We start from the raw sequence: 128,392 nt of genomic DNA, 5'->3' as shown, positions 1-128,392 counted from the left end.
AGCCGCAGACATGCCAGGCATAAACCCTAAGTTAATGTGCCACAAGTTGGCGGTCTATCCAAGATCTCGGCCGGTACAGCAGAAGCGAAGAAAACTCGGACCAGAGCGATCCCGAGCTGTGGAAGAACAAGTGCAAACGCTACTGGAGGCAGGATTCATAAGAGAAGTCAAGTACCCACTATGGCTAGCCAACGTTGTTCTGGTGAAAAAATCAAATGGAAAGTGGCGCATGTGTACCGATTACACCGATCTCAACAAAGCCTGCCCAAAAGATCCATATCCACTCCCAAGTATTGACGCCCTGGTAGATGCTTCCTCCGGATATAGATACCTATCATTTATGGACGCCTATTCAGGATATAACCAAATCCCCATGTATCCACCAGATCAAGAAAAAACATCATTCTTGACACCAAAGGCGAACTACTGCTACATCGTGATGCCTTTCGGTCTCAAAAATGCGGGAGCTACTTATCAAAGGTTAATGAATAAAGTCTTCTCTGCTCACATCGGAAAAATCATGGAAGTTTATGTGGACGACATGTTGATAAAAACACAAAGCGAAAATACATTATTGTCCAACCTGTCCCAAGTATTCAACACTATAAGGAAACATGACATGCGACTCAACCCCGCAAAATGTACCTTCGCCGTTGAAGCAGGCAAATTCTTGGGATTCATGCTCACACAAAGGGGAATCGAGGCAAATCCAGACAAATGTCAAGCTATACTCAACATGAAGAGCCCAACCTGTGTCAAAGAGGTACAGCAACTCAACGGGAGATTGGCCGCCCTATCCCGATTCTTAGCAGGAGCTGCGATAAGATCTCTCCCCTTCTATGCTACTTTAAGAAAGGGAAAACAGTTCGAATGGACGACAGAATGTGAGCAAGCTTTCCGGGACTTCAAGGAGTTCTTAGGACGGCCACCTATCCTATCTCGACCACAAGAAGGAGAACCACTTATACTATATCTCGCGGTAGGAAGCTGAGCGATAGCCTCAGTACTAGTCAGAGAAGACGAAAATGGGCAACAACCCGTCTACTTCATTAGCAAAGCACTACAGGGATCTGAGCTGAATTACCAGAAAATAGAAAAATTTGCCTATACCCTCATCTTAACATCTCGACGACTCCGCCCATACTTTCAGGCTCATACCATTAAGGTCAGAACTAACCAACCCATAAAAGGAATACTGCAGAAAACAGATTTAGCAGGTAGAATCCTACAATGGGCAGTCGAGTTATCAGAGTTCGACCTCCAATATGAAGCTCGGACGGCCATCAAATCACAATATCTGACCGACTTCATCGCAGAATTCACAGATACCCCGGAAACTCCCACAGAATGGAATCTCTATGTGGATGGCTCCTCAAATAAAACTGGAAGCGGCGCAGGCGTGATAATAGAAAGCAACCAAGGAACCCAAGTTGAGCTCTCCCTCAAGTTCGGGTTCCCGGCCTCCAATAACCAGGCAGAATATGAAGCACTGTTAGCGGGTTTGAAGCTGGCTAAAGAGGTCAGAGCTCAAAAACTCAATATTTACAGCGATTCACAAGTAGTCACATCACAAATAACAGGGAGCTACCAAGCCAAAGATCCCACCATGAAAAAATATTTGGATAAAACCAAGGAACTGCTCGGACAAGTTGGGGAATATATAATCTGCCACATACCCCGCGAACGAAATGCCCGAGCTGATGCACTCTCAAAACTAGCCAGCACTAAACCAGGGGGCAACAATAGAAGCCTCATCCAGGAAATGTTGCAAAACCTATCAATCTCGGAAGAGGAACAAGTCCTGGCCATAACAAGTCAGGACCAAGGATAGATGACTCCCATAATCAATTACCTCAAAGAAGGAATACTCCCCGCAGAAGAAAAGGAGGCAAATAAGTTAAAAAGGGAGGCACAGTACTACACCATCATAAACAACATCCTATACAAAAGAGGAATCTCAATACCTTTACTAAAATGTGTACCGACCTCCAACACAAAGGAAGTGCTAGAAGAAATACATAGCGGCATTTGTGGTAATCATCTCGGAGCGCGAGCTCTCACCAAAAAAGTACTCCGGGCAGGATTCTATTGGCCAACTTTACAAAAAGAAGCCACAGAATTTGTAAAGACATGTCCGCCATGTCAAAAACATGCCAACTTTCACATCGCCCCACCAGAAGAGCTCATCAACGTGACTTCACCTTGGCCATTCGCAAAATGGGGACTCGACCTTCTCGGCCCCTTCCCACAGGGGTCAGGACAAGTTAAATTTCTCATAGTGGGCGTAGATTACTTTACAAAGTGGATCGAAACAGAACCCCTAGCCAATGCCACCGCTCAAAGAAGTCGGAAATTCTTATATAGAAACATCGTCACAAGATTCGGGATTCCATATTCAATAACTACAGATAATGGCACTCAATTCACAGACGCAGGCTTCAGAAAACTAGTAGCCGACCTGAATATAAAGCACCAGTACACTTCCGTCGAGCATCCACAAGCCAATGGACAGGCCGAAGCGGCTAACAAAGTCATATTGGCTGGACTAAAACGGAGATTACAAAATGCAAAGGGAACCTGGGCAGAAGAGCTGCCACAGGTCCTATGGGCATATCGAACAACTCCACATTCAACCACGAAGGAATCCCCCTTCCGATTAGCATACGGAACAGAAGCAATGATTCCAGTAGAAATCAAGGAAGGATCGCCAAGAGTAGTTCACTACAATGAAGGAGCGAACTTCCAACTTCAGAGAGAAGAGCTCGACTTGTTACCCGAAACCCAAGAAAGAGCTCGAATCAGGGAAGAAGCTCTAAAACGTCGAATGGCTTCCAGATATAATCAAAAGGTGGTGCCGAGAAGTTTCACAGAAAATGATCTCGTCCTAATCCGAAATGATATCGGAACAACTCGACCAGGAGAGGGAAAGCTGGCAGCAAACTGGAAAGGACCCTACCGAGTTATAGAAGTGCTTGGAAAGGGCTACTACAGACTGTCCGAACTCGATGGACGGGAGCTTCCCAGGTCATGGCACGCCTACAATCTTAGAAGGTACTACAGTTAGAAAAAAGTATACAAAAGATCTCATCATTGGATGCACTCTTTTTCCTGAAAAGGTTTTTTAATGAGGCACCAAATTGAGACTCAGACGATCCCATATGTATATATTTCTACCTTTTCTTTTAAATAAAATATTTTTGAGATATTCTACAAAGATTTCAAGACGCATTAATCTGAAGCATTCATCGTTCGATTATAAAGCGACAGATCGACATAAAGTGAAAAACAATTTCACTGTACGATCACGATAAAGACAAATCGTCCGATAAAGGTGAAAACGCGATTCACCCAAAAGACGACCTAGAGATGACAATCACTTTCTACAAATCGGCAAAGATGAACACAGAATAATGCAAGAAGTTATCGAAATCAATCTTAAAAAGAACCTGACGAGGTCTTACGGATCGCTAAAATAATAACTTTAAAGACTGGCCGACATTGCCAAGTCGGACCAAGTCAACCCAAGTTATAAGTAAACCCTGGAAAGAGGTCTGGCCAACCCTATTAAAGAGGATTACTTTAACTTAGAAGGGCTCGACATAACAAAGTCAGCCCAAACTAAAAGTTATCCAAGTAGTCCCTGAAAGAGATCTGACAAAGATCCAAGAAAGAGGACTACAAATAACTTAAAGGAGACCGATATAACCAAGTCGGACTCCTACTACAAACTAAAAGTTATCCAAGTAGTCCCTGAAAGAGATCTGACAAATATCCAAGAAAGAGGACTACAAATAACTTAAAGGAGACCGATATAACCAAGTCGGACTCCTACTACTACTAAAAGTTATCCAAGTAGTCCCTGAAAGAGATCTGACAAAGATCCAAGAAAGAGGACTACAAATAACTTAAAGGAGACCGATATAACCAAGTCGGACTCCTACTACTACTAAAAGTTATCCAAGTAGTCCCTGAAAGAGATCTGACAAAGATCCAAGAAAGAGGACTACAAATAACTTAAAGGAGACCAATATAACCAAGTCGGACTCCTACTACTACTAAAAGTTATCCAAGTAGTCCCTGAAAGAGATCTGACAAAGATCCAAGAAAGAGGACTACAAATAACTTAAATGAGACTGATATAACCAAGTCGGACTCCTACTACTACTTAAAAGTTATCAAAGTAGTCCCTAAAAAAGATCTGACAAAGATCCAAGAAAGAGAACTACAAATAACTTAAAGAAGACCGATATTACCAAGCCGGACTCCTACTACAAACAAGTTATCAAAACAATTCCCAAAGGAGACCTGACAAAAGATCCAGGAAAGGGACTACAAATATAACTTAGAAATGGACTGCGAAAACAACTCGGGGACCAACTTGAAGGAATCGGTTACGAATCGTCAGAAATAAACCAGAGCGAGAACGAACCAAAAAATCAAGTTAGACCTACCTAGCCACAACCACAAAGGATTCAAAATACAAAATACGAAAATAATCCAAAAGAGGTTAAGCTGTAGGGTTCCAACATTCACAGAAAAAGAAAAGTCAAGCGCAAAAGACAAAGTTATCAAGGCTAAAAAGCCTCGGAGGCAACCAAAATCTACCGCAAAGAAGCTAAAGCATGCTACCATTTGTTTTTATAACAAAAGTTGCTGGGCAAGCAACAGGAAAGCGTCAGCAAAACATAAAGAGTTTAAAAAAGCCCACAAGCTGGGCCAACTACAAATAAAAATCTAAGAATCAGAAGACTTTTTAGCAGCATCAGGCCGAGGAGACGGAGGCCGAGTCTGGAGAGGAACGGCATCTACTGTACCGTCATTCCGATTCAAAATCTGGCAGTCGGGATCAGAAACAGGAGGGCCAACCTCGGCAGGGGCAGCAGAAGTCGACACCTTGGTAGAGGTTACAGGGGGAGGATCGACATCATCCTCATCCTCGTCATCAGGGACAACCTTGCCATCCCTGACAACGTTCTCCAAGCTAAAGAGGCTCAGGTCAGCCTCGGGAGCAATAACCCGAACTTGTGCCTTCGGGTTTTCATAGGCAGCAGTTACACTGCCAACAAGGTGACCTTGAAGTTCAGAGTAATTCTCCCGGGCACTCTCCAATTCTTCCCTTAGGCGCAACACCTCCCGGTAGGACGTCAAATAACTATCCTTATGCCGCATAGCCGTGTGCTCGGCCAATTTCAAAGAGCCAGCGAATGAAGCAGAAATAGCCTTTTCATTTTCCAAATCTTTCTCCAACTTGGCCACCCTTACTTCAAGCTCCCCCTTCAAATCCTTCATCCGATCAAACTCCTGTTTGGCCTCCTCCATAAAAGCTTTAGTGGCATGGAGAGGAAGACTTTGAGCAGTCCGATATAGGGCCGCCCCCATGTGTGCCAACTTGATGCCACTCCGGGTAATATAGTCAAAATGATGAAGAATCGACACGTCGTCCATAGGAAGAACACCATAAGGACCAACTTGTTGATCTACAAACTCAACTGCATCAAAGTCAGGAGCGTCAAGGTTGAAAGGTTCAGCTGTTCTTTGCTTCTTACTAAGAGGGGGACCAGAAGCCGCAACGGAAGATTGTGGAGGATCAACCTGACGGACCCGAGGAGTAGGAATTGCTCTCCTCGGTCCGGGAGAACTCGGTATAGGAGGTTTAACCAGAGGCTGAGAAGATCCCTCTCCAGCCGCTTTGGCCGAGAGGTTTAGTGTTGCGGTCGCCTTCTTCGCCTTCTTATAGGCCCTCATAGAATCGTTATTCTTTGACATCTCTGAAAAAGACAAAAAACAAAGACAAGTTACAACACAGGAGAAACACAGCCCGGGAGCAACTATAAAATAAATCAGGCAGTACCCAAAGCAGCCCGAACCAACGATGGATCACTCAAAAATCTCTTCGTGTCCAGGTGGGGTGGCTTCCCCCACAAATCTTCAAGAACGACCACAAAGGCCCGTTCAACCTCACTAAGCATTTCCCACGTATAACGTGGCACTCTTACATTCCTTTGCCACTCCAGAGGAAAAGCAGGTTCATCATTTTCGTCTAGAAAAAAGGGGCGAACCCCCTCAATGGCATGGACCCGGAAGAAGTAGTTCTTAAAATCTTTAAACGACTCATCATACATGGCAAAAACTTTATGCCCCTGGGCCGACCTGAAAGAAACCCAGGAAGCTTTCTTTTTGGAGGAACCTCCAGGTTTAGCCAAGACAAAAAGATAAAGGAAAAGAGTTTCAGAAGGTGTTATGTCCAACTCCTGACAAAGAAGTTGAAATATTTTGATAAAACCCCAGGAGTTTGGATGAAGCTGGGACGGAGCAATATTACAGGACCACAACAAGTCAGTTTCAAAAGCAGTAAAAGGGTTTAATTGACTGAAGAAGTATTCATAAGCATAGAAGGAAGGATGGCCCCCCTCGACGGAGGTCGGAAAACAAACTCTCTCATCGGAATCAGGAGCAACAAGCTCATAATCCCCCTCGCGGGCACTACTGCCACAAATCCTATGGCGCTTCCGCAGCTCTGTGCAAAATTCAGCATCCACAATGGAAACACACAACAAGACAAGGGAGTCCAGCCAATCGGACATCCCCTCGGGAACTCTGGAAGACATCTCTACAATGTTATTGCGAGAAGACATGAGGCCAACTAATCCTACAAGTAAGAAAAAAGATGGGATTACTAAAAACATCTCGGACAAGGGAGAAAACAACTCAAACACGATACAGACGAACACGCAGAAAAAGGAAAACCCCAAGACCCAAACCAAAGTCCTGGGGCATCCTTTGGAGGCAATAATCAGGCAAGGTTTTCAGGAAAAATCTACAGCTCGCATCCCAGCATCTCTCAGAAAGCATTCAAACAGCAAACATTTTTGAATCACAGTAAAACACAGAAATTACAGTCTACCAAGCAAAAAGCATTTCCAAAATCAAAGAACGCCAAGAGGAAATCATCAAAGGTGCAAACTTTTTCAGAATCAGACGAAAAAGAAATCTCCAAACAAAGCAAGGAAAATGCAGACTTTCTATCGGTACCAGACAGGAAACAACCAGAAGCAACAAAATCCTAGAAAGCCTCGACGAAAATACCAAGAGAAGGCATTATAAGTGACAAGCAAATACAAGACCAAGAAAAAGATTCAAACTTTCAAACATGCAAAATCAAAACTGAAGACGAAGCCATAAAAGAAACAAGAAAGCTAGCACCAACCTGGAAAAAGCAGCAAGCTTCAAGAAAATTGAGAATGAAAAGACGAAATCTGGAATCGCCCCCTCACGAGCAGAAAGTACGAACAAAAGCAGTATCACAGAGAGAAACGCGAAACTCCAGGAGAAAACAGAAGCTTCAGACACCGCAACGCAAGAAAAATTGAAACAAGGGTGAAAAGCAGAGAATAAAGGAATAAGTGCAAAGAAGTTACGAAAAGGGCGAGGGAGAGAAACCGTTTCTGGGATTTTCAAAATCAAAAACCAAAAGGGAAACGGGGCAATTAATGTTAAAATTAAATGAAGGCATTAAACCCACGCACGTTCCCAAAGCGCCGAAATAAAAGCGCGCGCTTTTAGAGGAAAAAACGTTCTACATTCAAAAAAGCTTCTACAAAGGAATCGACAAAATGCTTGAGTTCGGCTTCACTAAAGAAGGACTGAAGTCAAGAACTCGGCCTCAAAAAGAAGACCGAGCTCAAGCAGGGGCACTGTTCATACCCTGGGTCGAGCTGTCCGAACCGGGATGTTCAGTAGCAAAGCGACCGACCTGTTCAGGTCAAACGGACCGACCTCTTTACGAAGAACTCGGCAGGAAAGCCCAATAAAGGGCCCAAATAGAGGAACACGACCCAAATCCAAAGGCAGTCCAAGCCTATAGAGATAAAGGCGGTTCCCTTGAAGATAAGCTGACCCCATCCAAAGATAAGATAAGATAGGATAAGATAACTAACTTATCTTATCTAAGAAGGTCACTTCTCACCATTATAAATACACTGGAGCACCTAGGTATAACTCATACTCTGATTCTACATAAACCTGCTTAATACCCATGCTAACTTAAGCATCGGAGTCTCTTGCAGGTACCCCCCCACCCTCCGGTGACCAAGGATCAGTAGTGCAGCAAGTCCAACAAGTCGGCCACAACAGCTCCGGCCGCCACCAGCCAGCAGGACACGTCAGCTCCGACCAGCACAGAAGATCTCATCCGAGATCGATCTACAGTTTCAGGTAACCCCCGGAACATTCCATGACTTTAAAAATTATTTTTTCAAAGTTCAAGCTGTAGAGGGTCACCACCCCTTTTTCCTGGATGAGAGTTCTTCTCCTCGCTTTCCTCTGTACTGGTTAGAGGCCTCCCTCTGTGAGAAATATAGTTTGGATGACCTGGATGAAGTGGAGGCAGCCATTGTGGGGTTCCTCCGAGAAGTGTGGGGGAGGGCCCCTTATCTGGATACTAAAAAGTTTCTCCAAGGGACTCCGACTTTTGTCCAGACACAATTAGGTAGCTTTTGCTTTGTTTATGTTTTCTGACTTCGCTTCTTCCGACTTGTTTTGATAACTTTAGCTACCTATTATTTTTTACAGAGATGGCAAAAAAGAATTCCAGGGAATCTTACCAGAGGGTTCAGAAGTTCAAGGCGAGATCCCGCGCTAGGGTTGGTGGCGCCAGGGTAACTAACTCTCCTCTTCCTTCTCCTCCTCCTTCTTCCCGCAATTTGGGGACTCCTTCCCGACCTATTGTTATTCCTTCTTCGGCTCCTTCTCGGCCGTCTCCTCCTCCCCGATCTTCTCCTGAGCCAGAAAAAAAGAAGCGCAAGACTTTAGAGTCTAGCTCTTCTTTTGAAGGTGAGGCTAAAGTGGATGCGCCTCAATTTGTTCGGAAGTACATCTATCCTCATACCCGTATAGGTATGGATGATGTTTCTATCCGAAACCATCTCACTATTCTAGCTCAGGAGAGTATCAGGACAGCGGGAGTGTGCACAAAGTTCCTTGATATTTTTGAGAAGACTCCTCTTAGCTCTCTGGGTTCAACCTCGAGGGTTGAAGAGTTGGAGGGGAGGCTTCTCATATATCAGGAGCAGGAGAAGGGACTGAAGGAGGAGGTCGCCAAATTGAGGGAGGAGAGGGGCGTTCTCCGGGAGAAGGAGAGTAAGTTGCAGGCCCAATGCAACATGGAGGAGGGCTTGAGGTTGAAGGCCCAAGAGAGCTATTCAAGTTTGTTCGAGGACCTTGTGGCGGTGAAGAAGGATTTTCTGAAGGCTCGGAATGACTTTACCAAGTTGGAGGACTCCATTGCTGACGGGGCCGAGGAAGCATGGAGGATCTTTAAGGAACAGGTCGGAGTCCTTGCTCCCGACCTGGATCTCTCGCCTTTGGATCCAGACAAGGTCGTCATTGACGGGGCTATAGTTTCTCCTCCCTCTCCCCAATATGTCATCGAGTCAGATTTGAAGACTCGGGGCAGAGGATAATGGAGTCTCCTCCCCGACCAAAGGATGCCTCGAGTTCCTCGAAAGCTCCCGGAACCTCCTCTTCGTCTCCTATGGATACTTCTCTCCCTGGTCCTGATGGCGCTCCGACTACTCTTCCTGATTCTAGTGGTGATCCTCTTTGAAAAAATGATTGTGGCTATATGGGGCCCGGCCTGTGGGTCTCCTCTTTTTTAAACTCTTTATTTTTTTTTGTAGTGGTGGTAGTTTGTTGACATTCTCTTTGGCCTTTTAGGGCCATAAACAAAACGCTTAGAAATACCCTTTTTTGGATAAAGGGTTTAAGTTATAAAAAAAATACCCTTTTTTGGATAAGGGTTTTAAGTTACCTTTCTTTGTCTTTTTGTGTGCATGTTTTTCTGATTTTAGGTTTTTTGGAAAACCCCTTCGATCCTTATTTTGAAAACCCTCTTTCTTGGCTGGCTGTCCTTTCCTTTGAGTTTCTTTTTTCCTTAAGAACTTAGGACAGCCTTTAGCTTTGGCGCTTTTGATAGGTTTTTTGATCTCTTTTTTGGTATTCCTTATACTCAAATTTTTCATTTATTGAGTTCCTATGACTTAGGTTATTTTTGTGATGCGTTTTCTTTGCTGCTCGGTTTTTCATTTCGACTTATGAGTCAGAATGTTTCCGAGTTTCTCACGATCAACTTTTATAACCTCTTTACGCCGACTTGTACCTCGTCGTTTTATCCTGACGACCATCTAGGTCGGTCATGGGATTTTCACGCTTTGTCGAGCTTAAGTCGGCGCGTTTCGTAGAAAGAAAAACGAAAAGGAATTTATAAGAGATAAAAGATCTTTATTTATTTGCGAAGGTACTTTTACTGCTACTAAGGACTTTTCACTATCTATGACCCCTTAGTCTCTGCTATGATGCCTCGTTAAAAACCCCCCTTCAGAAAAAACCCTCTTTTGGGAAAAAATCATGAAGTTGGGAAAAAAGTACATCAGGGAGTAAAGTTCACTTTTAACTGTAGTACCTTTTCATGTTACAAGCATGCTAAGACCTAGGTAACTCGGCTCTGCTCAAGTCGGTCACTTTGTAATAACCCTTTCCTAGGACTTCACTAATTTTGTATGGTCCCTTCCAATTGGCAACGAGTTTTCCTTCCCAGATTTGTTGACTCCAATGTCGTTTCTGATCAAGACCAAGTCGTCTGGGGTGAAACTCCTTCGAATGACTTTTCTGTTGTACCTGGTGGTCATCCTTTGTTTCAACGCTGCTTCTCTTATCTGGGCTTGCTCTCGGACTTCGGGGAGCAATTCAAGCTCCTCTTTGTGCCCCTGTGTATTTCCGACCTCATCATGGAGGATCACCCTTGGACTTTGTTCGCTGATTTCTACTGGTATCATGGCTTCTATGCCGTAGACAAGTCGGAAGGGTGTTTCTCCTGTGGTGGATTGTGGCGTCGTCCGGTAGGCCCATAACACTTGCGGGAGCTCCTCAGCCCAAGCTCCTTTTGCATCTTGTAGTCTTTTCTTTAGTCCTGCCAGTATGACTTTGTTAGCTGCCTCAACTTGTCCATTTGCATGTGGATGTTCCACCGAGGTGAATTGGTGTTTGATTTTCATACTGGCCACTAGGTTTCTGAAGGTAGAGTCGGTGAACTGGGTTCCATTATCTGTAGTAATGGAATAGGGTATCCCATACCTTGCGATGATATTTTTGTAGAGGAACCTCCGACTTCTCTGGGTAGTGATAGTGGCCAATGGTTCTGCTTCTATCCACTTTGTGAAGTAGTCTATTCCCACAATTAAGTATTTGACTTGTCCTGGGGCCTGGGGAAAAGGTCCTAACAGGTCCATCCCCCATTTTGCGAAAGGCCATGGAGAAGTTATACTGATTAGCTCCTCTGGTGGAGCCACGTGGAAATTTGCGTGCATCTGGCATGGTTGGCATTTCTTCACAAATTCTATGGCATCCTTCTGCAAGGTCGGCCAATAGAACCCTGCTCGGATTACCTTTCTTGCTAGCGACCTGGCTCCGAGGTGGTTTCCGCAGATTCCATTATGAACCTCCTCTAGTACTTCAGTTGTCCTTGAGGTCGGTACGCACTTTAGCAATGGTGTTGATATTCCTCTTTTATAGAGGGTATTTTTCACCAAAGTGTAGTATTGTGCTTCCCTCCGAATTTTCTTGGCCTCTTTTTCCTCTTTGGGAAGGATGTCGAATTTTAGGTATTCGACCAAGGGATTCATCCATCTGAGGTTTAACCCGGTCACTTCAAGGACTTCCTGTTTGTCCTCTGTTTTCACCACAGAAGGTTCTTGGAGAGTTTCCTGGATCAAGCTTCTACTATTCCCCCCTGGTTTGGTACTTGCTAACTTGGAGAGGGCGTCTGCTCTGCTATTAAGATCCCGAGTTATGTGTCTGATCTCGGTTTCTGCAAAGTGCCCGAGATGCTCCAGAGTTTTTTCCAAGTATCTTTTCATATTCGAGTCTTTGGCCTGATACTCTCCATTTATTTGGGAGGTCACTACTTGGGAATCGCTGAATATTAGCACTTTGGTTGTGCTGACCTCTTCTACTAGCTTTAATCCTGCAATCAGAGCTTCATATTCTGCCTGATTGTTAGAAGCTGGAAATTTAAATTTGAGGGAAACATCTATCTGTTTTCCCCCTTCATTGGCTAGTATTATGCCTGCACCGCTTCCTGTCTTGTTTGAGGATCCATCTACGTATAGTTCCCATGTAGTTGGCTTTCCCTCTTGGTCTCCCGCGTACTCCGCTATGAAGTCGGTGAGGCATTGGGCTTTGATCGCTGTCTGAGTTTCATACTTCAAGTCGAACTCGGAGAGCTCTATCGCCCATTGAACCATTCTCCCTGCAACATCCGTCTTTTGGAGGATTTGCTTCATAGATTGGTTCGTTCAGACTCTTATTGTGTGGGCTTGGAAGTAGGGCCGTAACCTCCGTGAGGCTATTACTAAGGAGTAAGCAAACTTCTCTAGTTTGTGGTACCTTTGTTCGGGGCCCTGTAGAACTTTGCTGGTGAAGTACACTGGATACTGTCCGACCTCATCCTCTCGTATTAGGGCTGATGCGACAGCTTTGTCTGCTACAGACAAATATAGGACGAGTTCTTCCCCAACTAGAGGTCGGGTGAGGATTGGAGGTTGGTTCAAGAATTTTTTGAACTCTTGGAACACTTCTTCGCATTCTGGAGTCCATTCGAACTGGCATCCTTTTCTTAGCAGAGAGAACAGTGGAAGGGACCTTAATGCTGACCCTGCCAAGAACCTAGAAAGGGCTGCAAGTCGGCCATTCAGTTGTTGGACCTCTCTCAAGCAAGTTGGGCTTTCATTTCTAGGATGGCTTTGCACTTGTCGGGATTTGCTTCGATCCCTCTTTGGATTAGCATGAACCCTAGAAATTTTTCAGCCTCCACCGCGAAGGTGCATTTTGCGGGATTTAGCCTCATCCCATGCGCCTTTATGGTGTTGAAAACTTGTGCGAGGTCCGTAAAGAGGTCGGCCTCTTCCCGGGTTTTTACCAGCATGTCGTCTACGTAGACCTCCATTAAGTGCCCAAGGTGGGGAGCGAACACTTTGTTCATCAGCCTTTGGTACGTGGCCCCTACGTTTTTTAATCTGAAAGGCATGACCACGTAGCAATAATTTGCTCTAGGCGTGATGAATGATGTATTTTCCTGGTCTGGCTTGTACATCGGGATTTGGTTATATCCCGAGTAGGCATCCATAAACGACAAGTATTGATACCCTGAGCTGGAGTCCACTAGGGTATCAATGCTTGGGAGCGGATATGGGTCCTTGGGACATGCCTTATTCAGGTCGGTATAGTCAACGCACATCCTCCACTTGCCATTTTGTTTCTTAACTAGCACTACATTTGCTAGCCATGTTGGGTATTTAACTTCTCTGATGAAGCCGGCTTCTAGGATTGCTTGTACCTACTCTTCTACCGCTTGAGCTCGTTCTGGGCCGAGCTTACGCCTTTGCTGCTGTACAGGTCGAGACCCTGGGTGGACCGAGAGCCGGTGGGACATGAGCTCGGGGTCTATCCCTGGCATGTCGGAAGCTTTCCAGGCGAAGAGGTCGGAGTTTTCTTTTAGGAGCTTTGTCAACCTTTGTTTTAAGTTTTCTTCTAGGTTAGCTCCTATGTTGGTATTTTTCCCTTCCTCTTCGCCGACCTGTATTTCTTCAGTTTTTCCTCCTGGTTGTGGGCACAGCTCTTCTTTGGTTCTTGTGCCACCGAGCTCTATGGTGTGGACTTCCTTGCCTTTCCCTCTCAGATTGAGGCTTTCATTGTAGCATTTTCTCGCCAACTTCTGGTCTCTCCGTATCGTTGCTATCCCCGCAAATGTCAGAAATTTTATGCAAAGATGAGGGGTAGACACCACCGCTCCGAGTCGATTTAGGGTAGCTCTGCCAATCAAGGCATTATATGCTGATCCCACATCGATGACTATGAAGTCTATGCTCAGAGTTTTGGATTTTTCCCCCTTTCTGAAGGTCGTGTGGAGGGGTAGAAATCCCAGTGGTTTTATCGGCGTGTCGCCTAATCCACATAAAGTATCGGGGTAGGCTCTTAACTCCTTTTCATCCAACCCTAATTTGTCGAATGCGGGCTTGAAAATGATATCTGCCGAACTCCCTTGGTCTACTAGGGTTCTGTGGAGATGGGCATTGGCTAGGATCATGGTTATCACCACTGGATCATCATGTCCAGGGATTACTCCTTGCCCATCCTCCTTTGTGAATGAGATTGTGGGGAGGTCGGGTGATTCACTCCCGACCTGGTAAACTCGCTTGAGGTGTCTCTTGCGAGAGGACTTGGTGAGTCCCCCCCCAAATCCTCCCAAGATCATATGTATGTGTCTCTCGGGAGTTTGTGGCGGTGGGTCTCTTCTGTCGCCATCCTCTCGCTTTCTCTTCCCGTGATTGTCCGACCTTTCCATGAGATATCTATCAATCCGACCTTCTCTGGCCAGCTTTTCTATCACATTTTTAAGGTCATAGCAATTATTTATTGAATGACCATAGATCTTATGGTACTCACAGTAATCACCGCGGCTTCCTCCCTTTTTATTTTTAATGGGCCTGGGAGGCGGCAGCCTTTCAGTGTTGCAGATTTCTCTGTATACATCCACCATGGAAACTTTTAGAGGAGTATAAGAGTGATATTTTCTCGGTCTGTCGAGACCGAGTTCTTCTTTCTTCTTGGGCTCTCTCTTTTTCTCTTTTGTCGAGGGGACGTGCCCGGACCGCCAACTCGGCTCTCGTAGTTTGGCATTCTCCTCCTTGTTGATGTACTTCTCTGCTCTTTCTTGTACATCGCTCAAGGAGGTGGGGTGCCTTTTTGATATGGAATGTGAGAAGGGACCTTCTCTGAGCCCATTTACTAACCCCATGATGACTGCCTCGGAGGGCAGGTCTTGAATTTCCAAACATGCTTTATTGAACCTTTCCATATAGTCCCGCAAAGGTTCTCCGACCTCCTGCTTTATTCCTAGGAGGCTTGGTGCGTGTTTTACTTTATCCTTCTGGATGGAGAACCTCATCAAGAACTTTCTCGAGAGGTCCTCAAAGCTGGGGACCGATCTTGGTGGGAGGATGTCGAACCACTTCATCGCTGCTTTTGATAAGGTGGTCGGAAAAGCTTTGCAGCGAGTCGCATCAGAAGCATCAGCCAGATACATCCGACTTTTGAAATTGCTTAAATGATGCTTCGGATCTGTGGTTCCATCATAGAGGTTCATATCAGGGCTTTTGAAGTTTCTTGGAACTTTTGCCCTCATGATGCCTTCACTGAACGGATCTTCTCCTCCCAGGGGCGACTATTCTCGGTCGCCACGAGAGTTCCGACTTCTAAGGGAGGATTCTAGTTTTAAGAGTTTTTCTTCTAACTCTTTTCGTCGCTCTATCTCTTCCCTGAGATTTCGCTCTGCCTCCCGTTGTCATTCTAACTCCTGTTCCAATTGTTCCAAACGGCCTTGGTGGCCGTGGACCAATCCCATTAGCTTGGTTGCGTGGGGTGGCCCTTCCTTTCCTGACTCTCGTCCATTCGAGGAGTTCACCTTCGGATTTTTAAGCCCGTAGGTGCCTTCCCGATGTTGATCGCTGGCTTCCTGGTGGGGAGTTGGGTTCGCATCGTTGTTTCCGATATCCAGGTTTTCCTGTTCGGAATCAGACGCCGTGTGGCCATCTTCCGGTGATTCGTCCGCCATCACTGGTTGATCTCTCAGGTCCCCGGTAACGGCGCCAATGTTACGTTGGGTAACCGGAGATTATTGGGCTGGACTCGCTGGGTTAGCCCAATCGTCTGAGGAAGGAAGCCTTCGAGCGGGTTTGCGCCTTGGGGGCCTCCGTCCGACTTGTGAGTATGAACAAATGGGGGGTGGTACCTGCAAAGACACTCTGATGCCTAAGTCAGCAAGGGTGTGAGCAGGTCTAGAGAGTATTGGGACTCAGAGATACCTGAGGGGTGTCAGTGTACTTATAGTGGTGAACCAATAACCACCGTTGAAGTAGTTCCACCTTTTAAGGTGGATAACCGTCCCTTTATTTTAGGGGAGTTGGGATATGGCTCCTGGAAGTGGGTTGAGAGATTTTTGGGGCAGTTACTCATTGGAATGAGTGTTTATCTGCCAGCTAACTCTCGTCTCCGACTTCTTTTAGAGCAAGATGTGGCTAGTACCAACTTTTTTAGAGGAAGGTCGGTGTGGGGTGAGACTCAATCTTTTGGATTGGGTCTTTCGTTTGGATCTGGGCCTTAGTGTTGGGCAAGAATATGAACAATATGTATATACATCTTGTTTTTAATCTAAATGGAATAAATAATATTATATTAATTAATAAATATTTTTATAATAATATATTTTGATAAATAAAATATTTAATTTATTTATTTAAAAAATTTTCCAAATTTTTATTATTATAATAAACTATAATAATAAAATTTTATTATATTACTTTAATTTAATCTTCTTTTTTTTTTCATTTAAAAAAATAGCCTTCAATAATCCTCAACAATTGACACATAAAAACAGTATATTATGTTGATTTTTTGGGTAAGCACAATAGAATCTCCCATTTAATTTAAAAGATACCGCTATTGAGTGAACAGAACCGAAAAGAAGAGGAGGAAAGGAGGAGGAGGAGGAGGAGGAGAGGGGGGGAGGGGGGTTGTCAAGTTCCTTAGCAATTTGAGATACAAAACTATCAATGAACGAAAAAAAAGTGACATAATAGTTTAGTCTTCCAATATATTCACCTATTCACCTATGACATCCAACATTCCAACAGAAAGTATTCTTTGCGGTTTCATTACACCTGAAAATGTTAAAAGTAATACGAAATTTTAGAGGAAAAGGATAATGCAGAGAAGCAATTTCCAGAAAGTGCAGCTTTAATTAAACTATACAATTAAAAGTGATAGGGTGAACAACAAAAGACTTGCTAGGTTTATTGCTTGACTTTGAGACCAGTTTCTACGCGTTCAATGAGCTGATCTGCAGTCATTGCTCCCTCCTGCAAATCATACCACAAGAGAAGATATAAAATCAAGCAAACTAACCAGCCATATAATAATAATAAAAAAGATTATGCAAACTATAAATAAACAAAATATACGATGTAGCTTCAACATGAGAACTCTTTTGTGTTCCAAAAATTGGTGGGCACAAGGGAAACTTTCAAATAAATATATTCAGCAAGCGAAGCTCTCTTAACATTTAAAATAATGGTATGACTTCATATATTTATAGTTATATATACAAAATGAGTGTGAAGATAACAAGTGACAATCTACTAGAACATCAAACATAATGCTACCATTTTACACTATCAACCACGGACTAAGGTCTTAAACATTTTTTAACAGATGCACCTATTAGGTTCTTAACCATGTAATCAAAGCATGTTTTCATTATGTTAAAGTCAACAAGAACAAGCCTTAGAGATAAGGAATGTGAATGAATGTGCAAACATCCAGTCCTAATTTCGAACTAGACACAAGTCCACTATATCCAACAATACAGAGTTGAAGTAGTATTACAATGTATTATTAACCTTTTTACTAACTTCGCCTATGCTACACCTGTTGTACATAGTCGGTCCCAAGTCTGGATAAAGGAAGGTTATGTCGTTCGACAACCAACATAAAAGCTTAGTCGAATCTTCATGACATGGATCAAAAACATTATTGCGCTAAAACTAGGTCGTTGGCTGGAAGCAACGCGCTATATGGCTCACGTACAGTGTCAAATGAGTAAGAAATGCTGCATCGATACTCAGGTGTAGTGTTAAATGAGTAAGGATTCCCGCGTTTTCGTGAACGGACGAGGGTAAATAAATTAGTTCACAAAAAAAAAAGTTAAAAGTAAAGGTCAGAACAAAAGATTGAAATTTGGGACATGAAACATAGGCACTCTATCAGGAAAATTCATGGAGGTGGTAGACACCATAAGAAGAAGGAAGATTAATATCATATGCCTACAAGAAACAAAATGGGTCAGCACGAAGGCTAGTGGAAGAAGGATGTAGTGGATGTCAAGAGGGTGGGAGATCGGATCATCTCTATCAAACTTGTGGTAGAAGGAGATACTTTTCTTGTGATTAGCGCCTATGCACCGCAAGTGGGTTCGGACGAACAACACAAGATAAGGTTTTAGGAGGATCTAAAGAGTTTGGTTCAAGACATACTTTCAGGAGATAAGATTTTCTTAGTAGGAGATTTAAATGGTCATGTTGGGAGAGAAGTGACTGGGTATGAGAGTATTTACGGAGGCCATGGTTTCGAGGTGGTCAATGCCGAGGATAAAACTATTTTAGACTTTTCCTCAACTTTTGATCTTCTCATCGCAAATACATGTTTTAAAAAGAGAGACGAACATCTTATAACCTATAAGAGTGGCATTATAAGCTCTCAAATCGACTTCTTCTTGTTGAGGAGAGTCGACCGGAAATTTTGCATTAATTATAAAATTATCCCAAGAGAGAGTTTGACAACACAACATAGGGTACTCGTCATGGATTTTCACGTTGAGCAAAAGTTAAGGAAAAGACATCATACGAAGAACCCAAGGACGAGGTAGTGGCGGATGAAAGGTGAGGAACAAAGAAGCTTTCTAAGACGGGTAGGAGAAGAGGCAAAGTGGGATAGGAATGGAAGCGCGGAAGAGATGTGGAAGGAGATGGCAGAAGTTATTAGAACAGCAAAAGAAAACTTTGATGAATCTAAAAGAATATGACTAAGAGACAAGGAGTCCTGGTGGTAGAATGCGAGTGTACAAGAAAAGATAAAGATAAAAAGGGAGTGCTTTAAAGAGTGGCATTTATGCCGCAACGCAGATAACTAGAAAAAATATAAAGCGGCTAAGAAAGAGACAAAAGTGGTTGTAAGTGAAGCAAGAACAAGAGCATATGAGAGTCTCTACTAGTCTTTGGACCGAAAGAAGGAGAAAAAGATATATATATAGAATCGCAAAGAGCCGTGAAAGAAGAGCGAGAGATTTGGATCATGTTAAGTGCATAAAGGATAAGGATGGAGATGTGTTGGCTCAAGAGGAGAATATTAATAAAAGGTAGAAGAACTACTTCTACGAGTTATTTAATGAGAGATAGAAGATTCTTCCGAGCCTTGGTCGGTTATGCATAAGAGAAGAAGATCAAAACTTTGACTACTATCGAAAGATTCGAGACTTCGAGGTAAAAGAGACTCTAAAACAGATGAAAAATGGCAGGACAGTAGGACATGATAATATCCCGATTGAGGTTTGGAAGGACCTTGGAGAAAAAGGCATCAACTGGTTAACTAAGCTTTTTAATGAGATTTTAAGGTCAAAGAAGATTCCTGATGAGTGGAGAAAGAGCATCTTGATACCTATCAACAAGAATAAGGGGGATATACAAAGTTGCGAAAACTATAGAGGGATCAAACTCATGAGTCATACCATGAAATTATGGGAAAGGGTGATAGAACGAAGGTTGAAAAAAGAGACACAAGTAACAGAGAACCAATTTGAATTTATGTCAGGAAGATCTATTACTGAAGCGATATACCTATTAAGAAGGATGATGAAGGGGTATCGTAGTAATAAAAGGGATCTACATATAGTGTTTATTGATTTAGAAAAAACATATGATAGGGTGCCAAGGGAGGTCTTATGGAAGTTTTTAGAAAAGAGGAGGGTAATGATCGCATATATTCGTGCAATTAAAGACATGTATGATTGTGCCACAACTAGTGTGATGACTCAAGGTGGTGTGACAGAGAAATTTCTTATTGGTATAAGATTTCACATTAGTCTTGGAAGTACTCATAAAGCACATCCAAGAGCCTGTGCCATGGTGCATACTTTTTGCCGATGATATCGTCCTTATAGGAGAGTCAAGGGAAGACCTAAATAAGAAGTTGGACTTATGGAGAGAAGGTCTAAAAGTGTATGGTCTACGCATAAATCGTAGCAAGACGAAATTTGTGGAATGTAAGTTCAGTCTGAGAAGGGAAAACCCTAATACAGAGGTGGAGATTGGAGAAAACATCCTACAAAAAATTAAAAATTTTAAGTATCTTGAGTGCCTCATATAGAATAATGGAGAGATTGAACATGATGTAAATCATAAGATTCAAGCAGGTTGGTAAAAATGGCGGAATGCATCTGATTTTATATGCGACAAAAAGTGCCTTTAAAACTGAAAGGTAAATTCTATCGCACCGCTATAAGACCAGCTATGCTTTATGGTACGGAGTATTGAGTGGCTAAAGGGGAACACAAACATAAGCTGAGTGTGGCAGAGATGAAGATGTTGAGATGGATGAGTGGTCATACGCGATTGGATAAAATAAGGAACGAAGATATAAGGGAGAGAGTTGGAGTAGCACCCATTGTGAGAAAGATAGTTGAATCGCGTCTTAGGTGGTTTGGACATGTGAGAAGAAGACCGATAGAACACCCAGTTAAGAGGGTGGATGAGAAGGAAGATGAAGAAGGGGCGAAAGGCAAAGGAAGATCTAAGAAGACCAACCATGAGGTGGTCAAATGAAATCTACATGTAAACGGTCTCTCTGTAGACATGATATATGACAGAGCACAATGGCGTCGTTTAATTCATGTAGCCGACCCCACCTAGTGGGATAAGGCTTTATTGTTGTTGTAATGTAGATAATTGGAGAAAATATAAAGTGGCTAAGAAATTTTAACAAAAGCATATGAGGATCTCTACTAGTCTTTAGGCACGAAGGAAAGAGAAAAATGTATATATAAAATCGCAAAGAGCTGTGAAAAAAGAATAAGAGACTTGAATCAAATTAAGTACATAAAGGATAAAGACGAAAAAATTGACTCAAGATGAGAAGATCAATGAAAGTTGGAAGAACTGCTTCTACGAGTTATTTAATGAACGACAGAAAACTCTTTCGAGCCTTGATCGGTTATGTCCAAGGGAAGAAGATCAAAATATCGACTATTATCTAAGGATTTGAAACTTCGAGGTAAAAGAAGCTCTAAAACGGATGAAAAATGGTAGGACAGTAGGACCCAATAATATTCCGATTGAAGTTTAGAAGGGTCTTGGAGAAAAAGACATCAGTTAATTAACCAAACTTTTTAATGAAATTTTAAGGTTAAAGAAGATGTCAGATGAGTGGAGAAAGAACACATTGATACTTATTTATAAAAATAAGGGAAATATACAAAGTTGCGAAAATTATAGAGAGATCAAATTCATGAGTCATACCATGAAGTTATGGAAAAAAGTGATAGAACGGAGGTTGAGATAAGAGACACAAGTAACAGAGAATCAATTTGGTTTTATGCCAGTCAGATCTACCATTGAAGCTACATATGGTGTTTATTGATGGAGAGGTATTGTAATAATAAAAAAGATCTACATGTGATGTTTATTGATGGAGATGTATCGTAGTAATAAAAAGGATCTACATATGGTGTTTATTGATTTGGAAAAAGCGTATGATAGAATGTCAAGGGAGATCTTATGGAAGATTTTGGAAAGGAATAGAATAAAGATCACATATATTCGTGCAATTAAAAATATGTATGATGGAACTATAACTTGTGTGAAAACTTAAAAGTACTCACAAAGGATATCTAAAAGTCTGTGTCATGGTGCATGCTTTTTGCCGATGATATTATCCTTATGGGAGAGTCAAGAGAAGACTTAAATAAGAAGTTGGATTTACAGAGAGAAACTCTAAAAGTGTATGGTCAGCTGTAGCAAAACAGAATATATGGAATGTAAGTTCGGCCATCTAAGAGAAAACCTTAATACAGAAGTGAAGATTGGAAAAAACATTCTACGATAAGGTAAAAGTTTTAAGTATCTTAGGAGCACATATAAGATAATAGAAAGATTGAACAAGATGTAAATCATAGGATTAGAGCAGGTTGGTCAAAATGACGAAGTGTGTCTGATTTTATATGCGATAAAAATGTGCTTTTAAAACTTAAAAATAAATTCTATTGTACTGCTATCAGACCGACTATGTTTTATAGTACAGAGGGTTGGACGGTCAAAAGAGAGTACGAACATAAATTGTGACAGAGATAAAAATATTGAAATGAATGAGTGGTCATACGCAATTGGATAGAATAAGAAACGAAGATATCAGAGAGAGCTAGAGTAGCATCTACTATAAAAAAGATGGTATAATCACATCTCAGATTGTTTGGACTTGTGAGGAGAAAACTGACAAAACACTCAATCAAAAGAGTGAATGAGATGAAAAATGGATAAAGAGTAAAAGATAGATAAAGACTTAATTTATGTAGTCAATCTTACTTAGTGAGACAAGACTTTGTTATTGTATTAATCTCTTTACTAAACTGATTTATAAATGTAACTTCAAAATTCCACCAAAACTAAACAAAGCAAGAAAAGCCCTCGTCTAAGAACATTCCAAAGCAAAAAGCAACTCACAAATCGGTCGAAGGGCTCTCCATCCTTGAAGATGATGAAGGTTGGCAGGGCCTCAATCCTGTATTTGTCGGCTATGGCGGTGTACTTCTCAGTATCAATCTTGACTACCTGTATCTTGTCCTTAAGGCGCGTGCTGACTTCATCAAGAATGGGAACCATGAATTGACAAGGACCGCACCTAGTATAATAAAACCACGCCTTAACTCAAGTCACTAACTAAATTCAGTTTTGATTATGCAAAGATTAAGAGTTAACACACAGTACATGAGTACAGAGCTTAACTAATTACATACCAGGTAGCATAGAAGTCAACCAAAACAGGCTTCTCAGCATTAGCTAGCAACTCGTCAAATGAAGAAAATGTTTGTTTCTTTGCTTCAACCTAAACAAATTTAAAGAAATACATTTGAAATTCTAAAATCGCAAATTGACCAAACAATTCAGGAATCGGTGTAATGGACTAGTAAATAATCGGCACAGAAGACGAAACTTGAGAAGAATTAGGTTTTGTTTTTATTGTTACCAGAGGAAGGATTCGACGGCGGCGGGAGGGAGAGGAAGCAGTTCCGATTCGAAGAAAGCGAGAGCGACGGGGGAATTGAAGCGAGGATAGCTTTGCGGAAGCAGAGGAAAAGGAAGAAGAAGCAGGTGCGAAACGCGTGGAGGCTTCGGAGGAGTTGAGAGAAGCGATTGTGGAAGACGCGGAAACGGAAAGTGCCATTGGAACTTGCGAGAGAATTTGGGAGGGATTCTTTGGTTTAGGATAGCGAAATAAAACAAAACAAGTGAGTATTGTTTATTGAGTAAAGCAAAATAATATATGTGTTTGTTGCTTGCACTTGCACTCTACTCTTTCAACTATTTCTTGTGTTTCAAGTTTGAACACGTTAATGGTCCATGGATTAATAACCTTCAAAAACAAAAGCGATGCTACATGTGCAACAATTCATTGCATGTACTATTTCCCCACTTCTCCATCTGCTATATTCAACTTCATTATCAGTACAAGAGTAGGTTTCCATGAGCTTGTTTAGAAACATTTAACATGAAAAAAGAATTTTATTTCTTTTAAGAAAAGAATTCATTTCTATTTGAAATTTAATTTCATGATTTAGAATAACTATAATATATTAATGGAATAGAATTCAATTTTAAAAAAGTGTGAGAGTTAATTTAGAAATAAGATCTTTTTTGTCCGATTTACAAATGAAGAAAAAATGGAAATTAGAATTCTCAAAGGAATTCAAATTATTCATTTTTAGTTGTTCATATTAATATTCATTTTCTTTTTCTTGCATCAATATAATTTAACGATATGAGCAAACTTTATTTATTTCTTATCAAAAAATTCTATTAAATATACATGTCTTTTTTTTTTTTTTACCAAAGATATGGAGACTCGAACCCGCAACCTCTTAATTAAATATGGAAAGACTATGTCATTTGAGCTATTGCTTCTTGGCTATTGAATATACATGTCTTGTTAGGAGAACAATTTAACAAAAAATTGAATATTACATGTTGATTAATGATTAGCTCATTTTTATCACAATGCAATAACCTGATTATTATTATTATTGTATCTATCAGAGCAATTTAAGGTCACTCCAACTATTCAATCACAATTTTGAAGCTACATGCACACTTTGGCATACATATTATTTCGAAGGAAGGAGGAAAGAAAGCACTTCCTTGCAGAAAAAAACTTTGCCACCATCTAAAACAAAATACAGAGTGATGAATCCCACTGAATTGGGATAAGTTCGGTCATCCTGATCTATATTCATACAGAAGAACTTACAATAGTGATACAAGAAGATGAGAATTGGCCGTGGTGAAAATGTTAGGAACCCAACACTCATCAGCACAAGAAGCCCTCATTGACTCACTGTCAACCTCATGACGATTAACGTACATAAGTGCAGTTAAATGGCTCAAAAACTGCCGCAGACAAAAAGAACATGGTACATAAAAAAATGCTTACAAATTTGAAACAAAACGGGACACTATAAATAATAAATTGTTTAGGTCGTGGTAAGAGGATCACCCATCGCTTGTCAATGTGAAAGCCAGAAGGACAACGGCAAGTGCAAAGCCAATGACGGCAAAAGGAAACCACCGTCCATATTTATTTGCCCTACCCTTGCTAAAAGTGCTCTCTTCATCGCTCGACTCGAGCTGTTTGAGAAGCTCCCTCACTTTATCCATGTTTGAGTCCTTTGAAGCTTGGATTAGTCTACCTTCAATCTTCTTAAGCTTGGCCAGCCTCCTGTCGCTGTATGTAACTGTATTTGACCAGAGAAAACCTGTCATCTTCCACAGGAGGATCCCTACATAGATGGCTACAACACAGTCCACACTGTAATGATGCCGTTCTCGTACTTCTCTTTGGGCACTATGCGCTACAAGAAGCCATACAAGAGCTGAACTGTACCCTCCATATGCTTCCTGCAACCATTTTTTGAAATAGAAAAGTCAAGAATTAAGCTCGTGATTCAAAATTAAAAAAAAAAAAACACACACACACACACACAGACACACACAAATGATAAGACAATGCAATCTTGCAAGGAACTTCAGAACTTACAGTCCAAGCCATGGCTGTCAGTACGGCTACAAGCATGTGGCCACTGTATATGAGGTCATTGCAGCCACCTTCAGCTTTCTTTAAAAGACTGTACCATGTTGGTCCTTCAGAGGCAGTGGGTCGTAGGAAATCAATCAGGAAGCTCATTGCACCCCAATTTGGCCGGTATTCATCAACTGGTTTTCCAATGTCAACTATGAAAGGAAAGAATGTTGATTAGCACTTTAGCATAACCTTCTTGCTCAAGCAAAAATATCTGCGAAGGTGGACTAGTTCATACAGATGTAGGGGAAGAGATACATGATAAATGTGAAAGCTTTAGATCCAACTTATTAAAAGCTTCCAATACCATATATAAGGACCGAAAACAAAATAATAGAAACTAAAATTCCTACAATTCCAGTGAAGGTCAGGAACTCAATACATATCAAATAAAACCACAACAGACCATCCTGAAGTGGCTGCAATCGATGACAATGTCCAGAACCTAGTATGTTTCAGTTTCAATTCTAAGATACTCCTTTTGGGCAGAAAAAAATTATGAAGGAAGATAAAATTGAAGAGGATATACTAATGAGCACTAAGATTTAAGAGACCTATAAGTTTGTTAATATTTACAGGCCACAATATAAGCAATGATTAGAACTCAGTTATAGTACACACTACACACATACCATAAGCTTCATCTAGCCTTATCACCTGGCGGATAGCGATATGATCTGACTGATAGGGAATATAATATTTCTGAAGCCAGGGATGGGGATGAGCTGGAACTCTGAACCGACCATCAGCACACCAGGGACGCGGTGATGGGAAAATTGTAGATGCAAAACTGATGGCACGAAGAAGACGGCCAATTGCCATGGTAAACATGTATCTAGCACCTAGTCCAAAGCCTGGGGCCTTTACAGAGTCACATAGAACAGAGAAAGCCAACATTATAAACAACATCAAGTAATGGTGCAATCCAATAATAGGAGCTCTTAGTAACGCAACAATTGCACTAGGGAGTTTCTCATTCAATGCCAGGAGAATCCATTGACCAGAATCTGGAAGAGGAGGTTGATTGCTGTCAAAACAAAATAAGTACATAAGTTTTGATCTTTCTAATAGAAATACACCAGCAGGTTAAAGAAATTGTTCGTGCAAATTATAACAAAATCATACAGTAGCAAGCTAAAATTCTCTTCACTGAAGAATCTCGGACTAGTCAAGATCACTAGCATTGACCATTTTAGTTTCAAAATCACAAACCAATAATAGGTTATCCAATCTTCAGTAGTTCTCCTTCTCCATGAACATTAAGGAAATCTAGTTCGTTGACTTCATTCAACAACGCTAGATTCGCATTAAAGAATCAACAATTACAACGAGATCGATTAAAGAAACAACAGATCCATTCACGGAAAGCGAGGGAAAATAAATGTAGTTAACTGTAACAGTTCGATACCGGTGCCACTGGAGGCCGAGGACGGCGGTGACGGAGCGAACCGAAATTGCCTCGTAGAGTAAAGCGGCAAGCATGAACACTATTGACGCGACGAACGGAATCAACGAGCGAAACTCCTCGGACCAATGGCGGTAGTAGGGGACGCGAGCGAGGGCGGCGAGGGCGAGAAAGATCCAGAGCACGGGCATAAGGCGTGAGTGCCACGCCGGGGAGACATGGCGGAGGTAGTCGATGGCTATGTAGGAAATGGCTGCGACGCCTAAGCCGGCGTTTTTGGTGGTAGGCCGCGGCGGCGCCGGCCACCTCATGATGGATGAGCTGAAGACACAGAGAATCCGATAAATCAAGGAGTGTGAAGGAGTGAAAGGTAATTACAGTTACAGGTGGAAAAGACAGATACTTACGAGATGAGTTAACGAATTTCCAGACAAATTCTGCTCTGGGATATTTTACAAGGTTTTTTAAGCCCATATATCAAAACATGGCTTTTGTTTTTTCTTTAAAAAAAAAAAGAATTATTAATGATGTTGTTGACTTTTTTACATAGAGCTGTTACGAGTTACTTCAGAGTTGTGTTATGTCATTCTTCATGTATTAAAGTTGTGATACACTTGGTTGTAATGGAATCCATTGAAGCACCAAGAAATTGGTAGCTGCGAAAGACATGGATTTGAGTCCTCCCTAAGCATGCTGGACTGACTTATGACGAATTCATTTAGATTTTTTATTTCATAAAAAAAAAAAAAAAAAAAAAACAAGATTCATTAACACCCTTTTGGATAAGAAAATTAGCCACGGGAGAATCTTAGCTCAATAAAAATTTGAGTAAGTCCTCAAATTTATTCTAAAAAGATTACTCATTTTTTAAAATAGTTTTCAAAAGATTTTTTAATTAAATTCATCTTTCAAAGATTTTAAGTTAATCACGTTAGTTTTTCTATTATTTTCTTTATTAACGACGCCAAAATTTTTAATGTAGCACATAAAAGTCTTAATTGACTATTAGCATGATAAATTTATGAAACTAGATCAAATCAAAACCTAATTGAGATGAGAACTTAAAACATTAGTATTCCGTCCTTGGTGAGCCGAGGTTTATGATGTCGGTGATAGCTGCTTAACTTCTGGATAGAGGTATACGTCGTCCAGAGAGGCAGCGCCGTAAGTGAACCTCGGCACAGTGAAACACGGCGGCGGGAGCACCTGCAAAAAGCACTTCGACACTCAAGTAAGAATATGAGAAAATGAGGATAATAAATCAGAGTGAGGTCTGTGACCTGTCTATATGAGTTGCTTGACTTGTTTTTATAGACGAGTGGGGGGTTATCCCTCTTGTGTTTGTTCCGATATTCGTGGTGAGTGCCGTTGTGAGTAACGGGCTAAAGATGATATTTGGCTTGTGCGTAATTGTGATCAAGTTCCGTGTGGGGTTTGCCAAGAGTTCCGAGATATTTGGTTGGTTATGGTGAATGGATAGTTGCTGAGCTTTTAGCGGATAAATACAAGTATAAAGATTTACCGACTTCTGGTCTTTGTAACACCGGTGGTGATGATAAGATGGCTTTGAGCTCAATGAATGCTGTCTCGCACTCTCCTGTCCACTCGAATTTTTTATTCTTTGATATCGTCTGGAAGAAGTGGTATGATCGGCTTTATACTGCCGGCAAGAACCGTGACAGAGCAGCTACTCTTCCTGCTAATTGTTGGACCTCTTTCATTGTTTTAGGACTCGCCATGTTAAGTATTGCGTCACATTTTTCAGGGTTTGCTCTGATTTCTCGTGAGATCAGCATGAATCCGAGGAACTTGCCTCCTTGTACCCCGAAGGCGCATTTCTCCGGGTTGAGTCTCATTTTGTATGCTCGGATCTGTTCGAATATCTCCCTGAGGTCTTCACAGTGTGATCTTCCTTGGGTGGTCTTGGCGACCATATCGTCCACGTAGATTTCCATATTCCGACCTATCTGATGACGGAATACTTTGTCCATTAGTCGTTGGTACGTTGCACCTGCATTCTTTAGACCAATGGCATTACTCTATAACAAAAATTTCCATGTTCAGTTATAAATGCTGTTTTGCTTTGGTCTTCTGATTGCATGAGGATCTGGTTGTAGTCAGAATATGCATCCATGAAGCTTAAGCTCTTGAAACCTGATGCACTATCTACAAGCTTATCAATGCATGGTAAGGGATAGGCATCTTTAGGACATACTTTGTTCATATCTGTAAAGTCGACGCACATGCACCATTTACCTGAATTTTTCCTTACCATTACCACATTTGACAGCCATGTGGTGAAGCGAATCTCTTTGATGAAGTTGACACTGAGGAGTTTTCTGGTTTCTTCTAGAGCTGCCTTTGACTTTTCTGCTCCGAGATTCCTCTTCTTTTGAGCTATAGGTCGGATCGTCCTGTCAGTGGCGAGCTTGTGGCAAATGACGTTAGGGTCTATACCGGGCATGTCTGCCAGGGTCCAGGCGAACAAGTCGGTGTTGGCTTGTAACACTTTTATGAGTTCCGATCTTTCTTGTCCTTGGAGAGCTTGGCCGATGTATGTGACCTACTCTGGTTTTGACGTCAGTGGAACTTTCTGGAGCTCGTCTGCAGGTTGAGGTCTTTCTTGAGTGTCCCCTCTGGGGTCAAGCTCTGCTAGGGACAGTACCTCGTTTGTGCTGTGAATTGCTTTGACCTCTTGTTAAAATTCCTATCCTGCAGCCGACCTCTTTAGACTTGCATTGTAGCATTGCCGAGCTTGTTGGCGGTCTGAATGGAGTGTAACTATCTTGCTGTCCTATGCCTGAAATTTAACACATAGATGAAAAGTGGATACTACTGCCCTGAACATGTTCAGAGCAGGTCTTCCGAGAATAATATTGTAAGGACTGGGGCAATCAACTATCTGATATTGTATATCAATGTTTGTGATAATGAGTCCTCTCCTATCATCGTCTTTAGCCATATGTAACCCTTGATCGAGACCCTTTCTCCAGAGAATCCTACTAGTTCTCCAGATGAGAGTTGCATGAGTTTTTCAGATAATTTCATTTTTAGAAAAGTAGAGTAAAAAAGGACATCTGCACTACTACCTGGGTCCAAAAGGACTTTCCTTACCAATAGCTCGCCTGTTTGGATAGAGATTACCACCGGATCGTCTAAGTTTGGAGCAGCCGAGCATATATCTGCCAGACTGAAAGTGATTTTGAGAACGGGTGCATCTTTGTTGCTTTGTGGTGCTGTTCCTTCGATTGCCAGCATTGCGTGGTAACTATTTTCGCGCCGAGGTTGTTTCGCCTCCCCCGGCGAATCCTCCGGATATGCAATTTATGATTCCTTTTGGTGGAGTGTTGTTTGGCCATTTATTGTCTTCCTTGTTTCCCGAAGTTTGTTGGCGTTCTTCTCGGTTCCTGTCGTTTTCTTTATGTTTTCTTCCTTCGATGTATTTATCCAGGAGGCCCTGCCGAGCTAATTTCTCTAACAGGTCTTTTGTTATGACGCACTCGTCAGTTGTATGTCCGTACTTTTGATGAAAGACACAGTGTTTGCTTTTGTCCACAAATTGTGTATCCTGGTAGCTCCCTGCTCTTGTTGGAGGTTTTATGATTTTAGCGTTGAGTATCTCTTTAATTATCTTTTCTCTCTTGGTGTTGAATATAGTGTAATTGTCAAATTTTGGGAAGCTTGAATGGCTTCATGGAGTCTTTGTTATTCGCCAATCTTGTGGTTCTGTCTTCCTCCCTCCTAGGTTGTTTTTTTTTTCGTTCTTTCGGCTTCACGGAGCTCCTCGATTTCCATCTGTCCGGCCGCCCTTTCCCGGAATTCCTCTAATGTCTTCGGCTTAGTGACCGCGATTGTTTCCCTGAACTTTCCAGGTCAAAGGCTAGCCCAGATCTGGTATCTCCATGGTTGCTTCTGCAAATCTGGTCATGCAGTCTTTCAAGCTTTCTTGTGGACCTTGGCGGATGGTGCCGAGGTAGTCTGATCCGTGCACGTAAATCCGCGCTGCCGCGAAGTAGTCGATAAAGGACTTCGCCAGCTCTTTGAATGAAGAGATTGATCCTGCAGGTAATTTTGAAAACTAAAATAATGCAGCGCCGTCAAGGTAAGTGGGAAAAGCTCTGCAAAGCACAGGCTCATTGTTAGGGCTGTTAAAAAATATCATGGACTGAAATTTCTTAATATGAGCCCGGGGTTCACCAATCCCCTTATATGGCTCGAGTGAGGAAGGTAGTGTAAAATCTTTTGGCATATGGTAGTTTGTGATTTCCTCGGAGAACGGGTTGTCTAAGGTCAGCTTCTCCTTCAGCGGGTTGACACTTAATAGGTCTGCGTTGCCTTGGACAGGGCCTTTGGAACTACCCTCCTCACGTTTACTAGCACTGTTTTGGGTTGACAGTTCAGCAAGTCTTCGAACTTCTGCTTGTAGCTCGGTCATCTGGGCCATAAGTTCGGCCTGAGTAAGTTGGTGAATTCTGTTATCGGCCATGTCAGAAGGTTGAAAAACCCTGCGCAAAAGAGAAACACAAAGTGCAATAGAGAAAAAATAGTGGGGTTAGATTGACTCTTGGGCCCCACGGTGGGCGCCAAATGTTCCGTCCTGGGTGAGTCGAGGTTTATGATGTCGGTGATGGCTACTTAACTTCTGGATAGAGGTATACGTCGTCCAGAGAGGCAGCGCCGTTAGTGAACCTCGGCACAGTGAAACACGGCGATGGGAGCACCTGCAAAAAGCACTCCGACGCACAAGTAAGCATATGAGAAAATGAGGATAATAAATCATAGTGAGTTCTGTGACCTGTCTATATGAATTGCTTGACTTGTTTTTATAGACGAGTGGAGGGTTATTCCTCTTGTGTTTGTTCTGATATTCATGGTGAGTGCCGTTGTGAGTAACGAGCTGAAGATGATATTTGGCTTGTGCGTAATTGTGATCAAGTTCCGTTTGGGATTTGCCAAGAGTTCCGAGATATTTGGTTGGTTATGGTGAATGGATAGTTGCCGAGCTTTTAGGGGTACACGTCAATTAGAATCCCTCAATTTAAAATTAATTTGATGTAATTTCATAAACTTATCACTGCTAATTAGAAATATTAGGTGTTGTTGTAATGTCACTTAATTGACTTAAGGTGTCATTTTGATGTCGTTAGCACGGAATTAACAAAATAACTAAAATGACTAATTTAAAATATTTGAAAGATAAATTTGATTAAAAAATCTTTTAACAACTAATTTAAAAAATAAATAATTTTTTATGAACTAATTTGACTATTTACTCGTGAAAATTTGTACTATAGGATTGCGAGTTGGTGACCCAGTCGTGAAGCATATCAAGACTCGAGCAAATTCCCAAATTGATGAAATTTAACGTGTCAAAGAGATTAGACTTTCTTTTGGAAAAAAATTCTCTGCTGATTTTATTAATTCATCATATAAGAATTCCAAGAGCAAGCTCACTTCATAGTTCATACTATTACTTTTAGTCATACTATTTCTCTCGCATAAGATGAATGAAGTACCAAAGGCAACAAAAATTGGGAGTTATCCTACAAGATTTAATTCTATAATGAATGAAATAATGAAAATGGCAAAATGCAAAAAAAGGGGCTACACACCACCACAAGGTGCACAGCACCATTTTCCGAGTTGGCCGAGAAACCACTGCAAAGAACTAGGATGCTCATCCTCTGCTACCGGAGGAGGAGTTGGCAGCGGCAACTCATCAGGTAGATGGCGATGGAATGCATCAACTGCAGCGGCTACACCATCTTCATTCTCAATCAACTTAGCGATTTCCATTGCTCTAGATTTCACCTGAATTATACAAGTATATACGTCATGGACTTGAAAATCTTTGTAACTTCAAATGTGCCTCATGACTTGGAAATTTACCTCTGGCTGGAGCATGAATTTTATAGCATTTGATAAGTTCTCGGCACTGAGCTCGGATATCGGAATCGGGGCCGGTCCTAACTCTTTCTGGCATATTCTATCTCCCCAAAAGAACTGATCTCCGAAGAACGGAACAATGGTCGTCGGACACTGCCAGTTAAATGTAGAGAAATGTTAGGTCACCAACATTTTTACTTTGTATTTTATCTTGTATTTGAGTCAACACTAGCCAACTCCCAGGTAATGCTACAAGGCCAATACTTTAGTGTAAAAAAGTGGAAAGTTAGTTAGTATCGGTTCAAATGTAAGGTAAAAGAAAGAACAGCCCAGACTGCCCAGTTAACAAGCATCGTGCAGTAACATAGGATCTGGAGAAAGGCCGCACCTAAATCAAGGGAAAGATGTTCGCCACATGGAATTTCTCATAAAATAAAACAAAAGAACTGCTTTGTTGCGCCAGAATAATTTCATTTATATCCAAAGGCATTCAAATTTCAAAAGAAAATATATTAGAGAAGACATTATTGAGTATTGATTATTGAGTGTTACCCCAGCTTTTAAACCTGTAGCAGTAGTTCCAGCTCCACCATGATGCACCTGTAATTTTTGGGGTTGTTTAACCTTTTTCCAAGTTATTTTCTCACTTTCCTATAACAATAACTTATGTTGAAACTCACCACCGCAGAACATTGAGGAAACAACCAATCATGAGGGCATTCCTCCAGTAGGAAAACATTGTCAGGAACTTCTTCCACTGCATAATGAAAAACATAGTGCAACTATTGTAATTTATCTTAAAACACACTGAACAAAATGTAACATTTTCTGAGAAATAACACCTTCTAACTTCAACAGAAATTAGAATAGAATACTTACGATTCCCAAGATTGCCCCAACCCCGATCGATAATTCCCCGTTGTCCGGTTTCCTGTAGTGCATCCAATATAACATCTGTTGTTCTTTTAGGGTCTTCTAGTGGCTGGCAAAGTATGCACAACAATTTTGTTTAGGCAATTCAAAAAATAATACTACTTTAGTTAGAAACTGCTAATGCTATGACAAGAAACTGTTATTTTTTATAATAGGGGTAGCCCGGTGCACAAGCATCTTGCGTAACGCATGGTCCGGGAAAGGGTCGCACCCAAAGGGTGTAATGTACGCAGCCTAACCTGATAATTACATCAGTGGCTGCTTCCACGGCTATGATTATTTATTTGAGTTCCTATAAGGTAGATTACCTCAGGAACTTCAGAATTCAGCCTAATATGAATATGGAGAATTCTGAGTACCCTTTCTTGTTCTACACCAGAGTGATCGATCAGACTATCTGATGAACATTAGAATAGCCATTCAGATTAACAAGTAGAAAAGAAAATGAAGAAGAAAAGAGCAATGCTGCATTCTCGTGCATCATAAAATGGTAGGCCACTAGAATTTAGAGGCAAAAGTTCTATGAATCCAGTTTGGTGAATCTCATCATGCTTCATTTTCTTGAACATCCAAACAGAAAAATTGAAGTTGTGGGACAAAAGTTACTACTAATCAGATTTGAGTTCGAGTTACAATGCCATACCATGCTCCCAAATCCAAAATATATTGGAGGTGACCCTTTCCGAATCCATTGTACAAAATCTTCCTGTGGTATATACTTTGATCCAAGGTTTAAGAAACAATAACCAACAACATCAACTAAGGGTCCCCAGTCTGCAAATATGTTAAACATGATTAGCAATTTCTGTTTAGGACTTAATCATATAATGCAACTATCAATTACATCCTTGTCCATACCACTTGGCTTCGGAACAACATGGGGACTCCACATGTAGCCAGTTGGTAAATGAGATATCGATCCACGGTACATACTGAAGTATGCAATAGGAGCAAGCTTCAATTTGTTTTTCCTGAAGTCATTGATGATTCCTCTTATTCCCCACCATATTAGTAGATCCACAACTATATAAGATAGCTGGAGCCAGAAGGAAATATTGGAACAAAAGATCTATTGGAAACCACAAAAGCACCAAAATCAAATAACAAAATATTGTTTCAGCAAAAGACTTACCCAGTAACCAGCACTTTGAGGAACTCGTGCCAAAGGGTGAGGAAATGCATATGTTGGCCTGCATATTAAATATCAAATTATGAAGTCATGCCTAACTTGTTATGAAACCTTATCTTACCTATATAAAATTGTTATGGCAATTTAAACTCACGTCCATGGCATTGTGAAGAAGATGTGAAGAGGTACCCCAAGGGCTTCAGCAACATGAGTGTGTCCTGCAAGCCAGAGCAGATGATAGAGTTTGATCTATTTCATTCTTAAAAAGTCATGTGCCAGTTTCACACAAATTTGCAAACAATAAACATGCTCTGCAAGAATGAAAGGAAAACTTTTCTTTTGAAACAAAGAGCAATCAATGACAGATCTTATGAATTTGGGAAACAAATTGGAAAAACAAACTCCTATGTTCTACATGCTTTTTAATGTAAAAGCCTCTGAATTTCAAACGTCAAATTTGCAAGTTACTTTCGTGATCCCAGTTTTCCTATTCCCTTTCTAAGAACATTACTAACACTTTATATTTGATCTACTAACTACTCACCATAAGCTGGAGGATTGGCAATAATAGTCTGGGCTCTGAATGGAACACCAGTTTCCAAATCAGGCGCCGTGCATGCTGGAAGAAGGGAATCAATAATGTCCTTCAGCTGCTTTCTTTGGATAGATATTTCTGCAGGCCCGGATGGGATTAAACCTTTATTCCTCACCATATCTATCATTCAAATAACTCTTTCAGTATATCAGCAGCAGATGAACAAAGAATCAAATGAAAGTAGAACACATGGTAATATATCACTTTAAAAAGACAAACGGGTTATTTAACTAAGACACTTGGATTGCATTTGCAATTGTTCCAAGAACTGATATTTTCTTGGTAGTTATTATCATGCGACAATATCCGTATCAGATACTTCTTATAGACAACTTTAGGTCCATATGCAGTTTGAGGCTGGCAAGAAATGTTTGGATATTATTTCACATTGTTAAGACTAATTCTCAACTCTCATAAACTTTCACAATTCATTGAGTGGTATATAAACTATACTGCTTGAAAATGGAAGTTTTAAGCAAGGAACTCTTACATCCTGCCAATACACGTGGATCGCCACCCAACGGATAGAAATCTGCACCAGCTGACTTTACAAATGTGCTGAAATTAGAATGAGTTGCCACCCTAACACGATGACCATACTCCTGCAAGTAAATATTAGTTCATCTCTGAAGAAAGAAAAGAAACCAAAAAAAAAAAAAACTATTAAACAAAGACTTTGCATCTTTCCAAATGATGCAATCAGATCAATTATAATATAAGGTGATTCTCATTAGCAACAAAATGAACCGAATATATGTATTTGAACATGCCTGAAGTCTCTTTGCAATGGCAAGAAAAGGTTGTATGTCACCCCTAGTTCCAACCACAAGTATGACAATTTGTAACCGTGGAATTGATGTTTTTGCTTCACGAATAAGATTTTCACTCGCTGTTGACTCGTCAAATGACTGGAATTCTAGCAATTCTGAAGCAACAGATGCACTTCTTTCTAGATCAACTTCAACAGTCCCATCATTTTGTATCCTCACAAGGTCAGCAATTAGTTGTTGCTGTGAATCAAAATCATAAAATGTTGTGAACTTGCTTATCACAGGGAAAATCCAATGCATAAATGAAAAACACAGAGCTTAAAGTCAATAACAAAATTTCAAAGGCATAACCGTAAGTAATAACCAAAACACATGTTGGGAACCAGAAGGCATTATTGTTTTCTAGAAGTAAATAAGCTCATAATTGAAACACAATGAATATATTCAGCATATATTATATTCACAATAGAACTATGAGATTTTACATGTTTTTGAAAATAATGATTAGAAACTGAAAATTTTGAGAATAACTTATGATGATTAGAATTAAAAACATTCCAAAAAGAGCAGAAGTACAAGTTTGAAATGTAAAATCATGCAGATAAAACAACACCCCCATCTACCTTCTCATCCTCGGACAATCTGTCCAATAGTAGATCATGCTTTGGGGTCTTCTCCGTCATTGATCTAGAAAGCATAACCTCATGGTCAGCTATAAGTGGGTTTCTCCGAGTCTCAACAGGTGCTGTGGTGCAATGTTCTAAGCCTTCATGAACATAAGCAAAATTTAGCAAACACAAAATAACTCTTCCAGAAGGAAGCAAGTTAGAAACCATAGTCCAATGGGTACAATACCAACAGCAATTTTTAAGTTATATCCCAAACAAAATACAACAACCGGAAGATATTAACTCTTATGGCCTTTTGTCTGCATAAATTCTGCCATTTCTCTTTTTTTTCATTCTCTTAATTGTACATTGCTAAAGTTTAATCAATAAAATAGTTATCTGAAAACAACAGAACCCAATGAGTAACTTCACACTACCAAAAGGATCAAGCTCTTCTAAAGTGAGAAGGTTGGTAAAGTAAACGTCGATAAAGTGAAAAAGTGAGGTCTAATCACCAAACTTGATGAAAATTACAAGTTCAAGGATAACTAACATTTCACTTTATCAGTTTACCAATTTTGTCACTTTAGAATATTTCTTTCCCCTCTCCTAAAAACACCTTCATTATTGATCTCAATGGCTACTTAACAGATCAAATGATAGAAGCAAATGAGTACAAACCTCTCCTTGGTGAAGAACCAACTTCTGATGAAGAAGATAAACCAAGCTTTCCATTTATAGACTTTCTATCCCTTGTCATCATCTCTTCATTATCCATTTCCCTGATATCTTTCTCTTGTTGGTGGCTATCAAAACCACCTTCTAATACCTCATTGGACAAATATTCAATCCCATTACTGCCCATGTTCCCAATTCAAAGCAATCATTACTTGCAACAATTTTGCTAACAATAAACATACTCAGCAAACCAAAAGTCCAAAACTTGAAAATCCCAATCAGAAAAACCAAACCCCTCCACCCAAGCCTGCAAGCTAAAAAGGACTTCAAATCAACAACACTTCCTTGTATATCTGAGTCTGAGAACAGCTGCAATTACTTTCAAGTTTTTCTGATATGACCAAGTTGCCCTTCAGTGACCAAAAAACAAAACTTGGATGAATCCAAAGCTAAGCATACCGACCGGTCACTGAAGCACGAAGAAAGAACGTTTGGTAAGCTCAAAGCTGGAAACTTTTTTTTACAACTCTAACCTCAACCGATTTACAAGCACGTCGAAGTTGGTCAACAACAGAACCAAAATCAGAGAAAGACCCAGAAACAATAGCGGTGGAAGTGTGCACTGAAGGGGTGAAGAATAAACGGAAATACTCTGCAATAAGCCAATAAGCCAATAATCACCTTTGGTTTTGACCATGAGTCATAACAATCATGATGCTACTTCTTTGACAACATAGACAAAATACTTTTTTAAGAATCAGAGATGGTTAATTTACCTTGATAAAATAAATAGAGTTTAAAATTATACAAATTTTCTAAATTAAAATTAGTTACATGTTCTATTTTAAATATGTTTATATAAATCGAATTAAATTTATTCAATTTATGTTATTTATTTGATTTAATTTACATATATGTATCATGTACTATTAATAAATTGAATCAATTATTGATACAGTTTATACATAATAAATCGAATTAAATTGAACAATTATTGACATATAATATATATAGTAAATCGAATTAAATTGATTTAATTTATATGTGAATAGCATAAATTGAATCAATTTAATTTATATAAAAATATTTAAAATAAAATATGTAACTAATTCTGATTTAATATATTTATAATTTTAAATTTTATTTATTTTATTGAGATAAATTATCTTTAAAAAATAAAGTTTTCACTGTAGAAATTAATGGATTGATGGGAAATAGATAATTTGTATTAAACTATTTTTTTATTTTAATTTATGACAATAATAAAAAAGTCTCATAATTTTTAAATTTAATTCAACAGAATACATAAATTTAATTATAATTTTTTTTTTTTAAAAACTTATTTCATTATTCAAATAATTAAAGATACCCTTTGATCCCAATCTATGAGATCAGTAACACTGGTACTTAATATTTTTAACTATCAGACTACAATAGTGCAGGTATATATAAATAAAATGGTTTGATATCCGCCCACACACCCCGTAACATGCAAGAAGCACCAACTCTATCACGGGGAATCAGGCACAGTTCTGATCCATGCTTAAGAAAGACATTTCCTGCACTCTGCTGGGGGTTTATGCCAACACCATCGTTGGTGATGATAACGCTGGTCTGAGGAGGGACTTTGAATTCTTCGGCAGCGAATTTGAGAACGGCAGTGAAAGGCGCAGCCTCTGGAACGCTAAACACTTTGAAGGGAAGCTTGGGATCAGAGGCGAGTGTCACCTTGAACGACGCCTTTCCGCCACCGCCCGCCATCTTTGTTTCCTTCACGATTCTTCTGTGCTTAAAGAAAGAATAGGAAAAGAAAAGAGGGAGTTTTATTGATTGTGGATCAATTGAATTGAATTGAATTGAATTATGATGGTAAAACTAAATATATATAAAAAATATTATCTATAAAAGATAAAAGTAAAGATAAGATAAGATAAGATAATAAAAATTAAAATTATAATTAAATTTATGTATTCTGTTAAATTGAATTTGTAGATTACAAAATTTTTTTATTATTGTCATAGATTAAGATGGAAGAATAGTTTAATAATTTGGAAAAAGACATTATTCTTCTAAATAATACTCGGTTCATTTTTTCGCCAGAAATACTCAGTTCATTGGATATAGGTACCGCTTTAAAATATTTTATATGTGTAGTGTGGATATCTACACCGATTTATTTTTTATTTTTGTCACAGTTGTACCAAGAAATGTATCTTCTAGTTCGGACATAAGGGAAAAGTCATATAGATTTTTTCCAAATAAATAAATTTAGGTAATGTGTAACTTTAACACTAAATTTGTTGTTTTAAAATTTTTTTAATGTTAATAAAAACTATGGAAATGAAACATGTTCTGTGGGGTAAGGTACAACGGGAGACAGCTTCGCTAGGTGTCTGAAATTGCAACCTCCAATTATGGAAGTTAGTCAAAGGCATATATTATAGTAACAGATTTTATTATGTAGGAATCATATATGTTCTTACCAGCTTAGGCCGAGGTATAGGTCGCACTCCAGATAGGTCGTCCTCCTGATAAGGTCGGTGGATTCCTAAGACGCGATCCAAAACCTCGGTATAAAGAAAGAGTGGAAGAATCGGGTACTTGCAAAAGGCACTCCGACGCTCAAGTCAGTAAGAGAATATGTATGGAGTCTTTTTCTTAGAAAGATTGCTTACCTTCTTTTGTTCCTGCTTTTCCTTTTATACTCGTTTGTTGTTGAGCGTTTAGATTTAAGTCGTAACGTCTGGAGAGGAAATTTATTGCCTATCCGACGTTATTGTGTGAGAATGAATGCCGATTATAGCAAATATTCGGTTATAATGGTGAACACGTTACCGAGCTTATAACTCGTAACCGACTTTACTGGTCATATCTCATTTCTGATTGAGATGGTGGATAGGGGTGGTTTGATATCTGTGTCTGACTTATTGCTGTGGGAGGAGAATAGATCGGCTGTTTTAGAATATTTTGGTAAGAAATTGGGGGGATTTTGGTTTTAAATTTTTCTGATAAACTTATAGACTGAGCAATTCTTTATGATACTGCAGCTGGTAACTTTCCGGGAGTGACTGCTTCGAGCTTAAGGTCTCGTTTTAAAGCAAAAAACTTTGATGGTTCGTCTTCAAATGCCGATAAAGCTGATGGTGGTACCGAGGTCAACCAGCCTCAGCCAAAGAAAAAGGGTATAGTGTTTAAAAAGAGGAAGTCGGAATCGGTTAATGCAGACGAGGTGTTGGTTAAAGACAATAGCCTTCAGCTTGAGGATTTATCAAATTTTACTAAAATGCAAGAGAAGCTCCATGTATTCGAAGAAGAAGGAGAGTCTGGTTCAGTGTGGAGTAAAAAATTCCCTTTTAGTGTTGTAGCTGACGAAATTGTTCAAACTGTGTCAGACATAAGCCGGGTAGAAGAGGTTGGAGATATAGGAATAGATCAGCTCCTGCAGGTTTGCATCAAGTATCTTTTCTGTTTTGATATTTTGTGTCTTGCTTCTTTTTCCTTTTTAACAGACATTGTCTTTTGAAATTTCAGGTGTTAGGCTTCCGACTTGCCAGTATTGGGCGTAGTCAAGAAAAAAGGCATAGGAGAGCAGCTTGTGAATTTTCCCAAATCACTGAATTGAAAGAGCAGTTATTGTCAAAAGAGTCGAGTCTGACTGAGTTGAAGAAAAAACTTTCTGAGGTTGAAACTGATTTGAAGGTGGAAAGAGAATGTCGTGAAAATATTTCTGGATTATTGAAAAAGAAAGAAAGTGACTTATTAAGTCTAACTGACCGAGTTGTTGAGTTATCGGCAAAAATGAAAGAGCTTGAAAATAATAAACAAGGTGATATTTTGGATGCATTTGCTGAGGGATTTCAGAGGGCTGTTAACCAGGCAAGGTATCTTGCTCCGGATAGAGACTTTTCTGATATGGATCCCGGAAAGATAGTTCGGGAGGGGAAGCTTGTAGATGACAAAGAAACTGTTGAGGAGGGAGATGAGAATCTGGCCGACTGATTTTTTTTTTTTTTTTTTTTAAAGACTCTTATATGTGCTTTTTGTAGTCTGCGCGATTAGGTTTTGCTGTTTCCTAATCGTTTAGCTGGTAGCCTTATTTTGGCTTAATGACTGTTATGTCCGTGTAGGTTTGCTTGCGCATCCGTAGTATAATGATGCGACTTTTTGGTGTTATTGGTATTATTATTTAATGATTATGGTATACCGTAGTTTTATGAAATAGTCTTGTTCATACTTCAAACAGAAATAAATGAGCATTGAAGCTGTATGAAAAGATTAAACTTTATCAGTAATAGTACCTGTACAACGTTATTCAGTAGGACCAGCCTCGTTAAAACCTCTATGAGTAAAAACCTCTTGGGAAAAAATCCTCAAAGTAGGAAAAAGAGTACTGGTTTGTTTGCTAACTGTAGTATTGTTTCAAAGAGTTGATGTTCCACGTGTTTGGAATTGTTGTGCCATCCAATTGCTCCAATTTGTAAGCCCCTCGCCCCAGCACTTCACATACTCGGTATGGACCATCCCACGCTGCGGCGAGTTTTCCGTGGAAAGAAGGTCGGCGGGCTTGCTCAGTTTTTCTTAACACCAAGTCACCAGTGTTGAACGTTCTCGGCTGTACTTTTCGTGAATGTCGTCGGCTAAGTTGTTGTTGTAGTGCTCGGTGCCGGATGGCTGATATTTCTCGAATTTCTTCAATAAGGTCGAGTTCTGCTTGCCGAGCTTCGTCATGATGTTCGGTCAGGGTTCTGAGAGAGTCTTGTGATATTTCCATAGGGATCATTGCCTCGGATCCATAGACCAAACGAAATGGTGTCTCTTTGGTCGTTGAGTGTGCTGTGGTGTTGTATGCCCATAGCACTTCTGGTACGAGCTCAGCCCACAATCCTTTCGCATCATCGAGCTTTTTTCGTAGTGCCTGGAGGACGACTTTGTTAGCGGCCTCTGCTAAGCCATTAGATTGTGGGTGTTCCACCGAGGAGAAATGCTGCTTTATTTTTAGGTTCTGCAAAAATTCCTTGAAACTATGGTCAGTGAACTGCCGACCATTATCGGTTATGATGTGACCTGGTACGCCGAATCTGCAAATTATGCTTTTCCAAACAAAACTTATCATTTGAGATGATGTAATTTTCGCCAAAGGATGTGCTTCAATCCATTTGGAGAAATAGTCTATTGCGACTACCAAATATTTCATTTGTCTTGGGGCAGTGGGGAATGGCCCGAGAATATCGATTCCCCATCTATTGAATGGCCAGCTCACTTCTGATTGATGAAGTTGTTCGGCAGGCACATTAATCATCGGCGAGTGCTTCTGACATTTGTCACAGGTTCTGACCTTTTGCCTACTATCGTCCCATATCGTCGGCCAGTAAAAACCTGCCCGGAGTACCTTCTGTGCTAAGCTCCGAGCTCCACAATGTATTCCACAAATGCCCTCGTGGGCCTCTGACAAAACAAGATCGGCTTCTGTCCTGTCCAAACATTTTAACAGAGGTCGAGAATAGCCTCGCCTATACAGAATGTTATTCATTAATGTAAAGAAGGAGGCTTGTCGCCTGAATTTAATTTTATCTTTGATTTGTTCTGGAATAGAGCCACTACGGAGATATTGTATATAGGGTTGTTGCCAACTTCCTTCATTGATCATGCTTAGGATATTGAGTATATCGATGCTTGGCCTACTTAAAGTTGACTGCAAAAGTGTTGTAGTTTGTGTTTGTGTAGTGGCTAGTTTTGATAAAATATCTGCTCTATGGTTTTGTTCTCTTGGTATATGGATAACCTCAATATTTGAAAAATCATTTAATAGCTTCCGGACGATGTCTAGGTATTTTAATAGGATCTGATCTTTTGTCTGAAAACTATGATTTACTTGCTGGACGACTAATAAAGAATCGCAGTAAACTTTCAGAATATTAACATGTAAATCAATAGCTAACCTGAGCCCAGCAATGAGGGCTTCATACTCAGCTTGATTGTTGCTTGCTTTGAAGGAGAATCTGAGAGAATGCTCGATTACTATGCCGTCTGAGCTTTCAAGTAGTATTCCTGCACCTGACCCCTGAGGGTTTGAAGCACCGTCCACGAATAAGGTCCAGGGGTGACCTTTATCGTCGGAGTTTGGGCATGAAAGTTCGGCAACGAAATCTGCTAAACATTGTGATTTAACAGACCCTCTAGGTTGATAGTGAATGTCAAATTCTGACAGCTCTATGGACCACTTAATTAGTCGTCCTGCTAACTCAGGCTTCGAGAGTATTTGCCGAAGTGGGTGTGCTGTTCGAACGATGATTGTATGGCTCTGAAAATAAGGTCGGAGGCGCCTCGCCGAGAAGATTAGTGCTAGGACGAGCTTCTCGAGTATTGGGTAGCGTAGCTCGGCATTTTGCAGCGACTTGCTCACGAAATAGACCGGCTGTTGATCCTTGTTATTCTCTATAATAATAACAGAACTAATGGTCACATCAGTTATAGATAAATATAAATATAGTGGTTCACCGAGCTTTGGTTTCTGCAGAACAGGTGGTTTAGACAGGAACTGTTTTAAGCCCATGAATGCCTCTTCACATTCTTCATTCCAAGAAAAGTGCCTTGTCGTTTTCTTTAAACACTGAAAAAAGTTAAAGGATTTAGCTGCTAGGCATGGTAGGAATCTTGATAACGCAGCTAAACGGCCTGTCAGTCGTTGAACTTCTTTAATTGTCTTAGGACTGTGCATGTCGAGAATAGCTTGACATTTTTCTGGGTTAGCCTCTATTCCTCGGCTTGTCAAGATGAATCCGAGGAATTTTCCTCCTTGAACACCGAAGGCGCATTTTTCAGGATTTAACCTCATGTTGTATTTTCTGACTTGCGTAAATATCTCATCGAGGTCTTCTATGTGTGGGTGGCCGACCTTTGTTTTGACGACCATGTCGTCGACGTAGACCTCGACGTTTCTGCCTATTTGCTGCTCAAAGACTTTGTTCATCAATCTTTGATATGTTGCACCTGCATTCTTTAAACCAAAAGGCATAACATTATAGCAATAATTACCGCATTCAGTTATAAAAGCTGTTTTTTCCTGGTCTGATGGATGCATAAAGATCTGGTTATAACCAGAGTACGCATCCATGAAACTCAGCGTACCATATCCACATGAGTTATCAACTAAAGTATCTATGCAGGGTAGGGGATAAGCATCTTTGGGGCATGCTTTATTTAAATCAGTAAAATCGACGCACATGCGCCATTTACCATTATTCTTTTTTACCATAACGATGTTGGCCAACCATGTTGTGAATCTCAGTTCTCGGATGAATTGGGCGTCTATGAGTTTGTTGACTTCGGACATTGAGGCTGCTCGCTTTTCAGTTCCGAGGTTCCGCTTTTTTTGGGAAACTGGTCGGGCTGTTGGGTTGACTGCTAACCTGTGTGTTATTACTGATGGACTAATTCCTGGCATATCCCCTGAGGTCCAAGCAAATAAGTCGGTATTCCGGCGTAAGAATGCAATCAGCTTCTCCTTTGCGCCTTTTTCCAGTGATGCTCCGATAAAGGTGAACTTCGTATGATCGTCAGTCAGGGTGACCTTTATTAGATCCTCATTTGGCACAGGGCGCTCTTGAAAGTCGGCTCTCGGGTCTAGCTCGGCTAGGGTTGGCTGCTCTGATGTTATGGAATTGACACGAACTTCGGTATTGGCTTTCACTGGCTTAAGGCTTATATTGTAGCATTGCCGAGCTTCGTGTAGATCACTGTGGATGGTGGCGACGATGTTGTCCTGCACAGGAAACTTAACACAAAGGTGAAATGTTGAAACTATTGCAGTAAATTTATTCAAGAAGGGTCTCCCTAATATAACGTTATAAGGACTAAAACAGTCAACCACCAGATACTGGACGTCTTGTGTTTTAGACAAGGGCTGCTCTCCGAGAGTGGTTTGTAACCACACAGATCCCATCACGGGAACTCGTTCTCCTGAGAAGCCGACCAATTCTCCCGAATATGGCTGTAAAATGTTAGTGCTCAGTTTCATTTTCTGAAATGTGGTAAAGAAAAGGATATCAGCACTGCTTCCTGGATCAAGTAGGACTTTTCTGACTATGAGATCACCCAGTTGGATAGAAATAACCACGGGATCATCATAGTTGGTGTAAGTGGAATTGAGGTCGGCGTGTCCGAAGGTCAGCTCCGGGACTTCTTGCATCGGTGGAGGATTATGAGGATTATTCTCAACTGCTAACATGGCTCTGTAGGTCCTTTTTCTAGCCGAGCTTGTGTGGCCACCACCAGCATAGCCACCTGAAATGCAATTGATCACCCCTCTAGGGTGAGCAGGAGTTTTATCCTTTTCCTTTGAAGATGGGCCTGTTGTATGTTGTTCAGGGTTCGACGTTGCTCTCTTTTGCATATGTCCTGTAATGAATTTGTCAAGGTGGCCTTGCCGTGCCAAACGCTCTAGCAAATCTTTAGCAATGACACATTCGTCGGTTGTGTGGCCATGCTTTTGATGAAAAGTGCAGTATCTAGTTTTGTCGACGTTTTTTGCTTCTGGATAAGCGCCTGCCTTTCGAGGGGGTTTGATTAGCTTAGAATTTAGTATTTCCTTGATTATATCATCCCGTTTGGTGTTAAACTGGGTATAAGATTCATATCGCGGGACCGGTTTGAAGCTCTTCTTGTTATCGCGTGGCTTTTCATCATCCTTGACTGCTGATTTTTCTGCCTTTCTTGCTTGGCGAAGTTCTTCGATATCGATCTGTCCTTTGGCCTTCTCGCGGAATTCGGCCAAGGTTTTTGGTTTTGCAACGGCAATGGTCTCCTGAAATTTACCTGGTCGCAGGCCACTCTTAATTGCATGAAGATGGACCTCGGGGTGGAGATTAGGGATTTTCATAGCCACCTTCGTGAAACGAGTTATATAATCCTTCAGGCTCTCTTGTGGTCCCTGCTTAATAGTTGTCAAATAGTCAGAATCATGGAGGTATATTGCAGATGCTGCAAAATGGTCTTCAAATTGACGAGCTAACTCCTGAAAGCGGGATATTGAATCTGCAGGCAAAGAGCAAAACCAGTCAAGTGCAGGACCGTCTAGAAAAGATGGAAAACATCGACAAAGAATTGGATCAGATGCACCGTTAACAATCATAATAGATCGGAACTTTTTAACATGCTGTTTTGGATCACCCAGTCCGTCATATGGGGTTAAAGTTGTTGGGAGGGTGAATTGTCTGGGGAGTTGAAAGTTCATTATATCCGCCGTGAATGGTCCTGCGGAGTTGTCAGGTTGTTCTTCCTCATTTTCAGGCTGAGCTTCTTCATTCCGTTGATCTTCTTCATTATTGCTTTGTGGTGTCTCAGAAACATGAGTTCGTTCGTTGTTTTCATCATCATTAGTATGGTGCCCTAAACGAGCTTGTTCTAACTGTGCGATTTGATTTTGCATTCTCTGGTTATCTTCCGCCATTCGCTGATTTGCCTGTTGAAGCTCGGTCACCATCCTCAGAAGCTCGGATGAAGTGGGCGGGGGGACGTCCGCCATGAGGGTGTGTGGAAAATCTGGGGCCTAGCACAAGTGATGTTTCAAATTGTTCGGCCCCACGGTGGGCGCCAATGTTCTTACCAGCTTAGGCCGAGGTATAGGTCGCACTCCAGATAGGTCGTCCTCCTGATAAGGTCGGTGGATTCCTAAGACGCGATCCAAAACCTCGGTATAAAGAAAGAGTGGAAGAATCGGGTACCTGCAAAAGGCACTCCGACGCTCAAGTCAGTAAGAGAATATGTATGGAGTCTTTTTCTTAGAAAGATTGCTTACCTTCTTTTGTTCCTGCTTTTCCTTTTATACTCGTTTGTTGTTGAGCGTTTAGATTTAAGTCGTAACGTCTGGAGAGGAAATTTATTGCCTATCCGACGTTATTGTGTGAGAATGAATGCCGATTATAGCAAATATTCGGTTATAATGGTGAACACGTTACCGAGCTTATAACTCGTAACCGACTTTACTGGTCATATCAATATAAAATAAGAATGATGATTGACCTACTAATATCTATACTGAATAAAACTTTAGCTTGAGCTCCTCATAAATTCTGTTAGATTTTAGATCTAACCCAAAAAAAAAAGTGAAAAACCTCCCTTAAAACCATACTTTGAATCTATAATAATCATATAATTACACAATTAAAAGGTTCATATATGTATGGTATACATATACATTTCATTCAACATTTGAAAGTCTTGTTTTATTTTTTCATTTCCTTAATGACCAAAGCCCTTGCTTTGTTTATTGTTACAAGGCACAAGTAGACATGTTCCTCAAGTTCCTTCACTTGTTTCCTAAACCCAACATCATTTTTCTCAAGCTCCTTCACAATCTGCACAGAGAATTTGTCCTCTTTCCTATCCAAACAGAATTGCACCATTGTCCTGTTATGTTCAATTTCATCATGAATCCTTGTCACAAGTCTACTCATTGTATCAAAGTCTCTGGTCAATATGTAAGTTCCCTTAGCTGCTATATCAAGTTGATCATAAACTTTACCAAGGGAATCACTTTTTGATGAAATTCTACTACATCTTCTAAGCTTTTTCTTAAGATGCTTCAATTGGGTGTTGAGAATTGCTATCCCCATGAATAGTGATGTTAGAGGAGTGTGTGATGCTATAACCATGGCCATGATTGCTACTATGCCACATGTTGCTGTCACACAAATACCAAACAACCTCTTCAAGTACTTCAAAATCCTCTGTTTCCTTCCAATTTTTGTTCTCATTGATCTCAAATGGCGCAACACGGACGAGTACTTATCGTTTATGAGCTTGAAGTTGTGGTTCGAAAAAGGGTTGCTTGAGGACATGAATGAGTTGAGCTCAAAGACAATTAGTTCGAACTTCTGTGAAGATTTGCAATTATTCTTATTACTGTCCAGTGCTCTTTGAATGAATTCATGATTATAGTGGATTTGGTTGATGCTTTTGAGAAGACTGGTGCAAATGTGTGATGCCTCGGCACTAATGTCAAAGTAGCTTAGCATAAGGTTTCTGAGTTCTAGAGTCATTGAAATTGTTGCTGAGTCAACAAGGGATGGGATAGTTTCTTGATCAGGTTCAAGGAGGAATTCTAAGAAGGTTTTGTGGCTATAATTTATGGAAGATTGTGTTGCAAGTAATTGAGCTTTGTTGAAGCAATCAGCATATGATTTTGTCCTAAGTGCTCTTAAGTACTCCTCATGAAAGTTGATGTTCATTTGATCATCACCTCTACTTTTCTTCGCATCTTAACAGAAAAATAAAATGTGATCTCAGAAAGAAGCTAATTTATTAACAAAATGACACAGTACTAAGAAAAAATACTTGCCAAAATTAATATCATGATTTGCCTCTTATAAAGAAGATAAAACTAGATAATTAATCCTTTCAAAATTTTGTTTATCATTTTCAATGTTACAACAAGTAACTCATCATCTTATCTGATACCAACCAATCAGGTTGCTTAGATCTCCAAGGATTTGAAAGAAAATGCTAATAATTCAATGGAATTCTATAGCCAAATGAAAAGTGGTGAAATTGAATTATAAGAGCATGCATATGTATACCTTGGCTGGCTTCCATCTTGGTTGATCAGAGGAACAAACTTTATGCTGCAAAAGCTAAGAACAACAGAAATTGAATTATATGAACTAACTTGGCTTTTAAGGAAGGCTGATATAAATATTTAAATTTGAGATTTTTCTTTGGTAATAAAAGTCCCATAAGATCAACTACAGAAATATATATATATATAAAACAAAAGTTACTAATTTTAAAGTGAATCAAAGAAATAGGGCACTAAAGATCATAGGATATTGTAAATCAGTGAAGAGTTATGTAAACAAGAAGGATAAAATTAGAGATCTTAATAGGTGATTACCTCTTGATTGTTGCATGGCCCATTTGGTGAATTTAATTTTCAGTGCTTCAAATTGAACAGAAAATGACTACTGAACAGAAAAGTTATCCAAAGCCACTATCAATAATCTGGTTTGTTTATCTAATCAAGCATGTTTTATTGTTCCTTATATATGTGTATGTGTATTAAGTAGCTTCATCAAGAAGAAGAAACACTTTGAATTGTAAATAGTTGAGAGATGACATGATGAAATGCATATTTATTGTTACAATCATGTGGATCAATGATCAAATTATTAGTGTTAACCGGTTAATTAACCATGTCAGCGTATTATGGGCATGGATGAAGCCTCTAAGCATTAAAGGTATAGCTGTAATTGAGCATTTACCAACTGAAACACACTACCGAGTAGAATAGTAGAGTAAGTCACGCTATATATTTATTCAGAAATTAAAAAGTGTTACTCTTGAGTCTTACCAAATATGGTATGAGATGAAATTGTTAATGACAGATAGATGTCTTTAGTCTTTACCCTCAACTTATGTGTCCAACTAATTAATTATTACATGACATAATATTGCGTCTTATATTATGGTACGTGCGTACTTGTTTGATATACCCTTATCGCTATCTCAATCCAAAAGAAATGACGTTACAAAAATGCGTGAGAATCATATGCATGTCAATGTACATGTATGTAAATGTACATGCACTCATCAAATCAAATAATAATAATAATAATAATAATAATAATAATAATAATGAATTTTAACTTTAAAATAATTCATATGATATCCTTAAAAAAAAAAATTAACAAAAGTTTCTTGCTTCTAAAATATGCTATGGAGTATGGAGTATGGAATATGGACTTATGGAGGGCTCTCTTTCAAAGTTTCATGTCGTTTACCAATTTGGTGATGAGGAGTGCTAAGAGTCAGTATTTTTGTTAAATTCTGGTCAACACTTAACCATAAAAAAAAATTAAATGATTCTACACTATTAGATGCAATATCACACCATTAAAAATATCATTGATAATTAATTAATGGCTAAAAACTAGAAAAATTGCTAGCCCCTAAACTTTCTCTTTGTTGATTTGTCACCTTTTGCTTGGAGTTTTCTTCTCTATATTCATGTTAAAAAAGTCTAACTGATCAATAATAACTAGGTAAATTCTAATTCGTTCATAAAATCAAAGTAATATTTTTTTATATTTTAGTAATTTTTTAATTTTAAAATAAAAATATTAAATAATAAAAAATTATTTTAATTTTAATAATATTTTTTATAACCATACTATGTATATATCAAAAATAGTTATTAAAATTAATCACTAGTATAAAATATATATTAAAAATATAAATACACATTAAAAATAAATTAAATTACACAAATATTTATATAAATATATAATAATTAATTTTAGTATATAAATAATATTTTTGTATTTTTTAAAATATCATAAGCACCATAGTTATAAACTATTAGCATGTATCTAATAATTATTATTATTATTATTATTTAACTAACCTTATATTTATTATTCAATCATTTTTTTATCTTTCTTTTATCAAAGAGGAATATACTTAAAACATAATTTTAAATACATTTATAAAGTAAATAATTAACATTGTTATCTGATTAAATTTATATATTTAAATAATTTTTTAAATAATATATTTAAAAGTTTATTACTTTTATAATTTTTTTAATAGAGGTTAAATAGAAATGAAAGAAAACAAAAGTTTATTATTTTTATACAATTAATATAAAAAATAATTATTTTGTTGATATAATATTATATAATTAAATACATATATAAAATTATTTTATACTGAAAATATATTAAAATTAAATTCTATTTTTATAAGATAATAATAAGTTATTGATTTTCTGTTTAAAAAAACTCTATAGTCAATAATTTTTTTTTTTAAAAAGAAAAATGACAACACAACAAACAAACACATTGGAGAAGGCGTGAAGCTTCGACTCCAGCACTGCAGAGGACAGCACATCACAACACACTCTCACTCCCCAAAATCCCCAATTCTCCGATTCCCAAAACCCTAGCACACACAAAAACACCATCATCACCATCTTCATCACTTAAAATCTCCAATTCATGGCGTCGTCGAAGCTGATGCCGACCACAAATTCTAGAAACCCCGATCCTCCACTACCTCTCCAACGACAACCATCCTCTTCCCCAAAACCCCAACAATTCACAACCACCAACTTCATCCCAATGCCCGAAGATGCCACCCTCCTCGATGCTCAAATTTCCCTCTTCGAAGCCCCTTCCCCTGCCCCTGCCTCAGCCAAAACCGTCGACGACTTGTGGCGGGAGATCGTCGCCGGAGAACGGCGCGAGTGCAAGGAGGAAGCTACCGAAGAGATGATGACGCTCGAGGACTTCCTTGCCAAGGCTGGCGCCGTTGACGACGTCACCGACGTTGTCCCCATCGACGAGGAGGTGAAGATGCCGATGGCGCTGACGGATAGGCTGGGCAGCGGTGGCGGCATGTTCGCGTTTGATCCACTGCCGACGACGCCGTTTCAAGGGATGGAGAACATGGAAGGGTCGGTGATAGGGTTCGGGAATGGGGTGGAAGTGGTTGAAGGTGGCGTTGGCGGAGGAGGGGGAGGAGGGAGAGGGAAGAGGGGGCGCCCCGTTTTGGAGCAGCAGCTCGATAAGGCTGCTCAGCAGAGGCAGCGGAGAATGATCAAGAACAGAGAATCTGCTGCTAGGTCTAGAGAACGAAAGCAAGTAATGTTGTCTATATGCTTTTATGCCCATTTGAATGTTTTATTTTCAATGTTGACGTAATGATGTGTATGTTTGTGAATTGTGTGATACTGAAAAATGTTTTTTTTTTTTTTTTAAATTTTTCAAATAATGGATTCTATCTAAATTTAGTGCTATATGTTGGATTGAATTTCAGGCTTATCAAGTTGAGCTGGAATCATTGGCGGTGAAGCTAGAGGAGGAAAATGACAAGCTAATGAAGGAAAAGGTGTTTTTTCTCCCTCGTCCCTCTCACACTGTATGAGGATGCAGAAATCAAGTTTTTCCTTTGAGTTGATCCCATTTTTGAGCTGATTTTAGTTATTTATTTTTAATGTTTTGAATCATAGACATGCAAGTTACTTTTTTTTTTTAATAATAATCTTTTGTTGGTGCCATTTACATGGTTGGCTATTAATCTGTTTCATGGCCTAACCTGGCCTTGTTCCATGAAACATTTTCATCAACCCCTAGCAGTTGGCTTCATTACAAGTTAACAACTTAGTGTGGGATTCTAGTGTTTGTTTTACCTTTACCATACAGGCTCAGTGTTCTCATCATAAATGGGTATACAGTTTTATCCTCATTCAATCACACGGGTCCTTGCACTATTGTACTATCACTGGCTATCTTCTATTAGCCATGTATTAAAGGATCCTAAAACTTTGGTTATTCCTTGTTGGGTTATGTTTGATCTTGTTTGATCTTTGTGTGTCTAAGTTGCTGTGTGCTCAACGACTTCATTGGTAGGGTTTGTAGACTTGGTTTTTCTGCCATTTGTTGTGAAATGCTCTTAGGTTTGGATATCTACATCTACTTCAAATTGTGGTATTAAGTTTGCACCCTACCAAGCAAGGATGCCTTTTTATCGCGGTTGGTAAAATACATCTTGCTCCCTCAAAATTTTCAGTCTCCGAGTATGTCCTTCTAATGTATCATGCTTTTATTTCTGCTGTTTTGAGTGTGGATCACTGTTGAGTGTTTTGAATCACAAACAGCCTTAGAGTTTATAATGTTTTTGTTTTCTCTTCAATCTCTTAAAAAGGAATATATTCTTGTGCAGGCCGAGAAGAAAAAGGAAAGGTACAAACAGGTATTGATCTGCCATTATTTTAGTTTGTCTTGAATTCAACCCCTTGGTAAAAATTTTTATGACTGATAATTCACATAATGTGTCTAAGCAACTCTTTCCCAGTTGATACCATGTCTTAAGTCAAATAATGCTATTACAACTCTTGAAAGTCTTGCCCAGTCTAAGCAACTCCTGAAATTCATTGATATTGCAACATGCTCTGTAATCGATCATGAATGTGCATTTGTTCATGAAATTTCAGTCATGTCATCACTGAAAAGAGTAGGGTTAGTGTGGATCAAGTGGGTTTTTCCTTGCATGTATGTATATGGATATGAAGAGTTAGGCAAGTGGTGTTGATTTTACTACTGAATTTAAGGGAGTTGCAAAAAAGAAGTTATTTAATAACTTCCAATCCAAATTGTTGTCAAATGAAGCTTGTCAGCATTTTGTCAGCATTTTGTTTTTGGCTTTTTGCGTGACAGCTGACCCAATTGATTTTCATGCAGCTTATGGAAAAAGTAATTCCTGTTGTGGAGAAGCGAAGGCCACCACGATTTCTACGTCGTGTTCGCTCCTTGCAATGGTAGACCCTGTTTCTCAGTGGTCCAGGATAGAAATTGAAGATTCACAGCAGCATATGTGAATCATGTGATGAGGGAAATATGGATATGAGCACACTAGCACTGTAATCATTGTTGTTTCTGAAATCAAAGGTCCCAGTCTAATTATTAATCTAGAGGGCAGTGGTGAATGGGTTAAATTATGTGAAAAGAGAATGGTAATTGCTACCTGAGTGATGAAGGGAAATTCCTTGTTACATAAGAAGCAGCTTTTGCTTTTCCTAGTAGATAAAAGCAGAAGTGGAGGTTGGTTATTTAGTTTAGATTCGAAGTAGGCACCCTGATCTTTCCTCTAGTGAAATGTGTTGTATTACTGGTAGAGCAGAGGTGATTTTTAGACGTATATAATGTAGTTATGGATTAGACAGATATATTTGGACTCTAAAGAATGCATATAGAAATTGTTTGTATGATCTGTCAGTGCGTTTTAGTGTCAGTTTTTCTTTAACCATTCAATGGCGATCAGGTTTATTTCATGTCAGTTTTATATCCCATTTCAGTTTATTTTACTAGATAAATCCAATGAGAATACGTTTCTAGAAACAATAGGAACTTTCTTTGTAGTTTCACATGATCTTTATATCTCTTAAAACTTAAATGTGTGAAAAACAGTCTAGTCATGAGTATTATATTTCCTAACTTAGTTGAATAAATTTGTCAAGCAATTCAGAATCTATTAGAGTCAGCAAATTTTCATTTCTTAAGTGCTAGAATCTTTTTAGTGCTCTCTTGATGCTTTATTCTGTCAAAAATACAATTTACAACATATCTCAGTTGCGGATATTTAATTTCATGCTTCTTAACTATTTTATTGTTTTGTCAATTTACTTTGCCCCCATTCCTTCTGGCAAGCTTAATATGTATTTTTTTTTATATATATAAAGTGAGTGTGTTTGGAGGATTAAAATTTAAAAATATAAAAGAGAGAAAGGACAAGAGCAGGAAATTGCAAATGCTTCGTCCTTGTCGTTTTTTGACCTTGTAGCTTCGTTTATCTCTTTTAGTTGGACCACATCGATGAGCCTAACAAGTGAGCCGAAAGCTGCTACCTTAAGCAAAGACAAGGACCTCTGTCTCGCTGAACTCCATTTTATAACGGTAACTGTAACGGTAACGCTCGTCAACCATAATCAACGGTTAAAAATTCATCTCATCAAATGTCTATAAATAAACGTTTAGAGCATTGCAAGGGTTTGACGGAGGGTAGGTTTGGTGTTTACCAGAAAAATGTTTGTATTTTTAAAAGACATTGACATCTTACTTTGTGTTTAGTAAATAAAAAATTATGTATTTGTACTTCTAATTTAAAAAAATTAAGAATATTTTTAAAAATATAAAATTACTTTTAAGGCTAATTTGTATTTTTTAAAAAAGTAAAATATTCAATATAAATTTATATATTATAAATATATTTTTTATTTTATTAAAAATAATTTTATTAAATACAATTTTTACAACTTGTATTTATTAAAAATTATTTAATTTTAATTTACCAAACATAATTGTCCAAACTTCAAATCCAGCCGAATGAATGAAGATGTAAGTATCCTTTCTATAGATTTGAGCTGAGATTGAGACTGTACATTGCGATTTCATTGAAAGTTGTAGCATTTGATATTGGAGTGTTTTATTTGGTCACTTGTTAAAATGATACTATCACATGTACCGACAACAAAGTATTACGGACACCAAATATAACATTGAGATTCAGAACCATTACAAAAAAGTAGAGATTAAGATGTGCTTATTTTTATGTGAAGTTAATAGTTAAAAATTGTTAGCTTATAATTTAATTAAATTTATCAATTAAAAATAACTGTGAGTTTTTACCTTATAAGAATTGAATTCATCATCCATTCATAGTAATAGAAAACCTAAAACCAAAACAAATTGTTTTGGCCTAATCCTAGAACGAAGTAATATAAAAGGACCTCATTTATAACCTTTTATCATATTAGAAATTTATTCCCATACTGCATGAAAGTATGAGCAACATTGCATTCCACAATGAATGAGGCAAAACCTTTTCTTTTATTATTTGAAATAAATGTGGTAAGAGGAGAAAGGCATTTCTGATTTCTCACCACCCAAGAAGAAAGGTTTTTGAATTGAAAAATGAAAAGACCAAATTGACTGCAACTGCAAGCTCATATAATCACACCACTAATCATTTTAGAATTATAATCACCATCATCATATTTCAGACTCTCAATTCTGCTTGTGAATATGTTACTCCATCTAGAAATAGTAATATAAGTATATATATTTTTCTTTCCTCTACTTGTTACTACAATTTTGAGAAACAAAATCATGCTACCTTTTGCTGTGTAAAATAATACTAACAATAATAATAAATAATATGAGATCACTATCCCCAACAGCCATGTCTGGAACCCATTCAAACTCTTCCTCATCAAAAGCAAAACACTTCTGACATATTAACAGTCTCCTTCCCCACACCAACACAGTTTTCAAAATCACTTTTTTTTTTCTTTTGCTAATCCATAATTACCCAGAGAGAGAGAAAGGTAGGGCAGAGTTAAATACATACAACACAAAAAGCTAACAAAGCTTACCAATTCAGCCTTCTCTCTGTAGTTTTGCTTCATCATCACAATGTCCTTCTTTCCCATTTTCCTCTTCTTTCTTCTACCCTCACTGTTCAAGCCTTCTCACTCAACCGCAATTGTAGTGGATGGAACTTCACAGTGGAAGAATCCCAGTGTTCACATTGGTGATTCCATTGGTAAGTAACTAGGTACTATTGGAAATAGCTGATGAATCTTCTTCATATGCATTATTCAGTACATTGAACATAGCTAACTAACATCATTCTCTTGTGGCATTTAAGTTTTCAAGCCCATACAACACTTTAATCTCTACATTTTCAAGAACCAAGAAGCCTTCAACAACTGCAACTTCACTCAGGCCACTCTTCTCACCTCCTCCTACACGGTGAGCACCTTCAAAAACTCCCATGTTGGGTGCCATGAAAATGCCTCCAAAATTCAAACTTTTTTCTGCCACTCCGATCGTTCTTCATCTGGGTTAACAGAAACAGTTGAAAAGTGTCGAACTTTATATTTTTCTTTACGAATTTGAATTTTCAGTGGCATCCATCTCGCCCTGGTTTCTTCTACTTCGCCTTCAACAATGGCTCCCTCAAATCATGTGAAGAATCTCAAAAACTAGCCATAAAGGTGGTGAATTCAGCAACATCACAGGCTCCAACAATGGCTCCAGAACAAGAACATTCTCCAACGGCAGCTCCATCACCATCTTCAGGTGGAGAAGTAGTGTCATCTTCCCCAGCATATCCATGGCCTTTCCGTCCCCACCAAGCAGCTTCACCATCACCATCAGCAAATTCACCAGTGACAATTCCATTAGTCCCCGACAAAGGTGGTGGCATGCCATTCATAAACAGCAACCCTGCAGTTCCTCTTCCCACTGGTGAAGTTGATTCTGCAACCATTCGCCCCTTACCTACCTCTTCCACTCAACCACAGGTTACCCCATACTTCTCTCTCTCTACTTTTTTTTCAGTAATTTCATGCATAGATCTATTTAGTCACTGTTTTAGAACAAGAATAAACCTGTTACTTACCACTATCTTATGTGTTAGTGTTGGCAATATCAATTAGTAGGTAGGCATTCTCAAAAAGATGATATTGGGAACTGTTACATAATTCACTCAAATAAGCACATTAATGATATTAATTAGTATCATCAAGTAAGCACATTAATGTGTTCCATAATGTAAGGAATGAATTAATGTATAGTGCTTAATTTGGATAATGTTGTAGTAGTGGCAGAGTGAGATTGATGGTTTAGTGATTGGGAGACTAATTCCATTATTGGTTGTTGCAGGTGATGATTGGATCATTTGGATTTCATATTATTATTGCAGTGCACACCATGGCTTTACTACTGCTGATGTAAGGAGAAAATTTTTAAGACAGATTTTATGTTAGAAAAAGGAAAATGGGAGGAGATAGGGTAGGGAGGGTAATATAATTCCCCAATGAGGTTAGATGAATTGGGTCTAAAGTAGCTTTAAGAGTGATGATTATACCATGTATTAAGATGCTCTTGTATTCTACTTTGGAATCGTTGACACTTTTTTGTTCTTTGGATTTGGAAAAAGCAATTCATTGCTGCTTTTGCTTTGCTTTATTTATTTATTTATTTATTTTCCCTACTTCCCATTCTTCTCACCCTATTTAATTTGCTTAAAAATTTTCAATTTAATTTCTAAATTTTTAGAAAAAACATAAAATTATAGTTTTTTATATTATTTTAGTCTTTAATAAGTTAATTATTGCATAATACACTAAACTATGTGACATGTTAATATGCCACACTACATGACATGTTGCATTGATTGATGCCCTGACATATCATCAATTGATATGCGGGTCAACCTCTTCTAAAATGTGTAAAAAATAAAAATTAATTAATTAATTAATTATAAAAAAGTAAAAGTTAATTACTTTTTTATTAAAATAATAAGATTCGTTTATAACTAAAATTATAAATTTAATAATAATTAAACTATTTTTTATTTACTATTCTCCTCGATTTGAATTTTTTTTTTTCTCTCTGCTACATTATATTATTGATCATCCCCTGAATTATCACCTTGGTTTATTATGTAAATATAATCTATCAATAAAATGATGACAAATGACTACCGACTAAGTAATCATATCAAGAATACATTAAAAATCACTAATCAAATCACTTACCGTATATAAAAATATGTTTTTAATATTCTATAAAATATTTTATTCTATTACTATAAACATATTTAATTATTCTACTATGCTAGGTTAATTATTCTAATAGTCAATTATTTAATTAAAATATATATATAAATCAAAATTTATAAATATACAAAAATATATCATAATAAATTTAATGATTAATTTTTAATATAGATAAAATATTTTTATTAAATTTATACTTAAAAGAATTTAATATTTTTAAAATAAGAATATTTTAATAATTTTAACTATTAATTTTAATTAATATATATTATATATATTTTTATATAATTAAGATCAATAATTAAAATTAATAATATACCGATATTTTTTAAATTCTTGAAATTCTTCCGCACTATAACACGCAAATTAATTTTATTATGGAAGCAACGTTAGTGTAGGACGCGGATATGAAGAGGAGGGGAGCTTTACCGGGCTGTGGGGACACAGTAATCGGACCCTGCGAATTGCTGATGGGAACTCGGATCTTCCGATTTTCTGTAAATTAAAAAAAAATTTTCATAAGTACAAATCGGACCCAGAAACTAGTATAACCAAATAAAAAAAAAACCAACAAAAAAAACGGACCATCCATTTTGGTGAGGACATATCGTACGGTTCGATTTGTTCTAGGTGAATTTTGTATACTACACGCAAAACGAACCCTCCGATTTGTTTACAAAATTTTCAAAACAAAAAACTCGGAGGATCCGATTTCTTCTTACCAAAATGAGCCAAAAGCTATCCCATATTTCGATGTAGCACCCCCTCATTCCATAACCCGGCACAACACATGTCCTTCCTCAGTAACCAAAAAAATTAGCCCACTATAACACAGCTGTGAGTCTTACCATATAAATGGAAGATTATTTATGGGGGTTCCTGGTGCAATTACTCAATATGAGCAGTACATGAGGCATAGCGGCTAAAGGCACCACTCACTCACTGACACATACAATATAACTTGGCTGTCTAACCTCTAACAACATAATTGAAAGCCACTTTAATTTCTTCATTCTTCATTTTTAAAAATGAAAAAAAAATATCACGACAACTTGTCTTGGTCCCTTTGTAGATGAACTTGCTGAAAAGGTATGCAATGCAATTATTTTCGCAAAACTTTTTTTTAAAATAAAAGCTATATGTGAAAATGAGGTAGTTAATGTGGTTTTTGGAGTCCTCACACGCACATGGGCATGGGTCACATATGCTATGGCTTCCACAAACATGAATATAGAATGGATATGGCCCCCTTTTCATGATTCATGAGCGTGGTTACCTATGCTTGACCCTGGTTGCAAGTTTCAACCATAGTCATGTTTCCGCTTATTATTTTTCGTGTGTGATAGACAGATGTGTATCAACTTTGTATTTATAATTTTGGAAACTAATTTAAATGGCACATATCTGTTCATTTTGTATTTATAATTTGATATTAAACTTTTTACTTTGTGTAGAATTGTAAATTAATTTTATTAATTAATTAACTTAGGTTCATAATCTTATCCTATTAGTAATAGAAAAATATTTTAAAAAAATTTTATTATTGGAGATTGAATCCTATTAGTAATCACATAATTTTATTCTATTAGTAATCATATTTTATAATACTATAAATATAATTATAAAAAATATTATTATACTATATATTTTACTCTCATGAGTTTTTTGTTGGCCAATAGATTAGTATATGCAAAAGGCAGGATTCGAATCCTCGACACTTATTTAAGCAGATTAGTGAGCTAATCACTAGACCAATCTAACTTTATTTTTCATGTCCACATCTATTATCTTATTTTATCAAATGAGGCTCTAAGTGCAAAAATTTGTTGGGCTATCTGAATAAAACATTTTCTCACTACCGACCCAATCCTCCAAAAAAAAAAACTCCTAAGTACTTTATTGTAAAGTCAGAAGAGAATTCAGACATGTGGTAAATGTTTAAAATATAATTTTTTTTGTTTTCACAATTTTTTGACACTTATTTATAAGAATTAGTAAATTAACTACTAAACCAATCTAAATTAATTTATTAAAATATATTTTATAAAGATATTAATTTGGGTCTTTCTTATTATTATGAGAATTTTTTTGATCTACTATGGGTCAATGTTAATGTTCTCAATTTCGTCTAAATTTTTGGGTTAAAAAAAAAAACCTGACCAATTTAGCAATGTAGGTCACTCTTCCATTTCCAAATTGATCAATCCCAGTGTCTATTCTATTATATTTTGTATAACTGATAAATTGATAACAGATGATAAGCAAAATAATAATTTGATTATGATCACATCAAAAATCAACTTCAAATGAAACTACTCTCAATAGATAATAAACACGTGAGAGAAATTCAAAGGCCTCAAATCAAATTAACCATAAGAATGATTAGTGAACCATTATTCAACAATTATTAACAATAACAAGCCTTAAACTTGATACTTAATAGTGTAACTGTAAAATAGAATAAATAAAAAACCTTACATATTCAACCTCTCATTATGACACTAGCTTAACCTAGCTCTATATAAAGCCCATGCATCATCACACAAATCACTTGTATATTCCAAAAACAAAATGGCTCATTACACAAACCACAATGTTTACATTGTAACAATTATTCTTGTTGCAACAACCTTAGCTTCCAATGCAACAACATCAATGAGTGAAAGTGCACATCCAAGCTTAGCAACAAGGTTGAAGGTGGATGGAGAGCCGGAAAGTATAAATTGTTGGGATTCATTGTTCCAACTTCAAGCATGCACGGGTGAGGTCATAATGTTCTTCCTCAATGGTGAGACATACTTAGGACCTAGTTGTTGTCATGCCATAATAATTGTTGGACATGATTGTTGGCCTCAGATGCTTGCTTCTCTTGGATTCAGTGCCGAAGAGACTGATATTCTCCAAGGTTATTGTGATGCCGAACAACAACACCATCACCACTATTCTCCTCCATCTCCACCATCTCCTCCTCCATCATCATCATTTCCTCTTCGTCATGCAATCACCAATAATAGCTAATGTGGTTACTTACGAATTAGGATTCATAAATATGCTTTAATTTGCTCAATAAAATAAAGTGTTATACGATTGATATATGGTGGAAATATCATGCAACGAGTATTTCTCTTTTTTGTTGGGCCATGTTTTGTATTTTAAGTTTTTCACTTTCCTTCATTATGTGAAAATTATATGTATCAAGGCCCAAATTATGTTCACCTTTATCTATTTATTTATTTACCTTTCTCGATCGTGATGCATGTTTTTATTTTTCTAGATGGTAAAGCTAAATTATCCAGTTTTATTCAACAATAAATATTTTGTTTTCCCCCCTAAAAGCATCAACCGACCTTAGCTCAGTTGGTAGAGCGGAGGACTGTAGTGGGAAAATCTCAAAGTAATCCTTAGGTCGCTGGTTCGAATCCGGCAGGTCGGATTTTTTTTATTTTTTTTAAAAAAAATTCAAATAAATATAGATAATTGAGAACTTTAAATAATAATTTATGGACCGTTTATTGAATCGAGCATAGGTATTGCTTTCGCATATTCAACTATCGTCGTACACATATTTATAAGTTAAAACTTGGTTTAATAATGAAAATATCACTACAATAAACTTTTACTAAGTCCTCTTAAGAAGAAAAACTATTTACTCAGGTAAATTAATATTTGGTGGTTAATTGTTGTAAAGAAGAAAAAACTGATAATACTTCTATATATCTTCTAATTTTACTGTGAATGTTTTTAATACATTATAGTTTTTTTAAATATTTTTAGCAAGTGTTATCTAGATATTTATTAGATATCTAAATCCTTGGAATAAAATGGTTAGTATTTAACCTAAATTTATGTAGGTAGCGTTTGGTGGAGAGATTGATATTGAGAGACAGAGACTAAGAGACAGATATTGAAATAAATCTCACTATTATGTTTGGTATAAAGTGGGAGACAGAAATTAAAACAATAATGAAATTTTAATTTAATTTGTAGTAAAATTGGAATTAATTAATTGAAATAAAAATATTTTAGGTATAAAATGTTATTAAAGTTTCAATCTTCATTTCTAAAAATTGTCCCCATTTTTTGGAAGTACTAAAATACTATAATTTTGGGAATAGAGACAGAAATTTTAGTACCACAAACATGATTCAGTTCTCAGTACCTCAAAACAAACACTACTTTAAAGAATTTTTTTAATTGTGTCTGAAAATAATTAGTTTAAAATTTTTTTTTTTGGTGACTAATTAGTTTAAAATTTGAAATGGTAAATTTATAACTTAACTAATTAAAATAATAAAATGATCATTAAAATTAAAGACTTAAAGCACTCTTCAGGTGAGGGACAACACAACTACAGACATAGTTCTAGTCCCATATTTTTCATTTATTTTGCTTCCTCTTTTTATTATTATTATTATTATTATTATTATTATTATTATTATTATTATTATTATAGTAATTATCCAAATCAGTTCCCGAGGATTTTAGAATCGGACATTTTAGTCCCCAAAGAAAATTAATACACGGATCAGTCCCCGGTTTTACTCCGGCAGACAAATCAATCCCAGTTTATTTTCCGGCAGAGTAATAATTATTACTTTTATTATAGTAATTATTATTATTATTGAGTGACTATATATAAAATTCTTATTACTCTTATTATAGTAATTATCCAAATCAGTTCCCGAGGATTTTAGAATCGGACATTTTAGTCCCCAAAGAAAATTAATACACAGATCAGTCCCCAAGGTTTTACTCCGGCAGACAAATCAATCCCAGTTTATTTTCCGGCAGAGTAATTACCCAGATCAGTCCCCAAAGATTTTAAAAACGGACATTTTAGTCCCCAAAAAAAATTAATGTACAAATCAATCCCCAACTTTTCTCTATGTTAGACATAATAGTCCCCCGTCCAAAATTAAAATAAAATAAAATAATTATTATTATTAATTGCACAATAATATTGCACTATATTTTTTGTATTTTTTAGACAATAATAATAATAATAATAATAATAATAATAATAATAATAATAATAATAATAAAATTATTAGAGATTATTTTACAAGAAATTCAAAATTAAAATCATTTGATATTTTTGTATTTAATATAATCAAAAGATGTCCTATGTAAAAAAAATTATATATGTTTATATTAAAAAATATGTATTAAAACAAAATATTTTAATTTAAATTTATATTAAATATATATTTTTTTAATACAAACATATTTTTTAAAATAGTACATCTTTTGATTATATTAAATACAAAAATATCAAATAATTTTAATCTTGATTTTTTTGTAAAATAATCTCTAATAATTTTATTTATTATTATTATTATTATTATTATTAATTACATAATAATATTATACCATGATTTTTTGTATTTTCTAGATAAAAATAATGATAAATTTATTTATTAGATTCTTATATATATATATATAGTCACTCAATAATAATAATAATAATAATAATAATAATAATAATAATAATAATAATAATAATAATAATAATAATAATAATAAATAAAATTATTAGAGATTATTTTATAAAAAATTTAAGGTTAAAACCATTTAATATTTTTGTATTTAATATAATCAAAAGATGTACTATTTTAAAAATATGTTTGTATTAAAAAAATATATATTTAATATAAATTCAAATTAAAATATTTTGTTTTAATACATATTTTTAATATAAACATATATAATTTTTTTTTACATAGAACATCTTTTGATTATATTAAATACAAAAATATCAAATGATTTTAACTTTGAATTTCTTATAAAATAATATCTAATAATTTTATTATTATTATTATTATTATTATTATTATTATTATTATTATTATTATTATTATTATTATTATTATTATTATTATTATTGAGTGACTATATATATATATATATTATATAAGAATTTAATGAATAAATTTATCATTATTTTTGTCTAAAAAATACAAAAAATATAGTACAATATTGTACAATTAATAATAATAATAATTATTTTATTTTATTTTATTTTTGGACGGGGGACTATTATGTCTAACATAGAGAAAAGTTGGGGATTGATTTGTACATTAGTTTTTCTTGGGGACTAAAATGTCCGTTTTTAAAATCTTTGGGGACTGATCTGGGTAATTACTCTGCCGAAAAATGAACTGGGAATTGATTTGTCTGCCGGAGTAAAACCTTGGGGACTGATCTGTGTATTAATTTTCCTTGGGGATTAAAATGTCCGATTCTAAAATTCTCGAGGACTGATTTGGGTAATTACTCTTATTATTATTATTATTATTATTATTATTATTATTAAGTAAGTCCTATATTGTTAGCATTCATTAAAAAAAAAAAAACTCATCCATGTTTGATTAGCGTACCAGATAGCTAGAATTATATAAGTTAGTTTCACCAACTGCAATCTATGATATAGGAAGAGATCAATTGCATCACCTAAAATATACACTAGTATAATAAGTGCAATTTTTTTTCTTTAATTAGAAGCAGAAGATTAATATTTGACTATAAAGAGTTTACAACAAATTCACTTTGAGGATCCACCAATTGGATTATTGCCTTTCAGAGGAAACTTAATCTGTCCCTTATTCTCTCCTATGTACGCCAAACTTCCTTCCAAAACAAAGCTATTTTGAGTAGTTGAGTCGCAAAGAAGAAACCTAAAAGCAAAATCTTCATTTCACTATCTCATACCACATACCCACATTCTTTGCAATTATTGATCTTTGGGCTTTACCTCTTTATATAACCTTTATCTTTATGCACCCTTGTGTATTTTTTTAACACGTGTTCCAATAAAAATAATATGGTAAGGGGCACTATGGTATTGGAAGATTGTTTGCTATATAAATTCATAGGATTGCTATATTGCTATATAGTATATATACATATATATACACACCTGAAAAATTGATTACCCTTTGGTGAACGTGAAGTCCTTTCACTTAATATAAAAAGGAAATTATGAGAGAGAACTTTTTAATGAAGATAATTAGATATAGTTTCTTTTTGTGTGAAACAAGGTAAACAAAATTTAACTAGCTGGGGCCAATGAGCTACAGTCCAGCCAATGGGTTAGTGGACTAATTAATCTCCAATAATTTTCCTGTACAAAAAGAAAAATCTCCAATAATTTTCCATTTGTTGTGAAATAAAAGATATATATAATAGAGATGTATAAATAGAAGACTCTAGTATTAAAATAATTAGTCCAATAATAATTTATATATATATAATAATATAATATGTTGTAATGTGTATATATATACAAAGATAGAAAGGAGTATTAAAAATAAAGAGAGAGAGAATCACATTTGTTTATTGTTGCAATCTCAATATAATAAAGATGGTTAATATTGCTATTAATATTATATGCAAAGAGTAATAGAAAATAGAATTTAAAATACTTATAAAATAAAAGAAGAGAAAGAATTGTAGTAAAAATATAAGGAGAAGAGTATTTGACTGCAGCATAAAAGAGGAGTGATTTTGTTATTTGCTTGTGTTGTATCACGTACAGAGGTTTAGCTTCTATTTATACAAGTTCAAGGTTCACATTTTCAAAGGTTGGAAAGCATGCACCGCACATTCTTAAATGCATGTACTTTCCAAGAGTGCTTGCTGAATAGACATAGAATGGATATGGACATCCATATCGTAACACTCCCCCTTGGATGTCCATTTAGGATTATTGCCTCGTTAAAACCTTACTAAAGGAAAACCCTGTGGGAAAAACCTTAGTGAAGGAAAAAGAGTACAATATCCTTTGTAATGGGGACTGCCTCATTAAAAACCTTGTCAAGAAAAATCCAATGGGAAAAAAACTTGACCAAGGGAAAAAGAGTACAGTCTCCCCCTCTTGCTGACATCATTTAATGTCTCGAAATCGGCGCATCCCAATCTTATGTACCAATCTTTCAAAGGAGGATTTTGGGAGTGACTTTGTAAATAAATCTGCCAGATTGTCACTTGAACGGATCTGTTGGACATCAATTGTCCCTTGATTTTGAAGGTCATGAGTGAAGAAGAATTTGGGAGAAATATGCTTTGTTCTATCACCTTTGATGTATCCACCCTTAAGTTGAGCAATGCATGCTGTATTATCTTCAAACAGGACAGTTGGAGCTATCTTATGATCAATCAGTCCACATGATGATAGAATATATTGAATCAGACTCCTCAGCCAAAAACACTCGCGACTAGCTTCATGAATCGCCAATATTTCAGCATGATTAGAGGATGTTGCAGCAATCGTCTGTTTCGTGGACCTCCAAGATATAGCTGTACCACCATATGTGAACAGGTATCCTGTTTGAGATCTCCCTTTATGTGAATCAGACAAGTATCCAGCATCTGCATAGCCAACTAATTGTGACTTGGATCCATAGGGATAAAACAAACCCATATCAACCGTCCCATGAAGATATCGAAAGATTTGTTTGATTCCACTCCAATGTCTTCTGGTTGGAGAGGAACTATATCTTGCTAGTAAATTCACAGCAAATGATATGTCAGGTCGCGTATTATTAGCAAGATACATTAGCGCTCCAATGGCACTAAGATATGGTACTTCAGGACCAAGGATATCTTCATTTTCTTCTTTAGGACGGAATTGATCCTTTTTCACATCTAAAGATCTTACAATCATTAGGGTACTTAATGGATGTGACTTATCCATGTAAAATTTTTTCAAGATCTTTTCTGTGTATGTTGTTTGATGAATAAAGATCCCACTTTTTATATGCTCGATCTGCAGGCCGAGACAAAACTTAGTCTTTCCAAGATCTTTCATCTCAAACTCTTCTTTTAGAGTTTTTATAATTGTTGGAATCTCTTCAGGAGTCCCAATGATATTTAAATCATCAACGTACACAGCAATTATAATGAATCCGGATGCAGATTTCTTTATGAAAACACACGGGCAGATATCATCATTCTTGAATCCGTTTTTGGCCAGATACTCAGTAAGACGATTATACCACATTCGTCCAGATTGCTTTAGACCATATAAAGATCTTTGCAATTTGACTGAGTATAACCCTTGCGAATATTCATTGGATGGTTTAAATATCTTTAGTCCTTCAGGGACTTTCATATAGATATCACGATCTAATGAGCCGTATAAATAGGCTGTTACCACATCCATTAAATGCATATGCAGTTTATGATATGCAGATAGGCTGACCAAATAACGCAATGTTATCGCATCCACTACGGGGGAATACGTTTCTTCATAATCTATACCGGGCCTTTGTGAAAAACCTTGTGCCACAAGTCGGGCTTTGTAGGGCACAACTTCATTTTTCTCATTTCGTTTTCTCACAAATACCCATTTGTATCCAACAGGTTTTACATCTTTTGGTATACGGACTACAGGTCCAAAGACTTCACGTTTTGCAAGTGAGTCTAATTCAGCCTTCATGGCTGCTTCCCATTTTGGCCAATCATTTCTTTGTCGACATTCTTCGACTGATCTTGGCTCAAGATCCTTACTTTCATGCATGATATCTAATGCCACATTATATGCAAATATTTCATTGATAATTGTCTTATTTCGGTCCAATTTCTCTCCTGTAAAGACATAATTTATCGAGATCTCGTCATTTTCACAATTTTCAGGTACCTGAACGTCTTCTGGCGTTATATCAGAATTTTGGACAACTGCAGGTGTCTTTACTATGTCTTTTTCAACAGGAATCGTATTTACCTCTTTTCTCTTTCGAGGATTTTTATCTTTGGAACCGACAGGCCTGCCACGCTTCTGGCGTGTATTTGCTTCAGTGGCAGTTTGTCCAACTAGGACATCAATTCGAATTGGGGCATTTTCCGCCCTGCCACGCTTCTGGCGTGAATTTGCTTCAGTGGCTACTTGTCCTACTGGGACATCAATTTGAATTGGGGCATTTTCCGCTGGTATATACGACTTGGTTATTCTCTTTGTATCGGAAAATGCATCAGGCAATTCATTTGCTATTCTTTGCAAATGTATAATCTTTTGAACTTCCAGTTCACATTGCCCTGATCGAGGATCTAAATGCATCAATGATGATGCATTCCAATTAAGTTCCTTTTCAGGAAACTTATTCTCTCCCCCTAATGTTGGAAATTTTGATTCATCAAAATGACAATCCGCAAACTGGGCTTTAAACACATCACCAGTTTGTATCTCAAGATACCTCACTATAGAGGGAGAGTCATATCCAACATATATTCCCAATTTTCTTTGGGGTCCCATTTTGGTGCGATTAGGTGGCGCAATGGGAACATATATCACACACCCAAATATTCTTAAATGGAAAATATTTGGCTGCTGGCCAAAAGCTAATTGCATAGGAGAGAACTGATGGTAACTCGTTGGCCTCAAACGAATAAGTGCTGCAGCATGTAAAACTGCATGCCCCCAAACCGAGGTTGGGAGATTTGTTCTCATAAGTAAGGGGTCTAGCAATTAATTGGAGACGCTTAATAAGTGATTTTGCTAACCCATTTTGTGTGTGAACATAAGCTACTGGATGTTCAACACTTATTCCATTAGCCATACAATAAGCATCAAAAGCTTGGGAAGTAAATTCACCAGCATTATCAAGACGAATTGCTTTAATTGGGTTTTCTGGAAATTGTGCTTTTAATCGAATAATTTGAGCCAGTAATCTCGCAAACGCCAGGTTGCGAGAAGATAATAAGCACACATGTGACCATCTCGAAGATGCGTCTATCAGGACCATAAAATATCTAAAAGATCCACATGGTGGATGAATAGGTCCACATATATCACCTTGAATCCTTTCTAGGAATTCAGGAGACTCAAATCCAATCTTTACTGGTGATGGCCTTAGAATTAACTTCGCTTGAGAACATGCAGCACAACAAAATTCACTAGTTTTAAGAATCTTCTGGTTCTTTAGTGAATGTCCATGAGAGTTTTCAATGATTCTCCTCATCATGGTTGTTCCCGGATGACCCAATCGGTCGTGCCAAGTTATGAACTCATTTGAGCTAGTAAACTTCTGGTTTACAGTGGCATGTGATTCAATTGCACTAATCTTGGTATAATACAACCCATATGAAAGTGAGGGTAATTTTTCTAATATAACTTTCTTATTTGAATCATGAGTTGTTATACATAAATACTCATGATTTCCCTCATTCATCGTCTCAACATGATATCCATTTCGGCGAATATCTTTGAAACTCAACAAGTTTCTCAGAGACTTGGTAGATAATAGTGCATTATTTATTATAAATTTTGTTCCTCCAGGAAACAAAATTATAGCTCTTCCGGAGCCTTCTATCACATTGCCTGAGCCAATAATAGTGTTAACATATTCCTCTTTTGGCACAAGATGGGTAAAATATATATCACTTTTGAGAATAGTGTGTGAACTTGCACTATCCGCAAGGCATACATCTTCATTACATATCCTTGCCATTCTTCAAAAACAAATAATAATAAAATGAGTAGTATGCACAGTTAAATTGAGTACTTGATCAGAATTATTTTTCTAAGAAACACTGTACATAAAATAATGTCATATACTGAAATTTTATTTTAAAATTTGTCACAATTAATAATTTCAAAATCCATAAATATTAATATTTCATTATTTATGTACATCACATTTGAAACTTAAATACATAGAAAATAAAACTTAACAAAGAGTTCTTTACATTATTTATTTACATATATGCTTCACAATCCCACATATTAAACTATTCCATCATTGATCAAATGACCAATATTTCCTTCAGGATCCTCAAAGAAATCAGATACATCATAATGAGTGGTGGAGTTCTCAGCATCATTTGAAACAAAATTTGTTTCCTTTCCTTTGTCGTTCTTTTTCAAAGATGCCTGGTAAAGATCGACTAGGTGCCTTGGGGTACGACAGGTACGTGACCAATGGCCCTTTCCACCACAGCGGAAACACTTCTCCTCGGTTGATTTATTCTGCCCGATATTCTTTTCTTTGTCCCACTTCTGGTGAGATCCTCTCTTTTGAACATAATTCTTTTTCCTTCCATAATTTTTCTTGTTATTAAAAGCTTGCCATTTACCTCTTCTGAGGTAATGATTTGCCGCATTTACTTCAGGAAATGGGGCGGCGCCAGCTGGGCGTGCTTCATGATTTTTCAATAACAACTCATTGTTGCGTTCGGCAACAAGAAGGCAAGAAATTAACTCAGAATATTTCTTAAACCCTTTCTCTCGATACTGCTGCTGCAGGAGCACATTCGAGGCATGGAAGGTTGAGAAAGTTTTCTCCAACATATCATGATCAGTTATTTTTTCCCCACACAATTTCATTCGTGAGGTGATTCGAAACATTGCAGAATTATATTCATTTATAGATTTAAAATCTTGTAAACGCAAATGCGTCCATTCATACTGGGCTTGAGGAAGTATCACCGTTTTCTGATGATTGTACCTTTCTTCAAGGTCTTTTCAAAGATCTGCAGGATCTTTTAATGTAAGATATTCATTTTTCAATCCTTCGTCAAGACGACGACGACGAAAAATCATGGCTTTAGCTTTATCCTTCTGGGATGCATTATTTTCAGCCTTAATGGTATCTCCAAGATCCATTGAATCAAGATGGATTTCAGCATCTAGTATCCATGATAAATAATTGTTTCCAGATATATCAAGAGCATTGAATTCAAGATGAGAGAGTTTTGACATAATGAAAAATTGTTACCTGAGTCTTCTAAAAATTTGATCAGAGTCTCGTGCTGATAACGTGTTGTGAAATAAAAGATATATATAATAGAGATGTATAAATAGAAGACTCTAGTATTAAAATAATTAGCCCAATAATAATTTATATATATAATAATAATATAATATGTTGTAATGTGTATATATATACAAAGATAGAAAGGAGTATTAAAAATAAAGAGAGAGAGAATCGCATTTGTTTATTGTTGCAATCTCAATATAATAAAGATGGTTAATATTGCTATTAATATTATATGCAAAGAGTAATAGAAAATAGAATTTAAAATACTTATAAAATAAAAGAAGAGAAAGAATTGTAGTAAAAATATAAGGAGAAGAGTATTTGACTGCCGCATAAAAGAGGAGTGATTTTGTTATTTGCTTGTGTTGTATCACGTACAGAGGTTTAGCCTCTATTTATACAAGTTCAAGGTTCACATTTTCAAAGGTTGGAAAGCATGCACCGCACATTCTTAAATGCATGTACTTTCCAAGAGTGCTTGCTGAATAGACATAAAATGGATATGGACATCCATATCGTAACACCATTTACCGTTTCTCCTTATTATAAAGAAAAAAGGGAAAATATTTTGGAGACATAAAAAGTTTTAGGTGAAACTTTACGTGGATTTATTTTTGTATAAAGTTGATGGCTAAAAATTTTTAAATGATAATTTAATTAAATATATTAAATTATTTAATTATTTTTAATGATCAATTTTATATAAAAATAAATATATGTAAAATTTTTACTAAAATTTTATTTTATGAAATTCAAATTATGAATCATATCTTTTGTCATATAATTTTTAATATCATAATTCTAAAAATTAAATTGAATTGACTGATTCAACTATATTAATCAAAAATCGATAAACAAATTAGTTCGATTCAGATAAAAAAAATAACTATATTCTAATAAGACACTCAATTTATATAGGTTATTATTATTTAAATCTCTTATTAAAACAACCAAATTATTTTTTTAAAATAACACTAAATGCATAACCAATATTACCGTTAATGTGTGATTAAAAAATCAGAATAATAACTTTTAATTATGAAAACATGAAATGAAATTTCAAAGCTATATGATGATTTATATCACTAATGCCTTTAAAAAAATAAAGAAATTAGTATTACTGTCAATTGAAAGATATTATTTCATTAGTCTTTATTATAATAACCGTATAAAAAACTATTCAATTAATGATAATTCAAATTATGATTAGCACATGAGGTATAAGGGTGTATTGTATAAAAATAATATAAATAAAGTCAAAATTAAAATTTTTTAGTAATTTTAGGTTAAAATTTTTTAATTTCCCAATCATTTTCCAACTCAAAATTATTATTGATGTTAAGGCATGCATGAAAGTATAGAACATAAGCTACAATCCAAACAATGTCCCCTATCATAGAGTTTAGAGTAGTTAAGATCATATCAGATATATCTCGATGAAAGTGACAATAGATGTAATGGGATAAGCTTTGTTCTCCAATTATATTAGCGAGTAATTAAGAGAAGGGCAAATCATATAGTATGGAAAGGTGAAACCATTGAATACCACATGCAAAGGCAGGCATGGTCCCCTTTTTCTGCTTGCCTTGTCTTTTAACCAAACTCACTCTTTTTTCCCTCATCACATTATTATTACACCAAAACTTATCAATTAAGCTATCTACATAAATAGTTATCTTTCTTAATATGTGCCATTTAGTTTTGATTATTTGACTAGTGTCGTTTTTAGAGTTTGATGAGTTTAACGTTTCGGCTCATAATGTTTATATATTGAATATACGTTTAATTATTTATCATTTGCGATTAAGTGGTTAAGTAACTAAGTACAAATTCAGTGGTTAGTGGTTAGTGGTGGCTGGAAACCGCCGCTAAAACAATTGTCTGCGCCACTATTTAGGGTAGTTTATTTAACCGCCGGTTTTTGATTTTGTGGCGGTTTAAAACCGCCGCTAATAATAAAAAAACCGCCACAATGTCCATACTCTTCTGTAGTGATAATACCCACCAAATCTTGATCTGAGGCTCTCAGCAATCAAATATTAAGTTTACCTGAAATTTAATAATGTAAGGTTCAACCACAATTTGGGATTATTATTTATTTGAATTATTTGTTTATTTAAGATATTTCTTTTAATCATATTATTATTATTATAAAGTATTTTCTTCTCATTTTCAGATATGTTTGGTGGTAATTAATACACAAGGCATTAATAGATGGGTACACAACCTGCTAGGGCATAAAAGGGAAGCATCTAAAATGGTCCACTTTCCCTAACTTATGTTTTTGCCATTAGCATGTGTTGCATTCATTTGCTCCTCCTTTGGATTCTGATGCTTTCTAGGAACATATTAACCCCTCTCTGACCCCTCTATATCATTTCTATCTTCTGAGAAAGGAAAATTAAGAGATCAAAGTTGAGTGTGTGGGCAAACAAGATCCAAGCTAGTTGTATATATATATATATATATATATATATATATATATATCCATCACATGATCTTAAAAGAAATAATAATGACTTGTCTATTATTTCTCATGCATGAAAATATAGAGAGAAAAATTGCTCTAGGTCATTGTAATATAATGGTTGCTTAATCACTTTCACAAGCCAAATTCCAGATATAATACAACTTACACATATAATTGAAACCTCATTTAAAAATTTGATTTGATTGAGACCATAATGTATGTCCTGTTATGTGTATACAAAAAATTAACTATTATATGTATAATCAATTTTATTATGTATATACAAAAAATTAATTATTAAATTAATTTAAAATATTGATTTTTTTTCTCTTCCTCATCTTTCTAAGATCCATAGAACATCAATTTTATAACACTGCCACCACCATCAATCATGGAACCCACCAAAAAGTTAATTTTGTATTATGTGAAATTATACTTTTACAAAACTAATTAAAATAATTAAAAAAATTTATTTTCATAATATTTCCTTGGCGCCCCATGTTTTACTACTAAAAAACAGTTTTAACAAACCGTTACACATTTGATATGCTGATTTATTCATTCTTAATGTTATGTTACTTATAAGAATGTATATTTTTGTGCAAAGAAGCAATAGCTCACATGGCATAGTTTTTCCATACTCAATTAAGAGGTTGCGGATTCGAGTTTCTATATCTTCGGTAAAAAAAAATATATATTTTTGCCAATAAATTATATCTCAAATGACATAATCTTCTTGTTAGTAAAAATATATATATATAATAATGGATTCAACCACCCCATAAAAACCACTGACACAGTAAAAAAATATCCCACCTTACAATTACATAGTCTTTTTCTCTTGTTCTTGCACGTGGAATTTCCAACCCCCACCTTAATTTTCACCTTTTCTTCTTTCTTTTTCATTTTTTCTATAAAGAAATTTTAGTTCTTAGCTTCTTGCAATGCAACTATGCAAGTGCGAGCTCGTGTTTGTCACGGACGAACTTTTCTCTTTTGATTTTTCTTAAGTTCTAGTTTTCTTTAACATAAGTGGCCACAATCTTGGTTTATCAAGCAAAGGATCAAACTCAATTCACTCATCATTATTCCCACCAAATCTCACTCACTTTCTCGACTCGTATCATTCATAACTTCTCTTTTTCATCTTATAAATTTCAACAACTTACAATACTCCCTTTAAATTTTCCATATTTGCTTCTCTCTCTCTCTCTCTCTCTCTCTCTCTCTAGCTTGTGTGGTAGTAGTAATGTTGTGGTGGGGGTGGGGGTGTGAGTTGAATGTAAAGTTGTGTTCTTTTGAGGTTTGTTGGAGATGGCAGAGGCTGAACAATGGAGTTTCTGAAGTGGGCCTCTCATTTTTCTGAAAGGTTCAGTACAGTTCGGTTCAGGTGGTGGTGAGTGGTGGTTTCAGCTTTCAATGGATACAAAGGGAAGATTAGTTGCAGGCTCACATAACAGGAATGAGTTTGTTCTTATCAATGCTGATGACACTGCAAGAGTGAGTATTCTCTTTCTTGCTTTCTTTCTTTATTGCCATTATTACCATGCTCTACTACTAAACTATATATGACACTGCAAGTTGTTGTTGCACCTTCATGCTCTTCAAAATGAGAGTTTTCTTTTTTCTTCTTGTGTTTGTTTGTAGTGGATTTCCATACTGAATTTTCAACCTGCTTTTACTTCTTGTGTGTTTTGTTTTATCATGCAGAATTTCTGAAAATATTAATTGATATTATGGAAAAATTTACATCCAGGTTCTTCCATTTGGCTTTTGGTATTTTTGCACTTTCTTATTGAAATAAACAGTGGAATTTTTTTATTTTCTTTTCTTTTCCAGTCTTCCTTTTTTCCAATTGGGTATATGAGGGTCAACTTGTTCCTCCCCCCTTGTTTCTTGTTCTTAATGTTTATTGTTATTAAAATATAAATAATAATTAAAATAAAAATGCAAACTTTATGATTGCCCATTTAATGAAAGGTTGCAGCTTTGATCAGAATTGAATACAATACCAAACAGTAGCAACATAAAAATCAAGCAATGCTCACAGGGATTTGTTGTAACGAAAAATAACAATAAAAAATTATTTCAGAACTCACCTGAAACTGGACACAAGAAATTAAGTGAAGAGAGATATAGAGAGAGTGAGTGTAGCAGTGAACTGCTGAATCAAAGAGGTTCTTTTAAGATGATGAAGAATTTGGTGCTTTTTTTTTTTGTTGGTAAATGGATCCTCTATTTCATCTCAAATTACCAATTTCACCATATCCCCAACCAAAAACCAACGAAAAATTCAAAGCCTAACAAATGGTAAATATATTTATACAACTCTTTGTCATTTTAATTATTTATGCTTTAAATACATTGAACTTTTCTTCTTACTTTGATGTTGCATATATTGTGCACTGAAAATCATGTGCAACCTCCATTTCTGTTAGTGTACTATAACTATAAGTATACCGTCCAATTTCAATGACATATTGATTGAGGTTAATATTTGCTCATATGATATGATTCTCAGGTGAATGGAGTTACAGAATTGAGTGGACAAATTTGCCAGATCTGTGGGGATGAGATTGAGGTTACTGTGGATGGGGAACCCTTTGTTGCTTGCAATGAATGTGCATTCCCTGTGTGTAGGCCTTGCTATGAGTATGAAAGAAGAGAGGGTAACCAAGCTTGCCCTCAGTGCAAAACCAGATACAAACGAAGCAAGGGTGAGGTCCCAACCAATTTCTACTTTTATTTCTTTAACATAAGTAGTATGAATTGTGATATAGATGTTTGGCTAATAGTGCAACAAACCAATATCATTAGGTAGTCCTAGAGTTGAAGGTGATGAAGAAGAGGATGGTATTGATGATTTGGAGAATGAGTTTGACATTGGAAGCAATATCAAGCATGATCCTTGTCACATTGCTGAGGCAATGCTTGCGGCTCGCTTTAACGTTGCCCGGAATTCACAGTTGAATGCTTCTGGAATCACCACACCATCAGAGTTAGATGCAGCTTCTGTAGCTGCTGATATCCCTCTCCTGACTTATGGTCATGAGGTTAATTAATTTCCTTGTCTAATGTTTGTTCTTAAATTTGTTATGGCATTGCTGCTTCTAGTTGTCTAATCATGACTTATCTTCAATTAAGGATGTTGGGATTTCTGCTGAGAAGCATGCTCTCATTGTTCCTCCATTCATGCATCGTGGTAGACGGATTCATCCTATGCCTTTTCCTGATTCATCTATACCAGGTAAGTTGATTCATTTTGTTTTTGTTTTCTTTTTAAGCATGATGTTTAAGTTCTGTGCCTTCTTATTAACTTGTCCAATAATGCTGATGGCGATGCAGCTCAACCCAGACCGATGGATCCTAAAAAAGATTTGGCAGTTTATGGATATGGAAGTGTTGCATGGAAGGAACGGATGGAGGAGTGGAAGAAAAAACAGAATGAAAAAATTGAGGTGGTTCAGCACGAAATGGTTGATGATGATGGTGGGAAAAATGGTGATGAGTTTGATCATCCAGATTTGCCTAAGTAAGTGCTATTAGCCAACTTCTTATATTGAATGTTAAATTTATTTCAACTAATCTCAGAGACTCAGATTAGAATTGACTTCTTGAATCCAAGCTTGTTTATTATTTCCTTATTTTTTGCTTGATTTCAAATTGTGTGAACAGAATGGATGAAGGTAGACAGCCACTCTGGAGGAAGTTGCCAATTAGTCCAAGCAAGATAAATCCATATCGAATTATCATAATACTCCGAATCGCCGTTCTTGGCCTATTTTTCCATTATAGAATTCTCCATCCTGTTAATGATGCATATGCATTATGGATGACATCAGTAATATGTGAAATCTGGTTTGCTGTGTCATGGATTTTGGATCAGTTTCCAAAATGGTGCCCAATCGAGCGCGAAACATACCTCGACCGTTTATCACTTAGGTAGTTATCTTTTGTTGTAGTACTTCTCCTTGTGTGTAACAGTTCTATAACTAATTCTTTACACCTTAACAGATATGAGAAAGAAGGAAAGCCATCCGAATTAGCTGATATAGATGTATTTGTCAGTACAGTGGATCCAATGAAAGAGCCTCCACTTATCACTGCAAACACTGTTCTGTCCATTCTTGCCGTGGATTATCCGGTCGATAAAGTTGCATGCTATGTCTCAGATGATGGTGCAGCTATGCTTACATTTGAAGCGCTTTCAGAGACATCTGAATTCGCAAGGAAGTGGGTTCCATTCTGCAAGAAGTATAGCATTGAACCGCGGGCTCCTGAATGGTATTTTGCTCAGAAGGTTGACTATCTAAAAGACAAAGTGGATGCAACCTTTGTCAAGGAGCGTCGCGCTATTAAGGTTTGCAGCTGTTATTGCTGTGCCATTTTAAAATTTAGATTGTTGAAGCAACTCTACTTTAATAGTTTATTTGTTTGGCTTTTCAACTTTGTTGGCAACAGAGGGAGTATGAAGAATTCAAAGTGCGGATTAATGCATTGGTTGCAATGGCACAGAAGGTGCCGGAGGATGGCTGGACAATGCAAGATGGAACTCCATGGCCCGGAAACAATGTCAGAGATCATCCTGGGATGATACAGGTTAGTAGTACTTAGTAGTATCATGCAGCAAAATTTTGTTCCTGAGTCCAGATTGTGAAAGCTGTGTCCTCGTGTTGTTTACTTGTGATGCACTCAACAGGTTTTCCTAGGCCAAAACGGTGTTCGTGATATCGAAGGAAACGAGTTACCTCAACTAGTTTACGTGTCTCGCGAGAAAAGACCTGGATTTGAACACCACAAAAAAGCTGGTGCTATGAATGCCTTGGTAGAGACTCTTGTTCAGTTGTTCCTCTATTTCTCTTGAACATTTTAGATTTACTTGCATCTCTCTATTTACCTAATTATCTGTTAAATGTGGTGGTTGATTATCAAGATACGAGTTTCAGCTGTCATATCAAATGCTCCCTACCTACTGAATGTTGATTGTGATCACTACATAAACAATAGTAAGGCACTTCGTGAAGCCATGTGCTTCATGATGGATCCTACATCAGGGAAAAAGATATGCTATGTACAATTTCCTCAAAGATTTGATGGGATCGATCGTCATGATAGATACTCAAATCGCAATGTTGTGTTCTTTGATGTAAGTAGGAATTTGTCCATGTTTTCCTGTGCTTACTTGCATTTGTATTGTGCTTTGGATGAAAAGTTAATCTTCGTTTCGATATGTCGTGTAGATTAACATGAAAGGTTTAGATGGCATCCAAGGACCAATTTATGTTGGAACTGGATGTGTCTTCCGGCGGCAGGCGCTTTATGGATACGATGCCCCTGTTAAGAAGAAACCGCCGACGAAGACTTGTAACTGTTGGCCTAGATGGTGCTGCTTGTGCTGTGGATCTAGGAAGAAGAATAGGAAAGTGAAATCAAGTGCTAAAAAGAAGATAAAGAGTAAGGATGGTACAAAGCAAATACATGCACTAGAAAACATTGAAGAGGGAATTGAAGGTATGGGATACCCCAAATTGCTAATGCCTTTTAACTTGATGGAATTGTAATGAGAATTTGTTTTTCTGTCGAAATCCCAATGGCAGGTATAGATAGTGAAAAGTCATCACTGATGTCGCAACTAAAATTTGAGAAAAAGTTTGGTCAATCACCTGTTTTCATAACTTCAACACTTATGGAAGATGGAGGTGTTCTAAAAGGAGCAAGTTCTACATCACTCTTGAAAGAAGCCATCCATGTGATTAGTTGTGGTTATGAAGATAAGACTGAGTGGGGAAAAGAGGTATGCTGCGACGCTTAAAAGCTGCGGTTCAATAAGTATTTCTATCTGTGCTAACTTCCGGTTATCTTTCAGGTTGGATGGATATATGGTTCTGTTACAGAGGATATTCTAACAGGTTTCAAGATGCATTGTCATGGTTGGAGATCTGTGTACTGCATGCCGAAAAGGCCTGCTTTTAAGGGCTCGGCTCCTATAAATCTCTCAGACCGTCTGCACCAGGTTCTCCGTTGGGCTCTTGGTTCTGTTGAGATCATGTTGAGTAGGCACTGTCCTATATGGTATGGATATGGTTGCGGCTTGAAATGGCTGGAGCGCTTTTCTTACATTAACTCTGTCGTCTACCCTTTGACTTCGATTCCCTTAATTGCCTATTGCACCTTGCCAGCAGTCTGTCTCCTCACTGGGAAGTTCATAGTCCCTGAGGTATGATCAAAAGTATTATTTTATTTTTTATAAGCTTCAGATTAAGTAGAAGTAGTATGTTGATGTTTTTGTGTGCATTGTGTAGAGCACTAACTAATGCTTCATTTTCTTATGAACAGATTAGCAACTATGCTAGTATCATTTTCATGTCCCTCTTCATCTCTATAGCTGCAACCGGCATCCTTGAAATGCAATGGGGAGGTGTTGGAATACATGATTGGTGGAGGAATGAACAATTTTGGGTCATTGGTGGTGCATCCTCGCACCTCTTCGCTCTCTTTCAAGGTTTGCTAAAGGTTCTGGCTGGAGTTAACACAAACTTCACAGTCACATCCAAAGCTGCGGACGACGGAGAATTCGCCGAACTTTACATCTTCAAGTGGACATCATTGTTGATCCCTCCTTTGACCTTGCTCATCATAAACATAATAGGAGTCATTGTAGGTGTCTCAGATGCAATAAACAATGGATATGATTCATGGGGTCCCCTTTTTGGTAAGCTATTTTTTGCTCTATGGGTCATTCTCCATCTCTATCCATTCCTCAAGGGAGTTATGGGAAAGCATGAAGGTGTTCCTACCATCATTCTGGTATGGGCTATTCTTCTTGCTTCAATCTTCTCACTACTTTGGGTAAGGATCAACCCATTTTTGTCAAAAAGTGACATTGTATTGGAACTTTGTGGGTTGAATTGTGATGATTAAATGAAGGCATAGATGGTTTGATATTTTTTTGTAATGAAACTGTCTACAATATGCATAAAGTTTTGGGCAAATACATTCCTTCATGCATTAGAGTCTACTCTTGGATATAAACGTGGAGGGTGTAAGTAGATACAAAAAGCTATGGTTTAGCACATAAAACATTTGATTGAGTTTTATTTTATTTTTTTTAAATTTTTTCACACTTGTTCATTCTATGAGTTTAGAAGATTGAATGTGAGATGAGTTGAGTGATTATGGTAGAGGAGCTAATGTTATTGTAATTATATAGTTTCCTTCTGAATAAGGGATCTCAAATTTGTAATATTTTTCCATTTGTTTTGAATCCCTCCTTAAAAGGGAAAAGAAATGGGATCAACAGTGTGGTATCGTTCTCACTATTGAATTATTAATTTGATGTCATTTTTATCTTAGCATAATTTGATGTTACCATATACTTCTCTGTTATATGTGAGTATGTGACTATACAATATCCAATAATTACTTAAAGTAAGAATCCTTCTGTGACTTTCTCATTGTTATATATTGAATGCTCCCAAAAGAATGAGAAAAAGGGTGTTGAATGATTTAATGGCCACCTATAACCAAATATGTGTGCAAACAAATTTCTTAATTTCTTTATATTATTATTTTTCTTTTTCTTTCTAAAAGGCATGTAGAACAGCATTAATCTCGTGAAAAGAGGATCTAAAGGGAAACTATACCAATGTCTTGTGAAAGCTAAACCTAAGTTTGTACCTTGTACTAGATTATGATCAAACAATATTCTATATAAATTTTATATTTGATAAAAGCATTCCTCAACATAAATGCAAGAAAAGGTCTGAAAGCATATTAAAAAAGATACCAGACACATAAGTGTTTCTCTCAAGTCTCAACATAAACATTACCCAAGTTTCCAAGAACATAAGAAAATAAAACACTAAATACTTAGTTTTCAACTTAAACACATGTTAGATTACCACTGAAATCACATAATTCACTCCTGATGAATTTCTTGTAAACTCTGCTTCTTAGGACTTGTGCCTTTTGATATGAACATTCCATCTTGCTCCTTCTCCATCCTTTGCATGTTTTCTTTCACATCACAAGATTCAAAGGTCAAACTAGTTTTAGTCTGAAATCCTTTGGATTGTTGTAGATTCAAGGGTCTTGGAAGGAAAGCCATAGATTCACTTTGAACTTCTCTGAAATCCTTTGGTAGTAATTCTAATTCCATCTTCCCTTGATCTATATCTGCATCTCCATAATGTCTATGAATCAAGATTTGTAACTGAGTTATTATCAAACAAGTACACTAAAGAATCAAGACATCACCATGATCAACAAAAATATTTTCATCCTGCTTGTGATGAAGTTCTCCTTTCACATAATTGTCCTGCGAGGAAACTTGTAGTACAAGATTCACATTATTTTTGACACTGTCATAAAGCGGTACAGGCAAAACCTCATTGGTGTTATCAAAATTCTCCAATTTTTCAATCACCATAGAAGCTTCATGGGGTTTGGTGAAGAAACCAATGGAATCCACTGGATCTGCACCTGGACATGGTTCTTGTGATGATGGCAAGATCCCCTCACAAGTATCTGCATGTGTAGATGTTAGCCCAAAATATTAATATACAACACAAATTTCGACAATTTTGGTCTAAAAGTCCAAGAAACTAGAGAATTGGTCTTATAATATATGATGAAACCATTTGATTAAAACTGAAAACTAGTACTTGATGTAAAAGCTGGAGTAACAAAAATGTTGATTTTGCATCAAGAAACCATTTGTTCATCAATATTAGATTATTACTACTTACTGGTTGATTCTTGAGGCATATTTCTGTTATACTGTTTTTCAGCTTCATCTCCACCCTTTCTAGTTTCATTAACATTGTCACAATTATGAAGAACTCTACTATTGTCATCCAACTTGGCAACTTCTTCCACAACTAAATCCTTAGCATATTCCACTGAAGCAACCTTTGCAAGATCAACATTGTTCATGTCACAAGCTCCAGCATCCTCATCTCTTGGTGAATCTGGGATCGTTGAATTCCTTTGAGACTCCAACCCTTTAATCTCTGAATTTTTGTGGTGCTTGGGAGAATAACCAATTGTTTGTTCTGAATCTGTGCTTGCACTTCTTTTAAGTGAAGATATAACATTCACTTCACTTGCATCTGCTTGATTGGTAGCATTGTGTAGCAACCAAGATTTGAAAGATTATAAATTCATTGCTATATATATAATTAAGTGCGTTAATGACATTGTTCTATTGGAAGATTATAATTACAATACCTGAAGTAGTCACTTTGTGATGATCATTATCATGATGGCTTGAATTCAGCTTATTAGTCTCCACATCTGACATGTTCGGGCATGCCCCAAAGTCTTCTTTTTCCTGTGTTTAAATTCAATACGAAAAATCTTTTACACTTTCAATGCATTAAAATTGCTATTATATTATTAATTCATATATCTCAAACAAAAATATGGATTTAGATCTTCTGATGTTACACTACACACTAATATGAAATTTATGTTTAGAGAGAACAACCATGATTTTGATCATCCTAACATATAGCATGCATGTAAATTGACCTTGAGAATGGAAGAGAGTCTATGTGCCATTTCTAGGTTCTTTAGATTTGCAGGGATGCCATGTTTCTTGCACAAAGATTGCAGTTGCTTCCGCTTCATAGCATGAAGATCCATGTCTGCTCTCTACTTTCAAGTTTCAACCAAACAACACACTAACTAGTGCAATAAAGCAACTGCACAAAAATCATGACTTACACTAACTAGCAGTTATTTTATATTTTATATTTTATATTTTTTTTTTCCTGGAAGCTGAAGTTACACTAAATGCGAAAAGAATTTCGTGCTACATGGGTTGGTTAATGAGGACCAACCATGAAAGAAAAAAATAACTGCCTTCATCATATATGTATTTTTTTAAACAAAAAGTTTGTTCATTGGAAAAAGAATATTTTGCCTATCAAAATCAGAAATATTTTAATTTTTTTACAAATAAATATATTTTAATTAAGGGTAAAAAGACTCCATATAAACTTAGAGCCCGTTTGGGAACGCATAAAAGTTACTTTTTTTGACTTTTGAATTATGAAAAGTTACGATAAGCGTGTTTGGGACTATTTTTAAGAAGAGCTTTTAACTTTCTGAAAAGTTAATTTATAGCTTTTGGAAGAAGTAAAAATAGATGACTTTCTCCTTTTTGATAAGTCATTTTATCACTTCCGTGAAAAAAAAATTGATTTCAAAACAAAAAAAATTTACTTTCGTTCTTGATTTTGTGGAAAAATGTTTCCTGTTTCTGCTGGAAATACTGGCCATCCACCACCATTTTCACTCAAGGTTCCATCTTCTAGAAGCACTGGCCTTCCACCATCATGCTCACGCAATATTCCATCTACTGGAAGTGTTGGCCTTCCACCACCATTTTCACGCAATGATTCATCTGTTGAAAGTATTGACCCTTCACCACCATCTTCTGTTCCATCTGAACCAGCATATATTTCTTCCAGGTATTTTTTTTTTATCATTTTATCATTCTATTTTTATTATTAAATTTGTATTGAATATTTTGTATGCTATGAAATCTCAATTTTAATTTTATTTTTTTATATGTGAATTTAATTTTAATTTTTTTATATGTGATTTTATTTTTATACAACTTGCTATTATTTTTATAATTAGTTTTATAATTTTCTTTTTTTTTTTATGTTCTTCCCCAACAAATTCATGAAAGTGGCAAGTCCGAAAGAAAATTTAAAGCTGATTGGAATGAATTATTGGTGCTTGTATGGCTTTACACAATTTTATTCGACGGAATGACACAAGCGATGAACAATTTGAAGAATTCTATGAAAATTTTGATCTTATGGGTGAAGGTGAAGGTGAAGTAGAAGAACCAGTTTATAATGATATTACGTGGGAAGAACCGAATGCTGAAAGTACTAGAAAAATGGAACTAATTAGAGAACAAATAAAGAATCAATTGCCTGATCGATTGTAATTTTAGTGATTTGATTATGTAAAATTAACCTTCAATAATGGAAAGTATTTGTTATTATCGTTATTTTAATATCCATTCTCTTATGTTAAAAAAATTGTATTTTTTGAGTTATTTATCCAAACACTATAGTTAAAAATCCAAACACAAAATAACTTATTTATAAACTACTATTAATAAAAGTCCTTATACTTTAAGCTCCTTTTTCAAAAGAACTTATTTAAGTTATTTATCCAAACTGGGCCTTAGGGTAAAAATAACGATAAAAAAATTTACTTTTTAACATAAATTATTTTCAGGGTCCTTTTAGGCATAAATTGTTTAGGTTTTGTTAGGTGGGAAATGACTTTTGTGAACAATTGACTATAGAATTGACCTAATAAAATAAAAAAACACTCAACTCCAAATTACCTCCTAAACTCTAATATTAGGATAACTATCTGCACATCTAGTGAACATCCAGCCATTGTTAAGTGTATGAATAAATCGAATCAAAAGAAATAACCATCCAATTAAGAATCAACATAATCAACCATCCGCATACCTATTGAATTGAACATATGTGAGAATAAAAGAAGGATAAGAATAATTTTAGGAAGTAAAATAAATGAGTTCTAATAGGAGAGAACTCAAAATGTTTAGTAAGGAGTATTTTTGTCAGAAAATTTTATTCTTATTCGTTGAAGTTATAGCATAGAGATACTATATATACGTCTCTAAAATTATAATTGAAGATAATAACAATAACAATATCCTTATTCACATCATCTTATAGAGCTAGTTAGAAGAAATCTTTCATATTGTTTTTCCTCTTTACAAAATATATAGCGAGCGCATTATTGTGAGTAGTATTCAATTTCATATTACTTTGTATTTATTAGAAGTCAAAATTCCGCTCTAGACTCAACAATATCCGACATATCCATTATTCACATTGTTTAGTATTTTCATTGTCTACTATACTCTTCCAAATTTTTTTCCCCAGGATATCCCCCAACCTAACAGGCCAATGACTAATTCGTCGCAGATCTGAGCTCCATTTAAGGGTCTCCTAGCCAATTTTTTAGTCCTTATAAAATATTCGTTTCAACTCCATATGTTAAGTACCTATGATGGATGGACACTGACACATGGACACGATACGACACCGAATATGCCGACATACGAATTTTAAAATCTTATAAGATACAGAGACATTCATATATATAAAATATAAAGTATTTTTGAGATAAATCATAATGAATTTTGATATTTTATTAATATTAAATATAAATTAATTTTTTAATGTTTTATTTTAGTTATATAAAATATTAAAATTTTTTATTTTAATAAATAATAATATATATTATTTTTAAATTTACTTTAAGAATATATATTAAGAATAAGACTGACAATGATGGTATTTAAGTATGTATAAGTATATCCGGAGAAGAATTTTTTATATTTTATTAAAAAGGTTTAATATAGCAGACATGCTTATTGGTCTATTGGATGAGTGTTGATGAATGTTAATGTTTGAAATGTGACACTGCAATTCAACGATTCTTTATAAGTTAGTACTTAGCGCAGCGGAAATAATGGATTTTCAATTTTTAACCGAAATCTTTTTTTTTTGGCATTGTAAATATAATCGTGTAAAATAATTCATGTGAAGGCCCAAAAATGAAATGAAGTATGGATCCGGCCCATAAAAATTAGGCTTAAAAATTATAGTTAAAGAAGTTGACGTTATATAACGACGCAAAGGCGCTAGGGTTTTAGCCCTCATTGCTTTTCAGCTTGGCACACCACTCTCGCCGCTGCAGGTTCTCTCTTCTCTCTCTTCCTCTTCTCACCTCCATTCCGCATTATTGTTCCTTCTAGATAACCATGTGAATGACTTGTTTCATGATTGTTTCATTGAAATAGTTGAGGTTTTTCAAATTTTTTTTGTTCTCATTTCCCAGCTAAATTACCTTCATTTTGACATGTGTTTGTGTTGTTGATCTTGAAGGAGGTGAAGGATGTCTCACAGGAAGTTCGAGCACCCAAGACACGGTTCTCTGGGATTTCTCCCGAGGAAGCGTGCTGCTCGTCACAGAGGAAAAGGTATTTTTTGTTTCTCAAATTGTTGTATAATGATATTCTGAATATGAAATTCCACGATCTGTTACCCTGGATATGTTTTTCTTGAACTCATTTATATATATTACTTGTCATTGTTATGGCCATTTTTTTCAATAAGAATATTTAGATGATGTATTGTTATGTTGGTTTGTCAATTCGCATGAGAAGATGGGTTGTATGTACATTTGCTGGTGTTAAGGGTTTTCACTTTTTTATTTTTTACTTTTGAATAGTACTTATTAAGAATATGGATATAACAATTCTGACTTGTTACATTGTAATTTGATTCATGCAGTGAAGGCATTCCCCAAGGATGACCCGTCAAAGTCCCCCAAGCTTACTGCTTTCTTGGGTTACAAGGCTGGTATGACCCACATTGTTCGAGAGGTCGAGAAACCAGGATCCAGTGAGTCACTTATTTACTCGTGTTTCATGCTACATAGCAGGGCATGGTACATTTTCTTAATTGTTATTGGTGAAATGGTTCACCAGGTTTATAGCTGCTGAAAGATTAAATGAGTATTTTTGCTTGTATAAAAATCAGGGTTTCTGGTTATATTATAATTTCTCAAATTATTGAGGAGACTGTTTCTTGAGATATCTATTGTTTGGAAAATAGTGTTTTCTGTCCTACCTTATATCGTAAAAAAATTTGAGCAGTTGCCAAACCATTAAGCATGTCCATTTTTTAAATTTATTTTGGTGTTTCTCACTTGTTTTTGTTAAATTATGAATTTATGATTGAACTTTGCTATTATTGTTCCCCTGCAATCCAATCAGCTGTATTAAACCTTCATTTATGTGGTTTCTATTTATCATTATGATTTCCTTTTTTCCAAATATTTTTTGACTTGTTTACTTTAACATCAGAGCTTCACAAGAAGGAGACTTGTGAGCCAGTTACAATTATCGAGACCCCTCCAATGGTTATCGTTGGAGTTGTGGGTTATGTGAAAACTCCAAGGGGTCTGAGGACCTTGAACACTGTATGGGCTCAGCATTTGAGTGAGGAGATCAAGCGTAGGTTTTACAAGAACTGGTGCAAGTCCAAGAAGAAGGCATTCACCAAGTACTCAAAGCAGTATGAATCTGAAGATGGAAAGAAGAGCATTGAATCACAGCTTGAGAAGATCAAGAAGTATGCAACTGTTGTCCGTGTTTTGGCTCACACTCAGGTACTTGATGACCCATCTCAAAGTAATTTATAATTTTCTTTATGAAGTGTCTTTATTTAGTCAGATGTATGAATACACATACATTCACAATTGTATATATTATCAACTGCCATTTGTTTCCTTTTTGGAATGAGAATGATGAACTCCTGTGCTAATGCAGTACCAAGGAATTTGGTGCAATGAGCAGCACTTTCCACACGAGATTTCTGACTCTCATTGTTTCTAATCTCTTTATGGTCCCTTTTTTTTGTTATTAGGAATAGAATGCATTGAAGATAGTAGGATAAAACACATTTTGGTTAAATGCTTAACCAATGTTTTTTGAATTCTGCATCATCTGTACTGAATGCTTATAATTATCGTTTGGCAAATACTTTGGTACATGATATTCCTTTTATTTTGAAATAGTATTTTGTTGATTGATGTCCAAATCCATAATAATGGTTTTTAACTGATTTGAGCTTAGATATATTATTAACATGCGGCTTTTTTATTTTTCCAGATCAGAAAAATGAAGGGTTTGAAGCAGAAGAAGGCCCATATCATGGAGATCCAAGTCAACGGTGGCACTATTGCCCAGAAGGTGGACTTTGCCTATGGTTTCTTTGAGAAACAGGTTCCTATTGATGCTGTGTTCCAGAAGGATGAGATGATTGACATCATTGGTGTCACAAAAGGTAAGGGTTATGAAGGTGTTGTGACCCGTTGGGGTGTGACTCGTCTTCCCCGCAAGACTCACAGGGGTTTGAGGAAGGTGGCTTGTATTGGTGCTTGGCATCCTGCTAGGGTATCCTTCACTGTTGCCAGGGCTGGTCAGAACGGATACCACCACAGAACTGAGTTGAACAAGAAGATTTACAAGCTTGGCAAAGCTGGAACTGAGTCTCACACTGGTGATACCGAGTTTGACAGGTGAGTGACTTATCTGTTTTCTTAATCTGTTGTGGTATACATAAAATTTTAAAAGTTGAAACCATAACCAATTGACTTTGTTTCTGTGGCAGAACTGATAAGGACATTACTCCCATGGGTGGCTTCCCGCACTACGGTGTTGTTAAGGATGATTATCTCATGGTCAAGGGTTGCACAGTTGGTCCAAAGAAAAGGGTTATTACATTGCGCCAATCCCTCCTCAAGCAGACTTCCCGTGTTGCCCTGGAGGAGATCAAGCTCAAGTTCATCGACACCTCCTCAAAGTTTGGACATGGTCGCTTCCAGACAACACAAGAGAAGCAAAAGTTCTTTGGACGCCTCAAGGCATAATTATGCTGAATGGATGGAAATGCTTCAAGTTAGATTTATATTTTGCCTTACTATCTTTCATAAACTTTGTAGTGTTTTATTTTCATATTTGTAATTCGTGGATCCTTTGCTAGGTGAGTTCCTCATTTTGGCCAAACTATTGTTTCAAAGCAGAGACGGTACTCCAAATTTTGGTTATTTTATGGTTTGTACTTGCAATTTTAATAGTTTGATTATATTTTTAGTAGCTTGGATTGTTCTATCTAGGTCGATATTTCATGGTAGATTTTGTTTAAAGTCGAAATGTTTGAAGAGCATTGAAGGCTGGTTTTTCAACCTTAACCACTATTTACAAGGGCAATTTTTTATTCGGGCTTTAAAAGGTTAAATAAACTTCATGTTGTATCTTTCTGATTTGTCAAAATTTGTTTTACATGTTGATTTGCCTGTTTGCTACTTACTAATGTTAGTTTTGTGTATGTATAATCACCTTTCAATTCCAAAGGACGCTTTAGTTATTTTAACAATGCTCTACAATCAGCCGAATAATTGAGATTCTCTAGATTGGAAGTTAAATTTGAATCCTGTACAACAAAATGTTTCATGTGAATTAATTTTTCCAATATACAGAATATAAAATTCAAGATGTTGACACAAATCTAAAAGGAATGTATGTAGAATCATACTTAAATTAGTCGTATGTTGTCCCGTTGTTAATTTGTTCGTTTCTCTTACAAGCCTTTTCCAAACATATATAAAAAAAATACGTTTACCACTGTAAACCTGCTTACTTTTTATACTGCCTTTTCTTTTGGTACATTGGAAGGAGGAAGCAATGCAGTTTAAGCTTAATCTCATGCATACAAATTTTGAACTCAAGTAATTAATTCAAATTAAAAAAAAAAACAATATTTGAGTGACAGGTTGATTAGGACATTAGGTGGACCAACTCTTATTAAGGCCGTGGGAAAATCATCAAATATGCTCTCAGACAAAAAGTGTTTTTGGATTTTGTTATTGATAAAAATATTTTTAAATAATTTAAAAACATGTAAAAAATGACCAATTGTGATCAAAGCTTGTTTTATTAATGGAAAAACGTGACCTAACTTACTTGTTAATGTTAGAGTTTTATTTATTGTATAAAAAGTTCTATTTAGTACATTATTCTTTTCTCATAACGTAGAACGTCTCAATTTACGTAAATAAACATTTTTTTTATCTTTTTAAACAATTTAAAGACATTTTTGTTGATAATAAAATTTAGGAGCATTTTTGTCGAAGACAAGTAATTTGGATGCATTTTGGTAGTTTACCCTAAGATCTTACAGTGTGTTTAGATGGTGTACGTGTATATGAGAGACACACACAACAACACGTGTATTATTTGTTTTGTAAGACACAAATTTAAAAGAGACACGGTTACACATAACTACCCACAGAAAATCTGTATTTTGTGTCTGGCCAGAATGAAGAGACACGGATATTTGGTTTGAGATACATATCAAAATTCCAAAATTACCCAACTCACATTAATGTTCTTTTTTCTCTTCTCCTCTCTCCCTCCTCTAACCTCCATTGTTACATCTCAACTCCTCCTCCAAATATATTACATCCTCATCCTCCACCATCCCAGATCCATCAAGTAGTTATGCTTCCGAAGCACTCTCTCTCTCTCTCTCTCTCTCTCTCTCTCTCTCTCTCTCTCTCTCTCTCTCTCTCTCTCTCTCCCCCCCCCCCAACGCCGCAGTAACCGCGGAGACAAAGAAGGTTGTCCAACACTGTAGTTTGCCTCCGCATCACCCTTTGCCATCACTGGCATTTTTTCCCATTTTTCTCCTCTAATGCGTCAACAAACCCTCTCCCTCCCTAATTTTAGATTTGTTTCTGCCTTTCTTTTAATTTTCTTTGTTTTTAAATTGAGTTGTTTAAGCGATATTTAAATTAGAATTGTTAATTTTATTTATTTGAAATAAAATTGAAAGATCAGTAGTGATGATAGTGGTGGTAGAAATTGGTGATGATGGTGGTGAAGATAATGGTGGTGTTGAGATTATTCTGATTTGGAGATAAATTTAACTTTTAAATTAGGTAGACGTGTCTTGTGTATTATGACTATTATCACCAAACGTGTTAAAAATTTTGTGTATATCTGTGTTCATGTATCTCTGTGTCTTTGTGTCTATGTCTCTATTTTTTGAAGACAATAACCAAACACAGTGTTATGTAACAATTGTTAAGTAACAAGTGTGAGGAGTGTAATGAATTAGTCCTACATTGAAGAAAATAAGGAAGAGTGAGAAGTTTATAAAATGAGAGACACATTATTTTATTACCTTAAAGTTGAGTTGGATATGGGTCTTCCCATCTTATGTTTTCTTACTTGATTCTTTTTTGGTAGTCGAGAACTTCCCACAATAGCTAAACAACAACGACCATCAACATTTTACCCAAAATAAAAATTATTAATATTTTTATATTATTTACTTTTTTTGCCTATATATATATATTCCACATTATTAGATTTGTTCATTTATAAAATAGGTAAAGTAGTAAATTGGTCCCCCTATATTTGAGTTTAATCCTATTTTGATCTCTAAAGTTTATAGTGTCCTATTTGAATAAAAAAAAGTTTCATTAGCCTCAATGTAGTCCCACCGCAAAGTCAATATTAAATAATTAACCTCACCGTTCCATCAAAACATAATGTCTTTTCCTGAAGAAGAAGTACAAACTCAAAAGGCACAGGATCGGCAATAGATGCATCACCACGAGCCACTAGCCTTGGTTCAAAGCACATGGAGAACATTGTCGAGAACTCGCTTTTCGCGGGAAAGTTCGCTGGTGGCAATGAGAACAAGGCCATTGTCACCTCTACTGCAGGAAACTCCCCTCGACAACCGAAAAGTTTGGTTATATAAGCTTTTTATATCTAAAATTGAGTTTCGTTAATTATTTAAAATTAACTTAACGGCAAAACTATATTGAAGCTAAATGAAACTTTTTTGGATGCAAATAGGACACTTTAAATTTTAGGGACCAAAACAGGATTAGACCTAAACATAAGGGATCAATTTAGTACTTTACACTATAAAATATAAACGTATCTTTTATTCATTGTGTTAATTTATTTTTGGTGGAAGCTCACATGTAGTTGCCTTCATGTGAATTTGATATTTGTGAATCATTAGATAATTTGACTAAAGAGGTAAATACCAAATCGGTACCCGAAAGATTCTGGCACTGACAAAATGGTACTGAAAGACGTTATCGACAAAATGGTACTTAAAAGAAATTAAAATTTGACAAGTGTATCCTTCAATTCGCCGAAACACATCTCCAGGGAGAATAATGCTGAGGTGAAATTTTTAATTAATTAAATCGAAATCCAACCTGAAAAAAGAAAATTCCCAAATCTAAACCCTATCCTCATCTCCTTTCTCTACTCTCTTCTCCATCTCTCAGATCTCTGTCGTCGGCTCTTTGTTGCCATCTCCAAGTCCCCTCCTTTCTCCATTGTCGTTGCCCTTCTCTTCGTCACTTGCCATATGCTCTCTCTCTCTCTCTCTCTCTGTTTTACCCCTATTTTCTCACCATTTTTTCCCTTTTCTCTTTTGACGGCCAAAGAAACAATAGCATTAAAGATATTTTATTGCGTATCTAGTTATTATGGAGGTGGTAAAGGAGGAGGACCATGAGAAGGCTATAATGGTGGTGCTGGTGGAGAGCATGACATTGGTTATGGAGGTGGTTCTGGTGGAGGATATGGTGGTGCTTGTAGAGAACATGGCACTGGTTATGGAGGAGGTGGCAGAAGTGGCGGTGAGAGTGGTGTAGGGTATGGTACTGTTGGAAGAGCACATGGAGGTGGCTATAGAAGTGATGGCTGGTGGAGGTGGTAGAGCATATGACAGCGGTGGAGGTTGAGGCACTGTTTCAAAATGAAAGCGAGAGAGTGCGTTGGGGAAAAGGGAGGGAGAGATTAGGGTTAGAGAGATTTTTCAAGGTGAATTGAATTAATTAATTAAGAATTTTACCTAAGTATTATACATTAACAAGGTTGCCATATCAAAAAAATACGATGGCCAGCTCAGTAGTATTCTCATCGGAGATGTACTCTGATGAATTCAGGAACACGTTTGTCATATTTTAAAATCATTTAGGAACTATTTTGTCAATAACAAAAGTCAAGTACTATTTTGTCAGCGTTAGAATCTTTCAAGTACTGATTTGGTATTTGTCTTTGACTAAATCATCATTTAACAATTTTAAATTATCAATTTTAAAGGAAAACAACTCTATGCAAATCTTCCCCTTCATTTTTGTAATAATTTTCTCATTCTCAAAATAAATGTCGTGCAAATGAATGTATGTTTCTCAAAAGATAACATCTACACTTTCAAGTGGGAAAAATATATTGTAATTAACAAGATTTTTTTTTCAATTTTTTAGGTGTTTAATGATATTTATTTTTGAACAAATTTTTAAAATAAAACATTTGGACTTTAAATTTATCGAAATACAACTTTTGCATATTGGATACGAAAATGCACTTTTTCACTAAATTATGTAAACTCCGAGAAGGGTCTCGCAGATTCCAAATGAACGTAAACTGCTACACCTCCTCTAGCGGTTTACATTGAAACTTGAAATGGCCAGAAACCATGGTAGGGGTCTCACGGTTTCTGTGTAAGTATGAAATATGCATAAACTGCGACAAGGGTTTATACTTTAGTATAAATACGCGATAGGAGGGTCGGTTTGAGCCACTTTCATATCTTAGAGAGAGAAAGAGACGTTTTCTAGAGAGAGAAAGAGAGGAAAGTGTGGTGAGGAAGACATTTTGACTTTGCTGGGGCCGGACTGTGGCGGACAAACGTAGTCTTTACCGGCTCAACGGCGTTGCGCACGTTATCGGCAACATAAACGAAGAGGTAAGTTTGTTTTCTTTTAGTTATTATTTTTCATATAACAAAAAATGTAGTATTCGGGTGCAGTAGTTAGAACACATAATTTAGGATTGGCCAGTTTATGATTCCAAAGTTAAGATGTAAATTTTAAAGGTAGGATGAAATCTTTAAGTAGAATGATGATCCTCTTCTATTTGAGATATAAGATTCAAATTGTAAGGCTTGTAGGGTTGTTGATTAAGTATCATATTTAAAAACTAAGACTTAAAATTTTAGGTTTTAAATATGCACGTTTAAATTCCGATATTATAGTTTTAGTTGTTTAGAGTTTAAAATTTGTTTAAAGATTAAATTTTGTAAATAGAATGTAGCGGTTGTATTTTACGTTCTTAAACTTTAAAATTATACATTTTGTAGTTTAGGGTTTGATTATTTTAAATTAAATATTTGAGTCTTATATTTAAGTTTTATTAAATTTAATTTAAAATTATAAGTTTAGTATTTGTTTTCGGTTATAATATATAGATTAAACTTGTTAGTGATGGAATTTCATTTGGTTTGGTTATTTCTCTCATATACTACAGCCAAGTAAGTGTATTTATAGTGTCCGGAGATAACAGAACATGCATCTACATGATAGGATCATACTCTATCTGGAGAGGACTGATTTGTATCATCTGGTGAGGCTCAACACGAGGTGGTTTTGGTTAGATGAGCCTCTAGTCAGCGCATTCAGTGAGAGGTGGCGTCCTGAGACGCACACCTTTCATATGTCATTCGGGGAGTGCACCATCACACTGCAGGATGTTGCATACCAGCTGGGGCTGCCCGTGGATGGTTTACCTATATTCGGGCGCCTTACAGATTTTGAGAAGCTGATGGATGATGGCAAACCCGCTTGGGAGTAGTTTCAGGAACTATTTAGCGAGCTTCCCTGCCAAATAAGGTAAAACAGTTTACAGTCTACTTCACCTGGTTCCATGAGAGATTCAGGGTGTTGTCGGAGGATGCTACTGAGAACACCGTACGCATATACGCATATATCATAAGAATGCCTTCTTGTGGGGTCACATGTTGACGCAAGTGGGATAAGAAAAAAGCTCAGGGCTCCGCATTCTCCCATTCCACAAGTGCAAAGGCAACCTGCAAGATATTCGAGTTTTCATCTGGCGCGATAGCCAGAAGCAAAGTTCCGCCACACTTCCCATATAAACGAGTCTCATCAATGCTTACTAGTGGCTTGCAATATCTAAATGCCTCAATGTATGGAGGAAATGTCCAGAAAAGACGATGAAAATACTTCGTAGACTCATCAACCTGATCACCTACACGTACCGAAGAAGTCTTCAATAATGCCACAGTTCCCTCCATCGTGGCTTGCACCCCAAAGATCCAACGGGGAAACTCGGCATATGACTCTTCGTAATCTCCGTAGATCTATGCAACTGCCTTCTGTTTTGCCATCCACACCTTCCTATAACTAGGTCTGAATCCATAGGTTACCTCAGTAGCTTCTTGCAACACCTTTATCCTAACCGCTGCATCCGCCCTAACCAACAAAAAGATTCTCACAGAAATGACGTGGTGATCGAGCTGTTGGTGGTCACTCAAAATCGAAGTAGCCAAGCAAGTGTGAGTTCTGTTGTACCTTCTAACCTCCTAATTACCCTTACATTGCCGAAGTGTGATACGAATCATCCACGTGCAGCCGTTCCCAAACTCCTTGCATCTCCCATGATACTTCAGATGATTTGACTCCATCACCCAATACTGAACTCCACGGCGGATGCTATAATTCTTAACACTCAACACAGCTTCCTCCTTAGTTTGAAAAGATTGGCCAATCTGAAATTTCTCAGAAGGATTTTCCTCGTGTAATTCTTGGCCTCCGAAGGTGGGATCTATGTCCGGTTACTGGCCGACTGCTTCCAAGTTCAACATCGAGAAATGTGGTAGTTGTTGGTGGGACCCAGAACTGGATGACCCCTGACGTGCCGGTGGGTTCCTAGGAGTACCCTCCTCACTGTCCCCCAATATGTGATCTGGCTCATCGTCCGAATCACCCTCTCGCATCGCATTTTCAACATGATCCAGCTCACCATCACCTGAAAGACCAGGAATCAAACCAGGTGACCGAGCTAACCCTGCTGGAACAGATGGTGGTTCAGCCAACAAACAACCAGGTGCAACGACAGGCATCGAAGTAAAAGCACCCCCACTGTCGTCGACTGAGGATTTGGCACTGATGCCCCGGAACTGTTGACACCATCTTCCAACTTGGCATACAACTCGTGTATTCTCACCTTCGGAAAACTGCGCCGACAATGAAACAAAACATGCATGTCTTCATCCAACTCTATCACAAATGTGTCATACTACACACCAGTTGACACAATTGTAATCAAAATCTTGTAGAACACCTTCTTCACCCACTTGGCCCCACACAAACCCGCCTTTTGCAATATGCTCATCTTTAGTTCTGACAAAGTTTTTGTCGAATGGATAAAAACACTCACCCATTCTTTATCAGTGAACTTAACACCGTGCCTTTTGTTTTTTTTTTTAATTTTACCAGAGCAGTGGACTAGAACAAAAAAAAAATATCCTCGCCATCCATTTGTGAAAGTGTGAAAATGACTCTCTACCATCACACCACTCCCTCTTGGTTAGTATATATAGGCAAATTTGGTGCAAGTATAAACCGTTGGACTCTCTGTTGCGGTTTATGCATATTTCATACTTACACAGAAACCGCGAGACCTCTACAGTAATTTCTGGCTATTTCGAGTTTCAATGTAAACCACTAGAGGAGTGTACCGATTTACGTTCATTTAGAATCCGTGGGACCTCTCTCGCGATTTACATAGTTTAATGAAAAAGTAAATTTCCGTATCCAATATACAAAAGTTGTATTTCAATAAATTTAAAGTTTAAATATTTTATTTTAGTAATTTGCCATTTATTTCTTAATAACTATACATATCTAAAAATCCCATTAATTTGAGAATGTGTGAGTATTTTTTTTTTTTTGGTGACTAGAATGTGTGAGTATAAATGTATAATATAGCATTTAATTTGATATATTATGAAGGGAAAAAAGAAAGAAAAGCTTAAAATAATAAAATGAAAAGAAATTAAAATTGGATATTTTGGTTGACTAAACTGTTGGCAATGAAAGCATGAAAGGCTCAAACTGAAAAGGGAAGTATATTGGATAAAAGTTTAAGTGGAGGAGTCATGAGGGTGCACTCGGTGTGATACCAAAAACTGACCAAATCTTCAAATTGGGAAACCTTATAATTCAACTAAGTTTATTATTTGATTATTATCTCATCTTACAAAATAAAAAGGCTAGATAGAAACATAACATAAGAATATAAGATAGGGCAACATTAATTGAGTATCATGTGCCACACTAACACCTCTTTTTAACTCTTATTTTCTCTCTCTTCCTCTTCGTCCTTCTCTCTCTCTCTTTCTGTCACTCCACGCTCAGGTAACTTCTCTCTCTCTCTCTCTCTCTGTCTGTGTTTTAGGAAAGGAATTTGCTGTGTGCTTCGTGTGCTGATACGTCACGATTCATGCCAACTTTTGGGTGTCTGAGCTGGATTTTTGAGATTCCCTTTTTTTTTTCGCGATTTTGTTCACTGCACTTTTCTGCTATACATGCTCTCCTAGATTCAGGTCTCAACTGGTGTGGGTATGCGAGTTTCATTCACTACTAACTAGATTACAAATTAGATTTTTTTTTTGTTCTTTTTCGATTTGCACCCTGGTATGCGAAAGCCCCGCACTTTTATCAGTTAGCACATTATTATGATTCATTGGCAACTTGATCAACGAGCAATTCGGTTTTGCAAAGCTTTTTGAATTGAAGATACTTCTTTTCTTTTCTTTTCTTTCTTTCTTTCTTTCCCTCTCCAACCAGCTGTTTTGTGGGGGTGTAGTTCAGAATGAGAAATTTTCCTGCGTGCCAAATGCTAACTTTTATTCTAATTGCTTGCTTTTAAATTAGTTTAGAACTAGAGAAATATTGTGTTGTAGTGCTATCTATACATAAATAGTAAAAGAATAGTGATGAAGTTTATTTGTAATTCTTCTCTTTTCCTTTGTTTTATAGATTTGCAAACAATGGCTGAACCTTCCAAGGTCATCCATGTACGAAACGTGGGGCATGAGATATCCGAAGTACGCTTTTTTTTTCCCTCTTGGTGGATGACTATGTTGTTTGTACTTGGCACGTGGTACGTGTAATGTTTAATTGTTTATGATGTTTTTATGCTTTGGTTGCAGAATGATTTGCTTCAGCTCTTTCAGCCTTTTGGAGTCATAACAAAGCTTGTGATGTTGCGTGCAAAAAATCAGGTTTCCTTTTTAAATTCATGCCTCAAAATAAATGAGACTTCTGGTTTTCCTTCTGAAATTTAAGGGTGCTTTATTTTATCTTTCTTTTTGTTAATCTGCTACTTATTTCAGGCTCTTGTCCAAATGCAAGATGTTGCTTCAGCCGTTAATTCTTTACAATTTTATGCAAATGTTCAGCCAAGCATAAGGTATGCACAGACTTGTTTTGATAATTTGGTATCATGGTATGTTATGCACTTTTCTTTTCCATTGATTGTGTGAGTTCCTAAACAATCCGGTTCTTTTGTTTTACTCTAGGGGGAGGAATGTTTATGTCCAGTTTTCCTCACATCAAGAACTAACATCAATGGATCAAAATCAAGGGCGTGGAGATGAGGTTGGCATTTTATAATTTTCATGTTTGAGTTAAAAGGGTTTATGTTTCATGTTGTTCGCTGTCTATACATTTTAATAAATTGGCCCTTTGTGGGGAACTAGTACTTTTTCTTTTATATGCGATCTTTCTGCCATATCTGTGTTATAATCTTAGGTGGTTCCATTACAGCGGGTTCAGTGTGTTAAATTAAGTTCTGTATTTTCTCTTTCTCTTTATCATGTACTTCTCTATTTATTCTCCTTTCTCTCTATCTCTTCTCTTTCTCTATGCTGTTTTGCTGTCGGGAACTCTCTGGATGCGCAGCCAAATCGAATTCTCTTAGTTACAATTCACCACATGATGTATCCTATAACAGTGGATGTGCTATATCAAGTATTTTCTCCCCATGGATCTGTGGAAAAGATTGTAACATTTCAGAAGTCAGCTGGTCAGATTCTCTCAGATTTCTCCCTTTCTTTCTTTCCTTTCTTTCTTTCTTTCCCTATGAATTTGGACTATAACTGGGTTATAGAGGATATATTTTGGTCATGCTGTAATTGATTTTGACATATATAAACAAAAAATTTCGTTTTCTGTGTAAATAAAAAAGTTATTACTGAAATTTCTGTTTTGGAAACAGTTCAGTGGTGTCAATTGATGATCGATCCATGTAACCAACTTATATGGTAGTATATATTTTGATAAATAGGGACTTATGAATAAGTTATCTGTGCTTGGACTTGGATACATGGTTACATCAGCGCTTGTTTTGACTGTTCTAAAATATGCTTCTTGAGAAGCTAGATAATTTATTGTGTAGTGGAATGTAGCTTCTGTTTCTATACATTATGTATATGTATTTGCCCTGTAATTAGATATCAGCATTGTGATTGCATTTTTATATGGGTGAAAAATAATCATTATATTGCACAGGAGCATTGGCTCAAGCGATAAAGGGCATCTGGTATCATGTGGATAGTGGGGGCTTCAATCGGAAATTACACAATCCCCTTGTTCCAACCCCCTTAACCACTCACTACTTGCCTTGGGGTCGTGGGATCCAGTTTGGCCTTCCTGGGTCCCATGCTAGGAGGGCCTTCCTTGTACCAGAAAAATAACATATGATTATATTTGATATATCCATGTATATTTTTTTTATAACTTATTGTATGTAATGTTTCATCATGTATTTGCATGCTGTGTAGGTTTTCAGGCTCTTATCCAGTATCAGTCACGTCAGCATGCTGTTGTCGCGAGAAGTACACTTCAGGTTCTTTAACATTTCCTTTCAGCTCGAGGCTTTTACCTGGCATTTTAATTCTGATATTGTCTCTGAATGGTAATTTTATTTATGAAATTTAGGGACGCAATATTTATGATGGTTGCTGTCAGCTGGACATTCAGTTCTCAAAGTAGGTTAAATCTATCTAAAATAATTTCATTATATTTTGGTTTGTGGTTTTTAAGCACCCCGCGATGGCTGCTTCCTCCCCCCTTCTCTCTCTATCTCTCTTTCTCTCTCTTGATTTTTTTTTTCTTTTCTCCTGATTTTTTTGGTTCTTATTTATGAAAATTTAATCATCTTAATTGCAGCCTTGATGAACTACAAGTGAACTACAACAATGACCGTTCAAGGTGACTACATTGGTTCTCATCTTTCTGTTTTTGTTTACGTCTCGTTCTCTTTTTATCAATGTTATGTTATCAGATTATTGTGGACTTTATTCTGACAGGGACTTTACGAACCCAAATCTTCCTACAGAGCAGAAAGGCAGACCGTCACAAGTATGTTTTTTTTGTTTTTGAATGATTAAAATCTCCTCTTCATCTTTATCAAATCCGTTCTAATGTTTTTTTATCCTTCATCTTCTGTGAAACAGCCTGGATATGGCGATACAGGTAATATATTCTGTTCTTGGTTCTTTAGCCGGGGCAGGTTCTAAATATTTCAGGCTGCTTTGGTTGGTTTGCTATGTTTGTTATTGTGTTATTTTCTGTATAATTTACTAATATTTTCACTCTTTTTTTAATTTATTTTTTTGCAGTTGGATATCCTCAGGTTGGGTATTTTTTGCATCAAGTTGAAGTATCCATTTAAATTATTCTTGCACAGTGGATGTAGTGGGAGATGTCTGATGGTTGATCTTTTCTTCTATATTTATGTTGATTTTTTGTTTCCCAAATTGGGTGTTTTGTTGGGTGAGGTTGTTGTTTGTTAGGCTTTTATCCTTTCTTGAACTGCACATGATTTTTTTCCATTTTGAAAATGACAATATGATACGAGTATATCACTCTGATTATAATATGCTGACTGCAGTCGTTAATGCAATTTCTTATATTTCTGTTTAATTTACTTGTAGCAGTTCTTGTTTTTGTTATACGCTTATTTGTTAATTTGTTTTGAATCATAGATGGCCAATGCTGCAGCCATTGCAGCTGCCTTCGGGGGTGGTTTGCCTCCTGGAGTAACCGGGACAAATGACCGATGTACAATTCTTGTCTCAAATCTTAATCCTGATGTAAGCACTTTTTTCTGGCTTCTTCTCGGAGAGATTCTTTTTCTCCCTCACCCCCCTGCTCCCCTTCATTTAACTTGAAACTTGTTTGTTGTATCAGAGAATAGATGAGGATAAGCTGTTCAACTTGTTCTCCATTTATGGGAACATTGTGAGGATTAAGCTTCTCCGGAATAAACCAGATCATGCACTTATCCAGATGGGGGATGGTTTCCAAGCTGAATTGGCAGTGCACTTTCTGAAGGTTTGTTATGTACCTTGCTGTTCATATTCTTCTACGCTAGATCTTTGCAATAGGGAGTCGATTAAAAAGAGGGGTAAAAAGTATAGTCGATTTAAGGTGTAGAAACACAAATTTACTTTAACCTATTCGTATGTACTCAATTCTTTCTTATATCTTTACTAAATTGAGGAGTTATTATTGCTTGTTATATTCATCACCGGAGAGGGAACTTTTACTTTGTGTGTCTATCATTGAGTTTGTTATTGTTACGGTTCAAGTGTCTTTCAATAAAAAAAGATGTTACAATTTACATGCCGCATGTTTCTGTATGTGTTATACATGTTAATTTGTTGTTGTTACTTTTGTTCATGATGTTTGGCATGCAAAGATTCTGTTGAGATCCAATTATTAAATTTCTTGACAGAATTTGATATCCTGCTTATTACTATTCCTTCTGTACTTTTAACCTGGTCCCGACATTTTGTCTTTCGAGATATAGGGAGCCACGTTGTTTGGGAAGCGATTAGAAGTCAACTTCTCGAAACATCCTAACATAACCCCAGGTGCTGACACGCATGAGTATGCCAATTCAAACCTCAACCGTTTCAACCGTAATGCTGCTAAGAACTACCGTTATTGTTGCTCCCCGACAAAGATTATCCATTTGTCAACACTCCCCCAAGATGTCACCGAAGATGAGATTCTGAACCTCCTGGAGGAGCATGGAACTATTGTGAACAGCAAAGTCTTTGAGATGAATGGGAAAAAGCAGGCTCTGGTTCAGTTCGAGACTGAGGAACTGGCTACCGATGCTCTTGTATGCAAGCATGCAAGCTCACTTTCTGGTTCAGTAATCCGCATCTCATTCTCACAGCTGCAGAATATATGATGAGAATTTGTTAAAGCCTTGAGGACAACCCAAGTAACAGTTGTTAAGCATTCTGAGTTTGGGAAGGATATTGTTTTATGCAGATGATGATGGTCTTCTCCATTATGTTGTAATGGTGCCTTTGCTTGCTATTTAACTTATAACACCTGCTCTGACACTTATTTTTTCCTCTCTACTCATTTGTCTTCTTATCTCTATTACCCTTTTTTGTTCTTTAGGTTGCTAACATGTTGTAGGCCTAGAATTTGTGATTGTGGAATGGCTAGTTTTCAAGAGAAAAGGGAAGTTCAGCACCATGCATTTTTTCATAGTAGCTGTTGTATCTGTTTTGTAATTCATTCTAAAGTAGGCTTTTTGTATTCTCAATCCTCGTCAAATTTTTGTTGTGTTTAGAGTATCTTGGTCTACTCCTTTTTGTAGCTTACATATTTCCTTCTTACTCCTCTGCTATCATTCTTTCTCTTCATATTCTATTCTTCCTTCTTCTACCTTCTCCTCTGCAAGCACATGGATTGAGAAGATTTCATTATTTCTCCTACTCCTCTACTTACTCTTCTCTCTGCCCTTCACTCCCTTCAGTCAATGTGCTCGGTGGAAAATGGAAACGCCTAATGTCATTGACCTTAGGCCTTGTGAATATGTTTTAATCTTATCCCCCTCCCCCCGTTCTCCTATTTCCCCCCTTAATTTGTCATTGTCACATTTTGGTATATTTTGAAAATTAAAAATGCTATTTGTATATCAAAATAGCTACTAAAATTAGCTAGGAGTTTGTTATGGTGTCTAAAAAATATTGTCTAACTTTTAAAATAAGTTAAATAATTAATTTTAAATTTAAAAATATAAAAGTTAAAACATTTTAAATATTTTAAAGTTACTATAAAAGATAATTTAGGCAAAAGTTAGACACTAAACAAAAGGCATCATAAAATTGGCCAATTAGCTATTATGTCATATATTTTTATATAGATGCATATAGTTTAATTTAGTTTTAGAGTTTAATTTTGATGCACTGACAGTATAAAATGTCTTATATAGTTGTGTAATCATATCTGTTTTTTTGAATGATCATTTATGCATTTAATATAAAAGATAGTTATTTGTTATGATATTGAATTACATAATTAGATATATGTATAAAATTATTTTATTATTTTATACTAATAGTATATTAAAATTAAATTATGATTGCTACGTACTCAACTTTACGAAGGTCAACATTTACACACTTGTCAGATAACAGATATTTCAGTGGCATTCACTTGGCTTATTGCAATAGATTTGTGGTGTTAAGAAAGTTAAGAAGACTTAAAACATTGATACCCTTATAGGTTACCGCAAGGGATTCCCCCTTTGGTGAGGTCATCATATAAGTAGCATTCCTTTACTGCATTTATTAGGTTTTGTAATTATTTTTTGTATTTTGTCATGTGATCATTTATTAAACTGAAACCGTAATGGTAATGACTGAAGTACAAAATATTCTCTATTTTTTTGAATCACTAATATTTTTATTGGGTTAATCAGATAGTAATTGACATGCCAGAGGTTTTGTCAATGGAGCATCTAATATTTCTAGCGAAGTTAATGATTGCCAATTTGAGCTTTTCTTTGATCTCTGTTGGTCCAATTATTTGGTATGTGTCACTGTATGAAAGTCTTGTGACTAACCGACCAATTTTCTTAGAAGGTTTCTTTTTCGACCTGAAAAACCTTCTCTATAATAAGCATTGGTTTTGGTCAACATAAGCCTTGTGTATGATTGGTCCTTGTAAGTACTCTTTTATCAACTTTTTTGTCCTCTGTGGTCTAGTCCTATTCTGATTGGGCTTAATTAATGTTCAAAATCAAACTATAAGATTGATATTTTTGCACTATTCTTTGATTGAGTGAGATTGAAAACTTTTTGCTTCATGCAAAAAAAAAAAAAAAAAAGAAAAAGAAAACTTTTGCTTCCAATTTTTATGACACTAGTTCGATTGGTTGTTGTGGTTGCTAACTTGCTATGTCTATGACAGACGCTAGACCTTAAAAAAATGGAAAAAATTAAAAAGGACTCAGTTATATATGGAGTTTTTCCCTTCAAAGTTAAATTGTATGTTAGCCTCTAGGGTGTTGATCCAAGGTTCTCAATTTAGAAGTAAAAGTGGGTATGTATCTCTAACCACTAGGTCGAATCCTTTTAGGTTAATTTTTAAGTGATTATAATTGATGAATATACAGTTAGAAATACACTGCTACTTTTTTTTTTCCAATTGAAAAAAGCACAATTATTATTAGATGCTCCGAAGTGATGATATGAATTTTAAATCTATATAAGCATATATATCAAAGGACAATTTAAGTATGTCTATGTTATGATCACTATAATATTTTAAAAAATATTATTAAAATTAAAGTAATATTTTTTATTATTTAGCAGTAACTTTTAAAAAATGTTATTAAAAAAATATTACTAAAATATAAAAAAAAACACGACTTTAAATTTAATAATATTTACATAATTACTGTAGCTACCATAAATATAGAATCTATTTATATCAAATTATTTTATCAATTTATTTTTTTAAATAGACTCATCCTTAAATATTCTTTGTTAATTAAATAAAATTTAGTTTTTTATTTATTATATTTTATTTATATCAACAGTTCATATTTAGGTTTAGTACTTCAAATTTAAAATTTAAAATATTTTATTTTTTATTTTTGATAACAAGCTAATCTTCACAGAGCCGTGCACGCCTTATTTGTTCGGATCCCATTAGCGTTTGCCCCCTCTGCCCCTCAAAAGATATACTTCTATATCATTTTTTTTCTCTTCATAATTTATTACAATGATTTCGTAAGTTTTGTTATTGATAATTATATATTTTATATTCGGCAATGTCTAAAAATAGTAAATAAGTGTGTGTCGGTTCAATATATGAAATAAAATAAACACAAAATATATCTCCAAGTTTGCTGCATTTTCCAACAACACTTCTTATTTTCCGCTTTTTGTTTGTGACCTTTCAATTTTTTTCTTCACACTTCAATAGCTTGTTGCATCTTTTCTTCCTTTAATTAATTTATTTTTTTATTAGATTTCAGCCCAAGATTTCATTATATTTTTTAGTCAACACTGTTGATTGAGTCAGTTCAAAAGTTTGAATCTTCAATAGTGATGGGAACTTAGGAAGAATTTCAACAGGATGACTTAATTTTGTTTGTCGAGCCAACACCGACTATGAAATTGTGTGGTGTATGTTACAAACCAAGTTGTAACATATTTAGCTCTAAATATTTAGCTCGAGAATTCTTCAATTAAAATATTATTATTATTTTTCTTTTGAAAAATAAAACATTTTTTTTTTCATGTTTGTGAGCTCAAGAGATAGAATGTCTTTCAAGACACTTTCATATATCATTTTATATATATGTTCTTATCTTGGTATGAAATCATTCTGTGAGATTAGCACGCATACCTTTATACACTTTCCTATGTGATATGCATGTAGGATATAGATCCAAAAAATAATTATAAAATAATAGGAAAATATACTTCTTGAATTAATTGATAACCCCACCCCATTTGAAGCAGTAATTTATTTAGAGTCCATTTGAGAAATAGCATAGAAGTTATTTCTTTTTGAATTATAAAAAATCACAATATACGTATTTAGCATTATTTAAAATTTTTTTAAATCATTTAAAAAGTTAATTTATAATTTTTTGAAAAAGTAAAAATATATAATTTTTTTAATAAGTCATTTTATTATTTTTGTAAAAAATATTTTTTTTATTTTTGCTGTAAATACTGACATTTCACTACCATTTTCACGTAATGATTTATTTGTTAGAAGTATTCATCCTCTACCACCATTTCAGACCATGTTCCATCCGAATCACCTCTGTATATATTGTATTTTTTTTATCATTTTATCACTCTATTTTTATTATTAAATTTGTATTTAACATTGTGTGTGATATGAAATCTCAGTTTTAATTTTATTTTTATATAGCTTGTTATTATTTTTATAGTTAGTTATAACAAATTCTTGACCCCAACAAAGGAAGAGAGAGTTCTAATAGGAGTAAAAAAAAAAACAGCAACAAAAATATATATTAACACATATTTTATATTTGTTTTTTATTTTCACCTACCATATCATACACAATAAAACAGCAAACACTAATTCTACAATAATTTCTTTCGCATTGCCATCAAAATTATTGTGAATTAGAATTTTGTTACTATTACCATATACAAGAACATCGTTATGGCCTTATGGGTGAAGTAAAGTAGAAGAACCAATTTCTAATAATATTATTATGTGGAAAGAACCGAATGTTGAAAGCGCTAAAAAAATAGAACTAATAAAAAAACAAATAATAAATTAATTGCCTAATCAATTGTAATTTTAGTGATTAAGTTATGTAAAATCTAACTTTCAATATTAAAAAATATTTATTATCATCGTTATTTTAATATTTATTTTTTATGTAAAAAATATTATTTTTTGAGTTATTTATCTAAACACTACAATTTTAAAATAAATATTTTTATAAATAAAATCTAAATAAAAAATAATTTTTTTATAAAATTCTATTAATAAAAGTTCTTATACTTTAAATTTTTTTTTAAAAATTTATTTAAATTATTTATTTAAACTTGAGTTTAATTTGAAATGAAATGCTGAACATACGCATATCATATATATTGATTGTAATTGAGTTGGTAAACCCATTATATTCTAATATAATATTAGTCTTTGGTCCTATAAACTTTACATAATAATAATAATAATAATAATAATAATAATAATAATAATAATAATAATAATAATAATAATAATAATAATAATAATAATAATAATAATAATAATAATAATAATCTTTATTATAGGTGATAAGCAATAATTTGAACTACTCCTATTTTTTATATGTTAGGAGAACATGGCTTGCATAAGCTAGCAATAGAGCAATAAGCTCGGTGGGAAAAAAAAAAAAAAAATCTCTATTAGGGCGGCATCCAATATTTTGATGTTGTCAAATCAATTAAAACAATGATTAGCATTAATTAGTTATAAGACTCTTATTTTTTTTCTTACGGTATACCTCAATCTAACAAGTTAAGAATTAGTTTGTTGTGGATTTGAGTTCTATTTAACAATTTATTATTGATCAATAAATTATTATTATATGTCTAATACAAAATTTAAATTTTTAACACTTATTTAAATAGACAAATAAATTTATTATTCGACCAACTTAAATTAATTAGACTATCTCCTGTCTACTACTTTCGAATTTGATCTTATCCTACAAGGAAAAAAAAAATTGTGCTTTGAGGGAAAAAAATAGGTCCTTAAAACCAATGAATCAAAATCTTGGTGATATATAGAATCTGAATAACGTGTATTTGGGTCACTAAACTACCTTAATGAGCAGCTAGCATTGTTTGTATGAATTTTTCTTTTTTTAATTTCTTACCCATATAAATACAAGGTTAATTTAGGCCAACTATACAATAATAATGATCATTGTGATTAGGGATGAACGCAGATTGAATAAGGCCAAAATTTCGATCCGAATTTGATCCATATTAAAATAATCGGATCTAATCAGATCCAAAATCCCCAACTTTTTAGGTTGGATCCAATCCGCATATTTGCGGATCGGATCGAATATATCCGCAATACATAAAAATGTTTTTTAAAAGTTTTTTTTTTATTTAAAAAAATCAATAAAATCTTTTTTTTACTCTTTTAAACATGTTTATTTTTAAAATAATATTAAATATATTTTTTAAATAATAAAAATAAAATAATATAACATATATAATAATTATTAGTTGAAATAAAATATAAAAAGAATATTTATTTATTTATTTTTGTAGATATACGGATATATATATAAAATCCGCAATCCAATTCTATTACTGTACGGATCCGATTTTATCCAATTCGATAGTCTTGTGAATTGGATCTATATCCGTAATTTTTAAGTCGAATTCAAATAAATATTACGGATATGTGAATTGGATCCGATTCATGAACACTCCTGATTGTGACCAGGTTAAGAAGATGGCTACTATATGTAACAATGATAGTATGCCACCCACTCTCATGAGTTTAGTATATCACTTCTTTGGAAATATTACTGTATGTTAAGAAGTAACAAGATATGACAAAGTTTGATTAAACGTGAAGGAACAGAAAAGGCAAAGTTGCAATACTTTGCCAACGTGCCTGATATATATTACATGATTATCAAGTGTTTAATTTGAACTTTTGCACTTTTTACTAATTAAGTTCATTAATTATTTGTTTGAACTTCCCATAGTGTGTGGATTTAAGAACAGAGCTACATATATATTAGAAAGAAACTTCTATATTTATTTAAAACTTTAATTATCACATATTCAGTGAAACATTTAGCTAATTATTAATTATCTGTAGTGGTTGGTTATGAGACCCACTTTTAAATTAAGGAAAAGTTTAGGGGTCAGCAACTTTGTTAAATTCTGACCAGCATATAACTAGCAAAGAAAAGTGAGCTATTGGATGAAAGTTTACACCAATCTCACACCATTAAAACCATCATTGATGGCTATTTGATGGTTACAAATCACAAAAGTTGCTGGCCCCTAACATTCCTCTTAAATTAAACCTTTTTCAAACTAACAATTCTCACTAATAAAAAAAAAAAAAATTCAAACACAGTTTATTTTAAACTAATGAGAGAAAAAACAACAAAATTTATTGTATGCTAATTGAAAAAACAAAAATATTATATAAAAAGATTAATTATCTAATCAGTCACATATTTATATATAATTATATATACATATGTTATTTCACATATTATTTTTTAAGTATATTGTTTATTTTTTAACATATATTTCATATAAATAACTAATTTAATAGATATTTTTGTATATGCATAACATAATTTGATTGTTGAAAAAAATGAACTCTTAAGATTTCTTTTTTCATCAGCTATATATACTTACGAGCGATATATTATCTTTTTTTATTTTCTTTTTTCTAAATTTGTTTGGCCCATTTTTCTGTTGGTGAGCTAATTCCCGCCGAATTCTTGGACTTATATATATTGCATGGCGTACATGAATGTAGTCAATATTTAAGAACAAGATTTTTTTGCACTCAATAAGAGAAAAAGAGTTAGATAAAAGGCTTCTACATACACAAGGGTTTTAAGTTTTAACACCAAATTCTACTTTACATTTTTTTTAAAAATTTATACGGAGAGTTAATAGTCAAATTATTTTTTAAAAGATAGCTTATTTTTTAAATATATTTTTAAAATATTTTATCAATTAAATTATTTTTTAAAAATTATAAATGAATCATTTTTATCTTTTGGTCACTCAATTAATAATTTTTTATCAATAATTAATGATATAAAATATTAACTCACCTCATACATAAGACATAATATTTAATTAGATATTAAATAAATATATTTAAGAAATTTTATTAATTTAATATCATTAGACTATATGAATTATAGTTTATATAATTAAAAAAATAGACTAAATTGATAAATTTTGATAAACATATATATTTGTTCAGCGTCTAATTAATCATATTAAGTGTCATGTACGCTATTATTAATTAACATTTTATATCAACAATTGTTGACGAAAATTATTAATTTAATGATAAAAAATCATTAATTTATAATATTTAAAAAACTAATTTCATTGATAAAATTTTTTAAGAATAAATTTAAAAAATGACCAATAATTTTTTAAGGATTAATTCGATATTATTAACCCTTTGTACGTATTTTTTGGTGACAACCCTTTGTACGTATGATTAGCTTAAAAATATTTTACATAATTAAATTATGCATTACATTACTAACAAAAATATTTGATTCCGTTACTAATAACTTAAAATAATTAAACATCTAAACCTCGTAGCTAGCAATCATAATAACAATAGCTAGCTTATGAGGCTAATGTCTAGTGGCTGATCAAAGATATTCTGAATATGTAACATGGTCTCTCAGATTTGAAGATTATTAGGGAATCTTCGAGTGAGCTTCCACTAATCATGTTTGTTCTCTATGTTAAAAAAAAAAAAAATATATATGCCCATAATTAAATCGATAATTACCTGATGATGATACCACAACTTTATTCACCTCTCTTTTGAAATGTCACTTACGTTTTCATTTTGGTCCCATCAATTTGTTAGCTTTTCTATATTTAATTAACAAATTGCTGCCGAAAGAACAAACTCTTAAAATTTTTCCTTGTTGAAAAATAATGCTATGCATGTTGATTGATGTACCTTTGATACCACTCTTCACATACACTGCTTTTTAATTAGTGAACTGATGTTTAATATATATTTCTTGTTGGTCGAGATATACTTTCGAAAGAATAAGCTAATTCGAAATGTTGAAGAGATGTTAAGAAGGGAGCAGAGATCAAAAACACGTGTACCAGTGTTAAATGGAAGTTATTTGACGTGTACTTGATTTTGATACCTTGGTGAATCGGAAAGATAATTCGAATAGAGGATCGAATGGCGCTTTCAAAATGGGGAATCGAGCAGTTACATAAAGAAAAAAGTTGAAGGCTTTTCTCTGATTTGGAAATTTATTGGTAACGTTCATTAGCAAAAGAACGGGAATAGTTACCAAGGAATGCGCATACAAGGCAGCACCATGCAATTAGTGGTTGGTTATAGAAAGTAGATTATAAATACTAGCAAGTTCTAGGAAATGAGGGTTGGAAACTCAAGCACACTCACATCCACAGCGAATTTCTGAGTCTGCATTCGAGTCGATTTCTGTAGGGTTCCTTCCATTGTCTTTAAATTTTCATTTACTCTTTCTATAAAACTTTACTTTTCCTGTCTAATTTATCTTTCAAGCAATATTAATTTCTTTGTCCAATTTACATTTCAGCATCTTTATTTCTATGTCAAAAGTCCTTTGATTCAGTCGAAGGCATTTTACTGCTTTGTTTAAATTCAATGCAAAACATTTTGATTTCAGTCAATTTACTTTTCGAATCTGTTATTTTACACTTCTTTTATCTTTTTGGCATTTTTTTTCGAATTGATTTTCCGTTTTAATACTTGTCTAATTCGAAAACCTTTGATGCACTTATAGAACTAGTACCTGCAAAAGAGGAGTAGGTTTCACTCCCAGACCATTAGAATCGAACCACTATCGATTTGCTAAAAATCGACAAAACAAATTGGCACGCCCAGTGGGACAGTTTTCAATTGAAGTGTGTCAAAAGATTAATATTTTGGTGTCATTTGGTATATGCAATTGAGAAGTGGAAAGATTATTCACATGGCTGATGAATTGTCAAATGTGAATGGTGGTTCGTCCACCAATGATAGCATACCGGTAACTGTGCAAACTTCGGACGTTACTTCACGTTCGGAAGGTTTGGGTGTAAGTGAAAGTATAGTGGTTACTAGTGTTCAAACTGAAAATACTGGACATAATATTCGTCCACGTGGTACTTTACCACCAGTCCAGCCTCCAATAACTACAAGTTGGCCTCCTTATGGTCTTCCTCCCGGTTATACTCCACCAGTGAGTGGTTTTGCTCCTCATGTTCATTTCAGGAGTGTAAATAGAGTAAATAATTCTCAAAACCCACAGCAGTATTCTGAGTTTTCTCGTGATTTCAATGTGGGCTCTACGTCGAATGCCTCTAATTCCATGGCGGTATTTCGACAACATGTAGAGGAAAGTCATCATGATTTAGTCAACTTATTGACTCAACAAATGACCACAATTCTAAATTCCATGATGGCTGATCACGAATCGAAATTTGAACACCTTGCCAGACAAGTCGAACGGATTGCTTGAATCGTTGATTATGATGAAGGAGAAAGGCATGAGGCCAGAGGGAATAATGAAGGGTTTGAAAAATATATTTCAAAATGAAAACAACATTTTAAATAGAGATAATCCTCAGATAATTCTCCGTGGCCAGAATGCAGATGATGTTCTAGCCAGATTACATGCTAATCATGGTGGTGAACGTTATCAAGTCACAAGAATTGTGGAAGAAGTGCTCAATCGAGTTGGTTTGAATGTTGGTTTTATGAACCGACCCCATTTTGTGTCTGCTTTTCTTCAAGTTGTTCAAATGGCTGAAGTGCCAAGAGGAGTGAAGAATCCAAAAATAATCACAAAATTTGCAGGGAAAGTTGGAGAGTCAACCACTGAACATGTTGCTCTATATTTGGTCGAGATTGGGAATCTAGCCAATGATGAGAATTTGAAAATGAAGTTTTTTTCCTTCTTCATTAACGAAGAATGCGTTTACTTGGTTTTCGAATCTTAGACCAAATTTGATAACGACATAGAATCAGTTGAAAACTGCTTTTCACGCTCAATTTTATCGAGGGGAATTGAATGTGACAATTACTGACCTAGTTACTTTGAAACGTGAAGATGGTGAAACCATTGATGACTATATGATACGTTTTAAGAATGCTAGAAGTAGATGCTATGTGTCATTACCTAAGAGTGAAGTTGTGAAAATAGCAGTTATGGGATTAGGATTTTATATGCGTCGAAAATTGCTTAATGTGCATATTCCTGATTTAGCCCATTTGGCTGAAAGGGTTCGTCAAGTCGAGCTTATGAAAAAAAGAAAAAGAGAAATATAGGAAGGAACAAAAGTTAAAGAGTAAACCTTTTACTCGAAAGGAGAATGTTGCTTATGTAACCATGGAGTCCTCTAAGGAGGAGTTCGATCTCGAGGCAGAAGTCGATTTGACCGAACTTAAGAAGGGTCTTCCATATGTTTATTCCTTACTCAAAAAGCTTCCTAGTAATAAAAAGTCGAATGATTCAAAACTAAAAAGTGGGAAAAATATATTTTTGATATTTCAAAATCTGATCAGATTTTCGATGTGTTGCTTAAAGATAAACAATTAATTCTGCCTGGGGGTAGAACTTTACTTTCGGTGAAAGATTTAAAAGGAAAACCTTATTGTAAATTTCACCAAGCAACTAGTCATTCGACTAATAGTTGTGTTCGTTTCAGAGACCTAATTCAGGAAGCCATCATGGAAGGACGTCTGAAATTTGATGATGGAAAAAAGGAAATGAAAGTTGATGTTGATCCTTTCGACGCGGAAGCTGGTTTTGTTGAACTATACTTTAGAGTAAATATGGTCGGAATGTCATATGATTTTGACGTGGCTCTATATGATTTCGAGTCACAAGTTCGATCAGTATATCCTCGAGTAGGAGATGGTTTGCTAGATTTCTTGGTGCAGCAAAAGATCAAAGATCGTGATGTGTCCACGGTGTAATGCTGTATTCGATGCTAAAACTACAGCAATCTTCAAAAAAGAAAGGATGAAGAAGGAGTTAGCTTATAGAGAGGAGCAAGCTCGTCAGAGGCAACCAATTCGGCGTATAGAGGGGAAAAGTTCTAAGGCCCCTCAGCGAAATGTGGTTGCACCGTTGAGCTGTTCTCAGGCTATAGGTGTCCAGTGGTGGAATTGTCATGAATTCCAGAATCGAGATGCTCATTATCGATGAAATCCACAATGGGGACATCGAGGGCCTCCTCGAAATCAGTATCCATATCAACGTGGTCGGGCCAGAGAATACCCAAGGGGTAGAGGAAGAAGGAATCTAAATCAGAATAAGAAGCCTCAGTCTGACAAAGGTAAGGGGGCAACACCTTCGGTGCATTCCCGAATAGTCTTTCCTTCTGATGGAGAGACATGTTCAAAGGGAATTTTGTCTCCTGCAAAGTTGGAGAAAGGTAAGGCAATAGCTCATTCTCCAGGAACTGATAAAGGCAAAGAGGCCAATTTGGATGAAGAATACTTCGAGGAAGGAGATGATGAGATGGTTGGAACTATTTTGATTATTCCAACTGAGTATTTGGGCGAGTATGAAGGCGATCCTGAAGAAAATTATGACATGGATGTTGAAGAAGCCTTTTCTTTTATCCGATATAAGGATGAACCAGGGTATTTTCTGAGGCCCACTGAAAAGCAAAAGTCTCATCTCCGCCCACTTCATATTACTACTACTTTGAGTGGGATTAAAGTGAATAGAGTTTTGATTGATGGTGGAGCAGCAATTAGTCTATTGCCAGAAAGGATGTTGATGAAGGTTGGTAAGCATCCTGATGACTTGGTTCCCACCAATGTTGCTGTAACAGGCTTTAGTGGCTCTTCTACTCCTGCAAAAGGTTTGGTTACTTTGGGGGTGAAAGTGGGGCCATCTGAGCGAAACACTGTGTTTGTGGTGGTTCCATCGAAAGCAAGTTACAATGCTTTACTGAGTCGAGATTGGATTTATAGAGTTGGGGATGTACCATCTACTGTGCATCAAAGTGTCCTCCTTTGGACAAAGGATGGCAAGCCTGAAGTTGTTAAGGTAGATTCGAATCTATATGTCGAATAGCTGCATGTTGATTTTAGGGTGTATAGCTCAAAACTGAAGCCTTTAAATGTTGACAGGGCATTGAATTCTTATAACTGCGAAGACTGCTACTTGTCTTCAGACGGTTTAACAGTAAAGTTGCGCCATCCACATCTAAATGTGATACCAACTGGTTGGGATTGTTCATCTTGAATGGATTCGAAAAGGTATTCGATGGGGCATGCTCAAGACGTCTCAAATTACCTGTTAATTTTAAATAATTATATAAGTAATTTCCCTTCAATAGAGAATAAAATTGATTCTTCTGATGAAGTTGAATCAGTTAGGAATGTGTTGTCTGCTTGTAGTAGTTACAATTCGATGTCTTCAATCAAATTTAGTCATGGTTTAAGTTTTTCTTCATTATGTAATGTGAATGATACTATTAGTCGAACAGCCGATTTAATAGCAGAAGTTCATTGTGTTGAAAATAAAGTTGATGTTAATCCAGCAATGCAAGTGATCAAGTCCGTTCTGTTTACAATGAATCTGTTGATTTCTCTTTTGATTGCATCTATGATTTAGAACCTTTGGGTTTTGAAAACTACTTAGTAAAAGATGAGAATCATTTCATGGGGTTTGAATCCCAAGATCCTTTAGAAGAAATTAATCTAGGATATTTTGATGATGTTCGAATTATTTATATCTGCAAGAATCTTGCGGATCCTTTTCGAACTGAACTTTTCCATCTTTTACATGAATTTAAAGATTATTTTGCTTGGGATTATCATGAGATGCCTGGTCTCGATCGTTCTCTCGTAGAGCATTGATTAGCATTGAAACCAAATGCTCGACCTGTGAAGCAAACTCCTCAACGTTTTGCTCCAGAAATCAATCTAAAGATTAAAGAAGAAATTGAACGGTTGATTAAAACTAAGTTTATTTGAACCGCACGTTATGTTGAATGGGTTTCGAACATTTTTCCCGTGATGAAGAAAAATAGAAAATTAAGGGTGTGCATTGATTTTAGAGACTTGAATAATGCTACCCCAAAGGATGAGTATTTTATGCCAATTGCAGATATGTTAATCGATTCTGCAGCGGGAAATGAAATTTTAAGTTTTATGGACGGTTATTCAGGATATTACCAAATCTTCATTGCAGGAGATGATGTGTCTAAAACTGCTTTCTGTTATCCTGGGGCATTAGGCACTTATGAGTGGGTGGTTATGCCTTTCGGTTTGAAAAATGCTGGTGCGACGTACCAGCGAACAATGAATGATATATTCCATGAGTATATTGGGAGATTTATGGAAGTGTATATCGATGATGTTATGGTCAAATCGATTTCATTGAATCAATACATTGATCACTTAAGAAAAGTATTTGTCACCATGAGGAAGAAGGGATTAAAGACGAATCCTTTAAAATGTGCCTTTGGTATATCGGCTGAGAATTTCCTAGGTTTTGTTGTTCATAAAAAAGGAATTGCAATCGATAAGAGCAAGGCTAATGCAATATTGGCATTGTCTGTGCCTAAATCGAAAAAAGAAGTGCAATATTTTCTGGAAAAAGTGAATTATCTGCGAAAGTTTATTTCGAATTTTTCTGGTCGAACTCAAGGAATTACCCCAATGTTAAATTCAGAATTCAAAGATCAATGCACATATGATAGAATTAAAATACAAAGTTGAAACATGAGTATGGGTTGAAAAAGGAAATTATGGGTAGCTAAGCATGAATTTAAAAGTATATAGAATATATGTATATTAGGTGAGAGCTTAGGTTAATTAAAGATTCAATTTATAAAGCTCACTTAGCCATATGTATATCCTTACCTGCACCTTGGCCCCATTACAACCCTGAAAAAACCTCATGATGTTTGCATTGGTATATTAACTGTTGTTGATTGGTTAAGAGAAAAACAAAAGTGAGAAAACATGACTAGAAAAGAATTGAGTGATTACTCTATACACTAGAGATTAGAGCGTACATACATTATCACTGAGGGTTCAATGCTTGAATTTTCATGTTTCCTGCCTTCATAAGCTATCTTCTTGCACTTTTATCAGTTTTATTGTATAATGATAGAATTAGTGGAATTTGATTTGTAACTGTTTTGAAGGGCTTATTTACTTTTGATCAAGTGGACAATAATCATATAGTTGCATTTATTTATATACGTAGGATTGTATTGCATTTCATGAGTTTCTGCATGTTCATACTTATTTCCTTGTCTCCTTCAATTTAGCATGAGGACATGCTAATGTTTAAGTGTGGGGAGGTTGATAAACCACTATTTTATGGTTTATATTGTGTTTAATTGTGTGGTTTTGTCATGATCCTTGCCCACTTATTCATCAATTTAGCATGCATTTAGATTTCCTTCCTAAATTCAGTACATGTTTGAAAATTGCTTCCTAGAGACTTTAATTATTTACTTTTAATTCTCCTTTATTCCATTCGATGCCGTGATCTGTGTGTCAAGTGTTTCAGGCCTTATAGGGCATGAATGAGATGGAGATTGGAGAGGAAGCTAGCAAAAATGGAAGGAAAACAAGAATTTGAGGAGATAACCAGCGAGAAGTGACGCGGTCGCATGGCTCACGCGGTCGCGTGAAGGAGCGCAAATCGCAGCGACGCGGCCGCATGGCTTGCGCGGCCGCGCGGATTGGAAAGCGCAAGCGACGCGGTAGCGTGGACGACGCGAACGCGTGGAGAGGAAAAAGCGCAAGCGACGCGCTCGCATAGACGACGCGATCGCATAGACGACGCGATCGCGTGACATGTGCGATCTGCATAATCTGCAGAATTCGATGGGGGCGATTTTGGACCTTATTTCGGCCCAGTTTTCGGCCCGGAACAGCAGACTAGAGTCAGAGAATATGCAAAAACAACACACACATTCATTCAGTAGTTTTAGATCGAGTTTTTTCACTCTCTTAGGTTTTTCTCTCTAGTTTTTAGGATTTTAATTTTTAATTGATCTTAGCATTGGAACATTGAGAAGAGTTATTTCCTCATCAAGACTTCATCATTCTAGTTTGTTCTCTTAACTTGGTTTTATTCTTCCATGTTCTTTGTTATGTTCAATTTTGTCATTCAGATACTTTTATGATTAATTAATGCAAGGATTATTTTTCTTTAATTTAATTTCAATTCCAATAATCATGTCTTCTTTTAATTCCCTTTCATGTGCCATGGATTCTTTATTTACAATGCGTGAGTAATTTCATTACTTGATAGGGAGTTGATTAAAAGGAATTCTTGAGTTGGAAGGATTGAAGGAGAAATTTATAGTTGGGTTAAATGTTGGATTGCTATCCTGTCACCAACGCCAATCCCTTTGAACTAAGTGGGTTGTAACTCGTGAATAGATCTGGCAGTCCAACTTGTTTGACTTTCCCTTACCTAGTAAAGGATAACCAAACAGAGTAACCGTTAATTATAAATCAATCTTAAAAATCACTCCATCAATGATAGAGATTCTAACTAATCAATTCCCAGTCAAGGCTTTTATTTATATTATTTAAAATTCCTCAATTTAAATTCCAATTTACTTAGCTCAACTCCTTGGAACATCTGATTAATAAAACAGCACATTTTTCTGCAACTCGTTGGGAGACGACCTGGGACTTAAAACTCCCAGTAATTTTAATTTAAACTCTCTGTGACATATTTCTAAATTGATAGGCAGATTTTCGGTGAGTTAAGAACTATACTCGCAACGTAACCATTTTAATAAATTTTTAATTCACCAGCTTCTGCGTCCCATCATTGGGCTTTGGATTTAATTGGATTGATTCATCCTCCTTCATTGAAACATCATAAATTTATCCTGGTAGCAATTGATTATTTTACAAAGTGGGTCGAAGCAGTTCCTTTAATAGAAGTTGGACAAAATGAAATAATAGATTTTATTGAGGAATATATAATTCATCGATTTGGAATCCCTCAAACATTGAGAACTGATCAAGGGACTATATTTACTGGTCAGCGAATCAAGAATTTTGCAGCTTCGAGAAATATCAATATGATTACTTCAACCCCCTATTATGCACAAGCTAATGGAAAAGTCGAGGCAGCAAATAAATTTCTGATAAGTTTGATTAAAAAACAAATCAGAAATAGACCTCGAACTTGGCATGAAACGTTAAATCAAGTACTATGGGCTTATCGAAATTCACCAAGAGGGTCAACAGGTACGTCGCCTTATAAATTAGTATATGGTCATGATGCTGTGCTACCATTGGAAATTAATCTGAATACTTTGAGGGTGTCAAAACAAAACGATTTGCCAGTTGATGATTATTGGAATGCAATGTTTGATGAGTTGAATGAATTAGATTCAGAGCGAATGTTAGCACTTGAAAATATGATTCGACAAAAAAAAAGTGTTGCTCGAAATTACAATCGTCGAATAAAGGAGAAATACTTCAATATAGGTGAGTTGGTTTTGAAAGTTATTTTGCCAATGGAAAAGAAATCGAGAGTTCTTGGCAAATGTTCAATCCCTAGGTCGAGATGTTCGACCCTGGATGATCGACGACAAGCCAACCGACCTCTTCAGGTCAGGAACATCCGACCTCTTCTCCAAGAGCTCGGCCAAATCACTAAAGAGGCCCAAGAAGGCCCAAACAGAGGAACACGACCCAAATCTAAAGGCAGCCCAAGCCTATAGAGATAAGGGCGGTTCCCTTGAAGATAAGATGACTTCACTCAAAAGATAAGATAAGATAAGATAAGATAACTATCTTATCTCAAAAGAAGTCGCTCCTCACCATTATAAATACACTGGAGCACTCAGGTATAACTCATACTCTGATTCTACTAAAAATCTGCTTAATACCCTTGCTAACTTAAGCATCGGAGTCCCTTGCAGGTACCACCACCCTCTGGTGACAAAGGATCAGCATCACCACCAGTCTAACAAATCGGACGCGATAGCTCCGGCCACTACTTACAAGTTGGACACGTCACCGCCGATTAGCACAGAAGATCTCGTCCGAGATCGACCGACAGTTTTAGGTAACCCTCAGAACATTGGCGCCGTTGCCGGGAAACCTGGAAGTCATCCCAACCTCATGGCGAACAACCTTGACAATGACCACAATTTTGATTTGGAGAACAGAACACCGCATAAAAATGCGGAGGTCACACTAGACGATACTTCTTAGCCTAACAAAGATAAGAACTCGCCAAACACGGGAGCCATGGAGGCACTTCAGGATCGCCTAAAACAACCTGAAAAAGAGGTCGAGTATCAACGGGAAGCCGAGAGAGACCTACGAAGGGAAGCTAGGAGACGCCGCGAATTAAAGGACAAGCTCCTAAAGCTCGAAGCCGATCTCAAGGCCAAAACTACTCGATCCAGCCACGAAGATAGCTCCCATAAGGATCAAGACCCATTCACCAAAGAGATCATGAAGACCAAAATCCCAAAGGACTTCAAACCTCTCGACATGACTCTATACGATGGCACACCAGATCCCAGCCATCATCTCAGTAATTTCAGAAGTAGAATGTACCTCACTGACGCCTCAGATGCAGTCCGCTGTAAAGCCTTCCCGACTACATTAACGAAGACATTAACTAAATGGTTCGACAATCTGCCCCCTAGGTCCATCTCAAGCTTTGACGACTTAGCCAAGAAGTTTCTAGCCAGATTCTCCATCCAGAAAGACAAAACTAAGCACGTCTCAAGTCTATTAGGGATCAAGCAAGGAGATCGGGAAAGTCTTCGCAGCTACATGGAAAGATTCAATAAAGCATGTCTGGACATACAAAATCTGCCAACAGAAGCAGCCATTATGGGTCTCATCAATGGCTTACGAGAGGGACCTTTTAGTCACTCAATATCGAAAAAACATCCCACATCCCTGAATGAAGTGCAAGAACGAGCAGAAAAATACATCAACATGGAGAAAAACTCTCGACTAGGAGAGACCTCAAAGTCCGGATTCTCCTACTCCTCCCGAGATAAGAACAAAGAGTCCAAGAAAAAAGATCAACATGGAGAAAAGATCAAGAAATACCATAATTACACCCCTCTTCGAGTGTCTCTTGTAGATGTCTATCGAGAAGTATGCCATACTGAAAAGATACCCCCACCTCGCCCACTCAAAAAGCAAGAAAAGAGGAGGAAATCGGACTGAATACTGTGAATACCATCAAATCTATGGACATTCCACCAACGAATGCTTTGACTTAGAAAATGTCATAGAAAAACTGGTGAGAGAAGGAAAACTAGATCGGTACTTAGCCAGCAGAGCAGATGAGCCAAGAAAAAGAAGGGACGAAGATGTCGGACGAACTGAACGACCACCTCGTACCCCGGAGAGACATGTCCACATGATACACGGAAGATTTGCGAGAGGAGGAATCTCCAAATCATCTCGCAAAAGACATCTTAAAGAAGTATATCATGTTGAGGGAGGAGAAGAAGCACCCGACATCCCCACTATCACTTTTACTAAAGAGGACGCAGCTGGCATTATCTCGGGACATGACGATCCCATGGTCATCACTATCATATTGGCCAATGCTAATCTCCACCGCACACTAGTAGACCAGGGAAGCTCGGTTGACATCTTGTTCAAAACCGCCTTTGACAAACTCGTTCTGGAGGAAAAAGAACTCACAGCATATCCGAATAGCCTATTCGGGCTGGGAGACACTCCAATCCATCCACTTGGATACATCTCACTGCACACAACCTTTGGAAAAGGAAACCGGTCAAGGACACTCAACATAGACTACATTGTGGTCAACGTGAGTTCAGCCTACAATGCCCTAATAGGTCGGACAACGTTAAATCACCTCGGCGCAGTAGTCTCGACTCTATATTTGTGCATGAAGTTCCCAACCACAGAAGGGATAGCTACGATAAAAGCAGACCAGAAGACGGCGCGCCGCTGTTACAACGAAAGTTTAAACCTTAGAGGCAGAGGAGAAGAATTTCACACCATCAAAATCGGGGGAGTTCGAGGGCGGGAAGAACTTCGTCCACAACCCGAAGGTGAAATAGAAAAAGTCCAGATCGGAGATGTCCCAGATAAAACAACCAATATCGGCACAATCCTAAAAGGAGACGTAAAGGAGTCACTCATACAGTTCTTAAGAGATAATGTCAACCTCTTCGCATGGAATGCCGCAGACATGCCAGGCATAGACCCCAAGCTGATGTGCCACAAGCTGTTAGTATACCCAGGATCTCGACCAGTATAGTAGAGATGTAGGAAGCTCGGGCCAGAATGATCCCAAGCTGTGGAAGAGCAGGTACAAGCTCTAGTGGGGGCAGGATTCATAAGAAAAGTCAAGTACCCACTATGGCTAGCTAATGTCGTCTTGGTGAAAAAATCAAATGGGAAGTGGCGGATGTGCACCAACTACAGTGACTGTTCCGAGGGTTACCTGAAACTGTAGGTCAATCTCGGACGAGATATGCTGTACTGGTCAGAGATGACGTGTCCGGCTGATGGGTGGCGGCTGGAGCTGTCGTGTCCGACTTGTTGGACTGGCAGCACTGCTGATCCTTTATCACCGGAGGGTGGTGGTACCTGCAAGAGACTCCGATGCTTAAGTTAGCAAGGGTATTAAGCAGGTTTTTAGTAGAATTAGAGTATGAGTTATACCTGGGTGCTCCAGTGTATTTATAATGGTTATGGGCTGACCTTCTTAGGTAAGATAAGTTAGTTATCTTATCTTATCTTATCTTATCTTATCTTTGGGTGAGGTCAGCTTATTTTTAAGAGAACCGCCTTTATCTCTATAGGCTTGGGCTGCCTTTGGATGTGGGTCGTGTTCCTCTATTTGGGCCCTTTATTGGGCTTTCCTGTCAATTTGGCCGATCTTTTTGAGAAGAGGTCGGATAGTCGGACCTGAAGAGGTCGGTCGCCTTGTCACTAATCATCCCGGGTCGAGAATGATGAGCCCACTTTTCCTTTAGAGTGGCAAAAGAACGTTGTTGTGTCGAGGTATTCCTGGGAGATGTTAGACGAGGTCAAGCAGGCCTTTGTGACTGTGTTGGAGGAGAATTGGGGGGAGCCTCCCTATCTTAATACCAAGAAATTCTTAGGGGACCCCTCACTCCTTCGAGATGAGCTGGGTAGTGTTCAATTTTGGCTTTTCTTGTTTTGTTGAGTTTATTTCTTTACGAGCTCTTTTTTTATTTGTAACTTGGTTTCCTGCTGTGATGTTTTGTCTGCAGAGATGATTAAGAACAAGGAATCCATGAAGGCCTTTAAGAGGGCAAGAAAGGCTACTGTAGCTCAAAACGTCTCAGCTAAGGCAGCCAGTGAGGGATCATCTCAGGTTCAGTCGAAGCCGGCCATACCGAACTAGCCGGGGGTGAGGAAGGTAATCCCTACTCCCTGGGTTCGTTTGGCTGATCCTCCTCAAGTTTCTGTTGCTACTTCTGGTGCTCCTCCAATCAAAAAACAAAGAACAACTGAGCCTTTCAACCTTGATGCCCCTGACTTTGACGCGGTTGAGTTTGTCGATCAACAGATTGGTCCTTACGGTACCATTCCTACCGACGATGTCTCCCTCCTTCGACACTTGGATTTTATTACTCGGAGTAGCGTTAAGATGGCACATATAGGAGCTGCCCTATACCGAATTGCCCAAGACCTCGCTCTTCATGCTACCAAAGCTTTTATGGAGGAGGCTAAGCAAGAGTTCGACCGTATGAAGGGTTTGAAGGAGGAGCTCCAAGTGAAAGTGACCAAACTGGAGAAGGCGTTGGAGACCAAAAAGACTAGTTCTGTTGCTTTGGCGGCTTCTGTGAGGTTGGTTGAGGATACCACCTTGAGGCACAAGGATAGCTATGTTACGGCCTATAGAGAACTGATGCGTCTCAGGGAGGAGTTGGAGTCTACCCGGGTTGATTATGCTGAGCTCCAGGGTCACCTTGTAGGCAGCGTAAATGCTGCTTATGAGAACCTGAAGGAGCAAGTTCGAGTTCTTGCTCCCAAGATCGACCTTACTCTCTTCAGTCTGGACAATGTTGTAAAGAATGGCAAGATTGTCCCTGACGACCCTGATGACGATGATGTTGAACCTTCCCCTGTGCTTGCTGCCAAAGCCTCCGAAGTGCCGACTTCTTCCGCTCCTTCAGCTAAGGTTGATCATCCTGTGTCAGATCCTGACTGTCAAATCTTGAATCGGGATGATGGAACTGTGGATGCTGTGCCTATTCAGACTCACCCTCCTTCACCTTGTGTTGCCGAGGAGCCTTCGGGTCTTCCCTGATTATGTGAATGCTCTGTGTAGATAGCTCGTCTTGAGGTTTCTCTTAGTCGAGAATTTTCTTCCATGTTTATGTATTTCTCCGCTCGTTCTTGCACTTCATCCAGAGATGTGGGGTACTTCTTTGATATAGATTGGCTAAAAGGTCCCTCTCGTAGGCCATTGATGAGGCCCATGATGGCGGCCTCTGTTGGTAGGCTTTGTATGTCTAGGCATGTTTTGTTGAATCTTTCCATGTAGTTGCGAAGACTTTTCCGATCTCCTTGCTTGATTTCTAATAGACTGGGGGCGTGCTTAGCCTTATCTTTTTGGATGGAGAATCTGGCCAGGAACTTTTTGGCTAAGTCGTCAAAGCTTGAGATGGACTTCGGAGGTAGGTTGTCGAACCATCTAATTGCTGTCTTTGTGAGAGTTGTTGGAAAAGCTTTGCAGCGAACTGCATTCGAGGTGTCGGTGAGGTACATTCTACTTCTGAAATTGTTGAGGTGATGGTTGGGATCTGTAGTGCCATCGTACAAAGCCATATCCGGAAGTTTGAAGTCTTTAGGGATTTTGGTCCTCATGATCTCCCTAATGAATGGATCTTGATCCTTGCGAGAGTTATCCTCAGGAGTGGATCGGGTAGCTTTGACTTTGAGATCGGTTTCGAGTTTTAGAAGTTTGTCTTCTAATTCTCGGCGTCGCCTTACCTCCTTTTGTAGATCCTTCCCAACTTCTTGTTGATGCTGGGTTTCTTTTTCAAGTTGCTTTAAACGATCTTGAAGCGCTTCTATCACTCCCGGATTTGATGAGTTTTTGTCCCCGTTAGATTCTGGGGTATTTTTCAGTGTTGTGTCTGCTTTTTTGTGCGGTGTTCTATCCTCTAGATCTGAATCGTGGTCGTTGTCATGGTCGTTCGCCATGGTGATGGGATGACTTCCAGGTCCCCGGCAACGGCGCCAATGTTCCGAGGGTTACCTGAAACTGTAGGTCGATCTCGGACAAGATCTTCTGTACTGGTCGGAGATGACGTGTCCGGCTGATGGGTGGCGGCCGGAGCTGTCGTGTCTGACTTGTTGGACTGGCAGCACTGCTGATCCTTTGTCACCGAAGGGTGGTGGTACCTGCAAGGGACTCTGATGCTTAGGTTAGCAAGGGTATTAAAGTAGGTTTTTAGTAGAATCAGAGTATGAGTTATACCTGGGTGCTCTAGTGTATTTATAATGGTTGTGGGCTGACCTTCTTAGGTAAGATAAGTTAGTTATCTTATCTTATCTTTGGGTGAAGTCAGCTTATTTTTAAGGGAACCGCCTTTATCTCTATAGGCTTGGGTTGCCTTTGGATGTGGGTCGTGTTCCTCTATTTGGGCCCTTTATTGGGCTTTCCTGTCAATTTGGCCGATCTTTTTGAGAAGAGGTCGGATAGTCGGACCTGAAGAGGTCGGTCGCCTTGTCACTAATCATCTCGGATCGGACAGCTTGACCCAGGGTGTGAACACCGACCTCAACAAAGCTTGCCCAAAAGATCCTTATCCACTCCCAAGTATCGACGCTCTGTTAGATGCCTCCTCCGAATACAAATACTTCTCGTTTATGGACGCATATTTGGGATATAATCAAATCCCAATGTACTCACCTGATCAAGAAAAAATCTCATTCTTAACCCCAAAAGCAAACTACTGCTACGTCGTTATGCCATTCGGACTCAAAAATGCAGGAGCCACTTATCAAAGATTAATGAATAAAGTCTTCGCAGACCACATCGAGAAAATCATGGAAGTCTACGTGGACGACATGTTAGTAAAGACACAAAATGAGGAGTCATTACTATCCGACCTCACCCAAGTATTCAACACTATAGGAAAGCATGGTATGCGACTTAACCCTACAAAATGCACATTTGCAGTAGAAGCTGGCAAATTCTTGGGTTTTATGCTCACACAAAGAGGAATTGAGGCAAACCCGGATAAATGCTGGGCTATACTTGACATGAAAAGTCCGACCTGTGTCAAAGAGGTACAACAACTCAACAGAAGATTGGCAGCCTTGTCCAGATTTCTACCTAGATCAGCAATAAGATCTCTCCCTTTCTACGCCACTCTAAGGAAGGGAAAGAGGTTTGAATGGACAGCAGAGTGCGAGCAGGCCTTCCAGGATTTCAAAAGGTTCTTGGGACAACCACCTATTCTAACTCGGCCACAGGAAGGAGAGCCACTTATATTGTACCTCGCAGTAGGCAATCGGGCAGTAACCTCAGCACTAGTCCGAGAGGACGACAGTGGACAACAACCTATATACTTCATCAGTAAAGCACTACAAGGGTCCAGACTAAACTACCAAAAAATAGAAAAATTCGCCTATGCTCTCATACTAAACATCTCGACGACTTCGCCCATATTTCCAAGCCCATATCATCAGGGTTCGGACCAACCAGCCCATAAAAGGCATTCTGCAAAAGGCAGACTTAGCAGGAAGAATCTTACAATGGGCAGTCGAGTTGTCCGAATTCGACCTTCAATATGAAATTCAGACAACCATCAAATCACAGTATCTGGCCGACTTCATTGTAGAGTTTACGGACACCCCAGAAATCCCTACATAATGGAGTCTCTACGTAGACGGTTCCTCAAACAAAATCAGAAGTGACACAGGCGTGATAATATAAAGCGATCAGGGAACCCAAATCGAACTTTCCCTCAAATTCGGGTTCCCTGTTTCAAATAACCAGGCCGAATATGAGGCACTACTAGCTGGTCTGAAGCTAGCTAAGGAGGTTGGAGCTCAAAAGCTTATCATTTTCAGCGACTCACAAGTAGTCACCTCACAAATAGCAAGGAGCTACCAAGCCAAGGATCCCACTATGAAAAAGTACTTGGACAAAAACAGGGAACAACTCGGATAACTCAGGGAATATGAGGTCTGCCACATACCTCGGGAACAGAATGCTCGAGCTGATGCACTCTCAAAACTAGCCAGCACCAAACTAGGGGACAACAATAGAAGCCTCATCCAAGAGATGCTGCAGAACCTGTCAATCTCAGAAGAAGAAAAGGTCCTAGCCATAACAGGTCTAGATCAAGGATGGATGACTCCCATAATTAACTACCTCAAAACAGAAATACTCCCTACAGATAAGAAGGAGGCAAAGAGATTAAAGCGGGAAGCACAATACTACACCATCATAAACAACACTCTATACAAGAGAGGGATTTCAACACCGCTATTAAAATGTGTGTCGACTTCCAAAACAAAGGAAGTTTTAGAAGAAGTACACAGTGGCATCTGTGGCAACCATCTCGGAGCACAAGCCCTCGCCAAAAAAGTACTCCGGGCCGAATTCTATTGGCCAACTTTACAAAAAGAAGCAATGGAATTCGTAAAGACATGTCTGCCATGTCAGAAGCATGATAATTTTCACATCGCCCCACCAGAGGAGCTCATCAGCATAACCTCACCATGGCTATTTGCAAAATGGGGACTCGACCTCCTTGGGCCCTTCCCTCAAGGATCAGGACAAGTCAAGTTCCTCATCATCGGGGTAGACTATTTTACAAAATGGATTGAGGCAGAACCCCTAGCCAATGCCACTGCTCAAAGAAGTAAAAAATTTCTATATAGAAACATTGTCACAAAGTTTGGGGTTTCATACTCCATCACCACAGATAATGGCACTCAATTCACAGACGCAGGCTTCAGAAAATTGGTGGCCGACTTGAAAATAAAGCACCAATTCACATCCGTAGAACATCCCCAGGCCAATGGACAGGCAGAAGCCGCCAATAAAGTTATATTAGCCAGGCTAAAACGGAGATTACAGGATGCAAAGGGAGCCTGGGCTGAAGAGCTCGCACAAGTCCTATGGGCATATCGGACAACTCCACACTCCACCACAAAGGAATCACCTTTCCGATTAGCTTACGGAATGGAGGCAATAATCCCAGTGGAGGTCAAAGAAGGATCGCCCAGAGTAATCCACTATAGTGAAGAGGCCAACTCCCAACTTCAAAAGGAAGAACTCGACCTATTTCCAGAAATCCGAGAAAGAGCTCGGATCAAGGAAGAGGCATTAAAACGTCGAATGGCCTCAAGATACAACCAAAAGGTAGTACAGCAAGGTTTTGCCGAGAACGACCTCGTCCTAATCCGAAATGATATCGGAACAAATTGACCTGGAGAAGGAAAGCTGGCAACAAACTGGAAAGGACCCTACCGAGTCGTAGAAGTACTCGGAAAGGGATACTACAGGCTGACCGAACTCGAAGAGCGAGAGTTTCCAAGGTCATGGCACGCCTGCAACTTAAGAAGGTATTACAGTTAGGAGGTAATAAAGATCTTAGGATGAGGTGCACTCTTTTTCTTGAAAAAGGTTTTTTAACGAGGCACCGAGCCAAGATCTATCAACTACCTGACTTAGAGGGATAAAATGCCCACATTTATATATTTGCATATTCTTTATTTTGAATAAAGTTTTTTAGATTTTCTATAAATCCTCTTATCAAGATGCATTAATCTGAAACGCAAAAAAATTCATCGCCCGATTACAAAGCTACAGATCGGCAGAAAGTGAAAATCAAATTCACTGCTCGATCACGATAAAGACCAACGAAGATGAAAACTAAATTCACCAGAAGGTCGACCAAACGAGGATCAAACTCAATTTCTACAAAATTGGCAAAGATGAAAAGCGGCAA

General features: G+C 36.6%; 11 protein-coding genes and 1 non-coding gene across 17 annotated transcripts; 7 read left to right on the top strand and 5 right to left on the bottom strand.

Annotated features, from left to right (window-relative positions):
- Window positions 1-16,644: 16,644 nt before the first annotated feature.
- LOC112777073 (uncharacterized) lies at window positions 16,645-23,395 on the bottom strand. Of its 3 annotated transcripts, none has more exons than XM_025821353.3 (5): window positions 22,903-23,388; window positions 22,673-22,761; window positions 22,380-22,557; window positions 16,864-16,970; window positions 16,645-16,772 (listed from the first exon to the last, which is right to left on the bottom strand). In XM_025821353.3, the coding sequence occupies exons 1-4, from the start codon at window positions 23,098-23,100 to the stop codon at window positions 16,905-16,907; spliced, it is 531 nt and encodes a 176-aa protein (XP_025677138.1). In that variant the 5' UTR covers window positions 23,101-23,388; the 3' UTR covers window positions 16,645-16,772; window positions 16,864-16,904. The 3 variants fall into 3 exon arrangements, with proteins under 3 accessions (XP_025677138.1, XP_025677139.1, XP_025677137.1); XM_025821354.3 differs by having other exon boundaries at window positions 16,900-16,970; XM_025821352.3 differs by having other exon boundaries at window positions 16,645-16,970; window positions 22,903-23,395.
- A 676-nt stretch (window positions 23,396-24,071) lies between these two features.
- LOC112776227 (protein PHLOEM UNLOADING MODULATOR) lies at window positions 24,072-27,168 on the bottom strand. The gene is made up of 5 exons (XM_072228878.1): window positions 26,821-27,168; window positions 26,417-26,734; window positions 25,641-26,035; window positions 24,967-25,160; window positions 24,072-24,827 (listed from the first exon to the last, which is right to left on the bottom strand). Exons 2-5 carry the CDS (start codon window positions 26,722-26,724, stop codon window positions 24,423-24,425), a joined length of 1,302 nt encoding a protein of 433 aa, XP_072084979.1. The 5' UTR covers window positions 26,725-26,734; window positions 26,821-27,168; the 3' UTR covers window positions 24,072-24,422.
- Window positions 27,169-31,797: 4,629 nt separating this feature from the next.
- LOC112776193 (sterol 3-beta-glucosyltransferase UGT80B1) lies at window positions 31,798-37,771 on the bottom strand. Its single transcript, XM_025820240.3, has 14 exons — window positions 37,016-37,771; window positions 36,350-36,492; window positions 35,727-35,966; window positions 35,447-35,558; window positions 34,906-35,076; window positions 34,516-34,579; window positions 34,365-34,422; window positions 34,091-34,268; window positions 33,876-34,006; window positions 33,179-33,281; window positions 32,980-33,056; window positions 32,852-32,899; window positions 32,303-32,452; window positions 31,798-32,224 (listed from the first exon to the last, which is right to left on the bottom strand). Exons 1-14 carry the CDS (start codon window positions 37,197-37,199, stop codon window positions 32,018-32,020), a joined length of 1,866 nt encoding a protein of 621 aa, XP_025676025.1. The 5' UTR covers window positions 37,200-37,771; the 3' UTR covers window positions 31,798-32,017.
- A 3,643-nt stretch (window positions 37,772-41,414) lies between these two features.
- LOC140182416 (uncharacterized) lies at window positions 41,415-46,535 on the bottom strand. The gene is made up of 3 exons (XM_072228612.1): window positions 44,265-46,535; window positions 42,952-43,961; window positions 41,415-42,522 (listed from the first exon to the last, which is right to left on the bottom strand). Exons 1-3 carry the CDS (start codon window positions 46,533-46,535, stop codon window positions 41,415-41,417), a joined length of 4,389 nt encoding a protein of 1,462 aa, XP_072084713.1.
- A 673-nt stretch (window positions 46,536-47,208) lies between these two features.
- On the bottom strand, window positions 47,209-49,190 carry LOC112776901 (UPF0496 protein At1g20180). Its single transcript, XM_072227548.1, has 3 exons — window positions 48,903-49,190; window positions 48,589-48,642; window positions 47,209-48,269 (listed from the first exon to the last, which is right to left on the bottom strand). Exons 2-3 carry the CDS (start codon window positions 48,602-48,604, stop codon window positions 47,236-47,238), a joined length of 1,050 nt encoding a protein of 349 aa, XP_072083649.1. The 5' UTR covers window positions 48,605-48,642; window positions 48,903-49,190; the 3' UTR covers window positions 47,209-47,235.
- Window positions 49,191-50,675: 1,485 nt separating this feature from the next.
- Window positions 50,676-53,776, top strand: LOC112776075 (G-box-binding factor 4). Of its 2 annotated transcripts, none has more exons than XR_011877111.1 (4): window positions 50,676-51,644; window positions 51,824-51,895; window positions 52,730-52,759; window positions 53,248-53,776. XR_011877111.1 is itself a non-coding variant. In XM_025820050.3 (4 exons), exons 1-4 carry the CDS (start codon window positions 51,004-51,006, stop codon window positions 53,326-53,328), a joined length of 828 nt encoding a protein of 275 aa, XP_025675835.1. In that variant the 5' UTR covers window positions 50,676-51,003; the 3' UTR covers window positions 53,329-53,776. The 2 variants fall into 2 exon arrangements, 1 of the variants encoding a protein (XP_025675835.1); XM_025820050.3 differs by having other exon boundaries at window positions 50,676-51,648.
- A 589-nt stretch (window positions 53,777-54,365) lies between these two features.
- Window positions 54,366-57,537, top strand: LOC112779491 (uncharacterized). Its single transcript, XM_025823788.3, has 4 exons — window positions 54,366-56,107; window positions 56,213-56,316; window positions 56,472-56,870; window positions 57,232-57,537. The coding sequence occupies exons 1-4, from the start codon at window positions 55,978-55,980 to the stop codon at window positions 57,301-57,303; spliced, it is 705 nt and encodes a 234-aa protein (XP_025679573.1). The 5' UTR covers window positions 54,366-55,977; the 3' UTR covers window positions 57,304-57,537.
- A 3,164-nt stretch (window positions 57,538-60,701) lies between these two features.
- Window positions 60,702-61,148, top strand: LOC112779074 (egg cell-secreted protein 1.3-like). The gene has a single exon (XM_025823332.1). The coding sequence runs from the start codon at window positions 60,702-60,704 to the stop codon at window positions 61,146-61,148; it is 447 nt and encodes a 148-aa protein (XP_025679117.1).
- Window positions 61,149-61,472: 324 nt separating this feature from the next.
- TRNAY-GUA (transfer RNA tyrosine (anticodon GUA)) lies at window positions 61,473-61,563 on the top strand. Its single transcript is given in 2 exon segments — window positions 61,473-61,509; window positions 61,528-61,563. It is a non-coding gene; the product is annotated as a tRNA-Tyr (tRNA).
- Window positions 61,564-74,166: 12,603 nt separating this feature from the next.
- LOC112775948 (cellulose synthase A catalytic subunit 2 [UDP-forming]) lies at window positions 74,167-80,710 on the top strand. The gene is made up of 14 exons (XM_025819870.3): window positions 74,167-74,852; window positions 75,874-76,069; window positions 76,170-76,405; window positions 76,497-76,599; window positions 76,698-76,884; window positions 77,028-77,294; window positions 77,367-77,712; window positions 77,814-77,951; window positions 78,052-78,177; window positions 78,286-78,498; window positions 78,593-78,863; window positions 78,950-79,146; window positions 79,219-79,569; window positions 79,689-80,710. Exons 1-14 carry the CDS (start codon window positions 74,772-74,774, stop codon window positions 80,271-80,273), a joined length of 3,297 nt encoding a protein of 1,098 aa, XP_025675655.1. The 5' UTR covers window positions 74,167-74,771; the 3' UTR covers window positions 80,274-80,710.
- Window positions 80,711-86,005: 5,295 nt separating this feature from the next.
- Window positions 86,006-89,085, top strand: LOC112775100 (large ribosomal subunit protein uL3z). Its single transcript, XM_025818568.3, has 6 exons — window positions 86,006-86,120; window positions 86,309-86,403; window positions 86,717-86,827; window positions 87,292-87,596; window positions 88,099-88,508; window positions 88,601-89,085. Exons 2-6 carry the CDS (start codon window positions 86,319-86,321, stop codon window positions 88,857-88,859), a joined length of 1,170 nt encoding a protein of 389 aa, XP_025674353.1. The 5' UTR covers window positions 86,006-86,120; window positions 86,309-86,318; the 3' UTR covers window positions 88,860-89,085.
- Window positions 89,086-97,092: 8,007 nt separating this feature from the next.
- On the top strand, window positions 97,093-102,271 carry LOC112775427 (polypyrimidine tract-binding protein homolog 3). Of its 3 annotated transcripts, none has more exons than XM_025819027.3 (15): window positions 97,093-97,244; window positions 97,869-97,936; window positions 98,042-98,113; window positions 98,225-98,301; window positions 98,411-98,489; window positions 98,793-98,916; window positions 99,674-99,738; window positions 99,831-99,880; window positions 100,062-100,103; window positions 100,202-100,253; window positions 100,349-100,367; window positions 100,514-100,527; window positions 100,880-100,987; window positions 101,085-101,228; window positions 101,707-102,271. In XM_025819027.3, exons 2-15 carry the CDS (start codon window positions 97,880-97,882, stop codon window positions 102,094-102,096), a joined length of 1,293 nt encoding a protein of 430 aa, XP_025674812.1. In that variant the 5' UTR covers window positions 97,093-97,244; window positions 97,869-97,879; the 3' UTR covers window positions 102,097-102,271. The 3 variants fall into 3 exon arrangements, with proteins under 3 accessions (XP_025674812.1, XP_025674813.1, XP_025674814.1); XM_025819028.3 differs by having other exon boundaries at window positions 97,151-97,448; XM_025819029.3 differs by lacking the exon at window positions 97,093-97,244 and adding an exon at window positions 97,500-97,523.
- Window positions 102,272-128,392: the final 26,121 nt, after the last annotated feature.

The sequence above is a fragment of the Arachis hypogaea genome, chromosome 19, assembly GCF_003086295.3.
Source record: "Arachis hypogaea cultivar Tifrunner chromosome 19, arahy.Tifrunner.gnm2.J5K5, whole genome shotgun sequence".
Taxonomy (NCBI): Eukaryota; Viridiplantae; Streptophyta; class Magnoliopsida; order Fabales; family Fabaceae; genus Arachis; species Arachis hypogaea.
The sequence above is the reverse complement of the archived record's forward strand: the minus strand, read 5'-3'. Positions and strand labels throughout refer to the sequence as shown.

Coding starts and splice junctions, on each gene's coding strand:
- LOC112779074 (XM_025823332.1), top strand. CDS start 60,702: ATGGCTCATTACACAAACCACAATGTTTACATTGTAACAATTATTCTT.
- LOC112779491 (XM_025823788.3), top strand. CDS start 55,978: ATGTCCTTCTTTCCCATTTTCCTCTTCTTTCTTCTACCCTCACTGTTC. Junction 56,317..56,471: donor TTCTCACCTCCTCCTACACG/GTGAGCACCTTC, acceptor TTGAATTTTCAG/TGGCATCCATCTCGCCCTGG. Junction 56,871..57,231: donor CCTCTTCCACTCAACCACAG/GTTACCCCATAC, acceptor TGGTTGTTGCAG/GTGATGATTGGATCATTTGG.
- LOC112775948 (XM_025819870.3), top strand. CDS start 74,772: ATGGATACAAAGGGAAGATTAGTTGCAGGCTCACATAACAGGAATGAG. Junction 76,070..76,169: donor CAGATACAAACGAAGCAAGG/GTGAGGTCCCAA, acceptor CAATATCATTAG/GTAGTCCTAGAGTTGAAGGT. Junction 78,864..78,949: donor CATTGAAGAGGGAATTGAAG/GTATGGGATACC, acceptor TCCCAATGGCAG/GTATAGATAGTGAAAAGTCA.
- LOC112775100 (XM_025818568.3), top strand. CDS start 86,319: ATGTCTCACAGGAAGTTCGAGCACCCAAGACACGGTTCTCTGGGATTT. Junction 86,404..86,716: donor TGCTCGTCACAGAGGAAAAG/GTATTTTTTGTT, acceptor TGATTCATGCAG/TGAAGGCATTCCCCAAGGAT. Junction 86,828..87,291: donor GGTCGAGAAACCAGGATCCA/GTGAGTCACTTA, acceptor CTTTAACATCAG/AGCTTCACAAGAAGGAGACT.
- LOC112776075 (XM_025820050.3), top strand. CDS start 51,004: ATGGCGTCGTCGAAGCTGATGCCGACCACAAATTCTAGAAACCCCGAT. Junction 51,649..51,823: donor GGTCTAGAGAACGAAAGCAA/GTAATGTTGTCT, acceptor ATTGAATTTCAG/GCTTATCAAGTTGAGCTGGA. Junction 51,896..52,729: donor ACAAGCTAATGAAGGAAAAG/GTGTTTTTTCTC, acceptor ATTCTTGTGCAG/GCCGAGAAGAAAAAGGAAAG.
- LOC112777073 (XM_025821352.3), bottom strand. CDS start 23,100: ATGGCACTTTCCGTTTCCGCGTCTTCCACAATCGCTTCTCTCAACTCC. Junction 22,762..22,902: donor GCCGTCGAATCCTTCCTCTG/GTAACAATAAAA, acceptor AAATTTGTTTAG/GTTGAAGCAAAGAAACAAAC. Junction 22,558..22,672: donor GTTGACTTCTATGCTACCTG/GTATGTAATTAG, acceptor TTATTATACTAG/GTGCGGTCCTTGTCAATTCA.
- LOC140182416 (XM_072228612.1), bottom strand. CDS start 46,535: ATGGCGGACGTCCCCCCGCCCACTTCATCCGAGCTTCTGAGGATGGTG. Junction 43,962..44,264: donor GGTTGGCCAACATCGTTATG/GTAAAAAAGAAT, acceptor GTCTTTGAGCAG/CAAATAGGCAGAAACGTCGA. Junction 42,523..42,951: donor GCCCTCATTGCTGGGCTCAG/GTTAGCTATTGA, acceptor CATTCTGTATAG/GCGAGGCTATTCTCGACCTC.
- LOC112776193 (XM_025820240.3), bottom strand. CDS start 37,199: ATGGGCAGTAATGGGATTGAATATTTGTCCAATGAGGTATTAGAAGGT. Junction 34,269..34,364: donor CTCAAAGTGCTGGTTACTGG/GTAAGTCTTTTG, acceptor TTCTGGCTCCAG/CTATCTTATATAGTTGTGGA. Junction 33,282..33,875: donor ATTTTGGATTTGGGAGCATG/GTATGGCATTGT, acceptor ATACTTTGCCAG/CCACTAGAAGACCCTAAAAG.
- LOC112776227 (XM_072228878.1), bottom strand. CDS start 26,724: ATGAGGTGGCCGGCGCCGCCGCGGCCTACCACCAAAAACGCCGGCTTA. Junction 26,036..26,416: donor CTCGGCCTCCAGTGGCACCG/GTATCGAACTGT, acceptor TTGTTTTGACAG/CAATCAACCTCCTCTTCCAG. Junction 25,161..25,640: donor AAGGCTAGATGAAGCTTATG/GTATGTGTGTAG, acceptor TTCCTTTCATAG/TTGACATTGGAAAACCAGTT.
- LOC112775427 (XM_025819027.3), top strand. CDS start 97,880: ATGGCTGAACCTTCCAAGGTCATCCATGTACGAAACGTGGGGCATGAG. Junction 99,739..99,830: donor TCGCGAGAAGTACACTTCAG/GTTCTTTAACAT, acceptor TATGAAATTTAG/GGACGCAATATTTATGATGG. Junction 101,229..101,706: donor TGGCAGTGCACTTTCTGAAG/GTTTGTTATGTA, acceptor TTCGAGATATAG/GGAGCCACGTTGTTTGGGAA.